Raw genomic sequence first — 135,334 nt, 5'->3', positions numbered from 1 at the left:
GCTTGTCATACTTTGAAAACTTTTCCTATTAATCCTGCAAATTTGAGGCATTGGCATCAGTGAATAACAAGCAAGGAATGAGCTTCTATTTTCAGGTTCTCTTGCTGTAAAATAAAGTGCTTCTCTGAATATAAGAAGCCAATTCATGTAGAATGCCTCATATAATCGCTTCTATTATTCTAACATTATATTCTCTGAAGACTATTAACCAAGAGATCTTTTGCTCATAATACCTATGTTGAAAATTATTTTTAAAGTCATTTGTTTCAGAACTAATGAGCTTTTGAACGATATGTTCTGCTTTTTTCAATATAAAAGTTTCAGTGTTGAACAGTTCTATAGAATTGGATGATTACATGTAGGCAGCTTTCACAGAAGAACCACTTAAGGCTGGGAGTGAAATGTTCCCAGTTCGCTCATGCCTGTTGGTCATTGGAGAGTTGGTCACGAAGGGAGCGCAAGGCTCCGCCCACTCGACTGAATGCCGCCATTCGGGTTCTTTTACCCTCTGCGCGCATGCAGAACTCTTTGTGCGTGCACAGAGGGTAAAATAACCCAAATAGTGGCATCTGGGCGGGTAGACGGAGCCTCACACTCCCTTTGTGACTGGCTCTCTGACGATCAACATCAATCCCCTGCTTAAAGCCATTTTTTAGTATTGTATTGGCAGTTCAATGTTAGCAAAAACTTCAGAAGAGAAGGATTTAGGGGTAGTGATTTCTGACAGTCTCAAAATGGGTGAACAATGAGGTCAGGCAGTAGGGAAAGCAAGTAGAATGCTTGGCTGCATAGCTAGAGGTATAACAAGCAGGAAGAGGGAGATTGTGATCCTGCTGTATAGAGCGCTGGTGAGACCACATTTGGAATACTGTGTTCAGTTCTGGAGACCTCACCAACAAAAAGATATTGATAAAATTGAACGGTTCCAAAGACAGGCTACAAGAATAGTGGAAGGTCTTAAGCATAAAACTTATTAGGAAAGACTCAATGAACTCAATCTGTATAGTCTGGAGGACAGAAGGGAAAGGGGGGACATGATTGAAACATTTAAATATGTCAAAGGGTTAAATAAGGTTCAGAAGGGAAGTGTTTTTAATAGAAAAGTGAACCCAAGAACAAGGGGGCACAATCTGAGGTTAGTTGGGGGAAAGATCAAAAGCAACATGAGAAAATATTATTTTACTGAAAGAGTAGTAGATGCTTGGAACAAACTTCCAGCAGACGTGGTTGGTAAATCCACAGTAGCAGAATTTAAACATGCCTGGGATAAACATGTATCCATCCTAAGATAAAATACAGTAAATAGTATAAGGGCAGACTAGATGGACCATGATGTCTTTTTCTGCTGACAATCTTCTGTTTCTATGTTTGTCACCAGTGGTTTTCTGAAAACCTACTGCTTAATTCTGCTAATGAATAATTCTCCACCAGCTGGCCCAGAACTCAAATCTTGAATAGAGCCGTACTGTAATTGCTGGTTGACCCCAGATTATTGATCTCAGCCCTTTTAACAAGCTGCTTTCAATTGCTCAAGGCTGGATGATGGGGAGATGTATGCAACCAGTTTAGCTATTGTCACTGAACAGCAAGTGACCTAAATTCTTTCAAAAGCAGTATTGACTTTTCCAGAATGGACACATAATGAAAAACCACTTCTGCTTTCTCAGGCCCAGTTAGGCTTTGGAGGTAAATTTATGTCTCAGCTTCCACCACTACGCACCTCCTGCAGCATTTGACCTTTTTTTTTTAGCATTGTTCCTGGTTTTTTAAAAAAACAAAACAAAACAGGAAAAATGGTGTACAGATGAATTTTCCACCGTGCCATCTGACTAGAGATGAAACCAGGCATCAATCCTTGGTGGAAAACGTGCCTGCTACGGAGTCCAAAGGCCTGCATCTTAATTAGGCCATCACTAAACTTCACAATCCTAATAATTTGTGTCTACAGGAGGCCTGCACTGACATCACCCACAAGGGTTCATTAACAATTGAAAAAAGAGGCCCCCCCCCAGTTTCAAATGAGAGCTGAGAGCATTCAGAATTGGATCTGTGCAGCTTTTGTGATTGACAGAGCAGAAAAGGGGCAGAAAACCCAGCCTCGAGTGGGGGAAGAAAGTTAGATTCATTCCAGGTGAAGGGAACAGCAAGGGCAGAGTCAAACCATTTCTGCAAGTGATGCTGACGCCATTTCTTTCACCTACTGGTAAATTCCCTTTGCAAATCTTTCCCCTACAACAGTGATGTGGAATCTATGGCACACGTGCTACAGGTCTGTGGACATACCAGCCATTGCCCCAGCCAAGTTCCACCGCACATGAGCATGGTGCCAGCTGGTCTTCAGGTTTCTGCCCTGCATATGTAGAGGGTGGGGCGTTCCCTGATCTCTGCAGGTTCTCCCCAGTGCGTCCTATCTTTCTCCTCTCTTTCTGCCATTTGCACCAATCTGGAAGGTAAAACAGGGGCATGGGGGCACAGTGCAAGGCACCCCGTGCCCTGCTTGGGGCCTGGAAAGCATCCAGCACCACCCTGGAAGACAAAATGCAGCAGAGGGGCACAGTGCATGTTGCCCGTACCCAATTTTGGGCCTGGAAAACGTCCTGCATCAACCTGGAAGACAAAATGGGGCACGGGGGTGCAGTGTAAGGCGCCCTATAACCAGTGATGGACTCCTATGGGAACTTTCAGGTACACAGTACTGGTAGAAAAATATTGGTCAGGTATTATTATTATTATTATTATTATTATTATTATTATTATTATTAATTAGATTTGTATGCCGCCCCTCTCCGTAGACTCGAGGCGACTCACAACAGTGATAAAAACAATACATGGTAACAAATCTAATAATTAAAATCTAAAATAACAGTTTTACATTAAAATGTCTAAAAAGAAAAAAAACCCCAATATATAAAATACATATGCAGAACCGGTAGAAAATTTTTGATTTTTTTTTCTTTTTTCCCCTTCTGGTCTCTGGGTATGTTTTTCCTATTGCAGTAAATGAGGTTGAGTATGTATATTTATTTATTTATTTATTTATTTTTATTACTAGAGTTGACCTTACAGGTCATTGAGTCCAACCCCCTACTTAAGCAGGACATCCTACAGTCAAATGGCAGTCCAACCTCCTCTTGAAAATGTCCAAAGAGTATAATTTTAGAAGAGCCGTGCATGTGTGTCTGTGTGTACATATACATAGTACAGTTTATGTAGTAAATAATGCATATTTTTGTGTGCCTGTGAGAAATATGTATGTACACATATGGCATATATACATAGAATTAAATAGTATATTTTGGTTGTTCAGTAATAGTAACTAGATAGGGAAATTGTATCTCTTTGAGGCGAGGAGAAGCCAGGCACCCTAACCCAAACCCTTGATGTAAGTGATGTTAAGTTGGCCACATTTAAGCCAGTCACATGATCTTTAAGCCATCCCTGTCACATGATCGTCAAGGCACTCCACCTGGTCACATGGCCTGCAAGCCACACCCACAAAATAAGCCATGCCCACAGTACGGTAGTAAAAAATTTTTAGCCCTTCACTGCCCATACCCCATTTTGGGCCTGGAAAACCTCCTGCACCAACCTGGAAGACAAAATGAGGGATATGCAGGGGGCAGATGCCATGTATTTTGGGGATTGGGGAACATGCACCTACATTCACATGTGCGCTTTGGGCACTCAGCACCAAAAAAGGTTAACCATCACTGCTCTAAAACATCAGATCGACGATAAAATAACAAGCATTCACACATCTGGGGAAGGAAAAGGCATTTTGGGGAGGCTTGCAGAAGAAGAATCCAGTTTTGTTCCCTGACCGAGCTTTAACTGGTTTGAGGCTCTTGGTGGGTAAAGCTTTTGAATGTGGGAGGATAAAAGCACCAAGTATGAAATTAAATTAATCAATTAAGATTGTACAGAAGGCAGCTAAGAAAATAATAACAACAAAAAAGACATCGATAACCAAAAGGAATAACAGTGAATACCGATTGTTTTTTACCAGAAAAAAAATTGATGCTAGAAGAGATTGTTTATTTTTTCCTCCTCACAAGAGGATATAAATGATATACATTTTGTTACTTGTTTGTTGTCATTGTTGTCATTGTTAATATTGTCCATTGTATTTAATTAATTACATTATTATTATTATTATTATTATTTATATGTTTTGTTTTGTATCTTTTTCTTTTTGTATGTTTTGTAAATGTGTAGATGTATAAATGTTTTTGGTTATTTTTTTTTTAAATTCATAAAACTTTTTTTTAAAAAAAAGATAAAAGCACCAAGTAGTTGGCAATGGGTTGGCTCCAAATATCCCTCCCACTTGTTTGGTAGATCTATTGATCCCTTGGGCTAACAGAGGAATCCTGCTGAGAAGCTGCAGAGGGAGTTGCCCATTTAATCAAAGATGCAGAATCGCTTGTAATTAGTCCGTGGACCGATGCACCGATTGACTGGTCGAGCTGTTTGTACATAATGAGTAATAAAGCAGTAATTTGTTTGGCAGAAAAGAGGCAAAGAACGCTTAGAGCAGAAAAAGAGAGGCTAAGTCGCAGAGGGACAGAAAAGCAAGCTAGGGTGAGCAGGGCAGAGAACGAAGTAGCAGAGAGGGTTTGCCTTCTCCCTGATTGAAATCCTCCCAGGTTGGCTTCCTCTGGCCCGCACCAGTGCTCTCTGTTTTCAGACCAGCTGCTGCTCCTTCTATCTGCAGTTCAATGCGGCTTCTTCCGCTCGTGAGCAGGGTCAGCCCAGGCCATCTGTAGAAGGATGCTCTGTTCCTCAGAAGACACAAGGGTCTCTGTGACTGCAAAAGCTGCCTCCGCCCCCATCTCACCGCCTCCTCCTCCTGCCTCCCCCACTCTCTTTCTCCTTTTTCTATTCGGAAAATAATGTTGCCTTCCCTTAAAAAGAACTTTAAGTAATGACTCTGAATGATTAATTGGTACATTGAATCAAGCAATTATAAGGAATCATACTGGCTTTGTATTTGGTGTAAATTAGCAATGTCTTGTTCTTCCCTCCAGTCGGTGATAAAACGCTTGGCTTTCTCCCTCATGGAAGAGGATGTATTGTAGGCGATCGGCCTAAACCAATTAGAAGTGAGTCATTTGCATGGAAAACAGTGGCCTCATTGGGTTACCTATTGTCTGAGGAACTACTAGCAGGAGCCAAGACATGGTAATAATAAAGGTGTGCAGGCCTAGAACAACAAAGACCCAGGTTTAAGCATACTTTCAGCCAACATTCACAAAGTGCTTTTGGCCAAGCATTGTTCTCAACCCAACCTTGTTACTGTGAGGGAACTTCGGAAGAGAAAATGCTATGTATGCAGTCTTCAGTTTCTTCTTATATTAATAGGAAGGAAGGAAGGAAGGAAGGAAGGAGGGAGGGAGGAAGGAGGGAGGAAGGGAAGAAGGAAGGAAGGAAAGAAGGAAAAAAGGAGGGAGGGAGGGAGGGGGAGGAGGGAAGGAAGGAGGGAAAATGGAAGGAAAGAAGGAGGGAGGGAGGGAGGGGGGAGGGAAGAAGGAAGAGTAGGGAGGGAGGGAAGAAGGAAGGAAGGAAGGAGGGAGGGATGGAGGGGGAGGAGGGAAGGATGGAAGGAAGGAAGGAAGGAAAATGGAAGGAAAGAAGGAGGGAGAGAGGCGGGGGGAGGGAAGAAGGAAGGGAAGGAGGGAAGAAAGGAAGAAGGAAGGAAAGAAGGAAGGAAAGAGGGAGGGGGAGGAGGAAAGGAAGGAAAATGGAAGGAAAGAAGGAGGGAGGGAGGCAGGGGGGAGAGAAGAAGGAAGGGAAGGAGGGAGGGAGGGAAGAAGGAAGGAAAGAAGGAAGGAAGGAGGGAGGGAGAGGGAAGAGGGAAGGAAGGAAGGAGGGAAAATGGCAGGAAAGAAGGAGGGAGGGAGACAGGGGGAGGGAAGAAGGAAGGGAAGGAGGGAGGGAAGAAGGAAGGAAAGAAGGAAGGAAGGAAGGAAGGAAGGAAGGAAGGAAGGAGGGAGGGGAAGGAGGGAAGGAAGGAAGACTATGACCATGATTCAAAACCAGGTTACCTAGATCCATTCATTGTGAATTTAGCCTAAGGTCTGACATACATAGTAGCAAGCTGGGTTAACTCTTTTGATTTCGAGGCAGTATGTTTGATTTCACCATTCACAACTTTTGATACTGTTAATCTTGCTGGATCTTCTTTGTGAGATGAAGCTGAAGATTCAGTGATGTAGCAGTTCCACTTGTGTTGCAGGTTATTTTCTGCTTAGCCTGGCGGCTCTTGAGCTCTGCAAGCTTTCACCTTTCTCCTTTTTAAAATTTACCGAGAGAAATTAGCTAAGTGTCTTGAAAAAGATGTCCTCGGTATCCGAATGACACATAGTTCTATTTCTTTTTGGCACCCAAACCTCTGACTAAACTTTGAAATAAACTGGATGACAATCCATACTGTGAAATTGAATCGTGAAGTACAAAGGCACTATAGATAGTCTTTGATCTTCTTAGAGCATCTTTTATAAGCTTTAGCTGATTTTTCACTCATGGTTTTCCTGAGAAGGACTCCTGTTTACGATATACACACTCTGGAAACACGCTCCACACCATTGGATGGATTGCTTTGTTTTGTTATATGTGAAATTGACATGCAAACTGCTTCCTGTATTATAATTATCAATTAGGGGTATGAGCTGATATATAAATAAAATGACATATTGCTTCTATTTATTATGATTAAATTTATAAACATAAGACCATCCCTATTTTATCACACGAAGGCAGCGGTGAAATCTACTTACTTTCCCTACTGGTTCGGAAGCACGTCATTTTTTTTAAAAAATAATATTTTTATTGGTTTTGCACATTTGTATATAACATAAAACAAACATAAAACAGTGCACAGTGCATGTGCCCATCACCCGACTGACAATACCCACCACCACCACCACCACCACCACCAATTAGGGGGTTCAAATATTTACTAGTTTATGTTCTTTTATTTCCTTAGCTCTAATTTGCATTTGTTTACTATTCAAAGAGTGATTGGAGTTTATTTTTCACACTTTCGTCACAAATTCTACTCAACATATAATCTTTCACCTTATTCCATCATACCATCAGCTTCTCCAATTTGTTTTCATCAAAGTTGTTTAATCTTATTTCCAACCCAATACCACTACCGCTTGAGCGCTTTCCAATGCTGCAGTTTTAATTTCTTTGAAGTCTCTTAATTTTCTTTGTTTAACTAATATTGCTATTTCTTTTGTAATTATCCACTTAATATTTAACATTTTATTTATTTCATTCTGCACTTCCTTCCAAAGTTTCTGAACTTCGACACACTCCCAGAACATATGCATAAAGATTCCTTTCTTTTGGCAACCATGCCAACAATTACCTTTCCCTTTCCTCTGGAAGTGTGAAAGTTGTGCTGGTGTATACAGTGATCCCTCGAATATCGCGAGGGTTACGTTCCAAGACCCCTCGCGATACTCGATTTTTCGCAATATAGTGGTGCGGAAGTAAAAACACCATCTGCGCATGCGTGCCCTTTTTTCCATGGCCGTGCATGCGCAGATGGTGTTTTTACTTCCACACCTGGGAAGACCCAGGGAAGGTTCCTTCCGCCGCCCAGCAGCTGATCTGCTCGGCGAGATCGGGGTTTCCCCGCCGCCCACGCAAAGGGGAAACCCCGATCTTCGGCTCCTCGCTGCTGCCGTGCCCGCCGCTTGTCCGCCCGCTGCTTGTCCGCCCGCCGCTTGTCCGCCCGCCGCTTGTCCGCCCGCCGCTTGTCTGCCCGCCGCTTGTCCGCCGCTTGTCCACCCGCCGCTTGTCCGCCCGCTGCTTGTCCGTCCGCCGCTTGTCCGCCGCTTGTCCGCCCGCCGCTTGTACGCCGCCTGCCTGCCCGCCTGCCCGCTTGCCCGCTGCTCGGTGCACGAGAGAGGGAAAGTGAGAAAAAGAGGGACAGCAAGAGGGGGAGAGATAGAGAAAGAGAGAGAAGGAAAGAAAGAAAGAGATGAGAAAGGAAGGAAGAGAGTGAGAGAGAGGAAGAAAGAGAGAGAGAGAAGAGTGGAGTATTTTTTAATTAATATTTTCTGAAAAATCGCGATATAGCGTTTCGCGAAGATCGAGATCGCAAAACTCGAGGGATCACTGTAGTACCATTTATGTAAAGTTTTCCTTCTCATCTCTCTAACTCTTGTATTCTTAATTTTATGTATGTTTTCTACTATTTCTTTCATTTCTCTTTCATCGATTTGGAAATCATTTTGCCAGCATCTTGTCAAGCCTTTTATTACTCCCTCTTCCGCTTGCAATAACATTCTGTGCATGCTTTTTCACCCTCTGCGCAGAGGGATAAAAACAAGAAAATGGCGACATCCAGGAGGGTGGGCGGAGTCTTGCGCTGCCGCCACTACTGGTTCCCTGAACCGCCGCCGGCTGTCGCTGCCAATACGCCTGAACTGGGCCAAACCGGTAGCATTTCACCCCTTAAGTCAAACCCATCTTATTCCAGTATTTTGTTCTTCATAATGGCCAAATACTCACAAGCATGAAATAGAAACAAATGTCCTTTTTTTACAGTTATTCACGTAGAACAGGTAAATTATATTCTGCCTTTTTCCTTTGCAGTCAGAGTGGTATAAGAAAGCTTTCCCTTTATTTCCCCCCCCCTCACAGTAATGAGTAATCTTGTTAGAGCCAGTTTGGTTTAATAAGGCGGTAGGGAAAGCAAGTAGGATGCTTGGCTGCAAAGCTAGAGGTATAACAAGCAGGAAGAGGGAGATTATGATCCTGCTATATAGAATGCTGGTGAGACCACATTTGGAATACTGTGTTCAGTTCTGGAGACCTCACCTACAAAAAGATATTGACAAAATTGAATGGGTCCAAAGACGGGCTACAAGAATGGTGGAAGGTCTTAAGCATAAAACGTATCAGGAAAGATTTAATGAACTCAATCTGTATAGTCTGGAGGACAGAAGGAAAAGGGGGGACATGATCGAAACATTTAAATATATTAAAGGGTTAAATAAGGTTCAGGAGGGAAGTGTTTTTAATAGGAAAGTGAACACAAGAACAAGGGGACACAATCTGAAGTTAGTTGGGGGAAAGATCAAAAGCAACATGAGAAAATATTATTTTACTGAAAGAGTAGTAGATCCTTGGAACAAACTTCCAGCAGACATGGTAGATAAATCCACAGTAACTGAATTTAAACATGCCTGGGATAAACATACTGTATATCCATCCTAAGATAAAATACAGAAAATAGTATAAGGGCAGACTAGATGGACCATGAGGTCTTTTTCTGCCGTCAGACTTCTATGTTTCTATGTTTCTAATACTAAAAGCAACAGGCTAGAAACCAAAATACTTTGAGTTCTAATCCTGCCTTAGACATGAAAACAGGCTGGGTGACTTTGAGCCAATCCCTCTCTCTCAGCCCACAATGTCAGGCTCAGGTGACAAATTGGTCAGTCAATTCTTTGTCACAACCAATGGATTAATACTCAGTTGATCCTCTCAAAAAGTGGACCCTACACTTGTGAGAAAACATTGGGAAGCAGGAGGGGCGGGGGTTAGGTTGAGAATGTGTTTCTGGTCTGCTATTCAATGAAATCTATGGCTCAGTGATAACTTCAACCTGGTCCTTCCAATCCAACATTTGCTTTCTTCTAAGCCATGGCCATCAAACTCAATCACATCATGTGATATATTTTTTGCCTTTGTGGTGCTGGGTCGGCGGCAGCGGCCTTCGGGTGATCCATCCAGCCCATGGGCTGCCAGTTTGACACCCATGTTTTAAGCAGAATAATTTGGTTGCTTATTTGCAATTGGTCTCCCATTCAAAGTGTTGATGTTTACCTTAAAAGCAGAGGTAGAAAACTTGTTCAACATTGGAGGGGAGACATGATCGAAACATTTAAATATGTTAAAGGGTTAAATAGAGTTCAGGAGGGAAGTATTTTTAATAGGAAAGTGAACACAAGAACAAGGGGACACAATCTGAGGTTAGTTGAGGGAAAGATCAGAAGCAACGTGAGAAAATATTATTTTACTGAAAGAGTAGTAGATGCTTGGAACAAACTTCCAGCAGACATGGTTGGTAAATCCACAGTAACTGAATTTAAACATGCCTGGGATAAACATATATTCATCCTAAGATAAAATGCAGGAAATAGTACGAGGGCAGACTAGATGGACAATGAGGTCTTTTTCTTCCATCAATCTATGTTTCTATATTTCTATTGTACCAGCTTCCCCTTTTTTGTCAATGAAATTTGCCAACAAGCCATAGAAAAATCAGTGGTGACACCAATTTCCTTCTGGAATTTTGGTGAGAAATACAAAAAAAGGGGAGGATGCATTAAGCTTTTGAATAGCCAAAACATATCAAAAACAGAACTTCATCATTATCACCCAAAACCGATCTCCTTCAGAAAATTGTGGAGCTCTACAAAATTGTCCATTTGCATTTTGCAAGGTGTTAATACTTTGCTTTCCTACATCTTGAACCATCCAACATGGTATTTAAAGTTGCTCCCAACCGCAAAATAAAATAAAAATAATCCAACCCTTCAAAATGCCTGATGAAACCTGCCTTCCTATAACAACCTATTTATACAATAATTCCTCAGAAGAGATTCCTTGTAATGCTGTGTGTGAAATGATTAATGAAAGGAAGGATGACAACAAAGCATTTCTGCTGGAACTGAAATGGAGCATTGGTGCCACCTACATGTCAGATAAATGAATATTTCATCAATCTATTTTTAGGGCCAGATTTCTAAAGAGAAGAAGATGCCAAGTTTACAGAGCTTGTTGCTGCAAAAATAGAGTTAGCAAATAGTTGCTGATTGTCAGCTCTTTTGAAAAACTTTTATTTTCTTTGATGCTTACAACAGGAATTGAGCTACTTTAGGTTGGCTTTCCTAAAATTGTACTTAGGAGTCCACTAGAATAAATAAAATAAAAATGGATTTCAGGGATATCTTTAGGGAGGTACATATCTCTGCAATTTTGAGAAGTGATTGTGGGCATTTCCCCCAAAGTAACTGCAGTAGAAGGGCTAATTCACAACTATTGCTATAGAAGGCAAAACCAGTCAAAAAAATACCCATTTACTCCCCATTGTCTTCTAAGCTTGACCAAATGTTCCTTCTCACGCAATGTATCTTTGTTCTTTTCCCCCCCTTAGGATATTGATCCATTTTCTAACATAATATTGGGGTACAAATGCTTTTTTTATTTCATGAAGTGTATAGGGTATAGTACATACCTTCTTACAAGTAATTTTAGAGAAGAAAGACTGCTCAGATGATGACTGTTTTATACTACTTTGCTGTACGACTATTTAATTGTATTCAGTTATTCTAAATAAAATTAAAGCCAAATGGAAGAAAGTGCATAAACTCAGATTATGGTTATAGAAAATTTGGACTCTTCGTTGCATTTGAAGAAACTGTGCATAAGAGTAACAGAAAGATCCTTGTGAGTCCTCCTCTTCCTCCATCTCTCCTTGCTTGTTTTTAAATTATTTGATGTTTTATTATTGCCCTTTAATCACTGAAATACCATTTTATAAATCAGATGTGTATTGCATCTGTAACCTTTTGCATAAGCCAAGTGGGTCATGATGAAAGATTGCTTGGAACTTGATACATGGAAGTGTATTCATAATAATTGCAAGCTAAGGACAGGAGATGGGGAAGATATGCACTGGAACAGGCAAGAAACAAAAGCTGTGATGAGAAGAAATCACAAAGATTTGAATATCATAGCTCAGCCTCAGAATCCAAGAACAATCCCAGGTTGGAATATGGGACTGGAGAACCTCCTGATTGTATTTTTCGGGGAACGTCTGCCAATCAGTTTTGACTGAGAAATAAATTATCTGGATTTCAGGAGAAGGAAGCATCCTATGTTTTTGACTTCCAAGCACACTTTTTATAAAAGTGGCCCTGGCTGGGGGTACCCATTTTCTTTCTTTCTTTCTTTCTTTCATTCATTCATTCATTCATTCATTCATTCATTCATTCATTCATTCATTCATTTGGATCTCTATGCTGCCCTTCTCCGCAGACTCAGAAAGCATACCTTGTTATTTCAATGTAGGTATATATTGTATCTGTATAATAAATCAGCACCATAACACATGGTTGTGGAGCCTAGTTACAACCTTTACAGACATGAAGGGTCATTTTATTCCTAAGAATACTACCGTACAATACAAGACTGACATTTATCTAATCCTTCTTAAATTATGAGCTCTATGAGGTTTTCATGCTAGACTGGTTAAACAGGTCAACTGTTTATGAGCCAGTGTTTCATTGTGTCTTGTGAAAAGTCCAGAATGAAATTTTCCGTTTGATTTTTATGTGTGCATATTTCTAGGCAGCTCATAGTAACTGGAGAGTAAAGCATTTTAACAATTTTTAATGCACTCCTAACAGAGATCAAGCTTTTGTTCTGCAAACCAGGGTTTATTGTTAGCATCCTCCCATAATAACCTTCAGGTGAAAGCACCAACCACACCTTGACATAGACCAGGGTTGTCAAACTCGCAGCTTGCAGGCCAGATGCATCACAAGTAGATCATGTCTACCCCCAGTTTAGCGAGGGGGGAAGTCACGATACATCACATGACGCTGCCATGACGAGTGAGTTTGACACCCTTGACACAGAGGGTTCACTTGCCATGTCACTCTCACCCTTTGATAGCATCTCCTTATTTTAAGTAAACTCTACCCACTGACTTTTATTCATTGGGGAAACTAAAGATGAGGCTAGCTTAAAGTTTCTTAATTCAAATCCTACTGCTGTACATTTGCCTGGCCATCTTTCAGCCTCTGTTAAATCATATCTTCATTTCCTCCCACTTAGGACTGTATGATTGTAACTTATTGCTTGTATCCTTAAGATTTTTATTAATATTGTATCATCATTGCTTATTTGACCCCTATGACAATCATTAAGTGTTGTACCACATGATTCTTGACAAATGTATCTTTTCTTCTATGTACACTGAGAGCATATGCACCAAAGACAAATTCCTTAAGTGTCCAATCACAAATTCTATTCTATTCTATATCTTCCACTATCATTTTTCCTCCTTTTGGTAGTTCATCCCCACTGTGAGATGTTCAGAGCAAAACAAAACATACATACCCTCAAACAAAACCATTTGCATTGTGCTTTTAAAGTTGCGCCAGATACTTCAAGAGAATAAAGTGCTATCAAGCTGCAAAGTGCTTTTTATCGAGCCAAACACCCTTGACGCGAAAATATTATAGGTAAAATAATGCTTCAGAGAGGCTTGGTATTGTTTTGTATTGTTTTTTACAATGGTCTTAGCAGTCATCTCGTCTGTTTTTTAAGTTAATACCTCTGGTCTTTACCCAAAATGTGAGGACCACATTTCAGATGCAGCTTTATGATCATGTAGTAGCCAATCATGTAGCCAATTATATGATTATGTAGCAGCCTTAGAATCGAAAGCACTCAAGACCAGTAAAATAGAAATAAAAGTGCTCTTGCACTGATGTCTAGCAATTTTGAATCTTTAGGACAAAGTTCTAGACAAGTAAGACTGTTATCTTTATATATTCTGATGCAATTTAATAAAGGCAGGAATCTTTCAGCTGTGGCGAGGGGGGCGTTTGCCCAGGTTCGCCTGGTGCACCAGTTGTGGCCCTATTTGGACCGGGACTCACTACTCACATTCACTCATGCCCTCATCACCTCGAGGTTCGACTACTGTAATGCTCTCTACATGGGGCTACCTCTGAAGAGTGTTTGGAAACTTCAGATCATGCAGAATGCAGCTACGAGAGCAATCATGGGCTTCCCTAGGTATGCCCATGTTACACCAACACTCCGCAGTCTGCATTGGTTGCTGATCAGTTTCCAGTCACAATTCAAAGTGTTGGTTATGACCTATAAAGCTCTTCATGGCATCGGACCAGAATATCTCTGGGACCACCTTCTGCCGCATGAATCCCAGTGACCGGTTAGGTCCCACAGAGTTGGCCTTCTCCGGGTCCCATCGACAAAACAATGTCGTCTGACAGGACCCAGGGGAAGAGCCTTCTCTGTGGTGACCCTGACCCTCTGGAACCAACTCCCCCTGGAGATTAGGACTGCCCCCATCCTTCTTGTCTTTCGCAAACTCCTCAAAACCCACCTCTGTTGTCAGGCATGGGGGAAATTGATTCCCCTGGGCTGTTTCCACTTTATGTATGGTCTGCATGAGATGTATGATTGTTTTTATGTTAAAGGTTTTTAAACTGTTGTTAAATATTGGATTTGTACTGTTTGTCTTTTGTTGTGAGCCGCTCCGAGTCCTCGGAGAGTGGCGGCATACAAATCTAAATAATAATAATAATAATAATAATAATAATAATAATAATAATAATAAAAAAAAAAATCAGAGTACAAAGAGGATCCAGAAATGACATTCAATCTTCAGTGGTTGTTTCCAAAAATGAAAGTCCTACTGCACTGGTGGCAAATCTTTTTTGGCTCGGGTGCCAAAAGGGTGTCCACACCGATAATGCAATGCCCTCCTCCCTGTGCATATGTACAACCCCCATGCTGCACCCTGCACATACACACAACAGCCCCCTGTGCAGCCCCCTGCACATGTGCACAGGCCTCACTGAAGCTTCCAAACTTCTTGTTGGTTTGTTGGGCCAATGTTCACTGTCCCCAGGGTTCAGAAGGCTTTCTTAAGCATTTGGAGAGCAAAAATGGCTAAAAAGTAGGCTGAAAATATATTAGCCAGTACATGCATGCGTGCTGGAGCTTAGATAGGACAAACCTTCATGTGCCCTCAGTTATGGCTCCAGGTGCCACCTGTGGCACACATGCCATAGGTCCACCTTCACTGTTATTGAATTAAGTTACAGTGGTACCTCTACTTAAGAACTTAATTCGTTCCTTGACCAGGTTCTTAAGTAGAAAGGTTTGTAAGAAGCAACAATTTTCCCCATAGGAATCAATGTAAAAGCAAATAATGTGTGCAAACCCATTAGGAAAGAAATAAAAGCTCAGAATTTGGCTGGGAGGAGGAGGAGGAAGAAAAGGAGGAGGAGAGTTGCTGCCGAAGGAAGAAGGTGAGGTGAGGGGAATCAAAAGAAATCCAAAACTTTAAGGCTTAAAAAAAAAGAAAGAGGGACTCTGAAGTGGCGAGGAGAAGCACACGCCTCCTATACACCTGGCATGAGGCTGCCTCCCATATACTGCACCAGACAGAGAAAGCCAGGGGGAATGGCAGGAAACTGGCCGGGCCTTCGTGCCAGTCTCAGATTTCCTGGGAAATCTTTCCAGGCTCGGGTTCTTAAGTAGAAAATCATTCTTAAGAAGCAAAAAAATCTTGAACACCCGGTTCTTATCTAGAAAAGTTCTTAAGTGGAGGCGTTCATAAGTAGAAGTACCACTGTTCTGTGGTTTAAGTTTGCCCACATTCTTTTCCTAGGTGGAGACCCCTAATCTGGCTGTCAAATCTTCGCTTTTCAATCACAGACGCAAAAATCCACATACAGGAAAAGGTTTCACGTTTTCTTTATTATTGTTTTAAAAGATTTGTTTCATTTCCAAATATAGATCTAATTTCTACATGTAATTTAAAACCGTTCTAGAAATAGGCTCTTTCAGACAAAGTTCTCCCATTGCTTTGTAATTTGGAACACAGAGAAAAAGGGAACAGGGACACACACACACACACACACACACAGAGGAGTGGTGGAATGCCTGCGTCACCTCTGGGAGGAAAGCAGATCAATGTCCTTTGGGTAAATATTTTATCCCTTTTCTTCCGAAGTACATTTCTGTGTTCTGTGCCTTATGACACGTAGGTCGTGTTCATACAACATATTGAACCTGGTTATTGAATTGACCAGTTCTCAGGGTTTCGCACACTACATTGCACCGTAACTGACACTTGAGTCACAAAAACCAAAAGCCCAAGGTTAATGCTAACCAAGTTATGCTATGCCTTCAAATCTCTAATGTATCTGCTTAAGCATATTGTGCAATGCACACAGAGACTGAGATACTGATGTTTAACCTACGTTGAGCGAGGCAGCACAACTTGCTTGCTGTTTGCACACCAGAAGGGCAGATATAGGCTACCCTTTCCAAAACCTCTGTGGGTTTGGAAATGAAAAGAAAGGAGAAATAGCCCTTGAGATTCTGCATCAGTCAATGCACCTCTTTATTTTTTCTCTTTCATTTCTACCCAGTCACTTTGCTGATAACAGTAGGTCTTTTAGCCCTGAATCAGTGCAGACATTTTTTTAAAATATTAGATTTGTTTTGCTATAATATTGTTTTTATTATTGTTGTGAGCTGCCCCGAGGCTTCGGAGAGGGGCGGCATACAAATCTAATAAATTATTATTAATTATTAAACAACCAATCTTTGTCTGGTTGCAAACAAACACTGGAACCTTATCTCTAGCTCGAGTCTAAGTTAAAGAAAATAAATAAATATTAAAATACATAAAAGACAGTTGATGTTGCCTAACATTGAGAATGACACAAAGAGGTTAAACAAATGGTCAATTGGCAACAGGGACTAATAAGTAACTAGTAACCTTTTAGGAGTACCTAACAGGTCAGAAGAATGCTGTCTTGGAAATTAAGCCATTAGCCTACATTTCTTTTGCTCCTTCCTTGCAATGTTCAGGTTTTCAAGATTCTTTATTTAATGATAAACATTTTTGCAGAAACCCAAGCTGTTGTTTTCATAGTTTGCCTACCTCGCAGAGCTTGACATTAAACTCGAAAGCCCACTAAACCAATCCTCTGGTTCAATTTACAACTAGCATAATTAAGGTGGATTTACGCTGTGTCACTATCTCATGTTTTCCCATTCCACCCCTTCTTCTGGTTTGAGAAGTATCCATCACATGATGCTTCGGTGGGACAGCAGTTATATAAGGCAATGCAGCTAAATTGTGGATCTTCTGCTATTCTCCATCAATATCAGAAATCATCCAGAAGATTCAAGCTGACTTCCATCATGTTTAGGCTTAAGAAGCAGATCATATAAAACAAGTTAACCCAAATGTTTGTAACCACAGAAGTAGTCTTTTTTCATCACAGTTCTTGCAACTGGACACCAAGCTTTAGAAACAGCCCATACTACCCTGAGTTTCACACCTAGTAGTAAGTTTTCTCTGTAACTCAGACAAGACTTCTGGGATCCAAACCCTCTTTAATGAGGACATAACATATGTACACTATACAGAGTTAGTGAGCGCAACAACAAATACATTAAAAAGAGATCTACTCTTATATACATTATTTATAAAAAGCTAATTGACCAGCCACCACCCCAATACAAAAATACATGTTTCTTATTATGTGCATTATAGTTATTAATCCCTAGAAATAATTACTGATTGACTTAAAAATTAGTTTAAACAACAATCCAACCATACAATTCATAGGATATAATATATAAATGAATGAGGCTTTTAAAAAATGACTTTTGTAAGGTTGGGCGGAAAGTTGAAGATGATAAATGGTGGGAAAAAGTAAAATATGATTGAGGTTGAACTAAATGACTTCAGAACTCAACACACAGTCTAGACTCTGAATGAACATGGGGATTATTTTTTGTTCTTCTCTTTAGACCAGATTCTTAAGGCAATCACTAGGAAATGAGTTTCAGAAGGAAATCTATTTATTTAAGATCACAGATGTGATTCACCTGTTTTGTTGTTGTTACATGGGAATAATGCAGAAGAGGTTTAGTGTTTGCTGCACCAACATCAGTATAGAAATAATTACACTATTGAAATGTCACCAAGAACAATTGGACTTTGGGATTTTGCTAATGCGAGGGCAAGAGCTGGGAAGAATTGCTGTCCATGTCCTTAGACCAAGATTTCAGAGTGAAAATAGCTTGTTCCTAATGCAACATCCATTTATTCTGAAGATTTGACTTACTTCATTATATCCCTCAAGTTCCGTTTGCAATGTATCCCATTTTGGAACATTTTTTGTGTATGAATTAGTCTTTGAGACAATTAAATGAAGAAGAAAATCACTAGTTTTTCAAGGTGCAAATTGTTGGATGCTGCAAGAGTCACAATCCACGGCAGAGGGCAGTAAAGCTTCAACCAGTGCCTTTTATATACTGTGGCGCTAGAACCGACAAGCCACTGCAATGTGTCACATTAGCAGAGTGAATGCAACATTCCAACATAGTTTTGTGACACAGAGCTATCCCCTCCCCACCCTGCAATCCTGTTCCAGTTTTTCCAGGGATGGCAGAAACATTATTGCTGAAAGTGCGCAGAAAGTGGATGTGCATAGAAAGCAAGGAATTTTGGTACTGCGCCCCATTCAGGGCCTACATGAAGTGCTGCTGTGCATAGGTAATAGCAGAAGAAAGCTACAGTGCTTTCAGTGCCAAAGTGTTCTAACACAAGAGGTCCAGTGTTTTCCATCTCAGGCATTCCTGCAAGCACCTTAATTCAATCTGGGATTGTATTCCCAGAAACACAGCTATCTGGTTAACCTTAGCTGCATATCCAAACATCCGACATGGAATGGAAAGCTAAGGCCACCTGCTCTGAGATACCTATTACATCATTGTACACTACAATTTGGAAAATATGATGCAGGAATGCTGAGTTTCTTGATCCAATATAGATCAATATTGGGGAGGAAAAGTGCTGGTACTTACTAAGTTCCGAAATGTTCTGCATGGCCCAACTGGATTTGTACAACACAAAAAACATGTTTTTGTAATCCAGGGCAGAAAGTGCATCTTTAAAATCTCGACCAGGGTTTGACTTGAAGTGCTAGCTATGGCAACAAGGAAGGAATGTATTCCATTTCATTTGCTTAGTATTGTTAATACTTAGGGTAGTTCATTGCTTCCTATAAAACCAGAGGAGCTAACTTTTGTCTGATGATTATTGAAAGGTATGAAAAATGTTCTTCAGGATTATGACAGAAGAATAGGACAATTTTGCAAACATCATTATCAGCTTCTTGTTGCGTAATAAGGATTATATTTTAGGGCTAAGTACTAAATATAATATACATTCAGACTAGAGATGACTGTTTATACCTAGGAACCATCAGAGTACCCCTAAAGCTTCAAAATATTTTCACAAGTTACCGTGCAGCGCTACAACTAGCATCATAATCTTCGCTCAAATCTTCTCAGAAGCAACCTATTGCATTTTTGTTCCCCCGTTGCAAGGACTAGGCTCTAGTTACAATGTAAAACAGGTATTACTAACAGGAAGGAAAAATTGAATTTTCCAGTCTTGGAATGTTATATCAGTTTTGATTAACGGGTTTTTCATTAAAGTTTTCCACAGTTTAAACATTCTGAAATCATCTTAGCTTCATAAGAACCTGCTTGCTGTATGTTCAGATGGTGTATACTTTTCTGTCCAAGGCCTTATAATTTCATGTTTTAAACCACGGATGAATCCTGAAAGCTAGCCTTCCCATATATGATGTCATTTAAAAGTTTTAGGATTGCAACTCCCAGAATTCATCAGCCAGCGTGGTCCATTTATGTAGCATCAAGGGATGAATGATTTTTAAACATAAGAGTTCAACTAACATAGAATCTTAAAACTGTGATTATTGCTTCCCATTGGAACAAACAAACAGAAGTTAGGTTTTGAAGACATGAACAATAGGACCATCTCCAATCCAAACTAAAGCTCAGTTATGTATAAGAAGAGAGAGTTACATTGCCCAATTTCCAGTGCCATCATCTCTTCTCCGCTTCAAATGCCTCAGGATAATTCAGAACATGTAAATGGATCCTTGGAAACCAGTGCAAATCTTCACCCCATCACAACTGGTAGTTCAGAGGGCCTGTAGTTTCCCAGTATGTCCCCATTAGCCTGCCTCCCACTGTTAAGTCTTACAGCTACCTAAAAAGTGGTAAGGAGTTCATTGCAGAGGGCAGACAAGGAAACTGAACCAGTGTAAGGGAGAGAGAGGAAAAAAGCCAGGCCTGCCAAGTGACATTTGAGGAGGATTAAGGATCTGTAGTTGGAGCTGAGATTGTGACCAATACGGGTTTTTTTAAAAAAAAGGAATTAATATTATTTTTTTTCTTAAACCTCTTCAAGCTTTAAAAAGCCTTTGCTTTTCATTCTGTAGCCTCAATATAATATTCATATAATATAAAGCTTGGCCCAAGTCAACCATTCATTAGTGAGCATCAAGTGAGAGCCCTACATCCAAGTTATTTAGCACAGTTGCTCTATTTTCTTCTGGCCCTGCTCACTTTTGAGTCCCCTTGGTGTGGGCCAGCTGGACTGGACATAGAGAACCGAAGATATACTGTGTATCATAGCAGCCTCCCCTCCCTTTCCCTTGGAATGGGCTTATTTTTCCAGTTTATGTGCTCATCTAGACTACTGTTAGCCTGGCCGATCCTAGACTTTGAGAGAAAATCAAATGCCCAGAGAAAGTAAGAGACTGGCTTCCGGGCTGCAGCATCTCTGGCTCAGTGTGAGTGTGAGGATTTCATACTGGAATAGCACCTGTGGCCCAGAATGTAACAAGGAATGAGAGAATGATACAGTATTGAACGCAGGGCAGGGGCAGGAAATGGATCCAAGCCAGTTGAGTTTCCCAAGGCTTCTTTGTGCATCACGGGGCTCCAAATGTCACCTAGTGGCTGCCTCCACTCTTTAGGCCACCTGACACCCAGTCGTTGATGATGAAGCTGAGGCTCATGACCATGAAGAGCACCCCGAGGCACGCAAAGAGGGATGCCTGCAGGGAGAAGAGACAGGAGGGAAGGAGAAGTGTCACTCGCAGAAAGGAGCCCCCAAAGGGTGGAAGCAGAACACTATGAATGTACAGTGATACCTTGTCTTACAAACTTAATTGGTTCCGGGACGAGGTTCTTAAGGTGAAAAGTTTGTAAGACGAAAAAATGTTTCCCATAGGAATCAATGGAAAAGCAATTAATGCGTGCAAGCCCAAAATTCACCACTTTTGCCAGCCGAAACACCCGTTTTTGCGTTGCTGGGATTCCCCTGAGGCTCCCCTCCATGGGAAACCCCACCTCCAGACTTCTGTGTTTGTGCAATGCTGCGATTTCACTGAGGTTCCCCTTGCTGGGAAACCCACCTCCGGACTTCCGTTGCCAGCGAAGCGCCCGTTTTTGTGCTGCTGGGATTCCCCTGCTGGGATTCCCCTGCAGCATCACAAAAACACAGAAGTCCGGAGGTGGGGTTTCCCATGGAGGGGAGCCTCAGGGGAATCCCAGCAGCACAAAAATGGGTGCTTCGCTGGCAACGGAAGTCCGGAGGTCGGACATCCCAGCGGTGGCAGTGGGTTTGTAAGGTGAAAATAGTTTGTAAGAAGAGGCAAAAAAATCTTAAACCCTGGGTTTGTATCTCGAAAAGTTTGCATGACGAGGCGTTTGTAAGACGAGGTATCACTGTATGTCTCTTTCCTCTCCCAACAACCGGAGCAAGGAGAATAATCTAAACATCCAAAGTCAGTTTAATTTGTGCCGGTTGTGATAAAAATGGGTCGGCAACCGATTCATAACAAAGCATGTTCATATAGCTGTATACAGTGGTACCTCTACCTAAGAACGCCTCTACTTATGAACCTTTTTAGATAAGAACTGGGTGTTGAAGTTTTTTTTGCCTCTTCTCAAGAACCATTTTCCACTTACAAACCTGAACCTCTGAAACTGTAAGTAGAAAAGGCAGGGAGAAGCCTCTGTGGGGCCTCTCTAGGAATCTCCTGGGAGGAAACAGGGCTGGAAATAGTGGGGAGCAGCCTCTGTAGGGCCTCTAGGGAATCTTCTAGGAGGAAACAGGGCCGGAAAAGGTGGGGAGAAGCTTCCATGGGGCCTCTCTAGGAATCTCCTGGGAGGAAACTGGGCCTCCACCTTCCCTGTGATTTCCCCAATTGCACACATTATTTGCTTTTACATTGAAACATAGAAGTCTGACGGCAGAAAAAGACCTCATGGTCCATCTAGTCTGCCCTTATACTATTTTCTGTATTTTATCTTAGGATGGATATATGTTTATCCCAGGCATGTTTAAATTCAGTTACTGTGGATTTATCTACCACATCTGCTGGAAGTTTGTTCCAAGGATCTACTACTCTTTCAGTAAAATAATATTTTCTCATGTTGCTTTTGATCTTTCCCCCAACTAACTTCAGATTGTGTCCCCTTGTTCTTGTGTTCACTTTCCTATTAAAAACACTTCCCTCCTGGACCTTATTTAACCCTTTAATATATTTAAATGTTTCGATCATGTCCCCCCTTTTCCTTCTGTCCTCCAGACTATACAGATTGAGTTCATGAAGTCTTTCCTGATACGTTTTATGCTTAAGACCTTCCACCATTCTTGTAGCCCGTCTTTGGACCCGTTCAATTTTGTCAATATCTTTTTGTAGGTGAGGTCTCCAGAACTGAACACAGTATTCCAAATGTGGTCTCACCAGCATTCTATATAGTGGGATCATAATCTCCCTCTTCCTGCTTGTTATACCTCTAGCTATGCAGCCAAGCATCCTACTTGCTTTCCCTACCGCCTGACTGCACTGTTCACCCATTTTGAGACTGTCAGAAATCACTACCCCTAAATCCTTTTCTTTTGAAGTATTTGCCAACACAGAACTGCCAATACAATACTCAGATTGAGGATTCCTTTTCCCCAAGTGCATTATTTTACATTTGGAAACATTAAACTGCAGTTTCCATTGCTTAGACCATTTATCTAGTAAAGCTAAATCATTTACCATATTACAGACGCCTCCAGGAATATCAACCCTATTGCACACTTTAGAGTCATCGGCAAATAGGCAAACCTTCCCTACCAAACCTTCCCCTATGTCACTCACAAATATATTAAAAAGAATAGGACCCAGAACAGACCCTTGTGGCACACCGCTTGTAACCTGACTCTGCTCAGAATACTCGCCATTAACAATAACTCTCTGATGTCTACGCTTCAGCCAGCTGCAAATCCATTGAACTATCCAGGGATTAAGTCCAATCTTCACTAATTTATCTATCAGCTCTTTATGTGGAACCGTATCAAAGGCTTTGCTGAAGTCCAGGTAGGCAATATCCACGGCACCACCTTCATCCAACACCTTTGTGACATAGTCAAAGAAATCAATGAGATTAGTCTGACATGATTTGCCTTCAGTAAAGCCATGCTGATTTGGGTCTAATAAGTTATTGTTTTTTAGGTGCTGATTTATCCTCTTTTTGAGTAGAGTCTCCATCATTTTAACTACAACTGATGTCAAGCTAACTGGCCTGTAGTTACCAGCTTCTTCTCTACTGCCCTTCTTGTGAATAGGCACAACACTGGCCATTCTCCAATCCTCAGGAACTTCTCCTGTTAACAAGGATTGGTTAAACAAATCAGTCAGGGGGGTAGCAATGACAGATCTGAGTTCTTTAAGAACTCTGGGGTGGATGCCATCTGGACCCATTGCCTTATTTATCTTTAATCGTTCAAGTTCTTCTAAGACATCGGCTTCTAAGATCACTGGAGCTGAATCCGTACAGCTGGAAGCAATGCTATATCCCTCTATAGTATTATTTTGTAAGGTGTCTTTTGAGAAAACTGAACAGAAGTAGCTATTGAAATGGTCATTGATTCCTATGGGAAAAATTGCTTCTTCTTACAAACTTTTCTATTTAAGAATTTGGTCACGGAATGAATTAAGTTCCTAAGTAGAGGTACCATTGTATTTCTATACTTCACATAAGCTCCCTCCTCCCTCCCTCCCAAAATGAATCATGCAACTTTTATGGCTAAGTAGCACTGCAGCTATTTATTGATTATTTATTTTATTAGGTTTATAAGCCACACCAACTCCAGATGGACTCTGGGCAGCTATATGTATAATCTATCACTTGGGACTCCCTTGAATTATATATATATATTATATATATATAATCTATCACTTGGGACTCCCTTGAATAACCGAAGTAGCCAAACTGGATTTTTAGAGAATACGTACCAGGATCTTGGGAGGGGATTTCATAGGCTCCTGGTCTTTGGGCATGATCCGGATGTAGAATATTGCTGGAAAGATGAATATCAGGCAAGGAGCTGAGGTGGCACCTGGGAGAGTCCAACAGAGAACAGGTTTAGGATCTTCAGAAAATGAAACACCCTGGGCTTCACTTTTCTCCACTAATATATTTTTGGGAAAACAAGACAAGCTCTGACAACAGGACCTCTGGCCTTGCTCCTCATCGTTGGCAGAGTCCAGACCAACTATTGATTTTCCTCCTAGGATAGTGTTTGGGTTTAAAATCAACAGGGGGGAAAAAGCAACTGATGAGTGGCTATGAGCAAAAACAACAAAAAACAGACCTTTGGAATTACATGGCAAACAAGGAGTCCATAGACCTTCCCAAAGAAGTATGGAATAATTATTGTCCTAATGCAAGTAATTATTATTAGGAGCTTGTTTATTTAGAAACAAAGAAGATTGACAGCAGAAAAAGACCTCATGGTCCATCTAGTCTGCCTTTATACTATTTCCTGTATTTTATCTTACTTAGGGCAGATATATGGCATGTTTAAATTCAGTTACTGTGGATTTACCAATCAATAATATTTTCTCACGTTACTTCTAATGTTTCCCCCAACTAATCTCAGATTCTGCCCCCTTGTTCTTGTGTTCACTTTCCTATTAGGAAAGAACATAGATTCTTCCTTGTATATTAGAAATACTTTTCAGAAACATTATTTAAAATATAAATGATTATATCTATGGCATATCCATAAATAAATCCACAGTGGATAGTTTGCCAAAATGCAGAATCCATGTTAAATAGCAGCAATAGTTTGACATCAGTAACTTTCTTATATATACTTCCTTCCTTCCCTCCCTCTTTTTTCTTTTCTTTCCTCTCACTCTCTTTCTCACTTTCTTCTTTTGCATTTTGCATTTCTTTTTAAAAATATTATTTATTACAAATATAATATTTTTTTTATTATTGGATATTTGTATTATCTTTTGGCATTGTTAAAATCCTTAATAAAAAGATTCATGGAATGCAAGACTTACCAATTAAGCCAAAGATTCCCAAGATGGAGGGAGCAAAAATAACAAGCAAATTAATAGAGGTCAGTAGCACAAAAGCAATGATAATGTGCCGAATCCAGCTGAAATCCTTGTCTGGAAAAAGCATCTGCTGGATTGCACGGCGCACCTGAAGAAAGACAAAATAGTCAGGTTCCCCCTTTTAGAAACATAACAGACTTCTTCACTGTGCATATTTTAGGTCTGCCTTCATCACAGCTACTTGAATTTATCCTTTTTGCCCAATTAAATAGACTTCTGATCTAATGGCTTAAGTTTTTTTTACTTCATTTCCTATTTCTAATTTGGTGGATTATGATTAAGGACTATAGCTATGACTATAACTTCTCCTTAATCATCTACCAGTACTTACATCTAGCAGTGGTGCTATGGTTTTGAACAACCCGGATACCTTGGTACTCAACAGTTTTGAAACTCATTGAATTTGATACTCAACATGTTTTAATGTGAAAATGTTGTCCCGATACTCATCATTTATCGCTCAATGCACAAGCTAGAACTTGTCGGTGTTGACTCCCTTGTGACTATATTATTCCTTATAGGAAAAATTTTGTTTTGTACTCATCATTTTTGGTACTCATTGAGCCTCCCAGAACCAGTTGACAATTAACCAAAGCACCACTGTAAATCACAATGCCTTTATTGGTTTACAGTCTAGGCTCTCTTGATTTTTATTTATTTATTTATTTATTTATTTATTTATTTATTTATTTATTTGATTTGATTTGATTTGATTTGATTTGATTTGATTTGTATGCCGCCCATCTCCGTAGACTCCTTCTTCAGTTACAAAAAATAGACAAAAATAAAATTCATGCAATTTTGGTTTTTTGCATGGCTTCTTGACAAAATTAGATTTTTGAGGAGACAGAATCAGATTAGCAGTACATGCCTAGAATAAAGAATTGCATGTATAGATACAATATAAAAAACAATGAGTTTAGAAGGGACACTGATAACTAAAAGATGAATGGGAATATGTTAAATACAAAATAAATTACAATTAGAATCACTCAGGGACAGGTTAAGAGGTAGAAAGAGGAGGAGAGAAGGAGTGAAGGGAAGTAGGAAGAGGAAGAAGGTAGAAGGTAGAAGGAGGAGATGGAGATAGAAGAGGTGAGTGTACAATGAGGAAAAACAGACTGATAAATAGCAGTATAAAATAGGTGCAGAAAAGGGTATTGATTCATGATAGATTGGATAAAAATGTATAATTATGTATGTTTTTGATATGTTTTAAAGTATATGCATAGATGTGTATATATGGAAACTGTGTGTGGGGGGGAAAGAATTCATGCAAGATAGGAATTAGATTTTAGATCGAGATTCCATTTAAAAAACAACACACACAACACAAGATCCCACTTGGTCTTGACAGAGGAACTCACCGGGAATAGAACAATGGGCACTGTTAATGTCACAGCAATCAATACAGCTACTCGCACACACAAGATCAGCACGTCAAGTGAGTCTACCCTGCTGTAGGTGTGAAGCAGCTCTGATTCTACTTGCCCTGTAGGAGACAGTCGAGAACAGAAGAGCAGCATTGATTAAGCTAAATACAAGGACTTTCTTTGTACAGAACTCCCAAAATGCCCCCCCCCCCCTTTAATATAATTGAAGACAGTAGAGGTGTTTGTTGTTTCTGGAGGCTGCAATCATATGGCTGGTGGCATGGACAACTTTGTAAAATGCTAATTACAGTTTTCTCAAATGAACATGGAAGTAATTATATTGCGCAACAAAGGAAACTTGATGTACTATTATGTCTTTGTATAGGATACAATGCAAGGATTCAGCATTCCTTGGAGGTTCTGTAATGAAATGCACGAGACAGGCCAGTCCAAAGCACAGCTGAGAACACAAGCGTTGCAAAATGTGAAAGCATCACTACCGTTGGTGCTTTATAATTCATTCGTGAGTTGAGCATCTGAAGAACATGTAGCTGCCTGCAACTGCATTCCAGTGGTTGAGGAAATAAGGCTATAGCTTTAAAAAGACAGTGCTTTCTGCCCTCACTAATTATCTTTCCTTCATTTAATTAGGAAGCACAGAACATGGGATACATTGCAAACTTTCTGTTGGCTTGAAGCCTAGCCAAGTCTTGGTAAGGTATGTTGGTACCTTACCAACAGTCAGTGAAGGACTCCCATTTTTGGCGCTACCCGTGCATCCTCCTAGGCTGTTGGTGGTGCGCAGGTGTCCAGCGGGCACATAGGTGCCCGATAGCACAAGATTTAGCTTCCGCACATGTACAACAAGTAAAATCTTGTGTGAAGACATGCGCATGAGCGAGATTTTGGTGATTTTCACTGATATTTTTGCTTCTGTGCTTGTGCAAAAACAAAAGATTGCCACAAATCGCCAAAATCTTGCTTGTGCGAGCATCTTCATGCGAGATTTTGCTTGTTGTGCATGCGAAAAAGCAAAATCTCATGCAAGGGCTCATGTGCAGGTGTGTGCGCATCCCGAAAATCGCTACCTGACCGTTCTGGCACCAGGCCATCTCTGCCTTATATCTTATATTCCAAAATTGGCAAGAGAGGGATTGAAGAGATCAAATAGATGCCTGAAGTCTTTACAAGGCTTAATATATACCCTCTCTCACACACACACCAAAATTAAAAAGATCCAAATTCTGGGAGTCACAAAAGGGATAAGGGTGTGATTCTCAGCTGGTCTTCACCTGCGCATATGTGCCAGAAACCAGAAGATCAAGTGACTGGTGCACACTGGAAACCATCTTCCTGGCATACATACACGTGCCGGGCAGCTACTCTTCCAGTTTCTGGCACTCCCGTGCGCACAAAGACCAACTGGTGTGCCAGAACCCAAAAGAGCAACAAGCAATGGCTTGTGTGCCTGGAGAGATGGCTCTGCATGCCACCTCCGGAACTCATGGCAAAGGTTCACCATTAGGGCAATAGAAAGGAACTTACCATAAAATGTGAGATAACCGAATAGGGCAGCTAGGAAGTACATAATATACATAACTGTGATGGAAATGTTGGAGATACATTGCATCTTCTTCTTGGTTGGGCTAAAAGACATACAAAAGCTCAATGAGAAGGATTTAACTTACGGTAATCACGCAGTGGTTTTAATTTATTCAAAGCAGTGCATTGTTATCATTTCTTCCTTATGTCACTATTATTTAAAAATGCAAATGCTTGATGAAATTATTTTATGTATTTTTTTAAAACCCTGAACATTCATCCTGTTAGTTCATATTACATGAGCCGAGGTGGCGCAGCGGGTAGAGTACTGTACTGCAGGCCACTAAAGCTGACTGCTAGATCTGTAAGTCAGTGGTTCAAATCTCATCACCGGCTCAAGGTTGACTCAGCCTTCCATCCTTCCGAGGTGGGTAAAACAAGGACCTGGACTCTGGGGGCAATATGCTGGCTCTGTTACAAAGTGCTATTGTTAACATGTTGTAAAGCCGCCCTGAGTCTAAGGAAAAGGGCAGCATTAAAAAATTGAATAAATAAATAAAATAAATAAGTCACAGGAGTTTGGGTGGCATGTATATCACCGGTCTATTATTGGGAAAGGAAGCAATATTTTATGAAAATCCAGAGAAACACTAAATGGTTTTTAAATTAAAATGAACCTCAGTTGCACAATCCATGCTATGAAATTATAGTGGAAAACTATAGCACTGATTCCCAGCAGTTCAATTCTAACAGACCACAAAATACAAGCTCCCCTCTCGACTAATCAGGTCTACTGAGAACCAACATTCTGGGATGGCAATGGAACCAGCCAATTTTGCCTTTTGTACTTAGAGCTGCATGTATTTCCTATGACATGGAAGGAAGCTGTCCAAATTTTGCTACAGGCAATGTGCAATAAATGTGTACATGCACAAGAAAGAAAAAGAACTAGTGTCTTAAAACATCATCTTTATATTCATCCTATAAATTCAGCAATCTGACACCCATGCTGTTTCTTCAATTTGCAACACTACTTTGATGATGTCAACAGTGTGGTATTATTAACATATGTACATGCTTACTTTTTCAACTCAGTGTAGATAGGAAGGACTTCAGGATGACACACAAAAGCAAAGGCCATGATAGGGATGGTGTAGGCTGTCTGCAATGTTAAAAGAGAAGCAATGTTGGGGAAATGTCAGAGAAGCTTTTGCCTGCGAGGGTGATGCCATTTTAAGCCCTCAGCTATACCCATGCAAAGAGATTACATGCCCCAAAAAGTGTCAACAAAGATTAGCAGGGAATAAAAAAAGTGGAGACAAATTCTTACAGAATTATGATTCCCAGAAACTCAGGTCCCTGAATCCCAATCTAGGCGTATTATTGTGGCCCTCAGACAGCTGTAACCACTAAAGCAGGAGTCTCTAACCCATTACCAGGCCATGGCTGATTCAGAACCGAGCTGCAGAAACAGCAGGTGAGCACACATGTGCACACAGATCCACTTGTACAAACAGTGTGCGTGTGCCTGCTGCTTACACAAATGGAGCTGAATGGACAGGTCTGGTCTACAACAACCAATAACATTTAATATAAGGCCAGCAATACAGTAAACATCTGATACAATTAACAGGGTTTGATAATTATTCTCTGATTTGGACACTTCCTGAAATTATTCTCTAATTTGGACCCTTCCTAAATTTCAGGAAGTGTCCTACAAGTGTGCTACCCACAATCAGCATTGCCATTGCTGAAAATTCACACATTTGGATGGCATCTAGGTTGGAGAACAATATATATTATTAATTACTGCTGTCATCATTGGAAACCCACTCATCTGACCTGAGACTTGAGCATGAACAAACTTGGAAAGCACATGTCTTCATCCATGGCCTGCACGGTAGTGTGTTCATTTTGATAGCTGCTTGTGCTAACCAAGGTGTAATTCAGGTTGTCTGTGTTGTTGATCTGCTCAGGAAGTGGACAAGGAATCTGGAACTTTTTGTAAATGACCTGCGGAGGAAATAAAACCTCATAAGTTCTCGGTAGATTTCCGGTTGATGTCATGGCAAGAATGGCTGGAAAATAGTGGACTCCACTGAGCCTTGCAAAATCTAGCTGGTAACCACTGTCGGGAGGCCCTATGGATCTCATCAGTACAAGGACCTTCATTTGCCTGCTTCACATATTTTAATCATATGCTCACTGACCTCAACATCAGGCAAGAAATCAGCTATGTTGGATAACTCTGGGTTATATGAGGAAAGAATAGCTAATGCCTGTGTACGAGTTTTTGATTGGTGGCCTTAAGCATCAATGTCCTTCATGGCATGGGGTCAGTTTATCTGCAGAACTGCCTGTTTTCAATGATTGTCCCATGCTTTGTGCCATGCTTATTTACCATCATTATATTACTATCCAAATAAGTTTAAAAACATAACAAAAATTATTAGGAAACAATACCACTCTTCTGTTTTTAGAATTCAGTCTCAGGGTTTAAAGATGAGTCTTCATTCTTTCCTACTATGAAACTGTCTTCTGGTGGGACTCGGGAAGTTTGCCTGCCCTGTGAAACAAGGTTTGGATGGCTCTGACCTGTTGGTTCTTCTGTAGGATCTGGTTCTTCCTCTGTGTTTTAACCCAGAACATGGAGAGAACGCATAAAGAACTGAAGTTCTTGATTGATATATGCGAGAATTGGTCTTTGTTAATTTAGTTCTTATTGTTATGTCTTTTATCCCATTGTCCTATTTTTCTTTTTATGCTGTTCTGAACATTTACCATGCTTTATGTTACCCCAATTTTAATTCTATGTTTTGGAGTTGTAGCTCACCAAGAGTCACTCACTAATTCAGTCTACTGCTATATAAGACAAGCAGAAACAAACAAGTGTCCATAGCCTTTGCCAGAATCTCTACTCTAACCGACTACATTGCTTTTTAATAACAAAAACAAGGTTACTGTAAAACAAATGAATAAGTGACAATATCAACTGCCATTGTTATAATCCCTCTCTCCAAGAGTGCCTTTCATGCTCTTAGACAATGAAAAGCATGATTATTGGTCACAACCCAGTGCTTCATGTGGAAAGATGCCTACCCTATCCAACAAAGCCAGGTAATAGGGATTTCTTTGGGAATTACAAGAGGGAGGAGGAGGAGGAAGAGGATCTCACCAGCGTCATCTGATATACAGTACAGGCATTTTAAGGCTAGCTATGCCCTTCTATGGACAGGCAAGATGCGTGTTGTTGTTGTTTTAAAAATGCATTCAAAGACATTCTTAAAATATATATAAAAAACCAAATGGTGTCCAAACCAATTCATGGTAGAAAGATGGCAGGCACCGGGTACATTGTATTCAGGTTACATTATTATTAATATAAAAAAGTGAGTGTATTTCTGATTGGTTGAATGGAGATGGACCAGAACTAGAAGATGATGTCTATGGAAATTCTCAATCATCCAGGTCATGGTTGCCCCAAAGATGCTTTTCCAAAAGGCAACTGGACTTTTCTTATTTTTGTCCTTGAAAACATTTCAATTTAAGGAGAACCTGAAGAAGCTTCTTGGCCACTTCTTACAGCTCTTCTGGGGATGAGTGTGGTAGGTCATGTTGGCCAGTCAGAGAGGTCCAATAGAAAAGTGCACATATCAGAGGGATACTATGTTAATACTAGAAATATGATGCCTTCCTATCTTATGTATCTCAATCTCACATTCTTGTCACAGGCCTTACTGAGTTGAGAGGAGTTGAAAAGAAATCTGGAAGGGAGCAATTTACCTATTGCTGCTATAATTTTATTTAAGAATCCTGAGAACTATACTTTCCACTGAAATAGCCACAGTCACACACACATCTTTGTATTAGAAAAACTTAACAACTGAGTTCTAAACATTGTACATACTTTCCTAATTCAAATTTCTGAAACCCACTTTATGTTTTGACTAATACAAAGATAGTAGCATATACAGTCTAAGCTTGTAAGCACTGTATCTTTTCTTTTATGTACACTGAGAGCATATGCACCAATGACAAATTCCTTGTGTGTCCAATCACACTTGGCCAATAAAGAATTCTATTCTGTTCTGTTCAGTTCTGGTAAATCTTGCAATTTAAAAAAAATGATACTGTGTTTTTCTTTATAAAATAAATTTAAAACAGGTTCTAGAAAAGCCAGTGAAACACAACTACTCAAATTCCATGTTGAGAAACAGTTGCTAAATTCATTCACTTTTATAAAATTTTAAAAGCAGGGCAAAATAATACAAATTAAAATCAGGGAGACAGAACATTAACCTACCCCAAACCCCACTGAGTAGCTTTCCTGAGGCATCAGGCAAACAGTAAATTAAATGTCTTGAGGTAGGAGGTATCACAGTGGTACTTCATATCATGCACCAGCATGAAGCTTGTAAAACATGCTAAGCTTAGGCAGCATGACATGTCACCAATGTATATCATGAAAGAGATTTACTTATATAGTTTCTAAAGACATTTTACCATAATGTCACCATATTGCAACTTTTTAAAACAAGAAGTAGGCAGCAGAAATACTCCTGTGATAATTGCACTACCACTATGTTTTCACAGCTACGATTATTTATAGGACTAGAGTGTTAGGGAAAAGTGCTAGCAAGCCCTTTGGAATTGTCTTTATTATAATCCAGGTCAAAAGTTACAATTTGATTAGTTGTGAATATCTTCAATACAGCATCCCGTGTAGGACCAACCAGCTGATTTAAAATACTGATAAGGGAGAATATTTGTAGCTCAGGGTTGAAATAAAGTGTCCTTGGTGTTCTCTGAGCTGGATTGTTTTCTTCCTAATATTTCATTACCCAAACAAGGCAACATCATGATGTTTTGTCATTTGGGTAATGAAACATGTGCAAGAAAAAAAATCAAGCTCAGAGAGCATCATGGATTTAAACTAAGAACCACTTCTCACTTGAAAATGTTCAATAGCTTGAAGAAGGGTAAAAAAAAAAAGCTCCCTTCTCCAAGATTGGCCGGCAATTTGAAATTGTATTTTATTAGTATGCATGCTAACATCCCCATGAGGGCTCTGGCACTACTTCCTGTACCTTCTCCTGTTGTCCCTCACAATGATACAAAGCTTCTTCTCCCATAAATAGATCAGTGTTTCTGACAAGGGAGTGAGAATGTAGTGATGCATCTTGCAAAGGCTGGAGGCAAATTGCTTGCGAGCTATTTACTGTGACAGCCTGCACTTGAGAAAGTAGCACTGTCCAATTTTAGCAATGTCAGGAAATACAAAATCCTCCTCTTTGGCCTGATGACCCAAAAGGAAAAAGATTTAGGACCAAATTCAGAGGCTCGGTACAGCTAGTTTGATGGAGGTAGAATCCAGCAGAAATAATTACATGCAAGTAAATATGCTATTGTAGTCCATCAATACCCCCAAATATTGGTCCCTTAGAAGCTAAGATAAAATAGATCTTCTAAGAACCCTCTTTTAAATTTTGATTCCATTTATGTAATCTGGATCTTCTTCGAGATGCAATTGGCACCAAACATACTTTTCCTTCCCTGACTCTCTCCTATTTTGTCTTTATGAGATCCTTGTAAAACAGATTAAGCTGAGAAGTGCTACTGTGTTTACCCAAAAATAAGACCCTCTCTTATATATTTTTGAACCTTGAAATAAGCGCTAGGCCTTATTGCCATGTACTCAAAAGCCCGAGTCTACGGAGAGGGGTGGCATACAAATCCAATAAATAATAATAATAATAATAATAATAATAATAATAATAATAATAATAATAATTATTATTATTATTATTATTATTATTATTATTATTATCAGGGAATATTTTATTTTGGGGAAAACAGGGTAGAATTTCTGTAAACAAACAGACGAATAAGCAATGCTCTTAAATATTTTTTAAAAATTAAGAAAAAGGAAAGACCCCAAATAAATGCTTGAAAATGTCCAACCGTGAACGATTTTTCATTAAAATTTTCAGGTAATGTATCTTAGACAAGTCATGGTAACAGAGCTATCAAATTTCCTCAGTCTTTGTGATGTCTTAGCTACAGCTCTTATGATCTCTAACCATAGGTTGGGGCTTATTAAAAGTTGTGATCCAAAACAGTTTCAATGGAGCCCTCAAGTTCAGAATAACTTTCTCATTCGTAATCTAATCTTTCCCATCAAGTTGCTAGGTGAATAAAGGACACAGGAAAATGTATTTGCCATTCTTAAAAGATGGACAAGATAGAAATATATAGTAGTTGCTTAACAACTACTCGTTCAGCAACCATTACAATTTATGATAGTACTGAACTAGTAGTACTTATGATTGATCTCATAGTTCTGGCAGTTCCCCTATATTCACGTGATTGTTGTAATCCAAGTGCTTAGCAACCAACTCACAATTATGATGTTGCAGCATCCCATGTTCACATGATCACCAAATGCAAACTTCTCCGCCAGCTTTTGACAAATAAAGTCAATGGAGAAGCTGGTTGGGGGTCACCAATGCTGACCATGTGACATTATGCTTAATGACAATAAAGGATTCACTTAATAATAGCAACCAAAAGTGCTGCAACCACTGTTGCTAAGCAGCACAGTCATCTAAAGTTGTGTTTTACAACCTTACAATTCCTGTTGTTAAGAAAGAACTATCTACAGTTGCTAATTAAAGTAATTTTATGCTCATTTTTTGGCAAGTAAATCATGTTGAACTTAATGGATCAAACTTCCAAACAGACATGAACAGCTCTGTATAATAAATAAATCTTAAACAGAGTGAAAAGAAAAAAAAGACTTTATAAACCATCATCATTCAAACTCACCGAAATAAGGAAGAAGACCATGCAGCTAAGAGAAAACCCACTGGCATAACCAAGATAACCTGGAAGAAGAGAAAATAAAACATTTCAAGGGATCTGTAATGTAATTTGTAGGTTTTCCTGTTGGGCTAAATTTCTATCTCTCTGTGTCATTATTATTGTCTATAAGGAGGTTTAGCTATTAGAAAGTTTTGAAGCACATGTTCCTGAAAGCAAAGAAGAGTGCTTTGGGTTTTCCAATTTGCAAAGTCCAAGATTATCCACTTCTAAATAATACTTTAATTCTCAGTAGTAAATAGCACGAAGAGGAGCATTCCAGTGAATGGGATATTGGGGATAATTCACATGCTTTTTAGAAACACTTGATGAAACAAAAGCCCTTGTTCACGTATACTCAGCAATATTGATGCTACTTTCCCTGCTGATCCCACTTTTTTTCCACACAATCATTAAGCATGGGACAATCAAAGTGATGAGTTGTTAAGGAACTGTAATAAACCTTACCCAGTTGTTTCATGAGCGCCAGAGGAAGGATAATAGTAACACTGACCAGGATTACCAGGTAATTTCCATTCATATACCAGTCCCTGAAATGACACAGTCAAAACAACATCATTTGTTAGCCATTTGATCTTTGAGTGCCATGAGATATCTCTCCAAACTAAATGCAGCCAAAGCAAAATAAGCGGGCAGGTAGAACAGTTAATATAATTAAATCCTACTAATGCGTTAAACACATATAATATGTATGGATACACAGAATGTATCCTCATTGTTACATTAAAACACTTATGTAGGATCTCGGCAGGGGGGGACTGAAGTTCTTGGGGGTCACATGGTCCCTTGTGCTGTAGGGTCTTTTCTGGAATCATACTATTGTATGATTACGGTAATCTCTCTGTGACTAGTAGACTATGGCTGCAAATACTCTGAGACATATAGTCTTCCTATATGGATCTAATCAGTCAGGCCGCTCTTTTAATTAGAATGAAATTACCAATGTCAACTGTTTAAAATTTAGGCTGAGTTTTGCCAGCATAGTTGGAGAAGCAGGACCAAATCTTGAATCTTTAGCGTATACTACAGTATATGGAACTCAGTCACTGAATCATGACACTTCCTATATTTTTAAGAGAGAGTTCATCTCTCTCTCTCTCTCTCTCTCCATCTCTCTCCCTCTCTCTCCCTCCCTCCCTCCATCTCTCTCTCCCTCCTTCCCTCCATCTCTCCCTCCATCTCTCTCTCTTTCTCTCTTCCCATTTGTCTCTAACCTGAGCACTTGAAACTTTAATTCAAATCTAAGGAAACCTTACCACGTTCCCTTCCAAAGAGAGATCTAGAGCAAAGTCTAGTCTAAAAGCACACAAGGAAAAGCTGTTTAGCATTTCAGTACCTCACATATTTTTCCATGAGGCTAAGAATAAGAAAAGGACACATTATAAGCCAGGAAACCAGAATTCTGCATGACTCATGTAATATTTAAAGACCGATACATCTGGGTATGAACAGGCTTAATTTTCATAATCCAACAAAGAACACTATTTTTGGAAGGCAATTTTATATTGATTTTTTTATTTATTTATGGGGAAAGCTTCGGGATTAAAAAGAGTGGGTGCAAAAACTCATAAAGAAATTAGAAGCACTTCAAGCAAGCAGAGACAAATATTTAAGAAGTGGGAGAGGGGACTAGTTATAAGAATTTCACAGTATAAAGAAATCCTTGCCATGAATCTGACAGACTCTGAAGTACCCTGAAAATAAGCCCATACTCTTTAGTCTTGAATGTCACTGTAAGATGCAGGTCAGAAGGCACAACTGTGGCTCCTTCAGTCCTGGGCCTTGCACAGAATCAGTCCAAGAGGAACCAAGGCAGGCTCTAAAAGCAGGTTGCTCTTGTCACCAGTTTACTCTCACAGCCTGTTCAGTTGAGCTCCAGAAACTGATCATATAGACCCCAAAAGCTGAATCACCATCTGTTTTACCCATCCTGCTTCCTCAGAAGGCAAACCAGAAGGGAAAGGGGGGACATGATTGAAACATTTAAATATGTTAAAGAGTTAAATAAGGTTCAGGAAGGAAGTGTTTTTAATAGGAAAGTGAACACAAGAACAAGGGGGCACAATCAGAGGTTAGTTGGGGGAAAGATCAGAAGCAACGTCAGAAAATATTATTTTACTGAAAGAATAGTAGATGCTTGTGACAAACTTCCAGCAGACGTAGTTGGTAAATCCACAGTAACTGAATTTAAATATGCTTGGGATAAACAATGCTAAGATAAAATACAGGAAATAGTATAAGGGCAGACTAGATGGACCACGAAGTCTTTTCCTGCTGTCAATCTTCTATGTTTCTATGTTTGTAACCCTTGCTCTTCTTCCACTCCAAAAGTCCTAGTTTGATCTTTAGCCTGCTTTTTAGTTTGGCTGTAATTAAAGGTTACCCGGCATGACTTTTCTCCAAGTACATGCCGATATCTCTGCTCAGCTTGTGGTATTCAGCTTTGCTTACCCCTTATGCCATAGTGCTCTTAAAATATCAATGTTTTCAGAGTTGTTAGGTATACACACTGTGCATTACAATAACTGAGGGCACATTGCACTACCTCATAAAACACAATCCAATCCTACAACAAATGGGTTCATACCATAGTCTAAGCCAAAACCAAGCAGATCATATAATTGCTTAGGGCAGGGGTAGGCAAAGTTGGCTCTTCTATGACTTGTAGACTTCAACTCCCAGAATTCTTGAGTCAATCATGCTAACTCCGGGATTCTGGGAGTTGAAGTCCACATGTCATAGTAGAGCCAACTTTGCCTATCCCTGGCTTAGGGGAATACAAGAACCTTGTCACCCTTTTCAACTTTCTTTTTTGCAGTCAACATGTTCTCTGCTTCTTTAAATAAACTTTTCCAATGATAGTGAAATAGTCTATTCCAGTGCTTCCCAACCTTGGCAAGTTGAAGAGATCTGGACTTCAACTCCTAGAATTCCCCAGCCAGGGGAATTGTAGGAGTTGAAGTCCAGATCTCTTCAACTTGCCAAGGTTGGGAAACACTGGTCTATTCTGCTGTCATGCTGGCCATGTACATTTTCAGACTGTCCAGCCTTGGGACTAAAGAGACCACTGATAACACAAAACATCTATAAGAATGTCTTGGATGTATTTCACACTGAAGGACAGAAACAAAAAGGATGGTGGCTTGTCCCTCTTCATGTCTCAGGTAGGCCTAAAGAGGAGTGATCCATACATCCAAGGGGAGAGAGGATCTCTCTTTGCCTACTGCTATACTGATTTACCCAACTAACCCTTCCACCAGGAGGAAATGTTTCCTTGGGTTTGCTAGGGTGGTACATGGCGTGCTGAAGCCCAGCCAGCCCATGAGCAGAAACACAGATCCAACTAATACATCCAAGGCAGAAGGAAGTGGAGCATCACACATGGATTGGAAGTTCACTTTGGTTTAATCCTGTGCAGAGGGTTTATTCAACGTTGGCATCAATCAAAAATAGTAGTGGCTTAATGCTGTGAAATCCCTGCAACAGATTGTCCAGAGGAGATAAATCTCTGTACTACTAAAGAGATGTTAAATGGAGCTGAGCCACAGGGAAGGAGAAGGTGGGGAAAGCAGAGAGCTCGCGAATAATGTCGAGAGAAGAAATGAATGTCTGAGAGTCCAGAAGGGAGGAAATGCACCCAAATGTTTAAAGTACAGTGCAGGCATTTCTGCAATGACAATTTTGCCCCACACTCCATTTCTCTTTGGGGCCTGGGCTTATAATCCAAAAGTCATTTTGTAATGAACCAGCTGTCCTCTTTGCTTTGCTGGTTTCCTCTGGCTGGCCACCCACCTTACAGCTTCCATCTTATCTCCATAGATAGACCATGCAAAAGACTAAGAACTGGAGATCAGGATCACATAATAAGCAATTGGCACCCACCATGGAGAGGCAATTTGCACTTAAATTGGAGAGACATAAACAAAATAGTACCCAGGGCAGAGCAGGGAATGAAAAAAATTATCCCTGATATAACTAACAGTACAGACAGTACAGAAATAAATGAAATTCATGCAACAAGTCACAGTATGTGTGTGACTGTGTTTTTTCATATATATATATATATATATATATATATATATATATATATATATGTGTGTGTGTGTGTGTGTGTGTGTGTGTGTGTGTGTGTGTGTGTATGTCACATGTTTTTGCTGAATTTGAAAATTAAGGGAGACTAGGATAGATCTATTTCGGCCTTATTTTGGCCTCATCAGCTAGCCATACCCACTGGGACTTGAACCTGCAACCTTTGCCTTGTAAGGCAGAGAATTAACCTCCAGGTTACAGTATCCAATCCTTTCAGCTCTGTACCAGGGAAGGGTTACATTTTGTGTTGAATCACATATATATATATGAATCTAGTCAATTGCTGACATGATGCCTTCCTTAGGCAGAACAATGTGAATATGGTGTAATAAAGACAGAAAATGTAGGAAAGTAAGAGACGAATGGAAGACCCAGGTGGGAACACTTACGTTGTTTTCTCTTCCAGGGCGAGGAAGGTCTGGATGACTAGAGGCAGTTCAGACTTCACGATGTATAAGTAGCTTGACATTGCTGAAGAAAGAGACAGAAGTTACCAGAGGACAGAGGCCACTTAAGTTCCAGAGGTAAAGTTATTTAGGAAAGCATTTTTGCCTGCATGATCCCTTCTTCTACAAGGCATTCTCTAGGAAATCTAGGTAAAAAGGCTTTTACACTATTTAGAAAGGATGACGTGAACATGACCGGTTTCTTCCTACCTCCAATATTTTGTAGTGTTATAGCAACGGCAGCTGCCAATTTTCCTGGTGTCCCAAAGGCTCTGTAACCCAGTTGCTCATAGGCTCGGATTCCTACGTGATATCAAAAAATTAACAAAAGAAAAATGACATATGAATGAACCCACACCATTTTAAGTGACATAATGAACCATGTTTTGGACTGCGCCCTTTACTCATAATGAAAGTAATTGAAATAAAAACAACCTCCGTTCACTGCAAATTACATTTCTAAAATAAAACATACAAAATTGGCAGAGATTTATCTTAATCTCTCTCTTGATCGGTTTTTATTATGGTGAAAATTTCTTCTCCACTCCTTAAAGTGGAGAAACAATCAAGGCATTTAGCAATAGTAATACGGTAGTAGTTCAGGTGAAGACTAAATGTAATCTTTGGCATGAGATTAAGTGAAACCACCAACAAAGCCAGATTTAAGGAAGTTGAACCTGCTCTACCATTAGGGCAATTATACCCTAACAACCTCCCTTTGTTTATTTTAATTATTTTAATTAAATATTTTTTTATGCCACCCATCTCCCCTACAGAGTGACTCTGGAAGGTTTGTTCTCTAGCTTTGGGAATAGACATACCAGATAAGAGCAAGTAAAAATACAGCTGACCAAAGATAGAAAAGACCCTCAGATCTGAGTTTGCTGAGAAGGCATCAATGCAATTGCCCCACAATCTACTTATTTATTTAGCAGATATTCCATCTTTTGTCCATCATGGAATTCAAGACAGAGTAAATGTAGTCTCAGTTGATCTTCTAGCTGAGTACAATAATTTAGTCACAGCCAGAGGCTGTATCATATAGCACAAGACTAGCTGAACTGAACCCCCTGTGTGTTTCTCAGCAGGTTTATCACACTTACCAACAATCCCTGAGGATTTAAGCAGCAAGTGTATAGAATAGCTGGACAAGAGAGCTATAGTAGTCAAGAGGAATCTAGGGAAAAAAGAAAATATTCATATGATTAAAGAACTGGGAAAATATTGGAGAAAAAATTAAAAGGGAATTTCAACTTCTTTTACAGCATAGTGGACATGTTCTGTAGGAGAAAGTGTGGTCTTCTAACAGTTTTCTGAAGCCACAACTGGAGCAAATCTCAATTACAGTACTTTGTATTTTTTGTGAAATACTGCCCAAATTTGATCTAATTCCAAAAGCAATCCTCTAATTTCTGAACAGGGTATCTGGAGCTTTTAAATTAGACATCACAGAAAAGACATCACTCTCTCAGCGATCATATATGAAGCACCCAGCTGGCTTCACATTCTTGTCTTGGATTTGTAACTATGTTGGATTATAACTCCACAATCCACAACCACCCTAATCAATTCCAATGTCATTAGAATTCCATACATTTGGATTACACAAGGTTGGAGAAGGTGCAAGAGAAAAACCAAAAGGAAACAAAATATACAGTACTTATTTCTATGATCAGCAAATGGAGCAATTCTTTAAACAGAAATCCAAAGATTGAGAAACAAATGCACAGAAATCCAAAGATTGAGAAACTATTGCCCAGAAATATGATTTAGTAGAGCTTTACTATCTGATTACTTTATTTACACCATCCTATTTGATAAACTCACAGACTGAGGATGATGAAAGACAGGGCATGGAGAGGAAGGTGCAGTTTTCTTAGAGCAGGCCCCACCAAACTTGATAACTTTAAGACTTGTGGACTTCAACTTCCAGCATAAATGGCTGGAGAATTCTGGGAGTTGAAGTCCATAAGTCTTAAAGTTACCAAGTTTAAAGACCTCTGTCTCAGAGCATTAATTTGATATGAGAACTATTGTGTACTGGCTCCCCTAAAAATGTACACACAAAGCAGCAGCAGGTGTATATTTTGAACTGTCCTAATTTGAGTGTTATGCAACCGTTTAATTTGTAAAAGGTGAATTCTACCCAGAGGAAGCCAGAAGAATATAGGGGGAAATATGTCATTCATTCAGATCTAGGATGTGTTATTTGAGCGTTCCCTTTATTTTTTTGAGCAGTGTACTTCTCTCCCAGCATTAGTTATCCTACATCTGGATAGAGGTTTTGTTCATTCAGGATTGAACTATTGTTTCAATCATTGAATTCATCACTTCAAGAGATATATCTGTACTAATTATTTATTATTTACCGCCATGAATAAATGACATGCAAATAATTCTATTCCAGTTAAGTACGTATTGCCATTATCAAAAAGAGAAAAAATTTAAAACAACTCCAAAAGATAATGCCCCTATGCTATATTCAGATTCCATAGTGTAGTCACATGATTGGAATATAAAATGACCATATTGAAAGAAGCAAGGCTGTTTTGAAAACTCGGTGATGAGCTTTCAAATTGTTTACTGCGTATTAAATTTTCCAATATCCTGTTTCACATCCTTTCTCTCCACCCAGCATATCACCACACATAAAGATGAAAGGGAGTGAATTGTTGCCCAAAGAGGCAGACAAAGATAATGAAGTTATGACAATATATACTGTATAGCTAAATATTCACTAGATCAGATCTGAAACACCAGGATTTTCATTCAAATTTGGAAGTAATTGGAAACACAGTAAAAAAAAAAGAAGAAATGTTGCAACTGTGGCAACTTGACTTTCTTGATATGCCCTTAACTTTGTATCAGTCATCCCCATCCTGGCATGAAGTAGGCTAGAAATGATAGGTAAGATTATTCAACGTACCTACAATGAATTCTTCCAATTATAGTGCAACTTTAACAAGAGTCTTGTTCTAAAACAGGAACGTTCACAAGTGGAGGTCAGAAAAATCAAGGTGGCAACCACACCATGAAATCAAAGACCCACCCTTATTTTATGGGCTTGGGTTATATTGTCGTAGCAACCATCTGGACATTTTTGATGCCTTCTGCCAGATACTCCTAATACTTGCTGCAGGTACTTCAAACTAAACTATCAGACTAAGTGTGGAGGGAGCCCCACAACTGCCCCTCTTTCAAAGTCTGTTTTTCCAACCCAATTTTGTAAAGAGGTGGGGCCAGCACAGGGATACCTATTAATGCCTGTCCCTTCCCGGTTTCCTAAGTGCTTCTTCCGAATCTCAGTCATAATGAATCACAGCTGGTTTTATTTTTGCCCTCCTGTTTGAATCAATCGTCACTATGGATTTAATCTAATTTATTTGCATTTCTAAAAGCCTCGGCATAAAGGGCGCCAGGGAATTTCCACAATCTTCTGCATGTGTCATTTCACCTGCTGAGCCACAAATCCAGACGTGACATAATTGTCAGCTCTTGACTAAAATGATTCCTGGAGTTTCCTATCCTTGGGCCTTTAATGCTATTGGAATATAATAACGTCTATTATCCTAGCTGATGTCCAGAGTGATGAGAACTGTTGTACAAGAATGTTCACAATCCCAAATTTGAATTGCCACAGGGCAAACAGCTGTAATTTTAGCCTCCACTGAAATGGCAGAGCCTTCCTCCCAGACCCTGGCATGTTCCAAAGGCAGAAAAATATGGATCAGATTTTCTTTCACTGGATCTTTAGGGCTATTCTGTCTCAGCCAGTCCACGTACAATAGTTGAGAAGCAGATTTATTTATTCATTTGATTTTTATGCAACCCTTCTCCTTAGACTCAGGGCGGCTTACAGCATGTTAGCAATAGCACTTTTTAACACAGCCAACATATTGCCCCCACAATCCAGATCCTCATTTTACCCACCTCGGAAGGATGGAAGGCTGAGTCAACCTTGAGCCGGTGAACAGCTGACCTATAGTCAGCTTCAGTGGCCTGCAGTACCTGCTGCGCCACCCCAGCTCATGGACCTACTAAGCCTCGATGGCTTGGAAGAAAGGTAAGCAACCTTTGGTATGAAAAGTTACATTCCAATACGAAATATACTGTATTTTTCGGAATACAAGACGCACCCCTTTCCCTCTAAAAAGGGGTGGAAATGTTGGTGTGTCATACACCGAATACAGACATTTTTGGCATACCCTACATCCTATTTTTGTGAAAAGTGGGCCCATTTTTCACAAAAATTGGATGTGCAGAGGGTTTGGGAGGCCTGCAGAGTGGGCTGGCAAAAACACAGCCATTTTTGCAAAAAAAAAAAAAAATGGGCAAAGGGCCTTTTTTTTTCCCCCCAAAAAAATGGGGGTATTTCTGCCTTCCCCCAGAATGCTCTGCAGGCCTCCCAAACCCTCTGAACACCCAATTTTTACCAAAAAAAGGGCCATTTTGGGGAGTGTTTTGCCTTTTCCCAGCTCCCAGGAGAAGTCTGCAGACTTCCCAAACCCTCTGCAAGGCCCATTTTTCACAAAAATGGGTCCATTTTGGCAAAAATTGGGTGCGCAGAGGGTTTGGGAGGCCTGCAGAGTGCTCCTGAGAGCCGGGGAGGACAAAAACTTTTTAAAAAACTTACCTCTTTCAAATCTTGTTGTGTCTTATACATCGGTGCGTCTTATAGTCCGAAAAATATGATAACACTGCCCAAACACAGGAATATTAAATTCTTGAATTTCTCCATGAGTTGCCTATAAAAAGGGTAGGAGTGGGGCAACTGCAGGCTGAGCAATCTGCATGATAGGTTCACAGGATGGTCCTCTTGTGGGCCACCAAGTGAGAACACAGGAGGTTTCCAGACAAATACATCCTAGGGATGTTCTAAAGAAAGGACAGTCAACTCTATAGGATGCTCACAGTCCAAAATTAGCTACTAAAAATAGGAGTAGTAGAAGGACAGGGAGTGAACATGTCTGTTTTCCAGGAGAAGGCCCTCTAGAAAAACTGGGGGCTTGATCATTTTTGCTTTGAAAGTGACATGAAATTTTCCTGGTGAAAGAAATGTGGCTTGGCAGATTGAGGACAGGCATGCCAGCACTATCCCTAGCTGAACTTTGAGGCTGAACGCGACCAAAGAACAAAAGCAAGCGCTCTGCAGGGTAGCCGCATGATGCTGAATTGCTTCCCAGAACTTGGGAGGGCTTGAGAGCCCATGTTTTACTCTTCCTAACAAGAATCTCAAACCAAATGAGAATTCAGCCCCAGGGAGCTTCGGAAGCAGACAACGGATCACTTTACTGAAAGCAATTCATTCCTCCCAACATACAGTCATTCTTAGTATGTATGTATGTATGTATGTATGTATGTATGTATGTATGTATGTATGTATGTATGTATGTATTTATTTATTGGATTTGTATGCCGCCCCTCTCCGTAGACTCGGGGTGGCTAACAACAGTAATACAAAACAGCATGTAAATCCATTACTAAAACAGCTAAAAAACCCTTATTTGTAAAACCAAACATATATACAAACAGACATACCATACATAAATTGTAAAGGCCTAGTGGGAAAGAATATCTCAGTTCCCGCATGCCTGATGGCAGAGGTGGGTTTTAAGGAGCTTACGAAAGGCGAGGAGGGTGGGGGCGATTCTAATCCCCAGGGGGAGTTGGTTCCAGAGGGCCGGGGCCGCCACAGAGAAGGCTCTTCCCCAAACGACATTGTTTTGTTGACGGGACCCGGAGAAGGCCAAGTCTGTGGGACATAACCGGTCGCTGGGATTCGTGCGGCAGAAGGTGGTCTCATAGATGCAAAGGATACAGATATCTACAGGATGCAGACCAATGGAGGTATAGGAAGTCTTAGGGGGGGGGGGGAAATCATGCATTAATGAATCCAGAGCTCTGAGTTGAATTGAGTAGAGAGTAGATTTAAGATGGAAGAGGGAGATTCAACAACTCTGCACACAGACCCTGACTCCCATGTTGGTTGCAGATGTTTTGGCATGCACCTTGGTCAACAAGGATGGTTACAACCCTGGTTAAAATGACTATAGAGAAAGAAATTGATACAAGCCAGAAGAAATCCCTCGAGGCTGATGACTTAACACCGCCAAAAAACAGAAGGGCAAGCATTACATTTACATAGCAAGAGGAGCTGGCCCTGTCCTCCATCCCATTAACTGCTCAGGGTGAAGTAGCAACTCTGTGTCTTTACTTCATGCAGGTGCTCAAGGGAAATGACTGGTAGAGGCAAAGCAAAGCAGGTGGCTGTGTTGCTGTTGACTACCTTGAGGTTCAGGAAGGATCCTTCCCTTTCTGCAGGGATTCTATGAAGTAACAGAAGAAGAGCACATCCGAAAAGTACATCAAGATGAGAGTCATCCTTTAAAGATCTTTTGCAATGACCACCCACCCACACTTTTCTTTTCTGCCTCCAGTTCCTTGTTCCTCCCCATTTATGCCATTCTAATAAGCCTTTGATTTCACTCAGGATCATGCTAAAGTGTTAAAGAGAATTCCTGGTGGCTTTGTTCTCTGAGCAGAGCCTTGCTAACTTTGTCCCTCCCTTCATTGCAGAGGATCATCCTTTGTGTTCTCTAGCAGTAACTCCTGCTCCAGACCATCAATAGGCTACAGTTCTGTTTGTCCCCAGACTAACCTGCTCCAGCCCACCTTAATTTCCCACATCGTGGGAACCTAACAAACCTCCTTTGTCTTCTCATTGCCAAGCCCTCTGTGCCCTCAGCCCAGCTGATTTTCTGACTATGGGAGTTCCATTTGCCAATAACCTTAGCTTAGGGTCAAATTCTGCCAACTTTTCCATTCATTAACGTATAAATAAATGATCCAACACCGTGCCTGCCCTTAAATTAAATAGTTTCTTATATAGGCAACAGACATAAAATGATGTATTTATATTTGGCTGGCATGCATGTCTATGGAGATTCTCAGTCATCCGGGTCATGGTTGTGCCAAAGATGCTTTTTCAAGAGGCAACTGGAGTTTCTGTTTTTTTCATGAGCTGAAGAAACTTCTTGGATGAGAAGCGAAATATCTTCAAAGAAAAACCAGAAATAGAATACCCTACGAGACTAGACTTTCAATCCTGGGCCTAGAAAGTTTAGAACTAAGACACCTTAAACAAGATCTAAGTATTGCCCACAAGATCATATGCTGCAACGTTCTGCCTGTCGGTGACTACTTCAGCATCAACCACAACAACACAAGAGCTCACAACATATTTAAAGTTAATATTAACCGCTCCAAACTTGATTGTAAAAAATATGACTTCAGCAACCGAGTTGTCAAAGCGTGGAACTCATCCATAGTGTCATCCCCAAACCCCCAACACTTTACCCTTAGATTATCTACGGTTGACCTATACAGATTCCTAAGAGGTCAGTAAGGGGCGAGTACAAGTACACTAGAGTGCCTTCCGTCCCCTGTCCTGTTGCTCTCCTATATCTCCTATACCTTTCTTCTATTCCTATATCTCTTCTTCTCTTCTGCCATTGATATGTTCTATTACTATATCTTCTTTTCTATTCTTTCATAGATATATTTTACTATCAGTATCTCCTCTATAACCTTCATCATGTATTTTACTATGGGTATATAGATATATACCCACTAAAGCCCTCATTGTGTATTGGACAAAATAAATAAATAAATAAATAAATAAATAAATAAATAAATAAATAAATAAATAAATAAATAAAAATTAAAATAAAATAAAATAAAATAAAGTCCAGTTGCCTCTTGAATAAAGGACCTTTGGGACCGGTAGCTGTGGGCTGCAGTTGCAATTGTGTGTCAGTTTAGTTTAGCAGCTATGTTTCTGAGATTACGATAAGAACACAACAATAATTGGAATCTCATTTAATTAGAGTAAGGCATTGGTCCCACAGATTTTTATTTAACAGACTTTGGATAAAATAGAAAAAAAAATCCATTCCCACATCCCCCAAAGTAATGCACAAATCCACTGTATCCCGAGTAATCAGGATACTGGTCAAGGCTATACAATAGTCCTTCCTGGTAAGTAAAAGCTACCAGAACATGAAGATCTGCTTTATCAGGCAGTATAAATTTGCTGGAAAACAAGTATTGCATATAGAGCAAACGAACAGAGAACTTCACAAGCCAACCATAAGTACCAGAACAGGTCAGACTCTCCAGGGATTAAGGATAAGTGTGTCCAGAATTCCCACATAACCTTTCACCATATTGGGAACCCCCAAATTTGTGGAGAGTATCTGGCTGAGAAAAGGAGAGGGTGGATTCCTCTCTAGCTCTTCTGAGGATGAGCACAACACTTACAGAAAGAGGAGGATGCCAGTGTTGGCCATAGCATATGCCAGCCCAAGGATCCCACTGCCCATGATGGCATTGCTGAGATTGAAAACAGACATCCCAAAAGAAGTCTTCCCTTCAAACTGAAACAAAAACAAGAGTGTGCGTCTGAGAGAAAGTTGTATGCCAGCATAACATTTCTCTGCCCTGTGTCTATGCACTGTCCCCACCCACTCCCCCAGTCAAAAAGGAGTAGACATCTTTCATCTTTTGTTGCCCGTGTTTCTTATTGTGAGCTTTAGTAAGAGGGCACCCCTATGCAACATCTGCTTTGAAATCCTGTTCCCTCTGGACTATAAAGTCCAGGTGGGCTTCCTATACCCCCTAAAACTGCACTGCAATTCTTTTTTCTACCAACTCTTGAGAAAGATGAACTCTGTTTTTACCCATCTCCTCTCTCATTCCAGGGCTCGCGAGTAAATCTTTCTCATATTAGAGTTATCATAGATACATGTCCTTCCATTCTGATTTGCTTGCCTCTGACTCAACATCTTCTGGGTAGGCAGAGCAAGGAGGAAAGATCATCAAAAGTCTGGTTTGGGTTCAGAGGCTATTTGTTGTAGACTAGAAGGACACAACCAAAAATTGCATCCTTCTCCCCCCGCCCCCCCAAATGGATTTGTATGGCTGTTGTCCAGACCACCTGCAAAATATGCGCTGGTCTTCCATCTTTTCTGTTAATAGCTTCCCTGGAGATGTATGACTTAGTTAGCAATGGATGTATTAAAATTGCAATCATCAATTCAGAACAATATACCAAAACTTACATCTGTGAAATGGGTCTGTTTCTTTTCAGCACCATGTGGAAGAAACTCCTCCACCTCCATTACATTCGCCTGGTTCTCATCAAATCTGCCAAGATAATAAGGAGGGGGGGAATTTAAGCAGTCTTCTCTTAGAAATTTCCCTTTTTCCAACTCTGGCTCAAGAGATTTGTATCAGTGGTAACATTGCTGCAGAATTATCTCTTTGTTTCCTTAGGGTCTGCTTCTTAGACATATTAAAAAGGAATAATCTTATTGAGGAGTCTTTTCATACAGAGTCTAACACCATCTCTATTCTAACTTTTGCTATGTATTCCCCAAACCCCTCCTTATTTTCCAGAGGGTAATATCACTTATGAAAATAGCTTCAAATATAATGAAAGGATTGAATGAATAATCCTTAAAAACCTGTGTTTCCAAATGCATTTTCCTTTTCAAAGAATATAGCTGGATCTAGAATGCCTTGCTGCCTTTTACAACACTATATTTACCCAAAACATATTGGATATAATAAACTCAGCTTCTTGTGCTTACAGGAATACTCCCTATTCATTTTCTTAATTTTTTAAAAAAGTTTATCACTTCCTTCACCATGTAAAATACTGCCAGCAGAATATTGTCTTTGTCCTTAATAAATGCTCCAAAAACCAGCAGATAACTCTAAACATAGACCTGTTTCTTGAAAGTTCTAGACAGCAGCAATACAAAGTGTGATCTTGTGGGGGGTGGAAATCACATCTTCACAAAGACAATGTAATGCATTTCATGTGTTGGATACTGCAGCATTCCTGTCGGTTGTGTATCTGATTGCAAATTTGAAAGTACCATAAAATCAATAAGAAACAAATTTGCATTTATTAGCTGGCTAAATAGAAAGTCCCAAGGCTTCCATTATATCCGTCTATTGATCAGGTAAATCAGGATTTATTGCTCTTATGAATGTTCTTCCTTTGCCAGTCAGCAGAACTCAGACATTCTCCATAAATGTTACCCTCACGCAGAGTGAACACTCAGATGCATAGCCAATGAGGAGTCAAGTCCTTTTGTCACATAGACATAGAGAGGTAACTGGTCTGTTTGCTAGAGGGGACTGGTGGAGAACAAGTAAAACAAAACAGAACTGAAATTGGCTGTCTCTCATTATGTAGGTAAAAAGTGTAGCTAAAAGTATTGAGTAAAATTGAATCTTTATTTACCACACTGTATAAATATTTCACATTTTATAGTATACACACTGCATAATTTTTTGTACTTTAAACATATCCTCAGACTGAACAATTGGAAGAGCTTCTCTTCAGAATCTTGTCTGACTGGTAATAATCAGTGTAACATTTTATTTAATAATAATAATAATAATATTATTATTATTATTATTATTATTATTATTATTATTATTATTATTTATTAGATTTGTATGCCACCCCTCTCCGAAGACTCGGGGCGGCTCACAACAATAATAAAAACAATATTATACTAGAACAAATCTAATATTAAAAAACATATAAAACCCTATCATATTTAAAAAACCAAACAGCACATTCATACCAAACATAAAACAAAATATAAAAGAACCTGGGGGAAAGGTGTCTCAACTCCCCCATGCCTGGCGGTATAAGTGAGTCTTGAGTAGTTTACAAAAGAAAGGGAGGGTGGGGGCAGTTCTAATCTCCGGGGGAGTTGATTCCGGAGGGCCGGGGCCACCAAAGAGAAGGCTCTTCCCCCGGGGCCCGCCAAACGACACTGTTTAGTCGACGGGACCCGGAGAAGGCCCACTCTGTGGGACCTTATCGGTCGCTGGGATTTGTGCGGTAGCAGGCAGCTCCAGAGGTACTCTGGTCCAATGCCATGTAGGGCTTTAAAGGTCATAATCAACACTTTGAATTGTGACCGGAAAGTGATCGGCAGCCAATTCAAGCCACAGAGTGTTGTAGAAACGTGGGCGAATCTTGGAAGCCCCACGATGGCCCTTGCGGCTGCATTCTGCACGATCTGAAGTTTCCGAACACTTTTCAAAGGTAGCCCCATGTAGAGAGCGTTGCAGTAATCGAACCTCGAGGGTATGAGTGACTGTGAGCAATGACTCCCTGTCCAAATAGGGCATATTTACTTTCTTATTTGTTAGATTTGTTTGCGGCCCATTTCGCCTCATTTTTTCAATATCTTTCTATAAATTTAGGCAGAAATATTCATTTGTAGCAGAAAAGTGACATTTTGTGGTCAACCAGTACCATTACATCTATTGTAAATTTTTAATCAATCTTTAATGTTTTAATCAATCTTTTCTTCCCCGTAGCTGTGTAGTTGATCTTTTTCATTGCTGGTATTTGGGATGTTCAAAGTTTTTAAAAAGGGGGATATGTACAGTTTCTCTTTTCTTTTAATAAAATTTGATTTTATTTATCTCTGATAAGTTGGTTTGACTTCTCAAATGGGGAAGAAATTTGGTGGTCATAAATCAAGAACTACTGTAGTAAGCTAGTAGTACAAAGTAGGGGCTGAAATGTTAAGATCAACTGGACTTCATTCTGGTTCAATTCCCTACCTTCCATTTGATCTTCTATTAAATAATGAATATATAATTTTCTACTTTTGTTTCTATAATTTTGTTTACTCGCATGTTAAGGGCCAGACTTGTGCAATGGTTAAGACATCAGACCAGACACCATAAATTCTAGTCCCACTTTAGGCACAAAGCCAGCTGGGTTTTATCTCAGCCATAGAACAGGCAATGGCAAGACATTTCTGAAAACCTTGTCAAGAAAATGGCAGGGACTTATTCAGGTCAACTTCAAGAATCAGACTCGAATGAACGGAAGGGGTGTGTGAAATGTTCAGGATATCTACAGGTAACTAATTAGGTGGCAGCATCGATCAGGACAACCCAGCAATGTTCTGTAGTCATGGGAAGGAGGCAGATTAAAAGACCGGAAGTGGAAACAGCAGCACAAGGGTGAGCGGGTGCTAATGGGCAAACATTTGTGGATCAGGGAGTGAAGTGACAGTAATCCCATTCACTACAAAAGATAATCTTATATCCAGGACAAGTGCATTAACTCAATCCTGCAATCTGAGTCATTCAGATAAGCCAGGCTTGCAAAGTCACCTCACCTGTCATTTCCCATGGAAGTGGTATTTAATACCGAATGTTTTCCATTTGGCACCATGTCTATCATCTCTGTCTGGATGGGGATTTCCGTAGAATTCATTTCTTCCTTTTGAAGTCAGTAACTTCCCTTCTCTGGCAAAGAGTTTTCAAACAGGCAGCAGATGCGGGGTTGTTGAAATGTCCTGTATCAGCAAAAAGAGAGAAAGAAAGAAAGAAAGAAAAAAGAAAGAAAGAAAAAAAGAAAAAAAAAGAGAGAGAGATCAGTTTGGCTCTCATCATTTGGGCATGTGCTTACTCTGTTGGGACATCATCCTACAGTTCCTTGCTAATGTTGGACATGTCTACTTGAAAGGTGTTGGGATGGACTAGATGATCTCCAAGGTCCCTACCAATTTTATTCTGATTGATAGATAGATAATCTTCAGTGTAGATTAAAGGGAGTCCAAATTTTTTTTAGTGGAACAGAAGATAAATCTTATTGATTCAGCACTGTCAATCATTCACTTACAATCCTCAATATCATTATTTGATATTTAACATATTAAAGAGCTGCTAACAATAAGCAAAATACTACTCCACATTTTTCATGAAGTCAAGTTTATGATTTCATTATTACAGAAATCAAGCAAAGTGACAAGTTATTGTTTCCAGGCATATCCTTTTCTATGGCATTTCAGGTCACAGGTCCCATTGGTAAAAAAAGACCGTGGCAAAGGGAACAAGAACAGAGAAGCACGAAAAATGACTGTGGAACACTGGTGATCATATAGCGTTAGAAAATTTGAGCAGCAATTCAATTCTTCTATGGATGAATACATTTCAACAAATGTTATTGCAAGTATTTCTAAGGAAACATTCATACAACTAAAATCCACTGGAAAGTTTACAGTGGATTTTACAGTGGGGAAAGTTTACAGTGGGGAAACATGTCCAATAATAAACAAATAAAAACTTAACTGTGAATTCACATGCATATGCATAATATGCAAGTGATAATATTTAATTACACCATAATATGTTGTAAGCTGCCCTGAGTCTCAGGAGAAGGATGGCATAGAAATCGATTCAATCAATCAATCAATCAATCAATCAATCAATCAACCAACCAACCAACCAACCAACCAGCCAACCAATATACAGGTAGTCCTGAACTTACAACTATAATTGAGCCCAAATTTTTTGTTGTTAAGTGAGACATTTGTTAAACGAATTTTGACCTTTTTTTATGACTTTCCTTTATTTATTTTTTATTGATTTGATTTGACTTCTATGCCGTCCAATCCCAATGGGACTCATTGCCACAGTCATTAAGTGAATCATTGCAGTTGTTATGTTAGGAACCCAACTGTTAAGTAAATCAGTCTTTCTTATTGACTTTGCTTGTTGGAAGGTCGCAAAAGGACTTTGGAACATAACAAAGGTCATAAATGTGAATCAGTTGCCAAGCATCTCAATTTCTGATCACATGACCACAGGGATGTTGCAAAGGTCATAACTGTGAAAAACGGTCATACATCACATTTTTCAGTGCTTTGGCAAGTTTGAACAGGCACTAAATGAACTGTTGTAAGTCGAGGATTGCCTGTATTTGAATCCTTGTAAGAAAGCAAAGTAATTAATACAGGGGTGAAATCCTCCTGGTTCACTTGTGCTTATCGGTCATAGGCAGCAGTGGGCTACGAGCCAGAATTCTAAATTGTGCTTCCTGCCGTGGCTCGTAAGTTCTTGTGGGCCCAGCACGATTTTGCTGCTGCAGCTGTGGAGGCAGCAAAATTGCGCATGGAACTGCAGGTGCGCCCGTGTTTTGACATGCGCGGAAGGACAAAAAAACTTGCAGAAACACGGGCACACCTGCGGCTTTGTGCATGATTTTGTGCCTCCACAGGTGCAGCAGCAAAATCGCACTGGCCCCGCTAGAATTTATGAACCACGGTGGCAATTTAGCGTTCCGGCTCATGAATGGAGCATGAGGCTCCGCCACCCTCCTGGATGCCGCCATTTGCGTTCTTTTACCTTTACCCTCTGCGCATGCACAGAAGGCTTTGCCCCTGAATCAATATCTTATCTTAGATTTTGCAGGTGGAAATCTTAGGCAAGCCTTTTCCAATTGCTACAGAATTCCATTTTTCTTTTTGAGAAAAGGATTATAAATTCAAGCAGTGCTTCACATTTTCTGCGCCTAACTATCGGGCAGCAGTACTACCATGGCAATAAAACAAAGCGTCTAGCTGTTTGGATTACTGATTTCCTGCTCCGGAGAGTCGAGCACTCTCTCTTTCTCAACATGGACAATCAGAGTTGATGAATAGGGACAGGTTGCACATTTTCTGAGTTTTGCTTAGCTATTGACTGAAGTTTTCAGTATGTGTCATTCCTCCACATCACACCACACCCTCCCGAACTACACAAAGTGGGAGGGAGGGAGGGAGAGGAGGAGAAAAAGAAAAAGGAGGAGGAAGAGGAGGAAGGAGAGGGGGAGGGAACTCCATATTAAAATTATGGGTTGGAAGATGGCATTAGCATCAGCCTTGGAATGTCAAACCATTACATCTATCTCAGACCATGCGTTAATCTAAAGACTCAGCAGGCCAAATTTAGACAGTCTTTGAGTCTGCATGCACTCGTATTTGAAAGATGCCCACTTCCCAGTTTCTTGCAAGTTAGGCTAATGTTTAGTTACTTTCTTAGTAAAAGAAAGTATTTTATTTCTTAGGTACATTTGAGTAGATTTAATTGCCAAGCCATATCACTATTGTCATTTCCCATAAACAGCTCTTAGTCCTTTTGCTTTGCTCATCATAACCAAGTTACTCCTTAACTCTCTTTTTAGATGCTAAACAGGATGAGTGCTTTAAGTCTCTGGCTGTAAGCAGGTCTGCCTCTGCCCTATTAAAGTGCAGTTGCATTTGGACCACATTAGAGTTTGTTGCAGAAAAATCAATTTCCAAAAGCACAAAGAGATGACTGATTCAGCTGGATTCATTAACTTCTTTATAAACATAGTAATATATATTCACTCGACAAAAAAAATCCCACCCACATATAACCCTTCCCTGGTACCAACTGATAAGGAGGAGAGCCTGTAGCTTAGAGGTAAGGCCACTGCCTTTCAAGGCAGAGGCTGCAGGTTCAAATCCCTATAAGGGTATGTCTAGTTGATGACAGTAAAATAGCTTGAAATAGATTCTACAAGAGAGAAGTTTAGAGAAGATTCTAACCCAGCATTCAATTTTTTTTAAAAAAAATACAATTTTTTCATAAATTCTAAATCTTAACCTCCAAGAGGAAAAAAAATCTGACATGCTGCTCAGAGCAGAGAGTTGATAATACTAACTCTGCTGCATTGACAAGAAAAATATTGAGGGGAAAACAATTAGGTAAGGAATTCAGAGAACGGTCCTTCAAATTTATTCAGTTGCTGAACTTTTGTAGCCCATTATTTTTTTTTAAAGGCTACAAGGCTTTATCTAGAAGAGAAATTAACCATCTCACTTCATCAGTAAGCAAGATGAGTGTCTCTCCTTAACATCCACAAATACTGCTCCAAGACTTCTCATACTCTCTCACAGGAACAAACGTTTAGCCCACCTGGTGCTGGCCGTCAGCTTATGAAAGGCCTGACGTTTGAGTGGAGGGACAGAGGAACTGGAGGCAACTCTCTGGCAGGCTACTTTGCCAGGTTTGGAAAAACCCTCAGCCTCAGACACGCTGGCAGGCAACACAAAGTGCCTTCTGTTGTGCTCCCTGGTTCTACTTAGCGGGGTAGTTGGAAACTGGTTTCCAAAACAGAGCAGTTGGCGCCCTAAGGAAAGAGAAGGACCACATCCCAGTGTAGTGGTTCGCCAGCGACCATGAAATTGGCAGCAGAGTCAGACAGCGAGGAGGCTGGGAAGGAATATGGGCCAGTCCTGGAGTCAGGACTATACTATTACAGGAAATAGTACAAGGGCAGATGGACCATGAGGTCTTTTTCTGCCGTCAATCTTCTATGTTTCCGGCTCGGTGCCAGATGGGGCTTGGACCGCTGAGAGTTCTGTGCTGACCCCAGAGCCTCCATTGGCTGACATGAGCAAGGCAGAGGATCAGGGGGAGCCTGTTCATAATGCACACATGCGCAGAGTTGCCAGAAGGCAAGAATTGTTAAGGAGGAAAAGGGCAACTCGGGAGTAAGGCTTGGAGATGACTGGCCCCTCCCACAGGAATCCCAGCGACCGATTAGGTCCCACAGAGTGGGCCTTCTCCGGGTCCCGTCAACTAAACAATGTCGGTTGGCGGGCCCCAGGGGAAGAGCCTTCTCTGTGGCAGCCCCGACTCTCTGGAACCAGCTCCCCCAGAGATTAGAACTGCCCCTACTCTCCTTGCCTTTTGTAAGCTCCTTAAAACCCACCTTTGTCATCAGGCATGGGGGAACTGAGACATCTCCCCCGGGCATATACAATTTATGCATGGTATTTTGTATGTATGTTTGCTTAGTAATGGGTTTTTAAAAATATTTTAAATTATAATTATTAGATTTGTCATGAACTGTTTTATTGTGTTGTGAGCCGCCCCGAGTCTACGGAGAGGGGCGGCATGCAAATCTAATAAATAAATAAATAAATAAATGAATGAATGAATAAACAAACAAACAAACAAACAAACAAACAAACAAATAAATGGGAAGCAAATGGATGTGCTCCTTGCAGAGAGCAACTTGGTTCAATTCTACTTGGTGTAACTCAGCAGCTCTGTTCTGAATCCGTGTACTGTTTCGCCTTGCAAAGCTACTTGCCGATTAGGTCTATGGCAGCATGTTAAGAGCAATCGAGATTGGTGCTTATCAGCATTCTTTCAAAAAACTGTGGCGGACTTCTGTCAGGCTCATTAACATTGTTTGGGACTTATTACGGCTGGGAATGAACCTAATTCACAGCCGTTGAAATAAAAAGAGGGGTTTTGTGGGAGATTTCCTTTGTGCTTTATTATTTATCAGGAAGCCTAGGTCAGAAGCCAGCTTCATTGTGCCACCAGCTCCTTTTGACTGTCTTTTCCCCCTGCTAGTCATGAAAGGGTGTTGTGCTGTTGTTGTTAAAACAATATTTATGTTAGTACAGTGATCCCTCTATTATCGCGAGGGTTCCGTTCCAAGACCCCTCACGATAATCGATTTTTCGCGGAAGTAAAAACACCATCTGCGCATGCGCGCCCTTTTTTTCTATGGCCGCGCATGCGTAGATGGTGGAGTTTGCGTTCCCCGCCGCCCACGCAAAGGGGAAACCCCGATTCGGCTCCTCGCTGCTGCTGCGCTACCGAGCAGATCAGCTGCTGGGCGGCCGAAGGAACCTTCCCTGGATCTTCCCCCTCTTGCTGGCGGGCGGGCGAGCGGCGGGCATCAGCAAGGAGCCGGGGTTTCCCCTTTGCGTGGGCGGCCGGGAAGACCCAGGTTGGGGGTTCGGGGGGGGTGCTGGGAAGCCCCCCAGGCTGGCTGCGACCTTTTAAAACAGCCGTGCCGCTTCCCAGCTGACTCCTGAAGCCAAACGCGGAAGTTCGCCTTTGGCGTTTGGCTTCAGGACTCAGCTGGGAAGCGGCGCGGCTGTTTTAAAGGGTTGCAGCCAGCCTGGGGGGCTTCCCAGCATCCCCCCGAATCCGGGTTGGGGGTTAGGGGGGGTGCTGGGAAGCCCCCCAGGCCGGCTGCGACCTTTTAAAACAGCCGCGCCGCTTCCCAGCTGAGTCCTGAAGCCAAACACGGAAGTTCGCCTTTGGCGTTTGGCTTCAGGACTCAGCTGGGAAGCGGCGCGGCTGTTTTAAAAGGTCGCAGCCGGCCTGGGGGGCTTCCCAGCACCCCCCCGAACCCGGGTTGGGGGTTCGGGGGGGTGCTGGGAAGCCCCCCAGGCCGGCTGCGACCTTTTAAAACAGCCGCGCCGCTTCCCAGCTGACTCCCAAAGCCAAACGCGAAAGTGGGGGTTTTTTTAATTAATATTTTTTTAAAAAATCGCGATATAGCGTTTCGCGAAGATCGAGATCGCGAAACTCGAGGGATCACTGTATTCCATAAACTACAGTCAATGAGATCCAACAATTTATTCTATTTCCCATCTACCTCTTCATATTTTATTGCATCTTGGTGCTCACCTGGGAAAAAAAAACCCTTTCTCCATATAATTGTTTTACCATCCTTACACTTCTTTCTTTATTTAAGTACCTTACGTTGCTGCTTAAAACAGACACTAGTCCCTAACTAGCAAAATCTCAGGTGGAAAACTATAACAAAACGTCAAAGTTGAGAAGGAATGCCTTCCAGGCCTCAATTGATAGCAAAAATGGGTGTCCTTACCCTATCTAACCTAGTGAGATGGACAGATACTCTTAAACAAATAAACAATTGTTGTGTTGTATAGAGCTTTTAGAGGAGTGAAAACCAGCATCCCGAACCACTTCAAGAAAGAAACTGAGGTGGCACAATGGGTAGAGTGCAGTACTGCAGGCCACTAAAGCTGACTGCTAGATCTGCAGGTCAGCAGTTCAAATCTCATCACCAGCTCAAGGTTGACTCAGCCTTCCATCCTTCCCAGGTGGGTCAAATGAGGACCCGGATTGTGGGGGCAATAGGCTGGCTCTGTTAAAAAGTGCTATTGCTAACATGTTGTAAGCTGTCCTGAGTTTAAGAAGGGCAGTATTAAAAAAAATCAAATAAATAAACTGAAATCCAGCAGAGTTTGTGTAACAATAACAGTGTAACATGTAACAAACTATAGCATGCTCTAAACCTATCGAAGCTTCTGGGTGGTCTTTTCAAGGATAGCCCCATTCAGTGTGCCTTCATTCCAATTGTTAAGTGACTAAGATGGGAATGATTATGAACAAAGCCTCTGGTCATATTTTGTAAAATATGAGAACTAAATCCCCACCTAATTATCAATCTTGTGGTCTTTTGTGGATATATATGCCACCCGCACACTTTCCCCCCCGAACTCTATCAATTATGATCGGAGTTGAGTTGCACGTGTGGACCCAGCACAAAAGGCACAGAGACATATCACAGCCACACAAATGTGAGATGATTCTCGGCAAAAGAACTTTACCATTTTTCTTCAAGCATAATTTATAATTATTTTTCTTATATGGAAAAAAATATTGAAAAATGAATGGCAGAGAACTATAAGGGAGCTGCTTTTTGTGGCAATCTGGGTGTATGCTGAATATCTCCAGTGTATGTCTGGGTTTTTGAGGGGACTTTCAATCTTTGGAAGATTTTGCCTGATATCATGTAACTGACTTGCTAAAGATAGAGCTTTTCTGGATCACTTTGATGACAATCAAAAGCACTTCTCTTGAGGCCTGAAAACACTTGCGTAACCATAGCCACTGCCTAGCTGGGCTGTTAAGAATCTATCGTGCGGGGTGGGGGAGGATGATTTGCCATTGGATATTTGTTATATTTCCTACTATTTGAGTTTTATTTTTAAAATAGCAAGTTTTATCGTAGGAATCTTCAAAGTGTTGTGAACATGATTTATAGCAATAGATTTGTTTATACCTGGGGCTTTTTCTTGGTGTCTTGCTAAATTAAAAATGTATGAATTCACACGCACCAAAAAAGCAGCTCCCAGGTCACAGCGACTGTAAATTTATGCAGATGAAGTGATGAAGCAACTAGTGCTTTCAATTTTCCTGTTAAGGAAAATTCATCGCAAAAGATGAGTTCACAAAAATGTGGACCATCTCAGGAAATTTATTTATGATAGTGACAAATACGTTGATTACAAAAAAGTGAAATTCTCATTTTGATGAGGAACAATTTTTGATATCTATTACCTTATGTAATTCTTTGCTTCAGCTTGACAAATGGAAACTCTGCAGAGAAAACTTAGCTTATTTTTCTTAATTTAGATTAAATGTCAAAAGACAAGTAAGTGTCTGCAACTGGTGGATTGTTGGGAGTAGCAGCAGAACATATCCCTTTAACCAGCGAAGGGCTACCAAAATTTTTACTACCACACTGTGGGAGTGGCTTATGCATTTTCTTTCAACTTTTTTCAGTGCAAATCGGATGCTCTGGGGTGGAGCTCCATTTTTACTACCCCACTGTGTTTCCCCCCCCATCTGGGCACCCCTGCCTTTAACAAAAAATGATCACTAAGTCTTAATCTATGAGATACCCTGCATATAATCTTCTGTTCTCATCACAAAGAATGTAACAAAGAGGGTATAAGAAACATGTACGACTCATAGAAGAGTTCGTGATGTAGATTTTAGCATGTAGGAACTATAGCCCTTCTATGGATACAACCAAAAGACTGCATCTGGTATGTAGACAACATCTGTAGACAAAAATGGAAAAACTGGAGAAGAACACATAAAATAGTCAACAACATCTTCATACGCATAAAAATTATGAGGGAAGAAATACAATGCTTTCTAGTTATTCTTATCACCAGAGGAAATGGTGGCAAATTAGAAACACAAATCTATTGCTAAACCATTCATACTAACCAAGTGCTTCTCTTTCAAACAACAACCCAACCTCCCACAAAAGAAGCTGTGTAAGAAAGAACATTATTCAGACAAGCACAAATGCAATGGAGCAACCTAGAGGACTAGAAAAAGGAAACAGACCGCATCCTGGACATAAACTGTTTCAATTCCTACCCTCAAAGCGTCGCTACAGAGCACTGCACACCAAGACAACTAGACACAAGAACAGTTTTTTCCCGAACGCCATCACTCTACTAAACAAATAATTCGCTCAACATTGTCAAACTTTTTACTAAGTCTGCACTTCTATTTCTACTGGTTTTTGTCATCATTCCTATCATCTATTTCCTCCCACTTAGGACTGTGTGACTGGAACTTGTTGCTTGTATCCTAAGATTTTTATTAATATTGATTGTTTCTTCGTTGCTTATTTGACCCCTATGACAATCATTAAGTGTTGTACCACATGATTCTTGACAAATGTATCTTTTTCTTTTATGTACGCTGAGAGCATATGCACCAAGACAAATTCCTTGTGTGTCCAATCACACTTGGCCAATAAATTCTATTCTATTCTATATACATCTTCCAGCAAAATGGATACCTATACAACTTGATCAAAAGGTGCTTGATTATTCAACCCACTACAACACAACAAACACAAACTAAGCAATTAGAAGACACAATGAAAACTTCTCAAGACATGGAACGACTTAACCATAATTTCAACTGGGGAACTGTGAGCATTAATAAACCAAGCTAAAATCCCAAAATGATAGGAAATTCCTAGAAGCACAACACTCAGACAAATCAGTCATCACCAGGCACATAAATGACATGTACACATCATTCAAAGGAGACAATTTAAAAGGGAAACAAAAAGACTAGAACACCCTCTCCCCAGAAAAAAACAACCTCAGAGAACACTAAGGATGTCACAGTTTAATCTTGAGCTACATAGCCTGACACCTATTGATACTTCCCTTATCCTACAAAAAGTAGTTACTGTTGATCAATTTAAGCAAATGAAAAATAAGAAATGAAGAAATTAAAAGAAGATGATTTGCAAGAATAGTTTTAGAGAGATATAATTAGGTAATGATATCACTGTAATTAAATCTAAGCAAATTTTGTTAGATTTCCTTTTCTTTTTCTTGTGTCTCCCGTCTCCTGCCTTTAATTTCTTCCTCTTTCTCTGTACTTTCTTAACATTGTTTATTGTGACTGTGTAACAGGAAATAGAATGATTAATTTATATGCATGTGCAGTACAGTATATAGTACATTGCATGTGTTACAGTAGAGTATATTACATTCAGCATCATTTAGATTAGATTAGATTATTAAAATTCTTTATTAGAATTCTTTATTGGCCAAGTGTGATTGGACACACAAGGAATTTGTCTTTGGTGCATATTCTCTCAGTGTACATAAAAAGAAAAGATACATTAGTCAAGAATTATAAGGTACAACATTTAATGATAGTCGTAGGGTACAAATAAGCAATCAAATCATACTAAGAAACAATATAAATCGTAAGGATGCAAGCAACAAGTTGCAGTCATTTGTGGGAGGAAATGGGTGATGGGAACAATAAGAAGATTAATAGTAGTGCAGACTTTGTACATAGTTTGACAGTATTGAGGGAATTATTTGTTTAGTGGAGTGATGGCATTCAGGAAAAAACTATTTTTCCCTGTCTAGTTGTTCTGGTGTTCAGTGCTCTATAGCAGTGTTTCCCAACCTGGGCAACTTGAAGATATTTGGACTTCAACTCCCAGAATTCCCCAGCCAGTGAATGCAGATATCTTCAAGTTGCCAAGGTTGGGAAACACTGCTCTATAGCAGCAGTCAACAACCGGCGGTCTGTGGTGATCCGCGAGAAAATTTTGCTGGTCCACAGAAAAATTATTTGCATTTTTTTATACGGCACTGAATACTACTTATCTTTTTTAAAAATTCCTATTAGTGGTCCGCAGGATTTAAAATTATGATTTTAGTGCTACCTGAGGTCCAAAAGGTTGGCAATCCCTGCTCTTTATTAATGTCCAGGGTATGAGGGGTTTGTAAATATTTTCACAGCTCCTTTTTTGACTCATACAGTATACAGGTCTTCAATGGAAGACAGGTTGGTAACAATTGTGTTTTTGATGAGATGTGTAGAAATTTAATAAAAATAAATATGAAAATGTGTAAATACTTTTTAACCAAAATGGCCAACCACCAATGATCCACCCCGAGTCGTCGGAGAGGGGCGGCATACAAATCAAATAAATTGAATTGAATTGATCAAAATGACAGTTTGATTAATTTTGGTTCAACCAAGAAAACAGCTTTTAGTCTTCTTGACTTCTTTTGGGAGGTAAAAGGATAAAACTATTTAGAGTTTGCCAAAATATTTTCAAACCGTATCTAACCTTTTTCTTTCTTATTCCTGTAACAATAGATTTGATAAAAGTAACATAAATTGCAGTTTTGAAATCCCAGGTCAATGTCTAAAATAACTTAGCTGATACCATAATTGCATTCTCAAGGGTGGCGGCCACATGTAAGACCACAGAAGCTGAATGGGATTTAGGAAGATCTAAAAACTGTTCTTTATTGAAATCCAAGACTTTACTGTATTTGAGTCAGAAGTGCTTTAACTTAAACCCTCTCATTTGCAGAGATTTTTTCCCCCTTTTTAAAAAAATCAAGTCTTTAGAAACCCACAGTACATGTCAAAAATAAATATAGCATCGACTGTAAATTTACTGCTAACCTACAATTGAATTAATTCTCTCTTCTAAAACTCCAGGTCATCAAGTTTCTTGGCATTTGCTGTAAGCCATGATGAGGTCACATACGCTACGGCATCATAGTGCAAATTGTATAGTTCACAACATTTGCATGAGGATATTACTTCCTTCCTTCCAATAAATCCAAGCTTGGATGTAATAGAATAATGAACAGTTTCATCCAGACGGCATTGTTTCTGACTCTTTGTGAGGAACTGAGTATGTCTTGTATAATGAAGAGAAGAACTAGAGAGGATATGACAGTAGTCTTGTCAAGTGAAAGAAACCAGAACCAAGGTGGTTGAAATAAATACAATTTTATTCCATACTAGCTCTCTGGAACAGTGTTTCCCAAACTTTTGACATACGTGTAACCCTTCTATAATTTTTGTAATGCTTAGTACCCCTCGTCAAAAAAAAAAAATGGATGTATTTTAATAACAATCAAAATATTTTTATTTTTTTTTATTTTTTTGGTACATACACAAAATAATAATAAATGAAAAATTAAATTATCTATAATAAAATATAAATAAAATGTATATTATAAACAACATTTATTTGGATCAATGAGAAGGATGAAATTGTTTGTGCTGAGATGATAGATCGTCATAATTCGGTTCGCTGGTTGTTAATTTTAATCTGAGATGCAGTTCCTTGTCCAATAATCTGTTCCTTTTTTCAACTTAATGTCTACAAATGCTGAAAAAGCAACTTCACATAAATATGAAGTTGGAAGAGGTAAGATGTATTTCAGAACTTTTTCTGAATGTGTACCCCCACCAAACCCGAATCCCAGCGACCGATAAGGTCCCACAGAGTTGGCCTTCTCTGGGTCCCGTTGACTAAACAATGTCATTTGGCAGGCCCCAGGGGAAGAGCCTTCTCTGTGGCGGCCCCGGCCCTCTGGAACCAACTCCCCCTGGAGATTAGAACTGCCCCCACCCTCCCTGTCTTTCGTAAACTACTCAAGACTCATTTATGCCGCCAGGCATGGGGAAGTTAAGATATTCCTTGCCCCTAGGCCATTACAAGTTATGCATGGTATGTTTGTGTGTATGTTTGGTTTTATTATAAGGGTTTTTAGTTGTTTTATTAATTTGATTTCTACATGCTGTTTTTTATCATTGTTGTTAGCCGCCCCAAGTCTGCGGAGAGGGGCGGCATACAAATCAAATCAAATCAAATCAAATCAAATCAATAAATAAATTGTACACGTACCACACTTTGGGAAACACTGCTCTAGAACATGATGGTGAACCTATGGCACGGGTGCCACAGGTGGCATGCAAAACCATATCTGAGGGCAAGCGAGGCGTTGCCCTATGTCAACTCCACAGAGGCTCAGGGAGGGTGAAAAATGGGCCTACCAGAAGTTCGTTTTTGCCTTCCCAGAGGCTCAAGGACAGCATCCAGAGCCTGGAGAGGGCAAACTCCCCCCCCCCACAGGTAATTCTGTGACAAGGCCATGCCCACCATGGCCACGCCCACCCAGCAACCAGACAGAGAATGCCTTGCTAAAATTTTGGAAGCCCACCCCTGAGTAGTTTCATTCTGCAAAGAAGAAACACTTCATGCGGAGTTTAATTTGGAGGAAAACACTCATGAATGAAATAACAGACAATGCCTAAATAAAAAGTATTTGGCAATACCCGCTAACTAAAATCCAGGAAAGGCTTCTGGGAGAAAACTGACAGCTAATCTGATGAAAAACATACATTCTGTTAGCTGGCTTCTGGTGCTATCTTCCATCGGGTGATAAAATTGGAAATTAAGCTTCAGGGATCATAAAATGGAAGGTGTTAAAGTCATAAATTCACTGTGTATTACTTGAATGGCAAGCTTCCAGGAAAGTGAAAGAAAGTTGTAGAGAAGGTCTCTACTACAGAGATATTTCAGGGGTGGGGGAATAATGGTTTTAATTGCTTCAGGAGTATTTAAAGTTGCCTGTCACAAGAATGTTTTATCATGTGGGAGAAAAAGGTGATGTTATCAAACGTTGTCTGCTTATAATTGCAAACATGAACATGAATTATTAGGGAAATGATTAGACAAGAGAAAACATAAAAACAATTGATTGAGAATCAATTTCAGCTATTCAATGATGGACCACTAGATACCACTCAATTGTGAATACAGTAGTTCAAATCCAGATAGGAAGCAGTTAAGCCTTGATTAGGTTTCTCCTTTGGGTCGTCATATATATTTGGTTTTCCTGCCCCTTTGTATTTCTGTGGGGTGGCCTTTAGTCCAGATACAGCAACTCCTCCTCTAGTGACCTAATACAACCATCTGGTCATTAAGCAAAATGGTCATTAAATGAACAAGAGAGATGTTCAAAAGATTACCTATTGCTGCCATCTCAGTGTGATAAAAGTTCTCCCATACAGCTATGCCAGCATTCCCCACACTCCGGCATGTATGGTTGTCAGACAATTTGGTCATATAAATGCATACATTGGTTGGGAAATGAAACTTTTATTACCATTCATTACTGTTATATTGTGAATAGTTGCTAACTGTTGCTAAACAAGAAGTATTTGTACTGCAACTGGCCCAAAATAAAGGAGTCCTGGTAGGGTTTGGAAAAAGCTGTGCTGTTTGCCAGTTGCTTTCTAAAACCCATGTTCTAACTTTTACATGCGGACGTTTATATGGCTTAGGCCCAAATTAGCTGGAACAACTTCTACTTCAAATCAGTAACACTCAAAAGGTATTAATTTATTACTTCCATTATATTTTCTTATTAAAAAATTGTGGTTTGTTGATTCCACAGTCCCTTAGTAGATCAAAAGATTTATCTTGCAAAGATGATAAACTTGCCATTTTAAAAAAGTAATAGCAAGTCTACCACCCAGGTAGAGATAAGTGTCTATTTGCTTTCCTGCAAAGAAATTGCCATGAGATGCCCAGCCTAATAATCTATGGCAGGGGTCCCCAAACTTGGCAACTTTAAGACATGTGGACTTCAATTCCCTGAGGTCTCAGCCAGCATACAATACAGCTCACCTGTCTGGAACCTGTACTGCATTAATACAATTGAGAGAGTCCAGAAATATCTCACAAGAAGAGTCCTCCACTCCTCTACTCATAGCAGAATACCTTGTTCCACCAGATTTCAAATTTTGGACTTAGATAGTTTAGAGCCATGTCACCTTTAATCTGACCTAAATGTAATTTATAAAATCACTCACAATGTCCTACCTGTCAATAAATACTACAGCTTCAACTGCAGCAACACACGAGCATGTAATAGATTCAAACTAAATGTAAACCGCTCCAAACTGAACTGCAGAAAATACGACTTCAGCAATAGAGTGATCAATGCCTGGAATGCACTATCTGACTGTGGTTTCTTCCCCAAATCCCAAAAGGTTTAACCTTAGACTGTCTATAGTCAACCTGTAAGGTCTATAAGGGGTGTATATAAGCGCACCATTGTGCTTACAGTCCCTGTCTTACTGTCCTATTGTCCAAATTTACCTGTAACTACTTTACTTTTGTTTATGTTCATACCAATATCTGCTATCTTGTGCATGTTTTGACTAAATGAATAAGCAAGCGAGCAAGCAAGCAAGCAAGCAAGTAAGTAAGTAAGTAAGTAAGTAAGTAAGTAAGTAAGTAAGTAAATAAATAAATAAATAAATACGTCGCCAGGTTTGAAGACCTCTGATCTGCAGATAACCAAATCAGAAATGAATCCACCTCCACCAGAAGGAGAGAACAATGAGATATAAATGAGGATTTTTTTTCAAATTGGCTAGGAAGATGCCCACATCCTTAATTCAATCATCAACACTCAAGGCTCCGATGGAATCCCACAAGAAATTGCAACAAGGAAGTCTTATTTAGCAAAACTAAATGTAGATTTTTGCCTCTTTTAAATAAGGATTTCAGGTGGAGGGGGAAAGAAATCCTCCCAAAAATACTTGCAATACTGGATATAACTGCAAAGCATCATCTGAGACCTGAACACGTAAGATCAAGAATTTGATTTCCTACCTTTCATCTCCTCAGCAGATGCATAATGACTTCTCTGTTGGGAAGCAAAAGCAGTTCCAAGCTTCATGCAAGATTTGGACAGCAAGCCCCTTCACAGTTATCACAAGCAGCCCTGTGTGTGTTGGTTTTTTTAAACTAAGACTAGAAAGATCTTCTTTTAGCTTTTTTGCTCAAAAATCTTGTCACCCTATAATTAAATAGCCATTTTTAACCCTATGCAACACAGAACATTTCAGTTACTTGAGTAATGAATACCGTGCCATTGCTAAGCCACATATTCGCTGCTCTTTGGTTAATTTAATGTACAAGAAAATATTTCCGGCTCCTAGCCTGACTCGATGAAATTCCCAGAGCGAGTGGGCCTCTGCTGACAGCTGGTAGAATCTGGCAGCAACAGCATTTGTTCCGTAGCTGGCGTGCTTCCCAGAATGCAGTTCTGTTGGGCACCTGATTAGCAATATTAATGTGGAAATGAAGGAGTCATGCATAGTACTGTACTAATTATTTTTTTAAAAGAAACACTTATTTGAAAACTATTTTAACAAAGCAGCAGTGGAAAAACAGGGAGCGTTTTACACATAGAAAGATGGGTAGCAAATCTTCCCTAATGCTGTACGAGTTTGTTTCCTTCACTTTCCTTACCTTTCTTTTGCTCTGCAGTAAGACCTTGCAGAACAGCCAATAAATCTAACTTTATATGAAAAGGAGCAGGTGTAGGCCTATAAATATCCCCACTCATCTAAATTTTAAAGTCATGATTCTTGACAATTGTATCTTTTCTTTTATGTACACTGAGAGCATATGCACCAATGACAAATTCCTTTTGTCCAATCACACTTGGCCAATAAAGAATTCTATTCTGTTCTGTTCTATTCTATTCAATCAACACTAATGTTTAATCTTGGAATGTCTGTGAGATAACACTGCTATATGTCCCTACGTTGTACTTTGGAGTCTATATTTGTCCTCATAAAAAGTTATTTGTGTAGTATATGACAGTACTGTACACGAAATGACATCTCTCATGCTATGAGCATTGAATGCAGTGCATGTAAAGATTATTTGTGTGAATATTATGTGTTATTGTGTGAAATGTACTTCACACTTTTCCCTTCCTTCCCTTTCACCCACATATTATTGGAGCCATACTAAAATTGTCTTTGCATGCCCAACCTATGAAGTATTACAGCAAATGAAATGAACCATCAAGCAATATATTCCATACTACTATGGCTAAGCCTTTTTTATATATCAAAGGGCAGGAGAAACTGAGAGCCACACCAGATAAATAAAAACTCTGCAGCAGTCTACAGTATATGTACAATGGATTCACATTCTTACTGGCCGGGTGGTTCCAATAGAGAGGGAGGGAGGGAGAGAGGGGAGAAGGGAGAAAGAGAAAGTTTTTTTTGCCCACCTCTTTAACAGCCAGTGGCACTGTCACTTTGGATTTTAAAATAAAAATGGATTTGTTGTAGAACAAAGCTTTAGTCATGGCCAATTGCTGCATTTCTTCAGAGGACCTCTGGGGAAAGATAAGTAGGAAGCAGACAAGGCAGAAGCTGTGTTGATTTTTGTTAAAACTGCAATGTACAATTTGGTAGGTCTTATAAGTTAAAGAACCCTGAACTTTTTTTCTAGCAACATCAATATTTGAACCACGGCTGTCTTTGCAACGGGTCAAAGAAAGCATTCTCCAATCAAAATATACGTGCAATTACACTTTGTCTCAATTTACTTTACACCTACATGCACAGAATCCTAATTCACCCAGTCTTGAAGGATTCTTCTGGAGTTCTTCCGAGTCTATTTAAGTCCACTGAGTTCATCTCAGTCTTTAGCGTTCCTCAAGGAAGAGACACAAGTCAGAGCCAGCATTTCTAGAAAAATACTTCCGAATGCAATCCTGACAATTAAGTCTATGCCTAAAAGAATCCTGCCTAAAATCCAGTCCAGCAATTGCCAATCAGTGTGCGCTGAATGGATCCATGTTCTGACACTGTAGAAGGAAGCTTCCTATGTTTCCACATTTTCAACCAAAGACCCTTCAAATTTATTTGAATTCTTCTTTCCAGCTTAATTTTGAATAATCAGGATAAGCTTAATATTTTAAAATGGTCATATGGCAGCCGGGCTCTGTTCCAACAGTTCAACAGTCAATGTAAACATGCTTCTTTTACCACTGTTGCATTCCACATATGGGCAACCATAATTAAGTCAGTGGATCTAATTGGTTTTTCTTTCCGCTCGAACATATTTTTCCCCCGTGAATCAATTTTATAAATGAGTAGGCAGATCTATTTAGAAGTCACATATATGAACATTTTTTGCAACAAATCACTCTATAGAGATTTATTATCTAAGGAAAAAAGTCTTGCACGCGCATGCACACACACACACACACACTGATTACGAACAATTACAGAAGATAAAATATTGTAAGCCGCTTATTCTCAACAAGCAACCTCCTTCTGGCTGATTACAAAGTAGCGCAGTGTCTCTTACTTATAATGCTGATGAATGAGTAATTTCAACTATTTATACAATACATTCATATAGATGGAACTAGGATTTGCAAAGGTCATTTATAATACCTCAACGAATATTAATGCATTTTAAATTAAGATAGAAAATAACAATGAATCAAAATACAGGTTTAGACATTTTTACCAGACACGAGGCTTTTGGGGTGATGGGAGGGGGTCAGATAGCCTATAAATCCCAATAAATTACTGAATTTCACCGACTAAGCTTAACATTTAATAAATTTTCTGCAGCTGATTCATTATGGAAGTTACTTGTTCTAACTGCGCAGACAATGCCAAATAACATGTAACTACCATCATTCACTTATAGTTCTATGCCATGATGCTGGCTGTGGAAAACCTAATCCCCAATCTTCAAAGCAAGATTGTTATTAGGGGAGGGGTGGGAGCATGGGACAAGGGATAGATACATTCCTGTACGGCCTACCCCAAAGAGGAGGTGGAATGACCTGCCATACAGTGATAGGTCAGAACACATGAAGTTAAATGGCTTCAACTCCGCTGTGATTACAGTGGACTTTTTGTTCCATATAAAAATTCACTAGAGTGGAGGTTTTGGTCAATTGTTATCCACCCGCTTCTTACATCCTTATTCTCACTTCAGAGGTATACATTGGTACCTCTACTTAAGAACTTAATTCGTTCCGTGACCAGGTTCTTAAGTAGAAAAGTTTGTAAGTAGAAGCAATTTTCCCATAGGAATCAATGTAAAAGCAAATAATGCCTGCAAACCCATTAGGAACGAAATAAAAGCTCGGAATTTGGGTGGGAGGACTTTTTCTGTTTTAATCACAAAAGGCTCCTCTGGCAGCCCAGAAAAGCCCGAGATGGCTGGGATTAAAGGGGAAATGGCAGGAAACTGGCCAGGCCTTCGGGCCGCTCTCAAATTTCCTGGGAATTTTTTCCGGGCTCAGGTTCTTAAGTAGAAAATGGTTCTTAAGAAGAGGCAAAAAAATCTTGAACACCCGGTCCTTATCTAGAAAAATTCTTAAGTAAAGGCGTTCTTAAGTAGAGATACCACTGTATTTTGGAGAACAAGCCCTAGATAATGCAACAACACATGATTTATTGTAACACAACTTACCATTATTCAAAATTCACCCAGAGATGTGTTTATTATTTATTATTTCGATTTCTAGGCCACCCTTCTCCAGTTCTTCCTGATTCGGGCAGGTTCATTTGAACCAGAAGCGACCCTCTGGTGATGTCACAATAACATCACGGAACCAGTTCCGTCGGTGCCAGTCCATGTACGCCACCATCTTTTTTTAAAAAAATTTTAAAGATTTTTTTTCTTCTGAGCGTGTGCAGAAGCCGATTTTCCGGCACTGTGCATGTGGTTACCATCTTGTTTTTGGCTTATTATTATTATTACAATTGTTGTGATTATTATGATTATTATTTTCTTTTTTCTTTTTCTTCTGAGCATGTTTCCAGAACTCTGCATGCAGTTGCCACCTTGTTCTTGCTTTTTTCATGCGGCCAGGAGGAAGTGGACAGGCAGTGAGATAAGTTAGAAACCATCCCTATAACTACCCGTATAAATATGCTTTCATTGACCGGCTTTTTAGTATTTTAAATTCTTGTGCAATGGTTCCCCCCCCCCCCGATTGCTGATTGAAAGCCAACCCCTAAATAGTGTTAAATACAGAGATTCTTTATCAGTCACCCTTTGTTCTTTTCCAAATGCAGAACAGCTCCCTAGTAATTAAAGAAAAGCTCTATTTTCCTTTGTATATACAGTATCTCTTTCTGCACCTTCTGTTTTTTATAGCAAATTAAGAAAGCTAAAGAAGACTATACAGGAGATCCTATGTGGTTTGAATCTTTTCCTTAATTTTTTTTTTTAATATTCCACCCATTCTCCCTCAGATTTCTATTTCTTTATATTTCCCTCTACTTCAGAGTTTTTAATCATCCTACCTTGTTTTTTATACATTTTAAGAAAGTAATTTACTCCAAATCATCCCTTATTTTTCCTTTAAATTGCAGGTCTCTTTTCTATTAGTTGAACCAATTGATTGGTTCAACTAATAGTCTATGGAGAGGGGCGGCATACAAATCTAATAAATAATAATAATAATAATAATAATAATAATAATAATAATGATGATGATGATTCCCCATTTGAAACCCATATATGCAGAAACTCCAGGTGTGCCATGCCCCCAAATTCTCTAGGAATTTGTCCTTTTTCACCTGACAGTAGGAGATATAATTGAATATGTGATTTGGAGTTTAAGGCAGTGATGACGAACCTTTTTTTCTTCGGGTGCCGAAAGAGCGTGTGCATGCGGTATTGCACATGCACAAGTACCCACATAATAATAATAATAATAATAATAATAATAATAATAATAATAATAATAATAATTTATTAGATTTGTATGCCGCCCCTCTCCGAAGACACATTCCTGGGGGGGGGGGGGCAAAAACAGCATTCCCCACTCCCCGGAGGCCCTCTGGATGCTGGAAATGGCCTGTTTCCCAATTTCTGATGGGCTCAGTAGGCTCTTGTTTCACCCTCCCTATGCTCCAAAGGTTTCCCTGGAGCCGGGATAGGGTGAAAATGCCCTCCCCCATCCCCCTGGAGGTTTTCTGGAAGCCAAAAATGCCCTCCCAGAGCCTCTGTGTGAGCCAAAAATCAGCTGGCCGGCAGACACATGCACACTGGAGCTGAGCTAGGGCAATGGCTTGCGTGCCAGCAGATATGGCTCCGCATGCCACCTGTGCCACCTGTGCCATAGGTTCACTATCACTGGTCTAAGGAATCATGTATGAAATATAGTTTTATGGAATTTGGGAGGGGAAGGCTTTCTGATTTACAGATTGCCCGTGACATGTCTTTCAAGAGTCAACTGCAGTGCTTAACATGGAAAAAAAGTTGCATAATTCTGGTACACATAATGGGGACTAAAAACAAGATGTTTTTGATGGAGATCTGGTAAATATTTTCCAGTTAAATTATGAGAAAATATATTTGTTATAAAGAAGTTAACCTGTCCTCTTTTCTCAGAACCCACAAGGCAAAAAAGAAAGTAATCACTAGGTTCCAATGTGTTAGAATTCAAGTAGCAGGGCTGTGGAACATTTTTATTCTAATTTGGAAGGAAGGTTGGATGGAATGTGCAGGACTATAAATGGACCACCTGTATATGTGACTAATTAAAACAGCCACATTTGCAAGGTTTGTTCACAGAATTCCACCGCAGCCTTAGAGTCCTGGAAACAAATGCAGAAGTTGTGATTTGTTTTCCTGTGCCTTATGAAGCAGGAGTCTCCAACCTTGACAACTTTAAGACTTGTGGACATTAACTCCCAGAATTCCTCAGCCAGTTTTGGAAGTTGAAGTCCACAAGTGTTAAAGTTGCCAAGGTTGGAGACCTCTGTTTTAAAGTGTCTCTTTGGAATCAGAACATTATATAGCCCTATTCAACAGATTTTCATCCATAAGGACGCATATACATGATTCCCAAATCTCTAAATCTGAGTCAAATACATGACTCCCAAATCTCTTGCAGCAATAGTTGCCATCTGGTTGCTCTCAAAGCATCTTTGTAGACTATCATTACCTGTGGCCTTCCAACACTCTGTGCAAGAATATTTAGAAACACTGAATATTATCCTTATTCAGAAAAGCAGACATAGAATCACTTGGATTGGGAGAAGGTCAGGATACACTGGGAAAAAGAGAAGTCACAAATGACACTAATTTTTTTTGCTTCTTTTTTATCTTGCCCACTCCCCAAGATGAGCAAATATAGTACTTCTTCTTATGTTTCCTACCACAGCCATATAGATAGTTTGGTCTCAAAGTGGTGACTGTCTCAAAGTTATCAGGAACCTCCATGGCCGAGGGTGAATATGCACCTGGATCTCTCAGAAAATTCTAATTCAACTTATTTAATTTAAAATACTTACATAGCCATTCATCTTACAACTGCCTCTGGGAAACTCCCAATCAAAAATTACAAAACCATTTCAAAATTATAAAATTAAACTCACTACAACATTAAAAACGGGACAAAAACTTGATGGCAAGTCAAACTTCTAATATTCAATCATCTGATTCTGATCGTATGCCGGGACTTGTATCAACTATTCCAGAGGAATCAGCGTGGCCCATTTAGCTGTCCTGGATATTTCTCTCTCTTCCCTCCCCCTCACCTCTACCTCCAATGAGATGTGGAACAGAGTTTGTTGCTATGTATAGCAAGGCAGTAATCCCCAATTGCCTGCTGTTAAATTCTTATTAATCCAAGCATCCAGGACCTTTGCTGATTGTTGCCATTGTACTATTTAGTGTAAAAGAACATGGGTCATTTCTAGTGGAACATCCTTCCCTCACATTTATTGAATAGATTCCAGTTCCCCAATTAATCTGAACATTAATTGGTTGTTGCCTTCATTCTATTCCCCTCTGCTCTGTTCTTCTCATGAGATACAAACTGATGCCAGTAGTTGTTTATGAATTAGTTACCCAACTCTTTCATAAGTCTTCGGAGAGGGGTGGCATATTAATTAATTTATTATAATTATAATAAATATTATTATTATTATTAATAATAATAATAATAATGATGATGATGTTTATGCAATAGTGTAAATTTTACTATATGATCCTCATTAGCATGATCTATAAATACATTCTGCAGCAGTCAAAGAGAATTGGACTGAAGGACAAGGTATTTCAATGTCTATCATTGACATTGCCAGATAACTAAGGCTCACCATTCTATTCAAGAAAGAACCTCAATGTGTTTATTTCAATGGAGAACAAATTCGATATAAATTCTAATTTATAATTCTCTTTCTTCCCATAACTTATTTTTCCTTTTGTGCCTTGACTTTTAGATTCAGTGTTTACACAATACAGTGAACCATGATTATTAATTTCTCTTTATTCTGCTACCCTGCTGTTTAAATCAGTTTTGTTGGAAAAGTTGTTATCAGATTCTTTCAGATTTCTTGCTACTGAAGACAGGGAGGAGGGAGGATAAGAGAGAGAAAGAGAGAGAGAGAGAGAAAGAACCAACAGAAGCACATTCCCTGAAACAATTTGAAGCAAAAGGGAAACTGCAAAAACAAAGAATCTTCTGGCATCTTAAAGACTAATCAACTTAATGTGGCAGAAGCTTTTATACCATTGAGACCCATGAAATCATATGCCATAATAAATCCATTAGCTTTTTTAATGCCTTCTGTTAAAACACCTCTTCTGTTTTGTTGCAATAGATTACCCTGCTAGCATTCCAGAAACTGTGAAAATAAGAGGCCAGGCTAGCATCTCTCTCTTTCCATCACACATGGAATGGACATATGATCCTATTTAAAAGCGACAAAGGAAAAGACACATAGGTTGACCTAGTAGATTCATTGACTTTTTTTGGGGGGGGGGGAGTTGATTTTACACCACAGAAAACAGACATTCATTGATTGGTATGGTCAATAGGCGGCAATAGGCCAAACAATTTAGAATTCTTTATTGGCCAAGTGTGATTGGACACACAAGGAATTTGTCTTTGGTGCAGATGGTCTCAGTGTACATAAAAGAAAAAGATACATTTGTCAAGAATCATGAGGTACAACACTTAATGGGGTCAAATAAGTAATCGGGAAACAATCAATATTAATATAAATCATAAGGATACAAGCAATAAGTTACAGTCATAAGTAGGAGGAGGTGGGTGATAGGAATGATTGAAAAGACTAATAGTAATAGTAATGCAGCCTTAGTGAACAGTTTGACAGTGGTGAGGGAATTATTTCTTTTGCAGAGTAAAGGGATTTGGGGAACAAACTGTTCCAGTTGTCTTGATGTGCAGTACTCTATAGTGTCATTTTCAGGGTAGGACCGAACCAGACAGTTATAGAGATGCAGATGATAGACTCAATAAATTCCTCTGTAGAACTGTATCAGCAGCTCCTTAGGCAGTTTGAGCTTTCTGAGTTGGCACAGAAGGAACATTCTTTGTTGTGCCTTTTTAATGACGTTTTTGATGTTAGGTGACCATTTTAGGTCTTGAGATATGATAGAACCTAGAAATTTGAAGGTCTCTACTGTTGATACTGTGTTGCTTAGTAATGCAAGAGGTGGCAGAATGGGGTGGTTTCTCCTAAAGTCTACCACCATTTCTACGGTTTTGAGTGTGTTCAGTTCCAGTTGCACCATGAGGCTAGTTGTTCAATCTCCCATCTGTATGCAGTTTCATCAATGTCTCTAAACTCAACTGCAGGAAATAAGACTTTAGTAACTGAGTAGTTGATCCATGGAACTCACTACCAGACTCTGTAGTATCATCACCTAACCCCCAAAACTTTACCCTTAGACTATCCACTGTTGACCTCTCCCGATTCCTAAGAGGTCAGTAAGGGGCATGCATAAGTGCACCAGAGTGCCTTCCGTCCCCTGTCCTAATGTTCCTCTTTTGCTAGTATCATATATGTAAATATTATTATATCTTTGTATACCACCAATACGTACTTGACAAAACAATAAATAATATAAATAAACAAACAAATAAATAAAACCAAACACTGTTCTATCTTCTGCAAATTTCAGTAGTTTAACAGATAAATTGTTTGAGATGCAGTCATTAGTATACATAGAGAAGTGATGAGAACTTTTCAACAAAGAGAACTTTGTCACATTATTCTGTAGGCTCCTGGCTAATGTAACACCACCATGCATTAAATAATAATTTTTATGGTCCAACCTCTAGTTTCTAAACAAAGGTGTGAAATTAGAAAAAGAAGTTGAATCCTAGCAAATAGTTCAAATACATTTTTGTCCTGAAACAGAGCTTTTATAGCAAAACTCTAGACTTTTCTCTTTAAGATCACCTCACTAGAGTAGATGGCCAGGGCCATTTAAACTCTTTCTGCATCTTGCATCTTTTTCCTTGCAGATTGCTTTTGGAAAAGCAGTGAGATTTGGAGTGGGTTTTTTGTATATGTGGCATTCAGGAACAAAGCTGAACTATATTCTCCAACAGTGCATCATATATTTAGACATTCTAGAATCCTCCCCACTTCATACTTATAATTACAAAAAAAAATCTGACCAATAAGTGTAAAACTCTTATTAGTGTCAAGGTCTTTGCTTCAGTTTCACCCAGATGTAAATATTAACAGTTCTACGCAAAGCTCTGTAATTCTTTTTTCTCCATCTGTGATCTATGAGTAATAACAGAGGCCAACCACCCATGCAATTAAAGTAAAGGAGAGATCTTTAACTGCCTCATTTATTCTGAAATACCAGTTGCAGCCCTCTACTTTTTATGCCATTTGAAGACAGGGTAGTACACAGCTTTTCCACAGCACTGTTATTTTGAGTACACAACCACTTTTTTTTTTAATTGAGGTCTCAAATTGCCACTCTTTGGGGAAGATAACACATTGAGACACAGCTGGACCTAAGAAGTCTATGAAATTCTGTTCAAGCAAGTTACCAACTACTAACGTATTACAATCGGAACCCTCCTTTTTGACAGATTCTTATAGGTGCTGTAACATCCTACTAAAATTAATATAGGAATGTCCTTATGATGAAGTGCAAGCTTGCTGCAATTGGCATAAACACAGGGAGAAATCACGAGCAAAACAGAAAGGAAAGAGACAATGAAAGTATGTGAAACAGAGATACTGTTACTGAGAAATAAACAATCTTCCTCAAAATTCAGTCTATTTGGTAGATTGCAGCAGGGTGAAGAACCCAGATGCTGCAATATACCAATCCAAATGTTGGTGGCAATCTTTAGTACTTTTTCAGAGATAGGTATTTCTAAAGCTACCACTTCAGTGCAATTTTGCCCCTTCTCAAAAATTGTATTAAAGATTACAATTACAATGGTAAAAATGAATTCATTTTTTTAAAAAAACCTAAGTTTTAAAAAGAAAAAAATAGAAAAGAATATATATATATATATATATATATATATATATATATATATATATATATATATTAAAACAGAAATACTGTACATAAAGAAATAATTTCTCCTTTCATTGCAAGTATAAACAGTTTTAGTAACTTATCACCTTTTCTTAAAATACAAATGATCTCTTCTTCCCAACTCTTATCTATAAACAAATGCATAAAGCCTGCTCACTTTAGTTCTGATGTCAGCAAAAGTTCATTCACCAGGGACACCAACATTTCTATTTTAATCATGATCAAAGAAACCAACTTTCTATTCCTTTCTTTTACTTCTAACAATCTTGATCTTTAGGTCCTTTGAATTATTTCACTCGGCCTGCAAGCACCTAGTACACAATGAAGTTGTTCTGTACCTCTATTCAGCTGAAATGAATGGGGGGAAAGTAGCCCCTCCCCCAAATTTTAGGATCAGAATTCCTCAAAAGAACTGTCCAATGAATTTTTATTTACCAAATGATTTGATTTAAAACGCACAAAATCTTTTTCATTTTGACAATCACACAATTATCAACACAAATGGTTAAAATATAATAGTTAACATCAACTGTCCACTGAAAAGGCTTAGCTAAACAAGGTATAGCATCAGATTGTAAATTCAAATTTTTACAAAGCAACTAGAAGAGAAGAATTGTTCAAATATTTTTAAGGAGAAATAAATATTGCCTGACCTTTCAGGATATGCTATTAATGAGCTGGGTGGCTATTTCAAGATGAATTAATTCAGTGATCAAAATTAATTTGTTTCCTGTTACACAGCCAGGTTTTCATCATGCAATCCTCATTCCAGGGGTTCCCTCCGGCAGCTGAAATCACAAAGAGTTCCAGATAGAAGCCCTGTGGATTATTCCCCTTCACTCTCCAGAGGCCTGGCATAGAAATGGGAATTCAAAGCTACAAAAGGAAATAACAAACTTCATGCAGACCACATCCAAACTGTCCTTCATTATGGTCTCTAGCAAAAACAAATTTGCAAAGAAACAAAGCCCCAGGGGTTCTGCTAAGGCAGAGGTCTTCAAACTTGACAATATTAAGACTTGTGGGCTTAGACTCCCAGAATTCTGGGAGTTGAAGTCCATAAGTCTTAAAGTTACCAAGTTTGGGGACACCTGTGCTAAAGTATAATCAGTTGCTCTTGCATATGGCTTGGGAGACAGGCCAATACAATCTTTGGACCTTTCAAAACAAAAAAATGAAGGGGATATGAATTCCTGATAGCCAAGAGTCTGCCTTGAATTATATATTTCCTAGCAGTAGCCATCCATTATCATAAAGGTAGACTCAACTCTACCAGAACGATTTAAACTGTGTTCTATGTTCTGCAAGGTTTGAAGATAATAAACAACAGTAGCCCAGAATCTCTATTAATTGCAAAGCCTGCAGATAAAGGTCTGGATCCCCTTGGGGAGATTTCCCCAATTCAGCCAATTCCATAGATTCTCAGAAATGGTTATGCCGGTTGGAGAATTCTGGGACTTGAAGTCCATACACCTGGAGAATGGCCATCCTTAGCCTGGAGCTTTCCAAAACACATCCAGATGCTTCTCTTTATTTGCTACTGTAATTCAGTTGTGACAACACACTTTACTACCCGTTTTTGGCACCTACTTAGCTTTTTTCTTTCTGTTATGTTTAGGGTTAGTAAAGGGTAAAATGAGTGAAAATAAAGATGAATGAACAATATGTTACGTGGCATATATTCCAGATTTATGAATGAAATGCATTGTTGAGCCACAGGGGAAGGAAGGAAGGAAGGAAGGAGGGAGGGAAAGGAAGGAAGGGAGGGAGGGGGGAAGAAAGGAAGGAAGGAAGGAGGGAAAGGAAGGGATGGAGGGAGGGAGGGGGGAAGAAAGGAAGGAAGGAAGGAAGGAGGGAAAGGAAGGAAGGAAGGAAGGAAGGAGGGAAAGGAAAGAAGGAAGGAAGGAATCTGAAATGGAAAATACAGGGGGAGAAAAAACATAAATGAATATCTGGAAGAAGATCTGATTTTATCCTATAAATGTGCACAACAAAATCTGTACTTGATTGACTCCCACCCTTCAAATGCTACAGATAGGAATGAATGCATTTGAAATGGGGTAACAAGTTGCCAAAAACACCAGTGTTCAGTTCAGAAGCCCACAAAGAGATATTGCTAGACATGGTACATCAACTTTAGTGAGATATACTGGCCATATGCTGATAGCCAAACATATGTCCTAGAGAAATGAAATGCTGGCTGATACTTGTCCCTAAGCTATGTGGAGTTCCTTTGGCCTAGTAGGTGTAGGAAATCTCGTTAAGAGAAAAATTGAGATAAAAGCTGAACAAAAGTCTTGCATATCTCTTTGGGTGTCCGTTTGCCTGAAGATTATTTTTTTCACCATTTCAGAAATAAATAATTAACACAAACCTAATAATCTTGGGATAAAAACACAACACTCCAGATTTTTACTGTGATGTTTCTGGGCTTGACACCTGCTGTGTGATCAATTCACACATCAGGTTTTTTTGGGCTGATTCTTCTTACAGCCTCTCTCATAACAACCTTAAAGGTGACACTCACAAAAAGAAATCACTACCATGTGACCAATTTACTTTCCTTTACCCTATTTGATGTGCCTGCATCTCTCAAGAGTCTAGTAAAGTCTCTCTCGTGGTGTTTAACAACCTGTTTGTTAGAGATTTAAGCAGACTTGCATTGACCAGATGATTGACAGACAGATTTGCTTTCTTTCCTATAGGGTTGTGTCAAGTAGGCAGTGGGAGAGGCATGAGAGAAATAGGACTGCTGAAAGTTGAAGATACAAAGGCAACAATGAGAGCTCTAGGCCAGGGATCTCCAACCTTGACAATTTTATAACTTGTGGACTTCAACTCCCAGAATTGAAGTTGATTGGGAGTTGAAGCCAACAAGTCATTAAGTTGCCACAGTTGGAGATCCATGCTCTAGGCCATGGAAAAATAAAATTCTGTGCCTGGATTGGGAAAAAGTACAGTTTGGTATCTTTCCATCAGCAAAATCAAATGGCTAAAAATTCTCCAAAAGTTGTGGAACTCAGAACTCAGGTTATATCTAAGGAATAGATAACTGCTCTAATTAGATGTTGCATTAAGTTTTCATTTGTTTGTACGTGTTAGAAACTTTATTCCCTGTTCCCCTTATTTCTCTCAACAAAGTAATTTCAATATTTGGTTTCTCTTTGTTAATTTCTTGGGATCCCTCCGGTCTGAGATACTAATTATTACCAATCCAATACCAACCTGTGGTCTGCTAAAAGCAATACATGTATTTTTAAAAATCGGGGGTTCAAAAACCCCACCTTTCAAGTGACAGTACTTACATCTTTCAAGACTGAGTTAGCTCCATATTGGGGAGGAAAGGCTGAACCTGTTAGTGACATTTCTTTATGCTACAAGGCTAAGGTTGCACGATCAATAATAATAATAATAATTTTCTCCCATGTCTACCCTTCATTTGCTAGGAGAGCAGCATGGGCAGTGATGGGCTCCTACGGGAATGGTCAGGAACGCAGTTCCGGTAGCAAAATTTGGAGCTCCACTCCAGAGCACCCAATTTGCACTGAAAGATGTTGAAACAAAATGCATAAGACATGCCCACAGTGTGGTAGTAAAAATTTTGGTACCCCATCACTGAGCATGGGTCATGACGGCCTTCTATCTTTCACGGTGTACAGCAGTTGAGAAGTTGCCTGATATAATTACCCCCCCGGGGATAGGAGGTGGCACAGTAACTACCATACAGCTCAACAAGAGGACCAGCCTGAGTAAAGTCAGTGGATCTCTGGAGTAGCAACTTTGAAACCTCCAGCATTTCACCTCATTGGCTCAGTCATGTTACTCTAGTAATTTAAAGAAACGAATACATCTACAAGTAGGGCAGAGTGCCCATAATGCTGAGGTTGCCAGATTTTGTTGCAGTGCACAAAATAAACAGTGCTGAAAGGCAGAGACCAGCAATATTCTCTTTGTGTTGATGAGATGAAGTCAAGAGATATATCATCCCAGGCTGGAGTTACTCTCAGTTTAAATTTACCCCTCCCAATGCTCTGACCCAGCATTCTGCTTAGGCCAGACACTCTTTCACATCTGTTGTTCCCTTGGGGCTTCAGAAACCATTTTCATCCAGAGGAAATCTTTTTTCTTCTTCTTTTCTTAGGTCATTTCCAACTCCAGGTAGCTGGCAGCACAACATAAAACAATGGAAAGCTACAGTATTTAGATAATCCATTGTGGAGACTTCTTATCCTCTCCCAAAGCATGGTATTTACTCAGATACTTCAATGAAATTTAAACTCCATTAGAAAATATTGCTAGGATAATATAAACATTTTCTCTGTGGGAAGAGAAGATACTGCCTTGCCATCCTCTCGTCTTGTGCTCGAAATGCAACTCACTTAAAAAGACAGAGAGAATTTGCGGTTGAATGAAGACTTTCCCCCAATCAATCCATGAAACCCAACTTCATTCTTACATCTTCTGCTACACTTCCGTCATCTATGTGTGCTTTCAGATAACTTTTAACACAGTCAAAAGATATGCAATTACCTTGTCTCTCCCCTCTTAATGGATTTTCAAAGAAAGGGGCAAAAAGAGACAGGTAAGGGTCATTCTTTGTCAAGTGGACCAATTTTCAGAATCTTCCCCACTCGACCACCTTCAATTTCAATGAAACTTTGCACATATATTCCTCATGGTATAAAACTGGGGTGTGCAAATATGGACCTAAACTTTTGCACACCTCAGTTTTATATCATAAGGAATATATGTTTCATTGAAATTGAAGGTGGTCGAAAAAAACCTAAAAAAAGGTAATGTTTCTCTTAAACATTTATCCCTATGCCTCTGCAGTACCTGTTCCATTACATTCCCAATTCTCTTTCATTCTTATATGAGCTAACAACCCTATTCCCAATATAAAAGATGAGCGACGTAATTCCATATATGTAGGTGGAACTTTCTGTGTCCCAAAATCTAAGCCATGTTTTGTATATTGTTCTATATCAATCCACGCCGTATAGATATTTGACAATATGGCAGTATGTTATTGAGAGATTGGATTTAGAGATTTTATAGGGAGTTATTGTTTTAGTATAAGGGTTATAATGGGTTTTTTATAGTTATTATTAATATTTGACTTCTTTTTTATTATTGTATTATATTTGTATAATAAACGTGAACATGAGAACTTCTTAATGCACCCATTGGCCAAGGAAGTTTTTTTACATCCTAATTTAATACATTATTTTAAATTATTGAAGTATTTAATTTTTTGTACGGTTTCCTAACTTGGCCTGCAACACCTTTGTTGCATACATACTGTTCTCTACTGCGTTACAAGTTAACATGACAGGGGATTGGCTTCTTAACTGCTCATCAAACATTACTGGATGGCAATAGTCAACAGGAAGGAAAACACAGGTAAAAAGGAAATATGGCGCTTTTTAAAGACTTTTCATGAAAAATCAGGTGAGAGTCAGGAAAGAGGCCCCAGTGCATGAACCTACTCTGAAGCGGATATATTATTAAGGCAATGTTTCTTGCTTTCTTGATTTATTCAGTCCATAATTGACAAACTTAAGGGCATCCACCTGATCTCAAAGCAGAGGTCACTTAGCCTGCTGTGGGCATAATGATTAGTCTCAGCTTGCAGCCTCTGAGAAGTATGAAGAAAGAAAACATGCATCTTCTCAGATCTCCATTTTCCGGGATGAATAACACAATTCATGCATAAGTATCTGGATATGATTCAATTGAAGATAACCCAGCAAACAGTAACAGAAGGAGAGAGTGCTTAACCCATTCTTCACCTAGTGATCTCTGCCCCTCCCCTCCGGCCCCTTCCCCAACTTTCAGAAAAGTTTGTTCAGAAAGTCAAATAATTCACTTAGCTATTGATAGATGGGGTGGGTGGGTTGTAAAAGAGGAAGCAACCTGAGAGCATGGTTTGGAGCAGATAAATACAAGGCGCACAAGCAGTATACGTGAAGGTGTTGTCAGGGTTTTTATTGGTTAGGATTATGGCATGCTGACTCTGAATGAACAATATAATACAGTATATATCAGAAGACTGCCAATTGCCTACATATCCCTGAAGCAGAAGATTGGAAAAGAAAACCTGAAATGTAATTAACGGTGCTAAAATTAAAGAGGCAGTGTGTGCCTTTGCTAAACTTTTTGCCATGAACTTCCAATATGTCCTGAACTGAAGCCATACTGAAGTGAAGGTAGAGTGCTGTACTGCAGGCCACTGAAGCTGACTGTAGATCTGTAGGTCAGCGGTTCAAATCTCATCACCGACTCAAGGTTGACTCAGCCTTCCATCCTTCCGAGGTGGGTAAAATGAGGACCCGGATTGTGGGGGCAATAGGCTGGCTCTGTTAAAAAGTGCTATTGCTAACATGTTGTAAGCCACCCTGAGTCTAAGGAGAAGGGGGGCATAAAAAAATCAAATAAATAAATAAATACTACACTGATTGTACAATCATTAGTTTGTAAAAATGCAAAGATAATATGCATTGGACTGCATATTACACCATATTAGACCAGAATATCTCCGAGACCGCCTTCTGCCGCATGAATCCCAGCGACCGGTTAGGTCCCACAGAGTTGGCCTTCTCCGGGTCCCGTCGACTAAACAATGTCATCTGGCGGGACCCAGGGGAAGAGCCTTCTCTGTGGTGGCCCCGACCTTCTGGAACCAACTCCCTCCAGAGATTAGGATTGCCCCCACCCTCCTTGCCTTTCGCAAACTCCTTAAAACCCACCTCTGCCGTCAGGCATGGGGAAATTGATTCCCCTGGGCCGTTCCCGCTTTATGTATGTTTTGTATGAGAGGTATGATTGTTTTTTTATATTAAGGGTTTTAAATTGTTTTTAACTATTGGATTTGTATTATTCTGTTGCTGTGAGCCACCCCGAGTCTTCGGAGAGGGGCGGCATACAAATCTAATAAATAAATAAATAGATGGAAACAGAATTGTGTCCAGACAGGCCAATCAATGACCTCTCTAGGCCAGCATCCTGGCTCTAAGGAAGCCCACCAGACATCTCTGAGTAATAGATCATCAGGCAAAAACTGCCTCTCTAATCATGCCCCCCAGCCACAGATATTGGGAGGCTTGTTCTTTTTCTATTCTACCACTCACATTCTCGGTGCTCAGCTGACAGTGAAAACAATACTCCCTTCAGATCGTCAATTAGGTCTTGGCCTGTCTTGCTGATTCCCAGCTCTTCTGATGCTATTGACTTCGGATGCCACTGCACCAAAATAATAGGTCAGATGAAGACCTTCTGTTTTGCTCTGGGCCATTGTTCTACTTCCCCCCTGGTGATGCTTCCAGGTGCCAAGAAAGCCATGGAGACTGGAAATGTGACATCAGTCCTCACGTCCCCAACTGCCCTTTGGGAAGGAACAGGAGTTCTTCTATGCAATGCCTAGATATCAAGGTTTTATGTAGAGAAGTATGACTATACAGTCATTGTACTCCATATCACAAGAATCTGTAAAATAATGATGCTAAGGCAAAGCTGTGCTAGCATCAAAAGTTGCACTAAATAAATCTAGTTCTAAGAGCTGGATTAATTAAAAAAATTGTACTAAAATGGTGCCAATAGTGAACATACTGTAAGGCTTGTTATAAATACATAGCAGCATGTTCACCCATATAGTCAATGCCAAAATCTTTAAACAACCACCAAAAAAGATGTTTGTAGTTGAAACATTTGTCCTATGGTTGCCTTACCTCATTTGAATATTTTTTTCAGAGAGCTTGAATATCGTTTATCACCTTTTTGATCTTATTTTTATCCCATTCCCACACCCATCGACCAGTTATGTCCCACAGAGTGGGCCTTCTCCGGGTCCCGTCAACGAAACAATGTCGTTTGGCGGGGCCCAGGGGAAGAGCCTTCTCTGTGGCGGCCCCGGCCCTCTGGAACCAACTCCCCCCGGAGATTAGAATTGTCCCCACCCTCCTTGTCTTTCGTAAACTCCTCAAAACCCACCTCTGTCGTCAGGTGTGGGGGAGTTGAGACATTTCCCCCTGCCTATGTAGTTCTGGTACATGACGTGAATGTGTGTATGTTACATTGGGGTTCCTTGTTTTTAGTTTTTTAAAATATGTAATTGTAATTGTTATCTTAGATTTTTAATTATTAGATTTGTCGATATATATTGTTCTCGTTACTGTTGTGAGCTGCCCCGAGTCTACGGAGAGGGGCGGCATACAAATCTAATAAATCAAAATCACAAATCACAATAATAATACAGAATAATAGATGTGCAGTAACTTTTTGTCTGAAAGCACAAGAAAACGAGAAAAGTATTTCTTCTAAGCTTTCTCTAAAAGTAAGATTTTCCCTGGTATGAAAAATAGAAATTCTATAGGGCACTCTGAGAATACTAAGGAGCAAAATACAGACAGTCCACAGAAAACAGCTGAAATGGCAGAAATTTTATTTACAGTGTTCTCCAATCTAGTGCCATCCAGTTGTGTTCAATTACAATTTCCATAATGCTCAGCCTGCATGGCCTTGCACAGGTAAAAAAATGCCTGAGGAACTCTCCTCCTCTAAGATACCATTAAAACAATTGCCAAATGGTACTTCATCATCAGGGAAGCTGGTTGTCTTCAGCCTCATGAAACCAAATGACTGTATGACCGTAACTTGCTGCTTGTATCCATGTAATTTTATATTAATATTGATTGTTTCCTGATTGCTATATTTGTACCCTATGACAATCATTAAGTGTTGTACCACATGATTCTTGACAAATGTATATTTCCTTTTATGTAGACTGAGAGCATACGCACCAAAGACAAGTTCCTTGTGTGCCCAATCACACTTGGCCAATAAAGAATTCTATTCTATTCTATTCAAACAGGATAACTTTATTTCATAAAGTTTTGAAATAGATAACTTTTGTCTGGTGATTGGTTTATAGCCATATGTATTATTATTATTATTATTATTATTATTATTATTATTATTATTATTATTATTATTATTATTAATATGCCGCCCCTCTCTGAGGACTGGGAAATTTAATCTGGGAAATAAATATGGGATTGAATGGGTTGAATGTAATTTCCTGAGGTTTCTCTTCATGATCAATCAACATTTCCTCAAATAGAGAAACAATCTTTTGCCCCAATCTTAGCCATTTCACTTTGTGCCAGCTTCACTTTCAACTCCTGAATTTCACTATGGGAACAGAACAGAAAAGAGAATTTAGAGAAAAGGGTTCACTGACAGCCTGAAAAAAGTAAACAAACAGAAATTATTATTTAAATAGGCCCTTTAAAAAGTTTTTAAAAGAGTTTTTCTTTATCTTTAATCAATATAGTTTAGAGATATTGCCTGCAAAGATTTGATAGTGACAGAAAGTGAAAACTGGGAAATATCTGCCTAAGATTCAACAGGTGGCAGTAGGGAGCACATCGGTGGAACCATTCCTATGCATAGCAAACCTAGTTTCATTGTCTTGCCAGGTATAACACAGCTTTAAAAACAATGCCCAGGACGAACAGGTCAGAACTCTGAATTAATACTTTGTTTTGTTAAGCATGTACCAAAGAAAACAGCCCAGACTGCAATGGGTTTGTTTTCTTCAGAATTTATGTGCCCCTAGGTGCATTTCTTGGGATGCTACTGCTAAGTTCCCTTTCCATCATGCCAGTTTCCTGATAAACATTTACAACCTACCAGGATTGGGGCGGAGGGGAGGGGGGTTCTTCTAAACTGGTCTTCCAGTTTTGTTATTCTCATAAAAGAGTTTAGTTCCAACCTTGAGTCGTTATTGGTACAGAAGCAATATGTTTATATTTTCTTATCCTGACATCTTAAAAAGAAAATATTGAAGAGTTGTAGACAGAGGGCCAGCCCTTACTCTTAAAATTGACCCCTGATTTTGTATGGTGGAAACGTCATTAAGATGACGTTGATGACGGCTGCCTTGGTGAAATGCTCTCAAATAGTTTCTTTACACTGAAAGCATATGCACCAAAGACAAATTCCTTGCGTGTCCAATCGTACTTAGCCAATAAAGAATTCTATTTGATTTGATTGTCACCTTGGTATACAGTAGTCTCTCGCTATATCGCGCTTCACCCACCACGGCTTCACTTCATTACGGGTTTTGAAGTCAGCGATGGCACAGATACGGCGCTTAGAAGTTTGGAAGGGCAGGACAAGCCAACCAGCCCGCGACTGGGCGAATGATGAGCGGGGCGGGGACTGAGCTCCGGCGGAGGCCCGTCCCCTCGTTCAACCCGCCTCGCCAGTGCCGAGAAGGCAGTCTTTGGAGGCGCGCTTAGTGGTTGGCGGCGGCGTGCTTGGGATTGTAGAAAAAGCTGGGAAGGAGGAGAAATTCCCCATCGCGGATTTCACCTATCGCGGCCGAGTCTGGAACGTAACACCAGCGATAGGTGAGGGACTACTGTATTCTCTTCAAAACATACTAAATCTTGAGGGAAACTGCACAATCCATTCATGTTGGTAAGAAACAGCATTGACACAGTATTGTATGACACCATAAATATGAGAGAGTCCATGTCAAATATTTTCTTGTAATTAGAGAAGAAAACCATCATTTAAATTGTAAGAAGACCTTCTCCTGTCATACCATTGCCTGGCTTATTCTACCACACCATCTGCCTGCATCTGCCTGAGAAGTAAACATGTGGAATAAAGTGTTGGCAGTGACGACAAGAGAATGAATGAATGAATGAATGAATGAATGAATGAATGAATGAATGAATGAATGAATGAATGAATCAGATGACAAGAGCCACAGGAAGAGTCATTTGAAATTGCTGACAAGCTTCCTATCCACCAAGAATAATCTCTGATTGTTTCCAGAAGAAAACAAATGTCTTTTGCTTTGTTACCAGGCAGGAAAATATCTAAGTGTAACATTGGCCTTTATGGGAAGCAACTCATCTTCCCATTAAAAAAGCTAAAGTAGTACTTCTGTTAAATTAAGAACCTACAATACAATCAGGAAGTCACCAGGAAGCTTACATTCTTGGGATAAATCAGTTGCTAATTGAAAGAGGATATATATTCTTCTAGAATCAATAATTTTTACCTTAGGCTCAAATTTGCCAATATAGCATAATCTCCTGTATTCCTGCTAGTGCAGCACTAAACGGTAGCTATGCATACAGAGCAGTAGTGGGTTCTAAAACTCTTTACTACCAATTTGTGTGAGTGCTCACATGCGCTTGCACTTCTGTGCATGCACAGAAGCGTCCGGGGTGGATGAGCGGAGCCTCCTGCCACCAGCGCTACCACTTCTAAGAACTGGTCCGAACCAGGACCAACTACAGCTGATAAAGATGTGCAAAAAAGAGATTTATTTAAAAAAACCGATTTCCTACTCTGCAAGATTAGGAGACAAGTCAATATGACCCCTACTGTGTATATGTCTTTTTTGAAAATACAGGTACTAACCATTTGTAGTTACAACAACACTGAAAAACGTGACTTATTATAACTGGTCCTTGCGTTTACTACCATCACAGCATCCTCATGGTTTGTCTGATCGAAATTCAGGTGCTTGGCAAACAGCATGTATTTACAATGGCTGCAGTGTCCTGGGTCATGCCATCACCACCTGCAACCTTCCCAGCCAGCTAGTACTACCAAGAAAAGTCAATGTGGGAACCTGGATTCACTTAATAACCACATGATTCACTTAAAAACTGTAGTGGTTCACTTAACAACCGTGGCTAAAATGGTCATAAAATCAGCCACAACTCATTGAGCGCTTACTCAGCAACAGAAATTCTAGCATACTTGTGGTTATAAATGGAGCAGCGGTGAGTTGCTCCAGGTTCAGCCCGGTTCTGTGAACTGGTAGTGGTGGGAGACTCTGCCCACCTGCCTGGGACGTTTCTGTGCTTGCGCCGAAGCTTCTATGCATGTGTAGAACTGGTACACGTGCAAAAAACAGCATTTAGAACCCCCTACTGAAATGGAGGGCTACCTGCACAGCTATCATAGATTTCACTTTGTAAGATTTCCCCCCCCCCTTCTGTTTGCATGCCAAAAGAGTGTGTGTGATATGCCCACACCCAATCCCTCCTCCCCACGCATGCACAACCCCCCCTGCACTGCCTCTGCGCATGCACACAACCTCCCGCCGTCCCCGCACATATGCACAGGCCTCACTAAAGCCTGGGACAGTGAAAAAACAGGCAAACAAGAAGTTTGGAAAAATGGACTTCTGGTTTGTCCATTGTGCCATTTTTCGCACTCCAGAGGCTTCAGGAAGCTCCCCTGAAGTCTCCAGAGGATGAAATGGCCTTCCGCAAGGCTGAAAACTAACTGGCTAGCGTGTGCATGTGTGCTGGAGCTGACATAGGTCAGCGTCTTGAATGTCCTCCGATATGGCTCTGCATGCCCTCTGTGGCATGCTGGTCATAGGTTCGCCATCACGGCTCTATACAATCTGTAACCCAAAGGTACCTTTATACTGGTAAGTAAATAGAGAAAAGCTATCTGACAGTGCAGGTGGGGGAAAGCCCACCAAAGAAGGCTATGTGTTTCCTCCGTGTTTTTATAGTTTTATTAATTTATAATATAACATACAAAAAGAATTCAAAGAATGCAAATATTAGATAAATTAAGACAGGAAAAGGGGGAGTTGATAGTGGAGAAAAGCAAGAAAAAAAAGGCCCTGACTTCCGACTGGTGCAGTGCAATAAGGCACGAAGTTCTACCCTCTACTTTTTACTTTTTCATAATAATAGAAACTAGCCATTTCTATAACAACAATTCTATCTAGATTTGTATGCCGCTCCAAGTCTTCGGAGCGGGGCGGTATACAAATCTTATTATTATTATTATTATTATTATTATTATTATTATTATTATTATTATTATTAATCTGTAAAACCCAAAATCAAAATTTCATGGTTTTTTTCACCTCAAGCACAAAAGTCCAGAAGTGGTTTCCAAGTAGAAATGAAAAGTATTTGTATTTTATTATTTGATCAAAGCAGACAATTTAGCCATCTCTGCTAACCATGTGTTTCCTCCATGATACAAAAACAGCACCACTAAGGCAAGCTCTCTCTACATTCACCCAGGGCATGTCCTTTACCACTGTCTTCCTACCCCGTCTACCCTCTGGTAGGACTCTGTCTTCCCTTCCCAGGAACAGAGTATAGCAAAGTGTGCAGCCAGAGTATTAGCAATGCCTCGTAGTTCAGCAGGGGACGATTACTGCTGAAGCAATAAGAATGTGAAATGTGAGACTTTCTATAGTTTACAACAGAAGAGGATCTCATCTCCCAAACTAACAACCCAGGTGAATATCCAACTCTTCATACTTTATTACTTTAGTTCAGACTCAACTCTATATTACAAACTCTTGATATGTGATCTGTTCTGGAAGAGTTGACAGAAGTAAGAATTAGAAGTCACTTTCTTGCCAAATAAAAATCAAATCGATAGATGTGAGTTATTTTTAATCTACTGTCTTCATCATTTTAGCCATTGTCTACCCAGTGCAGGATGAAGGCCTCTTCCGTATATTTTCAACCTATATGGTCTTGAACTTTCTTTTGCCAATTGGGCCCGCAATACCTGTTGATATCACCGGGCCATCTTGTTTTCGGTCTCTTTCATGGGTCATTTTTATCAATAAAAGCCAGTGAATACCAGATAACCCAGACTCTTAGCAGACAACTTTTCCCAAAGTTTTATCATAACAGTGCATTATATTTAAGTATGGCTGAAACTATCTTAGGAATGAGATCAGTATATCATTCATCCCATTTTGCACCATTTTAGAGGATTTTTTAAAAAGGAATTAATCCAGCATACTTCTTTTATCTGCAAACAGGTTGGAGCAGGAGATGCCACCCAAACATTCACACACAGAGACATCACTTTTTGTGGTGCGTACTGAGCAAAGCATTCAGACTTCACTTTAGCTAACTTTACAATGACTATACACAGTAGGCTGAAATCTTTATTCCATATTGATTGAATCTATGAGGGCTTTGCTCATGGATGCTGCCAAAGTGAGATTTTAACTGAGAATTTCTTTGGTGTTGTTCAATGCGGGGCAAAGATATGGAGCTGGAAGAAAACCATGGGAAACCCATGTCCCAACTTCGGTGTAATGACATAAAACAGTTACATTATTACTGAAAACTTTGAAGCTCTGAGTTGGATTATTCCCATTGATCCTGGAATTTTTTTCTTTCTACTTTGAACTCTATGAGAGAAATGGGAAGTTTCTGCAATATGACAAATGAACAAATTCTTTAGCTCTCCTCCAATTACCGGTATTTAATCTGTGGATGCTTCCTGACCAAAGGCTCTGGGGTACAAAACACACTGTTGTATTCTATTTTCCCCCTACTTAATTGATTTTTGTGATGTTAGGAGAAAACAATCACATTTAGGGGTAGTGATTTCTGACAGTCTCAAAATGGGTGAGCAGTGTGGTCGGGCGGTAGGAAAAGCAAGTAGGAGGCTTGGCTGCATAGCATAACATAGCATAGTATAACAAGCAGAAAGAGGGAGATTGTGATCCCGCTATATAGAGCGCTGGTGAGACCACATTTGGAATTACTGTGTTCAGTTCTGGAGACCTCACCTACAAAAAGATATTGATAAAATTGAACAGGACCAAAGATGGGCTACAAAAATGGTGGAAGGTCTTAAGCATAAAACTTATCAGGAAAGACTTGTATAGTCTTTCCAGACTGTATAGTCTGGAGGACAGAAGGAAAAGGGGGGACATGATGGAAACATTTAAATATGTTAAAGGGTTAAATAAGGTTCAGGAGGGAAGTGTTTTTAATAGGAAAGTGAACAGAAGAACAAGGGGACACAATCTGAAGTTAGTTGGGGGAAAGAACAAGGGGACACAATCTGAAGTTAGTTGGGGGAAAGATCAAAAGCAACATGATAAAATATTATTTTACTGAAAGAGTAGTAGATGCTTGGAACAAACTTCCAGCAGACGTGGTTGGTAAATCCACAGTAACTGAATTTAAACATGCCTGGGATAAACATATATCCATCCTAAGATAAAAATACAGGAAATGGTATAAGGGCAGACTAGATGGACCATGAGGTCTTTTTCTGCCGTCAGTCTTCTGTTTCTATGTTTCTACATTTAGAATAAAAATATTGCTTATTTCCACTCCATACAACTCTGTGAGTAAAATAGCGTTTAAAGCCTTGTCTGGAAGCATTGACCGTTCTGAGCTTTAGGCAGTTTATTATTTTTGCATTGAGCCACTATACATTTGGGATTATAGGCTCAGGGGTCAGGAAGGCAGCTGTCATGTAGAAGTGACTAGTGTTCAAAGATAAGGGGAAAGTTTGGGAGAAATTGACAAGCTGCTTTATTCCACCAAATCCTTGCAGTCTTCTAAAACAATAACTAAGGAGACTGTCACAAAAAGTCAACCTACTCCCTTTCCAACCACCTTGTAATCTCAAACCCGGAACAAACCCTATGTCAGTGGCGGTGAACCTTTTGCCCCTTGGATGCTGAAAGTACGCATGCTTACACCCATAACCCAAAGCCCCCCCATGCGCCCCATCCCCTGCGCATGTATGACCCCCCCATGCTGCTCCGTTCCCTTGTACATGCATGCACAATCGCCCCAGCCCCCTATTTCCTGACTTCCAGTGGGCCTGGTAGGACCATTTTTCACCCTCCCCAGGCTCCAGAGGCATCCCTAGAGCCTGGAAAACAGCCTCCTGCACCCATCTCCCAGGCCAAAAACGTCCTCCCAGATCCTCCATGTGAGCTAAAAACCAGCTGGCTGGTGTGCACATGCACCCTGGAGCTGAACTAGGGCAACAGCTTGTGTGCCAGCAGAAATGGCTCCATGTGCCACCTACGGCATGCGTGTCATAGGTTCGCCATCATGGACCTATGTCATTCTTACTCATAAATATCACAACCGAGTTGTTCCAAAAACGTTTCCAAATTTTTCTGCTTTGCATCTCTACAGAGCAGGGAAAATTCTTTTTTTTTACAGTTCTTAGAGAGAACCTAGAAAGTGGGGACATATTCCTCCCTACCATCAGGTTGAGATGAGCTGCGGCAGTGATGGTGAACCTTTTCTCCCTCATTTGCCAAAAGAGCGTGCATGCATGCTATTGCACATGTGTGCAATAATTCAATGGGGAGGGTGAAAATAGTTTCCCCACTCTCCAGAGGCCCTCTGGAGGCTGGAAACAGCCTGTTTCCCAACTTCTGGTGGGCCCAGTGGGTTCGTATTTTGCCCCTCCCATGCTCCAAAGGCTTCCCTAGAGCCAAGGGAGGGTAAAAATGCCCTCCCCCATCTCCTCGGAGGCTCTCTGAAAGCCAAAAACGCCCTCCCAGAGTCTCTGTGTGAGCCAAAAATCAGCTGGCTGGCACACACATGCACATTGGACCAGAATACCTTGGGAACTGTCTTCTGCCGCACGAATCCCAATGACCGATAAGGTCCCACAGAGTTGGCCTTCTCGGGTCCTGTCGACTAAACAATGTTGTCTGGTGGGCCCCAGGGGAAGAGCCTTCTCTATGGTGGCCCCAGCCCTCTGGAATCAACACCCCCCAGAGATTAGAACCGCCCCCACCATCTTTTGTAAGTTGTTTAAGATCCACCTGTCGCCAGGCATGGTGGAATTGAGATATACCAGGCTTATATAGTTTATGCATGGTATGATTGTGTTGTATGGTTTTAATGATGGGTTTTAGATGCTTTTAATATTAGATTTGTTACACTGTTATTATTTTGTTGTGAGCCACTCCGAGTCTACGGAGAGGGGCGGCATACAAATCTAATAAATAATAATAATAATAATAATAATAATTATTATTATTATTACATTGGTGCTGAACAAGGGCAATGGCTCACGTGCCAGCAGATATGGCTCCACGTGCCACTTGTGACACCCATGCCATAGGTTCATAATCACTGCCCTATGTCATTTTTATTCATAAATATCATAACCCAGGGTTGTTCCAAAAGCATTCCCAAGTTTTTCTAATTTGCGTCTCTATGGAGCAGGGAAAATTCTTTTTTTTTACAGTCCTTAGACAGAACATAGAAAGTATTCCTCCCTACCATTAGGTTGAGATGAGCTACCATAACAAGGAACTCTACACCTCAGGGGGCATGCAATAAATGCTACCACCACCAGTGGTGGAGAGGTTCTGCCTGGATCACTGCAGGGATGTCTCCAGTTGACCGTTGATTCATATTTGAACAGAATAGAATAGAATTTTATTGGCCAAGTGTGATTGGACACACAAGGAATTTGTCTTGGTGCATATGCTCTCAGAGTACATAAAAGAAAAAGATACATCTGTCAAGAATCATGTGGTACAACACTTAATGATTGCCATAGGGGTCAAATAAGCAATTAAGAAAGAACCTTTGGAACCAAGAAAGACGTTTTCGTCCTGGAGACCCTCCCCATCAATGAGGAGACCCTCCCCATAAAGGAAGAAGCGGACTGGGGCTCTTCAGTCGTTCCCGGAGTCGCCCTTTGAGACTCAAGCGATCAAATCGCCAGGCTAGAAATTCAATCAGCCCAGTTCTATTTCCGTCCTTCTTTGGATGGCTCAGATGACGCGGTGCGCGTTGCACGGTAGTTAGCACAAAAAGTAATCCCGTTATCACCCCACCCCATCGTCCGGCTTAAATCCGAATAGGAAAGGAAGGATGCGCATTTCTTGGTGGGGAAAAGTTTTGGGAAGAAAGCGCGCGAGGAGGAGGAGGGCCGCCGGTTCGGAGGCATAAAATCCCGGGAAAGTCCAGCCTTTGCTCCGCGGAGTCAATCACACGCGCGGGAGACCCCCACGGATTAACCCTGGAAACTGAGAGGGCCACGTGTGGCTGCCGACCAAACCCTCCGGTCGAGAGGAGACACTCGGCGGCGTTTGGGGTTAGCGCTTCTCCACCTGAAGGGCGCGCAACCCGGAGCCGCGGTTCGGCAACTTAAAGCGACGCTAGTTAGGACCAGCCGGCAGGGGTGGAAGAGGTGAGGGGAGAGTGAGGAGAGGGCTGAGGGGAGAGAGAGAGAGAGAGAAGCGAGGGCGGCAGCACAGCAGGACCCCGAAAGTCGCCGGAAAGTCGCAAGGAAAGCGTCGGACAAAGGCATCCCCGCCCGCCACGGCAAATTGGCGCCCGTTGAATGAACAAGGAAAAGCGAAACGTCCACACGGCAGCGTGGGGTCCTCGCGTCGGCGCTGACTTACGTTCAGGGGGCTTCTGGCTCGACGAGCGCCTGAGGCAAAACTTGGCGGGTCCCTGGCGAAACCTCGGCTGGACTCCCTCCCTGGTGGCTGCCCTGCTCGCACGTTCGCTCGCTCAGGTTCACGGATTACAGCGCCCTGCCAATATTCCCCCAATGAAAGGGGAAGATTAAGGGCGGCTGGGCCCGCCCCTCCGGTCACCTCCAATCTCCGCGGCCGCTTGGAGAAGCGTCACTCGCGCCCCCTTCGCCCGGGTCGGGCAGGAGGCGAGCGGGGGGTGGGGGCAAAGAGGCTGGCTCCGGGCCTTGAACAGTCAAGCGGGCTCGGCGTGTGTTGGTTGGCAGGGGAGGGCTCCTCGCCCGCCTCAGGTGGCTAGTTGAGGAGATCTTTGACTGATGGGGGTGGGCGACCACTTGGGGGAAAGTCCTAAATCACAGCACGGTCTGAACTGCACAGGGTTGGTCGAACTCCAAGAGGCAGTACAGGTAGAGCTCGAATTACAACCGCTCATTTAGTGACTATTCAACCTTAGAGTGGGCCTGAAAATTATTATTATTATTATTATTAATAATAATAATAATAATAATAATAATAATAACAATTGGATTTGTATGCTGCCCCTCTCCACATATGGACTTATGACACGTTTTTCACAGTTAACGACCTTTGTAGCATCACCATGATCCCTTGTTCAAAATTCAGAACCAGTTCATACTTATGATGGTTTCAGTGTCTAGAATGGAATAGAATCTATTATTTGAATTTATATGGCATCCAACTCCCAGAATAGAATAGAACTGAACTGAATTGAATTGAATTATTATTTGAATTTATATGCCGTCCAACTCCCAGAAGACTCCTAGAATAGAATAGAACACACAAGGAATTTGTCATGGGTGCATATGCTCTCAGTATACATAAAAGAAAAGATACATTTGTCAAGAATCATAGGAATACAGAAGGCAAGACAAGAAATAATGGATGAAAACTAATCAAGGAGAAAAGCAATCTGGAATTGAGGACAAACCTCCTTAGGAAGGTTTGCCTATTTGCCAATGATTCTAAAATGTGCAATAGGGTTGATATTCCTGGAGGCGTCTATACTATGGCAAATGATTTAGCTTTACTAGATAAGTGGTCAAAGCAATGGAAACTGCAGTTTAATGTTTACAAATGTAAAACAATGCACTTGGGGGAAACGAATCCTCAATCTGAGTATTATATTGACAATTCTGTGTTAGCAAAAACTTCAGAAGAAAAATATTTAGGGGTAGTGATTTCTGACAGTCTCAAAATGGGTGAACAGTGCAGTCAGGTGGTAGGGAAAAGCGAGTAGAATGCTTGGCTGCATAACAAGCAGGAAGAGGGAAATTGTGATCCTGCTCTATAGAGTGCTGGTGAGACCACATTTGGAATATTGTGTTCAGTTCTAGAGACCTCACCTACAAAAAGATATTGATAAAATTGAACAGGTCCAAAGATGAGCTACAGAAATGGTGGAAGGTCTTAAGCATAAAACGTATCAGGAAAGACTTAATGAACTCAATCTGTATAGTCTGGAGGACAGAAGGGAAAGGGGGGACATGATAGAAACATTTAAATATGTTGAAGAGTTAAATAAGCTTTAGGAGGGAAGTGTTTTTAATAGGAAAGTGAACAATCGGAGGTTAGTTGGGGGAACAAACTTCCAGCAGACGTGGTCGGTAAATCCACAGTAACTGAATTTAAATATGCCTGGGATAAACATATATCCATCCTAGGATAAAATACAGGAAATAGTCTAAGGGCAGACTAGATGGTCTTTTTCTGCTGTCAATCTTCTATGTTTTTATGTTTCTAAGAGGAAGAACAATTAACCAATAGAACAGCTTTGCCTGCAATAGTCGTGAGTACTCGATCACTGGAGGCTTCTAACAAGCCACATCTGAAATTATATGTAGTCTCCTTCTTGAACAGGGGGTTGAATTAGAAAACCTCTAAAGTCCCTTCCAACCCTGTTCTGATTGTATGTGACCCTAGGTTCAACTTTTCAGGTATTTGGGGATGCCCAAGATCTGGGGAAGAAAAATCATCTTTTTTTGTTTTTTTGTCTCTGAACCTGTTGATTCATCTGGTCATCATATCCTCGAATGAGATCCCTTACTGCCCATTGTTGATGGGACTCTGTTGAAATCAAAGGAGGTGTAAAGGAATAAAATTATCTTTCTTAACTGGACCGGACTGTCAGGACTCAGGCTCAGAAATAAGAGCATTAGAAATGAAATGAGATGCTTTGCATGGAATAGAACAGGAAAAGGGTCAGGCATGTGTTTTGAATGTTTGGCTCCTCTAGTACCTTTTCTCTCCATCACCATATTCAATATAGTTTATATATTTATTTATTTATTTAATTAATTATTTTTTATTTAAGAGACATTTCCTAAACTCCTAAGTAAGTTATAGCAAAATCCTATTAAAATAAATATCAGAATTATTCTGTCTGTCAACTTATTCCTCTTTTAAAACTATTTAGTAAGAGCATCTTTGCCAAAATGAGAATCTCCAAAGGAGTGTCCTGGGCCTGCCTCTTGGAATAAATTTTCTCAGAGATGCTTAGTAGTTCTCAGTATCTTATATCTGGGAATACTGTATTTTAAAAGCAGCAGAACTGCTGCATTTAAAGCAGAGACAACATTTATCTTCTTTTGCAATGCCTAGACTCAAAACTTCCTAGACTCAAGAGTTGGCTTTGCCTATGATTTAATAATCACAATAATTGTCTCTGGTCAAATCTTTGCCCATGTGACTTAAATGGGCTTTGACCACCGGATTCAATGGGGGAAAAACAAAAAAAATGGACAACTACTTATAACAAATCTCCAATAGTAATCTGTAACTTCTTCTAGTATTAGCCAGACATCATATCTCCATTGCTATTCTGTTAGTACAAAAATATTTGAATGACTCTAGTAAATGACTCTAGTAGCCTGTTCACTAATAGTTTTTTAGTTGCAAGATACTCAGGCAAATGTCTCCAATGCTGATAATAGGTGCCTATAGTAAATTTTATGTCATTTAAAAATAATGTACTCTTGTCTCCAGAAAAATGTCCTTAAAATGCAAATGTCCATTAGTTTTGTGCATAATATATTGTTAATAGAACTTCAGGCCATAGTAAAATATGTTTTGAGGTGAATGTCCTCTATGAACCAATGTGACAAACAGAATGATTTCAAATATGTTTTTTTTAATTCAGAAAGTAGCAATTGCAGATAAAAATCTATATGCTTTTTATTTTATTAGTAAGGGCCCACAGAGTCAGCCTTCTCCAGGTCCTATCTGCCAGGCAATGTCGGTTGGCAGGACCTTGGGGAAGAGCCTTCTCTGTGGCCGCTCCGACCCTATAGACTCCACCAGCCCCAGAGAGTCGCACTTTCTCCTCCCTACTGGTCTTCTGGAAAGCCGTTAAGACCTGGCTTTTCCGGCAGGTCTGGAATTAGATTGACTGTAATGTATGTATGGGTTTTTTGGATATAGTTTTATTGTATTATTTTACTCTGGTTTTTTTTTTTACTATTTTTCTATTTTATTATTGTTGTATTTAAATGCTTGTTAGCTGTTCTGAGTCTGTCTCGGAATGAATGGCATATAAATATAATAAATAAATAACTAATGAAATTGACATTTGACACTTCAAGTTAACTTCAAGGAGTATAAATGTATTTTCTGCTTTTAAGTGGAGGCAGCATGTTGCAGCACAAAACACCTTTGGAGGCAGGTGAATGAAAGTTAGAGGCGTTGTGCAAAAATGGAAAATTATTTGTATGAGAAGTTTGTACTTAGCTCTCTCCCTCTTGTACCCTCATATATGAACTGTGTCTCATGTTCTTCTTGCTGACCTGTGAGAAGCCAGGAATCTTTGAAATTTCATTAAATAGTGATCTTCTTCGATGATGGGATATGTCTTGCAGGAAGGCTCAGTTTTTATGGAGTTTTTTTCTAAAGCATCATTCTACCCTAAGAACTACCCTCACATCATTTGACAGTTCAATATGTGAGGGAAAGAAAGAAGAAAGAAGAAAAAGAAAGAAAGAGAGGGAGGGAGGGATGAAGGAAGGGAGGGAGGTTGGTTCTGCCGTATACATTAGGGTTACTTGATGATTCACATTGCACCTGAATTTCTAGTGATTAAAGCAGAACTGAATCAAGAGTAAGAAGAATCAAATCCTTTATAATCCTACAATCCAAAGCTGTCCTTTACACGATGATCTAAGAATAGGCAGAGGACACATGAAAAAAACTGGAATGAACTATTGCACAAATCTATTTCTTCAAGCTTTATTTGCATTTATTCTTGAAAGTTTGCTTAATGGGCTCTTACCTCTAATGAATGTTTGAAGTTTTTTAAAAAAAAAACACCAATCCTGTTAGTTTAGATGTAGGCATGTCTGTCTGAACATAAGAACCCTGAATAGCATTGCACCAAAAATGTGATTTCATCTGTTAGTGTGTGTGTGTGTGTGTGTGTGTGTGTGCCTTCTAGCTTGCGAACAAGGGTTCAACTACCCATTGAAACTGCTTCTGTGGGTAGAGAATCCCTTTCTGATTTCTCCAACTAAATTTAGATAGACTGAGAAGATTAGATGAATCAAAATAAGTAATAGGAATTTAATCCAGATTCTTTTCCGGACTTGCATGATGTAAGATTGATTTGACATGATCTGGTTTTAACAAACCCATGCTGCCTTCTAGTTATAACTTTATTTGTTTCTAGATGTTCACAGATCTGTTTTTTAATTATTATTTTTCTCGTATCTTCCCAAGTATTGATGTTAGGATGTCAGTCTTTGTGTGAAGACTGATGCAAAAAATGAGTTAAGCAGCTCTGCTTTCTCTCTACTGCTTGTTACTTCTTTGTCATCTTCTCTCTTTAGTGTTTCCTTGACTTTATTTCTTGTTATTTATAGGTTGAAAGAAACTGTTTTCATTATCTTTGACTTCTGAACCTTTCCTTTCCTGAATTCATCTTCAGGCTATCTCCACAATTCTGCCTTAGTTATATGTCCGTCTTTCCATTTTTGGTATTTACCCCTTTTGTCTTTCAGTTTATCAGAGAGATCTTTGTGCAACCATGCTGGTTTCTTCTTGGATTTCTTGTTTTTCTTTTTCAGTAGTATTGTACTGACTGGGCTTTTATTATCATATTTTTCACAGTTTCTCATACTTCTTGAGTTGATTCCCCCTTTAGAATTTTCATTCATGGAATTTTTCTTAGGCTCTCTCTGAGTTTGTTAAAATCAGCTCTTTCAAAGTTTAAGACACTAGTTGGATTATATTCTATTGCCTGTGTTTGCATTATATTGAATTCCAGTATGACATGGTCACTCTCAACCAAGGTTCAACAAGAAGTGTTAATGTAAAAATTAAAGGTAAGGCATTTTGGAAATTACTACATATACCTGCAGCCCTTCTTTAATAGTGGCAGAATCTCTTTGAAAAATTTGAAGCTCTTCTTTCCAGATTTTCTGCAACCTGCACTAAGATCCCATTAATTAGATAAGACACTAATAAACTCAGCCATCTGTTGATTATGTGCAGGGCTTCTCCCATTTCTCTCTAGTATCTTCACAATCTCTCACATTATGGTTCTTAATACTTAACTCTAAGGAAGCTACCATATCCTTCAAATTGAGTTGAATTATTTTCTTTTAGGGGAGGGAGGAAGGAAGGAAGAAAAGGAGGGAAGGAAGAAGGAAGGAAGATTTTTCATGTTTCAAACTAGGGAGAAAAGGTAACTCCTGCCTCCACTATTTTTTTTTAATATATATTTCTCTCTTTAGATAAGAAAATATCTTGAAACAATGACCAATGGGGCAGAGATTGCCCAGTTGAAATCAAAATTAAAACCAATCCTTAGAGTAGTTGTTCTTGATAATAGGCTGGATGATGGAGAAGAAGCTGAAATCAAATCCAGACAAAGCAGAAGTGTTTTTAGTGAGGCAAAACTGGGTCTGAGATAAAAGTGTTTGGATAAAGTTGCATTCCCCAAAAAGAACAAATCCAACAAAGCCACTTGAGCCCCAGTGACCACAGATTTGTAGATTGGAACGTAATAACAAGTCCATTTGCGCTCTGCAAAGTCAGAGATAGGATACTGACCCAACCTATATGAGCCATTTAGACTTGGCAACAGTCATTCTTGCCTTGCTTATGATTCATCTTGACTACGGCAATGTGCTTTACAATACATGAATTTACCTTTGAGAAAGGCCCAAAAATACAACTGGTGCAGAAATCCAGTGGCCAAGGTTCATATGATGTCTGGATTTAAAGATTTGCACTAGTCACACTACCAGGGGCAATTTAACAAATTAATGTTGATCTTGACAGCTTTGAATGGCCAGATTATTTGTGGGACCATCACTCTTATTTCAGACTGATACCAGTAAGTCTTTAAAGATGACTCTGTGATTAGAGGTTCGTCTGTCAGTAGAGGGGAAAGAGCCTTACCTTTTGTGGCAGGCTATACATGTATGACCTAAAGAGGCCTATTAAGCTTCCATAATCCCAGTATTTAGGAAGAACACCATCCTTTTGCCAAGTTTTAAAGCAACTATTGTAAGGGTCCATGCCCTGTTGGTTATCAGTTCAGAGATATTTCCTTACCAAAACAGTGAAACATAAGTGAGGGAAAAAATAGGGAAGGCAGGAGTGACTTTTGCTTCCTAGTGAGAAGCATCAGAAATTTTCCTCCCTCCCTCCCTCCCTCTCTCCATCTCCTAAAAGAAAATAATTCAACTTAGTTTTATGACTTGAAGGTAGCTCCAGTTAAGCACAAATATGAAATGTTCTATGCTGGAATGTCTGCAATGAAAGCGTGAATTCATGATGGAACAAAAGTGATCAATCATCAAAGAGTTTCTAAAGTTTTTTAGCGATATTAATTGGATTTTTTAGATATGTACATTTTATATTGTTTAATATGTTGTGAGAAGGGTGGCATACAAATTAAATAAATAAATAAATATCATTATGTACTTATTTCAAGAATTTCTATTCTAATTATTCATATCAAAATGCTACTAAAAACACAAGTGCGGAGAGGGGCGGCATACAAATTTAATAAAATAATAATAATAATAATAATAATAATAATAATAATAATAAATAAATAAATAATAAAAGTGTCATGTAATTTTTAAAAGCTAAATAATGCAATGTTAATCAATATAATACAGCAATGTAAGAACCTCTTTAATATTGTCCACTCAGTCCTGCAGAATACAGCACACCAGGCAATATAAGGCTGATTGATGGCCAGTTGCAGAACCACGGATAGCTCCCTGTAAACAACTTCTTATACCACAGGCTGAGATTAGATGGCACTCTGTCTGCAGAGTCTCTTTCAGACTCCACCCCTATCCTGTAAAATGGGAACCCTTAAAACAGTGCTTCCAGTCTTGGCTATTTCTAGATGTATACACTTCAACTGCCACAATTCATATCAATAGCTGTACTGGCAATGGAATTCTAGGGTTTGAAATCCACAAACCCACCACAAATAGCCAAGGTTGGGAAACACTGCCATAGAGGCTCTCGGGTTAGGGAAGCTTTGACAGTCTAGCTCAAGAGAAAATACCTTATTGATCCTATGGATTCAATATAGGAGGTATAGGTAGCACCATTTGTACTGAAGGCTGATATTACTGGGCTTATTTCAGTAATTACCTTACTGGGCAATTTTCAGAAATTAAGAGGAAAAATTTCTGTCATTAGCTGCTATTCATGGAAGTACATTTTACCTAGTTGTTTTCTATTTCTCTTATAAAAGAAATTGTTTATCTGGGAACAAATTGAATGGGAAGGAGCAAAATCAATCCAGATTTTTACCCACCCACTTTTTTCTCTCATGTAGTATCAATTTGGTTGCAAATAATATTTAGTGGGTATCATTTGGAATGTATTATCTGTGGCTCCAGTCACCACAAGAATACTTTTTTTAAAAAATGCCACTTTATTAGGTTTTTTTCATTAAAAAAACAAGAAACAAAACACAAACAAATAATACAAAAAATACATAAACCAAAACAAACACAACAAATGATTAATCACTTTTACAACTTTTTCAAAGTATTTCTAAGTGTAATTTCATGTTATAATATTGTTTAGTTCCTTTTAATCTTTGCTAATATTTATCTAATCTTATCTGTACAATTATTTAGTTACATACTATATTTTCCAAATCTACTTCTTCTACTATACAAACATATACAGTAATCCACTTGTTATTCCTAGGAAGAGAATGTGAACATTTAGGATTCATCTTGGATATTCCTTGCTTTTGGATATTCCTAAGTTTTTGTTTTGTTTTAACCAGCTACACCAGTTATTCCTACTTCATAGGATTTGGAATCTTCTTTTTCATATATCTCCATAGTTAATTTGCACGTCTTTGAACATTCTAGTATTTTTCTAATCACTATGGAGGGTGGGAATACTGTCAGTTTTCCAATTTTGTGTGTATATTATCCTGGCTGCTGTAGTTATATGCAATATTAGATAACGTTCTTCTTTTGTATATTTAGCGAAGCATACTTCCAAGTGCAGCAATCTAGCTGGTTTATTTTGCAAGAATGGAATTAAGTGGAACATGACAATGCTAAGACTTAGGCTGAATCTGCCGCAATCAAAAAACGAGGCAGGTGGGTAAGCAAGGAGAATAAAAGCCAGGAATCTTTTCAAAATGTCCCCTTTATGGAGGTAGATATGAAGGAAATAAGTTGTTAAGGAATCAAAAGATAAATCTCACCTGTGGCAGGTAAAGGAGACTGGGCCTCAGTACATGGAAACATGGGAGGAGGGGTGTTTCTATGTGCTCAGGCCCAGCCTTCTTTGCGTCCTTCCCAAATCTCATTAAAAGCAAAAGTAGCTTCATTCTTTCTTGCCCTCATCAAGGCAAAGGTCGCTGTCAGACTTGTGAATCAACAAAGTAGAATGAGTCTTGAAATTTGCTTACTCCTTGAATTAGCCAAGATCCAGACCTGAGTCTGGTAATTTGGACATGACAGTTTAGTTGAGAAGGACATGGGTAAGTGAAGATGAAAGTCTGAGTGAGAAAATAAATTAACTGTAACTAGTAAATTTTACTATTACTTTAAATTCTTTGGGTCTCAATATATTTAAAAGAACTTGATATGCCTCATTGTGTGATTGAAAGTGATTTATGTACTTTTCTAATTATTTCCTGAATATTGAGATCACAGTTGTGTGTCTCGTCTCCTCCTGCCACACTTGAATAAAGTGGAGGAGGGGAGCTATAAGATCTGAGTACCTCGAATCAGTGACCATAAGCCAAACCTGTTGCATTCAACGGGTCCAGTTTGCATGGTCCTGTTTTAATTTTGTGTTGACTATTTACAGGGAAAATACTTTGAAAAATTCTGAAAAACCTGAAAGTGTAGAGATCAGTCCATAGAGGAATGGCAAATAAGAATTATTATATACAGTACTGCCTTCCAACTACTTTAATCAAATCCATTGGAGACGTATTTCTAACCATTTTAACGTTGTATCTCTCTAATTTTCACTTAAATTAAATGTTTATAATAGGTTAAATTACATAAATTTTAATTAAAACTGATTTGCTTTTTAATTTCATTATGAAACCAAGTTAAGTAGAAAACTACTATTTTACAGGTGAAAGTGATGAAATCATAAGCAAAAGTAGTCTTACATAACTGGAAATTTTACATTCATTTATCATATCCTCCAATACAAATAAAACTGTTTGTACTGTACACATGATGAGGTAAATGCAAGTACCCAAAGTCAGGGGGAAAATGAACTCAAGGTCCCAATGTAATCCTAAAACTGAATTAGTTAATGAGTAATGATGTTCCATTTGTCCATGGGTAAGTTATTTAAACTTTTCAGGGGTCTGTGAGGCATACTGATAAATGGAATGGCTTGTGACCAGCTCATAGGCTGCTTCTGCATATTACTGCTAAAATTACAACTGGAAACCATTCAAGTTCTCAAGATTTTATGGGTGAAGGATGCGCTGGTTACATAATGCTAATATATTTTATTTCATTTGAAAGGATTTCTTTTTTTAATTAATTATGCTGCCTTTTGGAAATTGTGTTCATTTTGAGAAACTAAACAAAAACAGCTTTGGGATGATGAATTACTATAATTTCCATAAAACTGTAGGCTCTTTCTCTATTCTACGTTAAGATCTTTAAGACTGCATTATCTCTGAGAATATAGAATCCTAAACTCTTTGTATTTACATAATGAGTCAGTGATGTAGCATACAATCCTTTTTCGGGTCCCAAATTCTATGATTGTAACTGCTGAACATTAATGGAACAGTTCCCATCATTTCATAATTATTGGTTCACACTTTGATTAAGATTGAGGAACCATTCTAACCAGGGGTGGGCTGCTGGGGGTTCGGCAGGGTTTGGGCAATCCTCTAGCCAAGGATCACTAGGGTTCGTTGAACTCCAAAATGCCACCCATGGTTGGCCACACCCACCCCACCAGGAGTCTCCATGTGGCCCATTCATCATTCCAGGTAAGTGCAGGGGCCACATGAGGGTCTAGGACAGTGTTTCCCAACCTTTTTTGAGCCGCGGCACATTATTCATATTTTCAAAATCCTGGGGAACACTGAAAGGGGCGGGGCGGGGCGGGGCGGGGGGGCGGGCTAAAGAAAAGTTTGGACAAAAAACCCCTCTCTCTTCCTCCCTTTCGCTCTATTTCTCCCTCTTTCTCTCTTTTCCTTCCTTCCCTTCTTTCTCTCCATCCCTCTTTCTTTCTTTCTTCCTCTCTTTTTTGCTCTCTTTCTCTCTCCCTCCTTCCCTTCCTCTATGTCTTTCTCTCTCCCTTGCTCTCTCTCTCTCTCTCTCTTGCTATCTCTTTCTTGCTTTTTTCTCTCTCTCTTGCTCCCTCTCTCTCTTTCACTGTCTTGCTATATGTCTCTTTCTCTCTCTCTCTCTCTCTCTCTGTCTCTCTTGCTATGTCTCTCTTTCTTTCTCTTTCTCTCTCTCTCTGTGCCTCTCTTGCTAAGTCTCTCTTTTTCTCTTGCTATGTCTCTCTTTCTTTTTCTCTCTCTCTGCCTCTCTTGCTATGTCTCTCTTTCTCTCTCTCTTTCTCTATCTCTCTTTCTCTGCCTCTCTTTCTTGCTCTGTCTCTCTTTCTCTGCCTCTCTTGCTATGTCTCTCTTTCTCTCTCTCTCTGCCTCTCTTATATGTCTCTCTTTCTTTCTCTCTCTCTCTCTCTCAGCTGACTGGAAGCAGGAGCCCTGACGGCGGCAGCTGGACGTGCTGCTGGATACCGTATATGCCAGGCCCGCAGCGCCAGCATGTACAACGTCTAGCAGCACGTCCAACCGCCACCGTCAGGGCTCCCGCTTGCAGTCAGCTGAGAGAGAGAGAGAGAGCGCTCCCTCTCGCCGCCGCCATCTCCCCGCGACTGCCTGCGGCCGCTGCGGTCACCCCCCCCCGCTCCCATCGCCAGTGCCCTCCCAACGGGCCACAAAGGACACTTGCCGTCGACGCCAGAGAAGCTCCAGCTGGGTGGGGCGCTGCCGGTACTTCCGTCCTGGGGCTCCCGCTCGCAGCTGTCAACCGGCTCCTGCTCGATGCCGCGGTTTTCGGCGCTCTCCTGCTGGGCCCCAAAGAAGGAAGGCTGGAAAAAGGCACGAAGAATGGAGCTCTCCTTCTTCCTGCCTTCCTTCTTTGGGGCCCAGCAGGAGAGCGCCGAAAACCGCGGCATCGAGCAGGAGCCGGGGGACAGCTGCGAGCGGGAGCCCCAGGACGGAAGTACCGGCAGCGCCCCGCCCAGCTGGAGCTTGGCGGCACACCTGGCCATGTCTTGCGGCACACTAGTGTGCCGCGGCACACCGGTTGAGAAACGCTGGTCTAGGAGAACAAAAACGGGTTTCCCAGAGATTCCAGAAATGGGCTTGTTTCTGGCCTCTAAGGGCCTCCAGCTGCTACTGGTGCGCTGTGTGTGCAGCATGAGGATTTTTGCATGCGCAAAAGCAAAAAATTGTCAAAATCTCAAGTGTGCGTCCCCTCCCAAGATTTTGCTTCTGCGCATGCACAGGAAGCAAAAAAGATAAAAAATTAAAGAGAAAAATATGGCGGCAACCAAATGACTGGCACCGGATTAGTTGCACGCAAATTGCACAATCTGGCAGCCACTACTGGTGCGCAGTCGCCTACCACACTGGAGCAACCCACCACTGCTCCAGGCCTGTGGTGAAGCAGTTTTCACCCTCCTGGAGGCTTGACAAAAGCCTCCAGAGCTTGGGGAGGGTGAAAAACACTCCCTCCTTCCGTGGGACAGGCAGCTGACTAGGCCACGCCCACCATGGCCACGGCTACCCTGAACCTGTTGCTAAAGGATTTGAAGCCCACCCCTGATTTTAACCTTAACCAGCTAGAAGTGGAAAGCAATCCATTTGCTAACAATTCTGCAACTTCACTTCTTTTCCATTTAATAAGTCTTGTTTAACAAAATAGGCATAATATATTTACACATATTTTAATACCTTATCAATCTCCCAACAAAACCTAGTCTTATGCATCTCTCAGCTAACAAAATATATTGCCTAAAACTCTTGGCAAGTGAAAGATTGTCCATTTTTCATTTACATAATGTTGGTGAACTGACAATAATTATGATAGGTGGCTGTATATGTCTCAGATATATAACTGAGAAAACTTGCAAAAAGCAATGAAAAAAATCATTAAAAATAATAAGGTATAATTAACATCATTATAATTATAATTGTATGAGCAATTTTTTTTCTCAATCAAAACCTATTTACATTTTCTATACCCATTTATCTGGAAGTAAACACCATTGGGGTTTTTTTCCTCATTTAGAAAATTTATGCTGCTGGACATTTTACATATAAACCTGAGTAGCTAATGGAAAACCACAAAAATATGCAGTAAATAATAAAGAATCTATCAATAAAATCCAAAACAGATTTTCAAATGATCATAACATAACACTAAAGCAGCATAACAAATTTGCAACCAAAATCAACATCTGTTCTGAAAAGATATTCTTAGAATTGTAGCAGTAATGATGTAAAATAGGTAGATAGATGAGCAGACATTTTTAAAATATGCATACTTCTGTTTTTCAGATTAGCTCAATGGACAACTATAAGACCAACTATTAAAAGTGTTATTTCACAATTTAACGTTAAAACTGTATCAAATAACATGTAAAACTCAGGTAAAGTTAAAACCAGTTTTAAAAAATAACTATTTATAATACTGGCCCCTTTCCTAAAACAAATTTCTATTTTATTTAATAAACTCATCAAAGCCATTAACTCACAAAGCAAGGTATATTTCTACTAGGAGGACATTTCAAAGGCAACTGTCTCTGGTTCCAAGTTAGCTTATTTCTGACAAAGCTTAGCGTCCCGTCCCCCACACCTACTCCAAGTGCTCCCATTCCCACCAATAAGAGCAGCACGGGAAATTCAATTGCATTACTTTTGGAAACGCACCCTGTAGAAGAAGTTGTCTGAAGATTCATTCCATCATGATCAGGTCTGTAAGGATCAAATATGTGGTCTTAACTCCAAAAGGCTTTAAATCCTTCTTTCCCAACTTGTCCTCTGGATGCCTTGACATTCATTGCAGCTTGCACATTATGCCATCTAGGTTGATTGAAATTACATGATGACATTTTGAAATTGATGTAAAAATGAATCTAGTTTGTCAGTTAGCAAACATGGGTTTTAAAACAGATGGGAAATCAGAACATAGCTTATTGGTAGAATGGTTCCTTAAACCCTTGTGGAATTGAATTTTGAAATTCCAGTTACTAAGTGGGGAAATTATAAAACTGGAAAAACCCATTGAGCTCCAATTGCATGAATTTAGAAAAATCTTAACTTTTTTTCAGCATTATAGAATTAAGATTTAACTAGAGTTAAGCAATTTATTATCGTATTAGCTGCACCGGATCATGTTCATGATGTAGATGCTAACAGAATTGTTGCTTCTGAAGTTCTTGTCCTGCATGTCATGTTTTCTTCTTAGTTGTCCTTTCTCAAAAAATCAAAATAATTTGTTTAATATTTATTTTTAAGGCAGGATTGAACCATTTGGGGATCAAGGATGTCCTTGAGTTTTAATATGAAGGCCATATTAGCCTAAAAATTGTCCAAAATTAAACTAAAAATTGACAACCTCCCCAAATATAATTGAATAATAACATAAATGGAAACATTAGACTAAGAATGATTAATACACCATATTTTCAGTTTTTCTGAAATATTAATATTACAATTTTTGTAATGTTTAGAGCTATATCCCTGGCCTTTTGAGCCCTGGGTTAAGATTATATAATCTTATTGGAAATAATTTGCTGCCTATCTATCTTTGCCTCATCTTGTGTATCATTTCCTACAAAACATATTTTATTTTGACAAGATAGCATAAAATCAGTTTCAGTTTCAGATATTCTATAGTTATTCCAAATGTTTTTGTTCCATGCAAACCAACAACAGAAAAATATAATAAAGTGCAGCAGAATCAGAGAAAATATATGTAAAAACAATGGCCATAAAATGACAGCTACTATAGTTGTCTTCTACTGAATATCTTCAACCCAAAAGCCAAGTTTTCACTGGCCGTCTCTGCATATAATTCAGTGGTGAGCCTCCTGTTTCATTCCAGCACAAATACCTTCCTCTTAAGGGGCTTTACCAAAGGTTGACTTATCTAAATGTCAAATAATGGAAGAATATGGTATGGGAAATTCTTAAAATATTTCTAATGCTGGCAAGACTGCCTGCAAAAAATGCATTATGAAAATATTCTATAGTCAAAATATTTTGTTCATTACTTTTCCTTCAGTTTATTACAGCATGCCCTCACCCATTTTTATTAATATAAACCTTGTGGTTAGGCTAAGAAATAATGACGTCACGCAGGAGAGCTGAGTGAGGATTTCAACTTGTAATCAATGTACCGTGTCTGTTGAAGGAGTCATATTTCCAAGAACCTTTTGCATGAACTTCTAGTAATTTTTTAACTCAGGAGGGCTTTTAAAAAAACCCAAAGTGTATTAAAATGAATGAGAGAGAACAAAACGTATAGTTGATTTGGTTAATGAAATTAAACATAATGCATACACCATGTTTCTCTGAAAATAAGACATCCCACCCAAAATAAGCCCTCCTCTGAAAATATTTAAATGCATGCGCAGCCAGTCCCCGCCATTTTCTCTGGCTAGGAAGACACAGCTGGAAACCAGATATGATGGCTCTGTCTTGCTCCAAGGCCCCCAAAATAATAAGACAAAAATAAGGCCAAGTGCTTATTTCGAGATTTAAAAAAAATAAGACAGGGTCTTTTTTTCGGGGAAACATGGCATTTCATAGCTTTCTCTTTCCAACATGCTAGAAATTATAATTCAGCAGCAACTGTTGGGATTACTTTGGGATCCATAACCAACAAGTTTGATTCATGTGCATTTGGACCTTAAATTAGACAGCCCAACTATAACGATAGCCAATGCTGGATGTCCTCCAGAACTGAAATACAATTTGAAAGAGAGGACAAGTATTGTTTGGGCTGATTAACTTGAATACAATAGATCAGGGATCTCCAACCTTGGCAACTTTAAGACTTGCGGACTTCAACTCCCAGAATTCCTCAGCCAGCTTTGCTGGGAATTGAAGTCCACAAGTCTTAAAGTTGCCAAGGTTGGAGACCCCTGGTATAGATGATGTAGGCTTGTATATTTTTATAAGTTTCGTTGCTTATGGTGGTGCAGTGGAGCTTTGGTGGTGCAATGGTTAGAGTGCAGTACTGCAAGCTACTTCTGCTGATCACCAACTGCCAGCAGCTTGGTAGATCAAATCTCAGTAGGCTCAAGGTTGACTCAGCCTTCCATTCTTCCAAGGTGGGTAAAATGAGGAACCAGATTGTTGGGGGAAATATGCTTACTCTCTGTAAACCGCTTAGAGAGAGCTATAAAGCACTGTGAAGTGGTATATACTTCTAAATGCTATTACTTATTATTATAACACCACCAGTAAAATGACATTTTTACATTTCTCATTTTTATTACATCTGCTGGAAGATGAATTTTTTTAAAAAAATTATAAGATGACAAATGAAATCTAAACAAAAATACTTTTAAAAAATAGAATAGAATAGAAAATAGAATTTAAAAAAAAGAAAGATGTGAACCTGTATTTAAAATTCATACTTGGTCACCTTAACATAAAATGTGTCAACCAACCTTGCTGAAAACCTGTGCTTAAATGAGGGTCTTTTATTAGGATTTTTTCCCTGGTATTGCAAACAAAAGTAAAAAAAGAAGCATTCGGTGCCCAGAAGAGTGTGCTGCAATTTTCAACATTTTTTTGATTCTTCATCACTCGCGTTCCTTTTTTAAAAAACCCACAAACCCATATAATAGACTTGAGATGTTAAATATTCAAAATGTTGCAGTCACAAGATCTGCCCTTGCATTCCCCAGCCCTATGTGGCATTGACTCATATTACACAGGCTTTTAAGTTCTGCATGTCTCTGGCCAAGACAAATGCTAAATGTTCATTCCAAACGACCATAGAACCAAGAGGAGTCAAACTGGCGATATCCAGAATTCGGAAAGAGTTGGCTGGCCCAAGCCTTTTGAAGTTCAAGGTAGGCTGCAAAGCTAACAGCTGAGTCACAGACCTCCCTTGTGATCAGTTGAGCAAGACCCTGCTTTAAGTAAACCAAAGGTACCAGCACAGCTTTAACTGTTTGGAATCCACAGCCACTGCTACATCGAGCAAGATGAATATCCAATCATGAATGGTGTAGAGTGACTTTGGATACCGTGGGGTGTGTCTGTGGGAAATACCTGCCAGAGTAGATCATATGGCCATTGATGCTTAGGGCAACAGACACAATTGCTCAATTGTGAAAGAAATGAATAGCAACATGCTGGGAACATTTCATATAAACAGAACCACATGGGATAACATCCACAGCTGTATGGACGCTATTCTACAAACGGTGAACCCTGAATCACACAAATTCTGTGTGAAATTTATTCAAGGGCTTCTAAACCTTTGAATCTTTAGTGATCAACACTATCGTGTTGGTTCGGCTTGGGGTCCAGCTTTGAGCCAGGCTGAAACCAGAGTCTAATTTGGAAAAAGGAAGCGGAGGTCAAATATCAGCCTCTGTGTCTTGTTAATTGCAAGTAGTACTATATACTGCAATATACTGCTTACTAAAACCTTGGAGAAACCAGTCCTCAGAGAAGCGCTGCATACAAATCCAATTAAATAAATAAATAAACAAACAAATAAATAAATATATAAATAAATTTTAGCTAGCTTCCCCAGTGGGTACTCTCTTGCTGCCAGTACAGATTTCCTTCTGGCCTTTCTGCATTTGCATAAATATATCCGTTCTGAAAGAGAGCAAGATTAAACGAGCTGTAAATATTAATGTTCTTTGCACTAATTCAGACCAAACTGGTATGTTTTATGATTTTTCCTCCTTCTCTGACAAAATATTTGAAACACCAATGATTGTTTCTTTGGGCAGAATGGAAGCAAAGGCTGACATTGAGCTCTTCTTTCCACATATCCTAAGCGGCTTATCTCCTGTGCTGAAACTGTCTAAAAATGAAACTTGTTTAGGAAATTCTGTTCTGGAATTCAATCTCTCTCGACCCCCTCTGACAGCCCAAATTGGAAGATTCTCCTGGGATATTCATCACCTTGCTTTCAGTTCTTGGAACACATGTGATTTCCATTGATAGATCTTTTATGTGACAAACCTCCTCGACACACAAACACCTCTTTCTGATTCCTCCTTCTACTTAACCCCCTCGATCTGATGTATCGACTGGCTGAGTAGGCTGGGGTGGAAAGAAAGCATTCAATTTTTTATTTTCTCAGTCATTGGGAAGGAGGGGGGAACTGGCTGAGCTCTTGTCAATTTCATGAGGGTAGGCACTTCACTGTTTTCATTGGTCCACTGTGGAAGATGTTGTTAGGAGGGGTTAAGCCAGGGGGCCTCAAACTTGGCAACTTTAAGACTTGTAGACTTCAACTCCCAGAATTCTCCAGCCAACACAGCTGGCTGCAGAATTCTGGGAGTTGAAGTCCACAAGACTTAAAATTGCCCAGTTTGAGGACCCCTGGGTTAAGCAGTCAGCAGCCAAGTTGCAACAACTATGGAGGGCAGTGACCACAGACTATAAGAGAAGATTTCCTGCCACAACAAACAGGAGCCAGTTGGAGACATAACATTTACTTTCAAACTACAGCAGGTGAATGAGCCAGCACAAGATTGAATAGAATGGAGTGGGGTGGAATGGAATGGAATAGAATAGAATAGAATTCTTTATTGGCCACATGTGATTGGACACACAAGGTCTGTCATTGGTGCATATGCTGTCAGTGTACATAAAAGAAAATATACATTTGTCAAGAATCATGAGGTACAACACTTAATGATTGTCATAGAATTCAAACAAGCAATCAGAAAACAATCAATATTAATATAAATCTTAGGATACAAGCAACAAGTTACAGTCATACAGTCATAAGTGGGAGGAGATGGGTGATAGGTACAATGAGAAGATTAATAGTAGTTCAGACTTAGTAAATAGTTTGACAATGTTGAGGGAAATATTTGTTTAGCAGAGTGATAGCATTCGGGGGGGAAACTGTTTTTGTGTCCGGTTATCTTGGTGTGCAGTGCTCTATAGTAACGTTTTGAGGGTAGGATTTGAAACAATTTATGTCCAGGATGCGAGGGGTCCATAAATATTTTCACAACTCTCTTTTTAACCTGAAAAAAACACAACTCATATCTCTGAAGTGGCTGAATCCCCTATTGATGCTGAGTGGCAAGCAGAATTAAAACCAATGATATAAAATGTTGAACAGAATAAAAAAGAAAGAAAAAGGAGATCCTGTTGAAACAAACTTTCATCAACGTTGGAAAAATCCTGCAGAATAGCTCACTCTGTCAAACTGCCTTCAAACTGACAGGTTTTACAGATGATCTGCAGTAAGACAACCCTCTTCAGACCCTCTGCCTGATGTATACCAGACCATAAAGAACATTTATGTATTTAAGTTATTTAATTTCTGACAAGTTTTAAATATTTAAAATTTGAGTGACCAATCCGAGCTTCTATTACCCGAGGTGTGCATATGCAGGTTAAGAGCAATATCAATAAGGCTACAGTAAACTCCAACCATGATCCCTCCACATATGTTGGAATGCAATAATTTCCAGGCAATTTTGATCTTGTAAATCATGGGAAGGGCCGAGCTTGAATATGTTTCCATTCGTTACTGCAATCACTCTTCCATAGACAATGTGGTTTGAAGTCCTATCATCTCCCCATCTTGCTTTTTGTGAGCTGCTCCGAGTCCTCAGAGAGGGGCGGCATACAAATCTAATAAATTATTATTAAATTATTATTATCTTGTAAACTCAGATGCCAGATTCAGCCAAATTATTTAAAGAAGCCAACCAAAACAAACAAACAAAGAAACCAACAAACAAAAAAAGCTTATGTCACTGTATGAGCATATATTTAATAATATATTTAATGTATGGATCCCCATTTATGGCAGAAAAAAGACTCTAAATTCCCCAGTTGGTTTGTGTCCTTAGCAGGGAAGAGGAAAGCAAAGATACTACTATCCATCTCATCCATTGCAATGGAGAGGTAAGAAGAAGAATTAAGATAGTTTTCCACAGTATGATACCTTCCAAATATTCAGAATTAATTAGATGTATATGGCTGTCAAATATCACAGGTGGTGTGTTTTACATATATAACTCCCAGTGTCCTAAGGACTGAGATAAAACAAAATTGCTTGACAATGTATTTCCTCTCAGAAGTGACAATTGACTGCATGTTTATAAATAACATATCACAACAATTAGCAAGCTATATAAGTGTGATCTGGATAGCATGACAATGAACTGGACACATAGCTGACTTTGAAAATTGGATTCAGCAATTGGCAATTTCTTCTGAAATCAGAGGAATGTAATAGGAAAATTGATACAGGAATTAATTTTGCAACCTGTACCTTTCAACACATTTCCTTTAGCCATTTCTATGTTGGCTTCTTTGTGTCTACATTTATTTCAACTTGCTTTTTTCATAATTAATTATACTGGTATCCTAATTGTTAGAAATCATGCTGTGAACAAAATGTCACAGTATTATATTGACAGTATTATATCTGTCTATATGACTTGCTATTCTTTGACAGAGTGAATATGGAACACAACAAAAATTATAATAGTACTTTTAAAAATTATATTACCAAATTCTGTAAAAAAACACAGCTATTTGTATCACTGAAAATATGTGGGGGGAAACACCTATGGACTAGTTTCATCTCATCCCTTTTAGTGACTGGTGCTGGGTGAAAGAGAAAAGGCATTTTTCAATACATTGTCAGGTTCTCAGACATCCTGACAAAAAAGGAGGACTCTTGTAAAAAGTGGAGTGGCAGAATAGGAATGTATCCAAACGCAAGAATTCATTAGCATTAATATTCAGGTTAACCTGGTGGTATGCATTACCTGGAAGTGGGCATGCTATCTAATATTTTTCTAGGGGCCTTTCCAACATATTGTGCTGCCTTTCTCAGAAACTCAGCCATGTGTGTCCGTGCGTAAGTAAACCAACACACCGTAGCCTGAACTCATTAGCTTAATTTCCTTCCTCTTGCTGTTGTTCCCATGTATGGCAAATAAAAAGCAATATCTCTCTATTTATTTTTACAGGTTTTATCCAGAATGTTAGATTACCTTTCTCCTATGCATGTGATGCACTGTATCTCCATCGTAGCTTTGTGATTTACTGCTCAGATAAAGCAAAATCCATTCAGGATAGTCGATAGCATTTACTCATAGCTTCTATGAATTTAACCGATGGAGAACTTTCAGGGACAAGCGAATAAGGCTCTGCCCAGAAGAATTCTCATTACCTTTTTTTGCGGCATTACCTTGCAAGGTACATTTGAAACCTCAATATGGCAATACGTACCCAATCACCTTTTCATTTTTGGGCAATTTAGTGGGACAAAGTTTTCCACTTCTTGTTATCCAAACTAAACAGGACTAAACATCAGCTTTGGGCAGTTACAAAAGCATACCAAACATTTATTCTGCTATCTATAATGTACTTCTCCATATGATCAGAAAATTATTTTCATATTTCATATCTCAATATTTTATTTCCAAATTTCCAGAACTTTATATCTGAATGTTAGTTTACTGCAGAATGCAATTAATACACCACTCATTCCAAAATCCAGTTAGAAATAAATTGACATACCAACTCTGTGAGAATATTTAGAACAATGAAAAGCCTAAAGTTTTATAATTTTATATCTATCCAATGTTGATTATTCTGAAGATGCTGGTCTAATTATTATCTTTGTCTTAGGCATGTTGTCATTTCCATTGTCAATCTGAGAGCAAGATCTGTTTTATTCATTTTTGTTGCTTATACTAAAACTTTTGTAGTTGAAGAACATAGTAAAATTATTTCAAATAAAACATTGGAGCAGCGTTATGAAGTTTTAAGATATATATTGCTCAAAAAAATAAAGGGAACACTCAAATAACACATCCTAGATCTGAATGAATGAAATATTCTCATTGAATACTTTATTCTGTACAACGTGGATGTGCACAACAGCATGTGAAATTGATTGTCAATCAGTGTTGCTTCCTAAGTAGACAGTTTGACTTCATAGAAGTTTGATTTACTTGGAGTTATATTCTGTTGTTTAAGTGTTCCCTTTATTTTTTTTGAGCAGTGTATATATATATAGAGAGAAAGTGAGGTAAAAAATCCCATAAATGCTAAACACTTTGTAAAGTAGAAACACTTTGGAAAAAAGTTGTTTTTTTCACCAAAGGTAAAGATCAGAAGTTCAAGGCTTACTGTAAACTGACAAGGTGACTCTCTGATCACACAAAGCAGTGGCCATTCCTAATGGCCTCTCTGAAAAACAGACAATATCTGCTTCAGTTCCTGGAAATTAGAGCAACAAAGTACACTGCACGGGAAATGGATAGTATTTGCATTGAAAGTTGGCAGTTGTTGCATCACCAATGTTTAAATTCTTTGAAAATGTCAACAAACATTAAAGGTAGACCCTCTCTGAACTTTAAAAAAATATATACTTTAGGCAAAGTCCCCCTGTTAAAAGGATGGGTCCTTTTATTGATTAAACAGGCATCGAATAATACAGACATATACAAGGTATGTTGTAGTATTGTGACTTGTTTATTTTTCCTTGTTAAACATATGTCCCATTTTTTCTGCAGATGCTCAAGGGTGCAGAAGTTATGTGGATTTCCATCCAAAATAAATTCCACCTGAACATCCCTGGGAGGCAATTGATCCCAACGCAGCCATTGAGTTTCCATGACTTAAGATGGACCTGAACCTGACATTTCGTGGTTCTGATCTGACTCCTGAACAAATTTAGCATTGGTGAATGCAGACGGAGCAATTGAAAGGCTGAAATTGCACTTTAGCTGTCCCTCTCTATGTAAATTCTAGGTGGAAAAACTCATATTTTTGAGCCCAAATTATGTTTTCGGAAATTAACAGGATTGTGGATAACTAAGGGCCAGCTTTAATACTGTATGTAATTTTCACTGAAGGATTACAAAATAGATTTCCATTTTGATAATTACATGCCTTGTCTCGGAAGCTAAGTCATCACATATCTTTTCTCCAAACTTTTCCATGGTTTTTGAAGTGAATTCACTTTACTTCTGAGTTATCTTTTCCCCATTTTCATAACAATGTAATCATAGTCCTGTTGATTTGTAGGCCAAAACCGTAGGCCTAAATAGTAAATCGTAGGCCTAAAGATTCCAGAAAATATCATCTAATCTACATTGGGACAAGCTACCTTTAAGATGGCTCACAATTGAGCATCTCTTGATTCTACTTGCAGATTCCATCCTTTGGTAGCTCAAATTATAAATAGGGTTGGGGAGGGAAACGGTCTTTATGTCTTCTCCATAAAAAAGAGAATAAATATCCTCAAGAAACATAATCCATGCATTTATCTAGATGTTCTTGTATGCATTTGTCTAATTCTCCAAAATGACCAGTTTGGGGAGGGATGAAAAATGATAATATAATACTAAACCCTGTTGGAGAGGCTGTGTTTATTGTGGCATGGGCTATAAACCTGTGATTTGAAGTATTCAGTATGAGCATGGGAAGTGGGGAAGGGTGAAAGTAAAACAGTTGTAAAAATGGATAGATGAATACCAGAATTTGGAAATTCTATTAATACAATATGATCAACTGATTTTGGGGAAGTAGGGTAAGGAGAGATTTCTAGCAGATACTGGACCTTATTACAACTTCCAAAGAGATTAATGCTTAAAATGGCTTTGAGGTAGAAGTGCACATGGGAAATGCACATATCCCTTACACTTTAATGAACAAAACTAAGAGAAAAAACCTTGGAAAACTGTGGGAAAATTTTGAACCCTTAAATGAATTTGTATGATAGTTTCCCTCAGATATGCACAGGATGAAAGTGTTACATTGTCAGACTGAAACATATAGGCTTCAGTCAGGTCCTCCATAATGGAGGGAAAATACTGACTGCTGATTGGCTAGACTGTCTAGCAGCTCCCTATATAAAGGCTGTCTGTCAGACAGAGCCTTTGCTGGGCTTTAAATAGTTGCCAAATAAAGAGCTGTTGTTTTGAAGCCACTTCTGTCTATTCTAGTCACCTTATTTAACACTGGTGACGAGGATGGGATTGGAAGGCAATAGGCCAGAAAAGTGCTGACAACCTTGCAATTCAATCTGGAGCAGTAAGTCTTTGACAAAGGGTCTTTTTAAAGCGCCAACTCAGCCATCATGATGATGCATGCCCTGCTGAGTCACTTCAACCCAGCATAGGAGAACTGGGACACCTACATGACTTGCTTTGAATGCTTCATGGAAACAAACAATCACCCCGGGCTATTGGACAACTGCAAATGAGCACTCTTCCTGAGCTACTGTGTTCAAGATGGCTCAGGCACTTGGCAAACCAACGCCGGTCCACACAGTCACCTGGCCTGCCCTGTAGACAATGCTCAAGACCCATTATGCCACCAAACCAAATTCATGTGGTGGCATGCCCTTAATCTGCAGAACCAGAAGGAGGGGGAATCCATTAATGAATATGTTGCCACACTGTGCAAGGCTGCTGCCCATTGTGAGTTCCACGATCTAGATGAGCTACTGCTTGACCAAGTGATCTGCAGAATTTGGGACATTAACCTCCAACAGAGGTTACTTTCAAAGACCACCTTCACTCTCCAGATTGCACTGGACAAGGCCAGGGCAGTTGAGGAATCCACTAGGTCAAGTGAGGCACCACAGCACACAAGCAGCCCTAAAAGCGCACGAAAGATGGTCGGCATGCATCATAAGAGTTTGGCATGAGACTTCTCACCTGATAGTGATGGGGAAGTTTACTGTCTTCAATTCAAAAAGCGTGAAGTGGCAAAAACATGATGTTAGACTTCCACCATGTGCCAGCCATGAGTGCACCATCACCACACCAACTGCCAATACCGTGACACCATCTGTCAATGATGTGACCATCATGGTCATCCAGCAAGAGTCTGCCATGCCATGCTGCCTTCACCACAACACCACAACAAGCACCAAGCAAGACTCAAACAGAAGGCTATGGTGGCCAAGCCACTATACACACTGCTAGGGAAAAAGGTGAAATGGACCTGGGGAAGGGCTGGGGCAGTTGCTTTTGCAGTTGTCAAATGCTTACTTTCTGCGGATAGCCTCCTGACCCAGTATAATCAGACCTTGCCACTTGTGTTGACCTGTGACACTTCACTGGGGCTATCCTCAGCCATCACCTACCCAACAGCACCAAGGCACCCATACCTTCTATTCTAAGACTCTGTCCACCACAGAGTGCAATTATAATCAGCTGGACAGAAAAGCAGTGGCTTTGGTGGCAGGAGTTAAGCATTTTCATGACTATATGGGCAGCAATTTGATCACTAGCCACAAGCCACTTTTGGGACTCATCGCAGGCAACCATCCCATGCCTCCCTCGCTATCACCCAGAATGGCTAAGTGATAGCTCCCTATAGGTACTGGCTAATCCACTGGATTGGATAGACTTTGGGGCATGTCAATGCCCTCAGCTGTTGTCCCTTGCCAGACATACTGGAAGACCCCACACCTGAGACACTTGTGCTTCTAATTGACTGCTTGGACTCTGGCCCAATACTCTCACTTGAGGTTGCACACCACTCTACCAAGGACAAAATAATCACCCAAATCTTGTATTGAGGGTTGAGGGGGTGGCCAAAAGGGTCTGTTGGGGCTGAAGTTAAAATGTTTTTGACCAAACAAAATAAACTGTCAGTATTGCAGGATTGCTTTCCACAGAAAATGGTGATCTTGCTTCCTATTTTTGCTTAATTGTCTCTATAAAATGGTATGCATTTCAAGCAAAGGACTAAATTGTGAAAGACACAGAATATTTATGAATGAACTTAAATTTGCCTGGATAGTTAACTGAATCCTGGGACCTAGGAAGGGACTTGTTGATGCCCCAAATGAATGTGTTATTGTTGAGAAAACATATTGGGAAATACAGATCTCATCCATTTCTTCAAATAAGGAAAAACACAGACCCAGAAAATTATAGAGCAGATTGTAAAATAACTGATCTATAAGCACTTTAAAAACAACGTATCGATTATTAAAAGTTAGAAAGGGATTGTCAGGATTCAACTTTCCCAGACTATGTTTATTATTATTTGATAGCAAACTTGGTCATAGGATTACAGGAGTGATTGTATAAATAAGATAAGATAATGGTTAGCAAATTAATTAAGTGTGACCTGTATAGCATGAACATTAACTGGACGCATGATTGGTTTTGAAAATTGTATTTCAGAGATTAGCAGAGTTTCTCCTGAAATCAGAGGGTGATGTTGGGAAGACTGCTATGGGAATTAATCCTGCAGTCTATATCTTTCAACACTTTTTAATGACTCAGATGCAAAAAGTGAAGAGATTATCTCACTGAATTTGCAGATTACGTTAAATTCAGCATTATCTTTCTTTTACTTGAATACAATATTACGTTAATTTATTTTCCTCTACCACTACACTTAAATACTTTTTAACATAAATACAGGTCTTTAAATATTATAAACAGTCCATCACAACATTACATTTTATTTCCTTACATTTTACATAAGGAATTTTGCAGATGCACACGGTCTCTTGGTTCCTTTGAGTAACCTTGGACGACTTTGAAGAAGCTTTATTTAGTTTGAGTATCATGGATATTTGAATCAGCCTCAGTTCACTGTGGGATTCATTCACATTCAATGTGCACCGCTGATTTTCATATTAGATTATCCCATGCCCGTTAGCTAGAAAGAGCTTCTGTCCCTTGTAATCTGAAAGAGGACAGGGTTCGCGAAGAACATTGTGCAAGACTGAGGAGTTCACACCATGCAACATTTCAAATCCTGTTCGCAAGGAGCTGTCTACAATTTTTAAAGGTATTGATTCTGTACATACTTCCAACATTTTGTTATTTTGGCCTTCCAATATCTATATTTGTATTGAATCAAGAGGCGAATGACACAAGACTGCCCTTTTCTGATGCAGAAAATGGCAATGCAAGCAATGCTCACCATGTAATACTATCTCTCCACGTAGAGCTGCCAGATCAAAAGGTCAAGCAGGAGTCGTGCAATGTTTGGACATGTATTTACACACTCATCATCCTGTATGTTTTCTTGTGCACCTTTTTTTTTCTGGGGAAAAGAGAGGGGGAAAAAATCCTTAGAATCTGGCTTCCTACCTTGCCCAGAGGTGGGTTCGTCCCGGTTCAGACCAGTTCGGCCGAACCAGTAGCAGCCTGCTGATGATGTCATGATGACATCACCAAACCGGATTGGTTGGTGCTGGATGTGGGTGCCGCCATCTTTTTAAAAAAACAACAACATTTTAAAAAAATATTTTTTTCTTCTTTTGAGCATGCACAGAAGCTGAGTTCTGCCACTGCGCATGTAGTCGCCATCGTTTTTTGGGTTTGTTTCTTTGCCATGTGGCACACAAGGAAGCAAACCGGCAGCAAGCTTAGTTAAAACCCACCCCTGCTTCCAGGGTCCCCCTGTGCCCCTTTAGGCTCCCAGGGTGGTAGGGAGTTTGCTGGGCCTCTGTGTAATATGTATGTACACATATGACATATAACCATAGGAATAATTAGTATGTTTTGTATATTCAGTAGTAGTAAATAGACAGGGAAATTGTATCTTGTTTGTATCCCTTTGAGGTAAGGAGAGGCCAGGCACCCTAACCCTTGATATGAGTGACATCAAGTTGGCCATGCCCACATGACAGCAAAGCCACTCCCATTCAGTCACATGACTGCCCAACCACACCCACTGAGTGGTAATAAAAGAATTTGGAACCCACCCCTGAGCCGTTGCCTCATAATCAAAGCCAGTTGCTACACAGGAGAATTCATTTAGCTGATGTATCACCTTCCTATTAGAACCCCTGTGCCAAAGAACTGGCCCCATCTCTGTTCTCCTAGAAAAGTTCTGTACACTGGCGTCATATCTGTCTAGTTTTCGATCCAGAAACCTTGCTGGGATGTCATCTCTTGACCTCCCGTGTTGGGCCATATTGCTGCAGATGTAAACTGTTAATATTTAGCCACTGAACCAGAATGTGGACAGATAGCTCAAAAAGGGGTAGAGGAGAAATGTGTACCAGAAGCAGCATGTTCTCTGTGGATTGATTTCAGAAATATGCCAAGCAGTATTTTTCCAGAAATTGATATTAATTAATTATTGGTAGGAGAGAATCAGAGGTGGGCTGCTAAGGTGGAATGGTGATATGTCCTCGCCCCCTGTGACTCTGAGTGCTAGCAGAGTCCAGCACAATTCTGCTACAGCAGCTGTGCAGGTAGCAGAATCATGCGCAGAGACATAGGTGCGTGAAAGCAAAAAACGATACCAAAACACGGGTGCACCTGTGTTTCTGTGCGCAATTCTGCTACCTGCACAGCTGCAGTAACAGAATTGCACTGGACTCTGCTAGCACTCAGAGCCACAGGGGCAAGCACATGTCACCATTCTACCTTAGCAGCCCACCACTGGAGAGAATCTGCCCAATTCAAATGACCTTCTAAAATTCTAATGGAGCCTAGAAAGAAATATAAATTATTCCTTCAAATCCTCAACAATATATTAATTGAATCTCTGTATATGGCACCGGACCAGAATATCTGCGAGACCGCCTTCTGCCACACAAATCCCAGCGGCCGGTTAGGTCCCACAGAGTGGGCCTTCTCTGGGTCCCGTCGACTAAACAATGTTGGCTGGTGGGACCCAGGGGAAGAGCCTTCTCTGTGGCGGCCCCAGTCCTCTGGAACCAGTTCCCCCCAGAGATTAGGATTGCCCCCACCCTCCTTGCCTTTCGTAAACTCCTTAAAACCCACCTCTGCCATCAGGCTTGGGGGAACTGAGACATCTCCCCTTGCCTATGTAGTTTTATGTATGGTATGTTTGTGTATGATTTTTAAATAACGGGCCTTTAGACTTTTAATGTTAGATTTGTTATTTTAGACTATTAATATTAGATTTGTTACTGTATATTGTTTTATCACTGCTGTGAGCCGCCCCGAGTCTGCGGAGAGGGGCAGCATACAAATCTTGTAAATCTGAAGGTCAGCGGTTCAAATCTCATCACCGGCTCAAGGTTGACTCAGTCTTCCATCCTTCCGAGGTGGGTAAAATGAGGACCCGGATTGTGGGGGCAATATGCTGGCTCTGTTAAAAACTGCTATTGCTAACATGTTGTAAGCCGCCCTGTGTCTAAGGAGAAGGCCGGCATAAAAATCGAATAAATAAATAAATAAATCTAAATAATAATAATAATAATAATAATAATAATAATAATAATAATAATAATAATAATAAATCATTATTTGAGGGGCTCACATACAGCAGAGGGAGTCAACTTATTTTCCAAAACACTTGAAGGCAAGGCAAGAAACAATGTGTGGAAAATCAAGGAGAGAGCAACTTAGAACTAAAGAGAAATTTCCTAACAGTTAGAACAATTAACCAATGGAACAGCTTGCCTGCAGAAGTTGTAGATACTTCATCACAGGAGGTTTTTAAGAAGAGACTGGACAGCCACCTGTCTGGAATGGTACAGGGTCTTTTGCTTCAGTAGTGGCTTGGACTAGAAGACCAATATCAATATTATATAAAATCAAATGATCCACCATTTTAAGAAGTTGTTGAACTTCCAGCTGTATTCTGATTGGTTAACAACATGGCCCATACAAACCTAACTTGGAGATTGGCAATAGGCAACACTGACAGTCATGCCACTAGATCAGGGGTGGGTAAAGTTGGCTCTTCTATGACTTCTGGACTTCAACTCCCAGAATTCCTGAGCCAATCATGCTAGCTCAGGAATTCTGGGAGTGGAAGTCTACATGTCATAGAAGAGTCAATTTTGCCTATCCCTGCACTAGATGGTATCCAGCACCCACTTTTTTTAAAAAAAAAGCCCCAACTTCTCCGAGTCTTCAGATAGGGGCAGCATACAAATCTAATAAATAAGTAAATAAGTAAATAAGTAAGTAAGTAAGTAAGTAAGTAAATAAGTAAGTAAATAAGTAAATAAGTAAATAAGTAAATAAGTAAATAAACAAATAAACAAATAAACAAATAAACAAATAAACAAATAAACAAATAAACAAACAAACAAACAAATAAATAAACAAATAAACAAATAAACAAATAAACAAATAAACAAATAAACAAATAAACAAATAAACAAATAAACAAATAAACAAATAAACAAATAAACAAATAAACAAACAATCAGATAACCAAGTCTTTTTTTTTTTTTAAACCCACCTTTGTACTTTCCCAGAAAGTATAATAAGGTTTGGATCTCTCTCTCTCTCTCTGTGATTTATGATATTATGTAAAATCAAACGATCCACCACTTAAGAGGTTGTTGAACTTCTAATGAGACTTGCTGGTAAATTTAGCAAAAACAATTTAAATGCAGTCAGTGTTGAGCAGTTTTTAAATCCTGTTTTGCAAACCTGTCACACTTAATTAATAATGCCACACGTTCTAAAAGTGTGCCATGCCCAGCCTATGTTGATGTATTTTCTTCATTATTATGTTTACTTCTATGGATTCTATGCCTTCCTTAAAAATTCATCTCACAATAAATTGAGATGGACCACCCAGCAATGAAGAACTAGACATTATTTACAACTTTTCATCTCAAATATGATACATGTGGCATTTAATACTGAATGTATCAGGAGTCCTGTTGATTGTCTCAGTTAATTTAAGAATAAATAAACAAAATAAGTATTGGATAATTGCAATTTGCATGTCTTTTAATAAAATGAAATATAGAAACTGACTGTGGCTGAATCAATCTTGTTCCTTTAACAGCAGCCAAAATATACTGATATTTCATGGTCACAGAATTAGACACCTTTAAAAAGAGTCTCAGCTATTTTTCAAAGGTTATGTCTCCAGGGTTGCAGTATTTTTATTTCTAGGGAAACTGCGCACAAATCTGCTAGTGCACTATCATCCTGATTAATCAATTAGAACAGAATTGTGAACCAAAAAGCACTATAATCCAGCCCACTTTTTAAATGTTATATTTCACAAACTCAACCCTAAATTTCTACCCCACATCACTTTCCTATGTAGCATTTATTTTAAAAAATTAAAACTAAAAAACATTTAGCTTTTTTTTCTTTTCTATGGCCAATTTCTGATCAGCCAAGATCACAATATGAGGAGCATGAAATGTGTGGTGGGATCACAGTTTTTAACTAGTGTTAAATGTATTTATTTTTTATTTATTTTATTTGTCAAACATGTACAAGATGGCAGGTATATGTATAAACATAAACATAAGCAAAGTAAATACAGATAAATCAGGACGATAGGATTTTAAGATAGAGATGGTAGGCACGATGGTGCGCTTATGCATACCCCTTACAGACCTCTTAGAAATGGGGTGAGGTTGACAGTAGACAGTCTAAAGTTAAAGTTTTGGGGGTTTAGGGAAGAAATCACAGAGTTGGGTAGTGAGTTCCAGGTAGTACCATCATACTGGATATTCTTCTAACTCAGTATTTCCCAACCTTGGCAGCTTGAAGATATCTGGACTTCAACTCCAGATATCCCCAGCCTCCATTCGCAGGCTGGGGAATTCTGGGAGTTGAAGTCCAAATATCTTCAAGTTGCCAAGGTTGGGAAACACTGTTCTAACTAAACTAAACCAGCTAGTGGTACCTGAACATACCTGTAAGAGAATCATAAGCTTCCCAACAGAGAGGAAGCAGCAAGTGAAGCTAGGCAAAATCACATCAGATATCTGTACAATTAGCACAGCTACACCCCCACCCCCCAAGGCTATGTACAACAGTAATTGGTCTCATTCGAGACAATGATGAAAACGCATACAGATGAGAGGTTGAACAACTAGCCTCATGGTGCGACTGGAGCAATCGAGAACTGAACACACTCAAAACCATAGAATGGTGGTAGACATTAGGAGAAACCCTCCCATCCTACCATCTCTTACAATACTGGACAACACAGTATCAACAGTAGAGATCATATCTCAATACCTAAAATGGTCACCTAACATAAAAAACATCATCAAAATAACCACAAAGAATGTCCTTTCTGTGCCAACTCAGAAAGCTCAAACTGCCCAAGGAGCTACTGATACAGTTCTACAGAGGAATCATTGAGTTTGTCATCTACACCTTTATAACTGTCTGGTTTGGTTCTGCAACCCAACAACACTGACATAGACCTCAGAGGATAATCAGAACTGCAGAGAAAACAATGCTGCCAACCTGCCTTCCATTGAGGAACAGCATATTGCACGAGTCAAAAAGAGGTGAAAAATACTTACTGACCGCTCACATCCTGGACATAAATTGTTTCAACTCCTACCCACAAAATGTTTGCTATAGAATACTGTATACCAAGATAACTAGATACAAGAACAGTTTTTTTCCTAATGACATCAGTCTGCTAAACAAATAATTCCCTCATCATTTTCAAACGATACACTAAAGCTGCATTACTATTATTATTAGTTTCTTCTCATCTTTCCTATCACCTATCTTCTCCCACTTATGACTTATGACTGCAACTTGTTGCTTGTATCCTTAAGATTGTTATTAATATTGATTGCTTCCTGATTGCTTATTTAACCCCTATAGCAGGGATCCCCAAACTTTTTTACACAGGGGGCCAGTTCACTGTCCCTCGGACTGTTGGAGGGCCGAACTATTAAAAAAAACTATGAACAAATTCCTATGCACACTGCACATACCTTATTTTAAAGTAAAAAACAAAATGGGAACATACTATTTAGAGGGGGGGGAAAGAAGTCTGAAATTCATATATGTTTATGTTTTGTTTTTAATTTTCTTTTGTTAACATCTGATTGGCTATACAAGGTTTTCTTGGCTTATAGAAAAATGTATAAAGAAAGAAGGAAGCACTTTGGCATAATGGTTAATAAGTGTTGTACTTTTTTGAGGAGGGAATTTAATTAAAAGAAAATGAATGTAACTGGATGAGAAAATTAGAAAAAAAAACTTTTGCAACTTTTTTGATGATTGATATTAGTTACTAACAAAATACTGCATTTTATTCATGGAAAATTAGATGTGCTCATGTCACTCACCCGCGGGCCGGATAAATGGCCTCAGCGGGCCGCATGTGGCCCGCGGGCCATAGTTTGGGGACCGCTGCCCTATAGCAATCAAAGTGTTGTATCCCATGATTCTATACAAATGTATACTATATTTTCTTTTATGTACACTGAAAGCATATGCACCATACAAATTCCTTGTGTGTCCAACCACACTTGGCCACTAAAGAATTCTGTACTGTTCCGTTCCGTTCCGTTCCTTTCCATTCCATTCCATTCCATTCTATTCTATTCTATTCTATTCATTCATGCTGGATGAAACCAAATAATCCTCCTATTGTTTAGTGAAATCAGTAGAATTTACTTCTGATTAACTTTTTATACAAGATACAGATATAGCGATGAGTTCAGTAGTAGCCAAATTTCTTGATATCACCATATTATTTAGATAATGTAAATATATGGCAATGAGCTGCCAAATGAATTGTTCAAAGTGTAAAAAATGCCTTATACAGCAAAATATTATCAAGATGATTGATACAACAATGAGTATTATGAGAGACAACCGATAATTAGAAAGTGTGCCTCATAGAATAACATGTTCCCTAGCTTTCCAAATACGAAACAATAGTTTTGGACTACAGAATGTTTGATTTCATTTGAATGTTACTAAAAATCACACACAGTAGGATCAGTTTGACAATGGATCAAATTACCCAGACAAATGCTTGGCTCTTCTTTATGGTGTTCAGGAGAAGCTAGGGCTTAAGTGATGTATTTCAATACTGGGCTTCTATTACTATAGATAGTCAAATCAGATTTAACGAGCATTATTTGTGCAGTTAGAATAGCCTGAAGGGCTTTAATGTAAAGTATTCCACTTAGGAATAGTTCATTGTTCATAATTGATCATACAAGCTCACAAACAGCAGATGGAGTTACATCTGCTTCTTGTGAGCCTGTGTGATCAATTATCTTTGGACTTCAATGGTATTCCTTGGTATTTTTACTCTTCATTTGCTCTCTTTTTTTCAGCTCTGGAATTTTCACTGGGACCAGTTTGGCTCTTGAATCAAAGGCCAGACGGACTTAGTGACTACTTGTCTATCTGTCACTTTAGTTGCAAGTAACTCTTTCTGGAAATAAATCTTGATAGTAAAATAATGATTTTGAAGCACTCAAATCCGGAAAATAACTATTGTTTACACAAGCATTGTAGAGATTCTCCAGGGTACAACAACATCAGTAACGTTGTCTAATCTCTCCTTTCCATCCGTTAAAGGTTTATGGTGGAGAAGAAATTTAATTTATTTTAATTTATTGTTTTATTAATCAAATATATATAGATGCCCATCTCACTGAAGATGACCCAGTCGCAAATTATCAAGCAACTTATGTGCCAGTGTTATTTTCTTTCCAAGTTCTGAGTTAATGGGCAACTTCAAGGTCCATGCCCTAACCTTTTTGTATTCTTTATTAGATAATCCTTGGCACATAAAACTTTCCATCTGTAAACTAGGACAAAGAATCTAATTACCCCTTCTTTAAAAGGTGCGGAAGGGATAAACATTTAATAAAAAGGACTGTTTAAAAGACCACTAAACTGGCCAGAAAAATTATTGTAGGCCTAATCGTGAAGAGGGGAGTTGTGGAGATGTTCATCTTCATTTTTTCTAAATGATACCCTATTTCTCTATGCCAGAGGTCTTCAAACTTGGCAATTTTAAGATTTGTGAACTTCAACTCTCAGAATTCTCCAGCTAGCTATGCTGAGTCTTCGGAGAGGGGTGGCATACAAATCCAAATAATAAATAATAATAAATAAATAAATAAATTCTGAGAACTGAAGTGCACAAGTCTTAAAGTTGCCAAGTGTGGGGCCCCATTCTCTATACCAGTGTTTCCCAACCTTGGCAACTTGAAGATATCTGGACTTCAAGTCCAACTTGAAGATATCTGGACGTCAAGTCCATATTGAAGTCCAAATATCTTCAAGTTGCCAAGGTTGGCAAATACTGCTCTATACTACCTAAGCTGCTTGTGTTGATGACAGCTATTTTCTTGATATAACAATTGTTGGGTTGGGGTTTTTTTATTCACTAATGCTACCACTTTTCTTCTGATACTGTTATTTCTTTTGAAGCATTAGCCACAAACTTGGATGAAGTTTTAAAAATCCATTGGATAAAATTCTGGTCTCTTCTAAAATCATGACTTCTATTTACCAGTAACAATTTGAAGATAGGAAGAGATTTTTCCTAAAATGGGCTGGTTTTTTTAAACCTTGTGCTTTCTTGCAGCTTTAGCTGTCTATAATAACTTTATCTCCCACCCATCACATTTACAATAATTGAGACCACATAAGTGATAGTCACTCACAAGCCTTTTGAAAATTGTCCAGATAGACAATAAGGTTGGATGTTGCTTTATGCCTCCCATTTCTAAATTGATGTAAAAGGCTTGATAGGTGGTTTTCTGACACCTCTGTTCAAAGGCTTTGAGCTGGAGAAATTCCTATCCCACCTGTCTGTCTTTGGTACTGGGAGGGGGAGAAATTACCCCCTCAGGTAGGGCTCACAACCTGGGTGTCCTCCTAGATTCCCAGCTGATGTTAGAGCAATATCTTTTTTCAGCTGTGCCTGTGGCTAGGGGGGCTTTTGCACAAGTTCGTCTTGTCAACCTGTTGTGACCTTACCTAGACCAGGAGGCTCTTCGTACAGTCACTCACACCCTCATCACCTCATGCCTTGACTATTGCAATGCACTCTACATGGAGCTACCTTTGAAGAGTGTTTGGAGACTTCATCTGTCCAAAATGTGGCAGCCTGAGCGATAGCAGGTGTACCAAGGTACACCCATATTACTCCAACTTTATGCGAGCTGCATTGGATATCAGTCAGTCTCTGGATGGAATTCAAGGTGTTGGTTATCACTGTTAAAGTCCTACATGACTCAGGGCCAGACTATTTATGGGGCTGCCTTCTGCCTCATATCTCTCAATGGACAACAAGAGCCCACAGGACTGGCTTTCTCTGGGTCCCGTCCGCCAAACAATGTAAGCTAGCGGGGCCTTCTCTGTGACAGCTCCGACCATGTGGAATGAGCTGCCTCCAGAGATCTGTACTATCTCCACCCTACTGGTCTTCCAGAAAGCCGTTAAAACCTGGCTTTTGTGGCAGGCCTGGGATTAGGATTGATTGAGTGTATGCATTTTTTTTCTGAGTTATTTATCTATTTTTAATATTAATTGCCATTTTCACTGTTGTTGCATTTTTATACTGTTTTTATTGTGATTATTGTGAGCCGCCTAGAGGTCTCTGGAGTTGGGCAGCATATAAATGAATGAATGAACGAACGAACAAACAAACAAACAAACAAACAAACAAACAATTAAACAAACAAAGAAATGCTTGGGAATAAAGAAACCAAATTTGGCAATGCTTTATTTGCTGCAAAACCACTAAATTTTCCCCACTACAAATCTTGTTACAAAACATGAGGGCAAGAATAAACTCTTGTCTATTTTCTGTAGTTTGAATTGGCCAAGAAAATTTGATATTCCAGAAATCTCAAAAGTGCTTTTTTTTCCCTTCTAAAAAAGGCATCAGAATTAGGGTTTTTTTCTTCGAGAAAAAAAGAAGATGTCTTGGTTCTCATCCAAGAAACTTCATCGGTTCCGGCAGGATGGTGGTGGGTGGTGGTGGAAGGATTAATTCTGAAAGAATGTTTGGGTGGGGAGTGGGGAAGGATTGGAAGAATGAAAGAAATATGAAAATGGAAAGAAATTGAATATGACATAATCAGAACTGTCAGAACTGATGAAGCTTTTGGGTTGCGAAGTGAAACATCTTTTTCTTCTTCTTTCTCAAGGAAAAAAACAGTCCAGTTGTCTTTTGGGAAAAGAAAAGAAAAAAGCATGTTTGAAGCAACCATTGACTTGGGTGACTGAGAATCTCCAGACATTATTCCAGAAAGTGAGAGCCCATAAGATAAAGCAGCTGTTAGTGATGTTCTTGCTTTATTGATATACTCATTTTGCCTCCCTGGAAGCTCACCAACTCTTGGTTTTATAGTTTTATTAGCTTATAGCATAAATTACAAAAATACAAAAGTAAATAGTAGGAAATAAAAGGTGGGGGAAACAGAAGACAGAAGTGTAGAAAAGAAGGTTTTAAATTTATATTAAATTATAATTTAAAAGAAAATTTCTATAGGATGATGCAATGCTGGTATTTTAAAACCAGATACATTAGCCAGAATGTATAAAGGTATTTCAAATGAATGCTGGAAATGCAAATGAAATGATATGACTTTTTATCATTTAGGCTGGATATGTGATAAAGCAAATAAATATTGGATTAGGATTCATACTCTAATGCAGAAAAATCTTAAAGTGAATATAAAAATAAAACCAGAAATATTTCTTTTGGCCTTAATGGAAAAAGACTTGGGGGGGGGGGCGGAATGTGGAAATTGAATTTTTGATGTTTATAGGTTGACAGCAGTGAGATTACATGATGCACAAAAATGGAAGGACACTTTGATTCCTACAATGGACGAATGGTTGCAAAAGTTGGTGCAGTTAGCAGAGATGGTCAAATTAACTGGTTTGATCAAAGAAAAGAATATACAGTGGTACTTCTACTTACGAACTTAATTTGTTCCGTGACCAGGTTCTTAAGTAGAAAAGTTTGTAAGAAGAAGCAATTTTTCCCATAGGAATCAATGTAAAACCAAATAATGCGTGCGGTTGGGGAAACAACAGGGAGGGTGGAGGCCCTGTTTCTTCCCAGGAGATTCCTAGAGGGGCCCCACAGAGGCTTCCCCCTGCCTTTTCCAGTTACAGTTTAGGAGGCTCGGGTTTGTAAGTAGAAAATGGTTCTTGAGAAGAGGCAAAAATTCTTGAACACCCGGTTCTTATCTAGGAAATTAGAGGCATTCTTAGGTAGAGCTACCACTGTAAAAACTTTTTTTTCTACTTCGAAACCACTTCTGGACTTTGTGCTTGAGGTGGATAAAAGATGAAACTTTGATTTTGGGTTTTACTGATTAAATTGATTTGTTGTTGCTAGTATTATGGAAAAGTAAAAAGTTGAGACTTGATCAAGTCTTCTTAGACTTATTCTACCACACAAGAGGAAGTTGGAAGCTCACCAACTCTTGCAAATGAGGCCACCTCAGAAACCGATCAGTAGAGTAGAAATCTCCAGGGCTCTGAGTATTCCCCTGGGAATCAGGTGCTAGTTAGCTCCTGTTCATAATTGGGAGATATTGATCTTGCTATGCCTGAAGGATTTTCTCCTTCCTCATTGGGTGAATAGATTAACAAGTGGGTCCCTCCCACCAAATTGCTTAAATCAGGAATCATGCCCAGAATGTATCTTGAGCAACATTATATTCTTGGACGTCCAATCTTTCAAGCGAAGTGACGCTGCTAGCATTGCATTTTGCAGTGTAGCAAACTTGAGAAAAACGTCCACTTTGTAGTGGACTTAGCTAAATGTTGATTAACAGATTTTTTTAAAAATAAAAATGAGAGCAAAGGATTTACAGGAAAAAGGATGATCCTAATTGCTGCTGAAAATACCTTATTTATTTTTCAGTTACCAGAAGACACTCAAGTACAGGCTGAAATTGTAGCCCTCACTCTGCTGGGTTTGGACAGTGAAATTCTATTCAATATTCAGTATCAACATGAAGCTCAATCAAGGAAAATAGAGAAGAATTACAAAAATTTCTCTAATTAATTTGACATTTTGTGAATTCAAAAAAGGCATTCATAAGGTTTTTTTCTTTTTTAAATTTTTTATATTATTTTATTTATTCGTTTGTCAAACATGTACAAGATAGCAGGCACAGGTATTAACATAAACATAAGCAAAGTAAGTACAAATAAATGAGGACAATAGGACAGTAAGAAAGGGACGGCAGGCACAATGGTGCACTGATGCATGCCCCTTACAGACCTCTTAGGAATGGAGTGAGGTCAACAGTAGACAATCTAAGGTTAAAGTTTTTGGGGTTTAGAGAAGAAACCAGAGTCAGGTACTGAATTCCAGGCATTGATCACTCTGTTGCTGAAGTCGTATTTCCTGCAGTCGAGTTTGCAGTGTTTACATTAAGTTTGTGTGTTCATGTATTGTTGTAACTCCCATCTGCAATAGCTAAGAAACAACTAACCTCTGCCTATAATTTATCACTTAAAATATACAGTAGATGATAAATTGAAGGTTATAAAGCATACAGTATGTTACTTTGCAAATGGAAAAGTTTTTTCCCATCCATGCTACTCCCAACAATCAAGGACTCAACACTGCTTTCTTGTGAAAATTTGCATGCTCTTATATTGAGAACATTTTAAAAAATATTATTATGGTGGGTCACAGCCAGCTAAGATGCTTAGACTGGATTTGGCACTTTTGTCCACTTTTTAGTTTTTCCAAAGATCTGGAATAGACACATATAGATGTTTGATGGTGTTGAAAGTATCATTACTGGATGTAAACTGTTTTGAGGAGAGCTGCCTTTTGCAATTGATTGGTGTTGATTTTGTCAATGCCAACGGTGTTAAAATGGTGCTTTAGTTGTTTTGAGATTATATTCAAGGTACCTATTACGATTGATACAAGCTTTGCTTTCTTTTGCCAAAATAGTTCTACGTATTTCTATTTCGAGGTCTTTGTATTTTGTTATCTGCTCCAGTTCTTTCTCTTCTGTTCCGCTGTCTCCAGGTCTGCCATCTTCACTATCCAGACTTTTTTGTCATTCTTATCAACAATTGTTTGGCAAGGTTTTTTGAAAGCAGTTTTCTATTCCTTTCTTTGTAGGACTGGAAGAGAATGACTAGCCCAAAGTCACTCAGTCAGCTTTGTGCTTAAGGCAGGAATAACATTCGGTTTTCAGTTTTTATCTGGTGCCTTAACTATTACACCAAACCAAGAATATCAGTAAAAGAAA

The 135,334-nt window shown here is 39.5% G+C and overlaps 1 protein-coding gene across 2 annotated transcripts; it reads right to left on the bottom strand.

Annotated features, from left to right (window-relative positions):
- Positions 1-15,527: 15,527 nt before the first annotated feature.
- SLC38A3 (solute carrier family 38 member 3) lies at positions 15,528-95,748 on the bottom strand. 2 transcript variants are annotated; one of them, XM_070738776.1, is made up of 16 exons: positions 95,598-95,748; positions 51,654-51,833; positions 48,549-48,633; positions 47,749-47,864; positions 40,533-40,606; positions 39,640-39,732; positions 39,373-39,454; positions 35,342-35,424; positions 34,841-34,899; positions 29,858-30,028; positions 29,098-29,177; positions 28,019-28,119; positions 26,468-26,592; positions 25,044-25,188; positions 23,985-24,088; positions 15,528-20,747 (listed from the first exon to the last, which is right to left on the bottom strand). In XM_070738776.1, exons 2-16 carry the CDS (start codon positions 51,749-51,751, stop codon positions 20,643-20,645), a joined length of 1,521 nt encoding a protein of 506 aa, XP_070594877.1. In that variant the 5' UTR covers positions 51,752-51,833; positions 95,598-95,748; the 3' UTR covers positions 15,528-20,642. The 2 variants fall into 2 exon arrangements, with proteins under 2 accessions (XP_070594877.1, XP_070594879.1); XM_070738778.1 differs by lacking the exons at positions 47,749-47,864; positions 48,549-48,633; positions 51,654-51,833; positions 95,598-95,748 and adding an exon at positions 41,257-41,275.
- Between the last annotated feature and the right edge of the window lie 39,586 nt (positions 95,749-135,334).

The sequence above is a fragment of the Erythrolamprus reginae genome, chromosome 2 (genome assembly GCF_031021105.1).
Source record: "Erythrolamprus reginae isolate rEryReg1 chromosome 2, rEryReg1.hap1, whole genome shotgun sequence".
Taxonomy (NCBI): domain Eukaryota; kingdom Metazoa; phylum Chordata; class Lepidosauria; order Squamata; family Dipsadidae; genus Erythrolamprus; species Erythrolamprus reginae.
The sequence above is the reverse complement of the archived record's forward strand: the minus strand, read 5'-3'. Positions and strand labels throughout refer to the sequence as shown.

Coding starts and splice junctions, on each gene's coding strand:
- SLC38A3 (XM_070738776.1), bottom strand. CDS start 51,751: ATGAATTCTACGGAAATCCCCATCCAGACAGAGATGATAGACATGGTG. Junction 48,634..51,653: donor ACTTCCATGGGAAATGACAG/GTGAGGTGACTT, acceptor TTATCTTGGCAG/ATTTGATGAGAACCAGGCGA. Junction 24,089..25,043: donor GGGAATCTTTGGCTTAATTG/GTAAGTCTTGCA, acceptor GGACTCTCCCAG/GTGCCACCTCAGCTCCTTGC.